Here is a 144,179-nt window from a genome sequence, read left to right as displayed (position 1 = left end):
GGAGGCGAGCGGATCCGTCCACACTTACAATGTAAGTCAACGGGGACGGATCCGCTTGAAGATGACACTATATGGCTCAATCTTCAAGCGGATCCGTTCCCCATTGACTTTCAATGTAAAGTCTGAACGGATCCGCTCAGACAACTTTCACACTTAGAAAATTTTCTAAGTTTTAATGCAGACGCACCCGTTCTGAACGGATGCGAACGTCTGCATTATCGGAGCGGATCCGTCTGATGTTCCGAACGCAAGTGTGAAAGTAGCCTAACCTGAAAATTCACCTCTTCAAAAAAACATGCAACCTACAATAACCCTGCTGCCACTCTATGGCCAGATGAGAAGCTTTTATCCTCACCTTTTGTTTCTTTCCCCTTTCTCTTGTAAATTGTAAGCCTTCGCAGGCAGGGTCCTCCCCTCTGCACCAGTCGGTTAATAAGTTCATGCTTATTTTGTCTTATAATATGTATGTATGTATATATTTTTTAGATGTCCTGGAATAAAAAACAAACAATAGTCATAAATAACAATGTATAGGAAGTAACCTTTGTTAGACAAATGACATATTTAATTGGTCCAAATATCTATTTTAGCATATGTTACTGCTGCAGCAGCATTATGCATAAAGCAATCTTTAGTTTCTTCACATACCACTGTTTGCATTGAGTTTTTCCCTTAGTTACGGCTGTTTTAACATTTACAATATGAGGACCTTCTCTAGATGCCAGATCTCTGAGGCCAAAACTGCTTTCCCTCACCTCACATACACACTTGCTGTAGCCAGCAGCTCCCTGCCAGCCAATCAGATTGGATTACTGAGAGACACCTCCTCACTCTGAAGCCAAATGCAGCCATGCAGTGTGAAGGACCACCCCTGTATCTTCCTGTCTTCTTAGCCGGAGACAGATAAGGTTTCGTTCACATCACTGGGCAGGAAAACGGAAAGGACGGATTCGGCACATAACTGAGCCGAACGGAGCCCACGGGCCCCATAGACTATAATAGGTCCGCTCAGAAGAAGATTTTGGAGCGGAGACAAAAGTTGTGCATGCAGGACTTTTGTCTCCGCTTCAAAAATCTTCTTCTGAGCGGAAACCTGACGGACCCCATTATAGTCTATGGGACCTGTAGGCTCCGTTCGGCTCAGTTATGTGCTGAACCCGTCCTTTCTGGAACGGAAAGGCTGGACGGTGATGTGAACGAAGCCTAAGCCATAGCAACTGTCTTTTAAGGGAGCAGTGGAAAGGGACAGGGGACATTAATGAAAGCTGTTGTTATAAGGTAATTACTAATACAGATCTTTTGGCAATCATTAACAGACTAACTCAGGTATACATGCCTAGCTCTAATAAACTAGCAAATAAAAGAAAATATGACAGTTACACGTATTAATATTTGAAATTCATTACACTATATGGAAAACTTTAAAATACTATTATTAATTATTCTTATTCTTTTAAAACTGTTACTAGTTTAATACCCCCCACCAAAAAATAAAAATAAATTATATATATATATATATATATATATATATATACAGTGTATATATATATATATATATATATATATATATATATATATATATATATTAGAAAACTGTTACTAGTTTTATGCCCCCCACCCCCAAAGTGTGTTGATATCATGATCTTCGGAGGTTAGATATAGCTAAATATGCTCTTATTACAGAAAAGGTTTACATCACAAAAGGTTGACAATATTCCATGTTGTATGTATATTAACTGGACAAATGTCGAACAGTGTCATGTTGTGTCAGAGCTCCTTCAACCCATCTTGCATAGATGAACAAGCAAGAAACTTATTATATCAATCAAGACAGGACAGCGATACAGATGGATGTGCTGCAGGGCAGGGGAGAGGTGTCTTCATTCGCCGTTCCTCTGATAGGCTGCAGGCACTATCAGAGGCCAGAACCATACAGCATGGGACACAGGCCGGAAGAGGCCTGCATTGCATCACTGCCAGCCTCATGGATGTAAGTACAGTACAAGTGTTTTTTTTTTTTTTGTTTTTTTTTATATGGCACACAATGCAGAGAGAAGTACTATGGGGGCATCGAGAAGCATTTACTTACTGGCACATTATTGGGGGGCACTATGTGGGCACAAAAGTGGTATTTTATATGGGGGCACTATGGCTACATCTAGGGGCACTTATTACTGGCACATTATTGGGGGCACAAAAGTGGTATTTTATATGGGGGGCACTATGGTGGCATCTAGGGGCACTCATTACTGGCCCATTATTGGGGGCACTTTGTGGGCACAAAAGTAGTATTTTATATGGGGGGCACTATGGGAGCATCTAGGAGCACTTCTTACTGGCAAACTATTGGGGGCACTATGTGGGCACAAAAGTGGTATTTTTTATGGGGGGCACTATGGAGGCTTCTAGGGGCACTTTTTACTGGATTATTGGGGGCACTATGTGGGCACAAAAGTGGTATTTTATATGGGGGGAACTATGGGGGCATTTAAGGGCACTTCTTACTGGAACATTATTGGGGGCACTATGGGAGCACAAAAGTGGCATTTTATATGGTGGCCAAAATGGGGAAGGGGGAAAAGGAACATGGGGGGATCTAGGGGCACTTCTTATTGGCACATTATTGGGGAGCATCTACTGAGGGCACAAAGAAGGGGTATTTTATATGGGGGACACTATGGGGAAGGGGAGAGAGGAACACTATGGGGAAATCTATTGAGGGCACAAAGAAGGGGTATTTTATATGAGGGACTCTGTATAGGGGCATTTTATACTGGGACACATTATAGGGGGTATTATGGGGAAAGGAGAAAGAGGGTCACTATACTGGTGGCACTAAGAAGGGGTATTTTATACTGGAAAATTATGGGGGACACTGAGGACATCTATTGGGGCACTATATAGGCACATTTTATACTGGTACATTATGGGGGACACTATGAGAAAGGGGGAGAGGAGCACTATGGGGGCATTTACTGGAGGCACTATATAGGGGTATTTTATAGTGGCTCATTATTAGGGCACTATGGGGAAGGGGGAAGAGGAGCACATTATGGGGCACTATAGGGACATTAGCAGGGGGCATTTTTTTGTACTGGCGCACATTATAAGGGGGAATTTTTCTACTGTCACATTATAAGGAGAATTATTACTACTGGGGGGGGCATTTTGGTGGGCTTTATTACTACGGGGGGACTGTGGGGAACATAATTACTAGTATTGGCACTATGGGAGCATTATTACTTCTGGGGCACAGTGGGGAAATGGGGGCACTGTAGGGGAAGTATTACTACCAAGTGTGCTCTGGCAGAGAATTATTAGTTGGGACTTTTGGGAGAACTATTACTGTCGGGGGCACCCTGGCACAGTATCAGCTTAGCACAATTATTTTTGGGTGAATAGGACTTTACACTCTCCCTGCAGCTCTGTGCATAGTACACACAACACAGTAGGGGCCATCCCTTGCGGCTCTTTAGCGTATGGGGTCCCAGTGAACACTGAACAGACGCGTCCACTCTGGGGTTCACCTGAACCCCTACTTCTTTGGTGTAAGAGCGGCTCAGTCAGCCCCAACTCCGACCCCAGCTGGCTGAGCAAGGCCTACAGCTGAGCCTACCAGTAGTTATCCAGGCAGTCAAAGGGAAGGGCAGACTTCATGGGCCCTGGGGCCCCCTTGTAGGGAGGCTTCCAGTAGGGCCCCTTGGGTTTGTAGTAGGGGGGCTATAGCCGGTAAGTGGGCCCATAGTTCGGGAAGGGCAGATAGGGAGGGTGCATGATCAGAGTCCTGCAAGGAGCAGGTGGGCTGCACGGCTGCCCATTATATAAGCCTGTTATACCAGGCTCGTTACTTTACACTTGAGCCTCCCCAGCGTGGTGGCATCTCCCCACCGTAGACTGTACAAATAGCGGAGTGCTCCCTCATACCGCCGCACGTGCGCCAACCGATGGAACTGGTCACAATCGCACTTATCGGGCTCACACCAGAAAAGCCCTCCTTCCCCCCCACACTTCAGCATAAAATAGGAGACGCAGGAGAGAGTTAGGTAGGCGGAGGGATACTGGGCAGCGGCAGCCATTAGCAAGTGGCGAGGTGATCATCAGTCATCTCCCCACTTACTAATGTTAAGTATGTAAAGGGTTAATAGGAGCACCGTGCTGGTCAAGACACTAAATAGCCAGTGAAAATAAATGTCTTTCAAAAATCCGTGCTTAGTAGTAGGGGAGGTTATCTCCTCCTACTAAGCACGGACTATTGAAAGAGATATGGTTCACTGGCTTTTTAGTGTCTTGACCAGCGCGGAGCTCCTATTAACCCTTTACATACTTAACATTAGCAAGTGGCGAGATGACTGATGATCACCTCGCCACTTGCTAATGGCTGCCGTTGCCCAGTATCCTGCAGTGGCAGGGCAGCCCACGGATCATACTATGACCAATCAGCAGCCTCCTCACTAATAACAGAGCTCTGTACTGTGCGGAGCTCTGTTATTGGATTGCGGTCTGTCTGCTGTATGTTCTTCTTAAAGCAGCAGAGCAGCGGAGGGTCTAGGCGCAAATGGCGACAAGACTACAAAGTCTTGTCGCCATTTTGCAATTCTGAGTCGCATTGGCGACCATTTTGGTTGCCATCTGGAGCCCTGAAGTGGTGTACTAGGTGAAAGAATGAAGAAATCTACCCTACTCAAAACTCTGATGTCGCCATCAATCACTGAACGCTATTGTTTGCTAACATGTCCGTTCATAGAGGGTACATTTGGTGTTCCAACAAGATAATGGTCACTTACACACTGGCCATGCTACACAACGTGCTGTTTAGAGTATCCACCAGCTCCCCTTGCTAGCTACATTGCTCTCTCTCCCTTTGAGAAAGTCTCGGACTGGATGGGGCAATGGATCTCCCACGCACAGCAGCCAACAACTACCTTAGCTGAACTACAAGTCCAAGTTGAAAGAGCTTGAAATGACATACCATAGAATGATAACCAGCAGACAGTATTTATGACCCTTATCATGACAGAGTGGCAGGCTATATCACAGCAAGTGGAGATTCCACCCAGTATTAATGTAACTCTGCCTCAACATATACCCAGCTGCACAACCTAAAATAAAAGATATACCACCTTGAACCACTAGCAGTTTATACTTTGTCAATTTCAGATCAGTCACATTAGGCTTTCCAAGTATTCTTTTTTCATTTTCCAGTAGTGTATATTGTGGAGACTAAGCAAAAACTTCAATCCAGGAAGAATGTATACAGACACGCAATTAGGCCTCATGCACACGACCATGCCGTTTTTTGCTCACAAAACAGAAGCCGCCAGTGTGCCTTCCGCAATTTACGGGACGGAACAGGCGGCCCATTGTAGAAATGCCTATTTTTGTCCGCAAAACGGACAAGAAATAGGACATGCTATATTTTTTTTGCGGGGCCACGGACAGGTCTGGACATGTCCATTGGAATATTTCCAATATAATGGATTAATATTATAACTGAATAGGCTTTGCATGTATAACTTAAAATCTAGACGTGTCAGGCAAATTCCGAGTTCATGTTTGGAATCAGCGTGCTCATTTTAGTATAAAGCTACATGGACACGACCGTATGTGTTTTGCGGTCCCCAAATTGCAGATCCGCAAAAAAAAACAGATGACATCCGTATGCCATCTGTTTTTTTTTTTGCGGATCCATTGTAACAATGCCTAAAAAGGACAAGAATAGGACGTGTTCTATTTTTTTTGCGGGGCTACGGAACGGACATACTGATGCGGACAGCACACAGTGTGCTGTCCGCATTTTTTGCGGACCAATTGAAATGAATGGGTCTGCTTCCTATCTGCAAAAAAAACAGAACGGACATGGAAACAAACAACGTTCGTGTGCATGTAGCCTTAATCACGTTTTCCTCTCAGTAGCAAAATCATTGTTGCGCGGTGTTATTAAATAAACTCCCCAGTTTATTATTATAGACACGATCAGAGAGCCGAGATGTTTTCTAGTTATGGAGGAAAGCTAGCCAGAGTCCTCTTTTCCCCAGGACCTACCTTCTCAAAGTTGCCGCACGGACTCCCATATTCAATCATCTGGTAGCATCTTGCTGCTGTGTGAACAGTTAATATTTGAATGTATCCATACGATGTGCCCCCAAAATAAATTTTACTGGTGGGCCCTAGGAACCCCAGTCCCACACTGCCCCCACCCACTCTTACCTATGTCTTGCCCACTTATTATAAAAGGGTTGATTATGGCAGCGTTGCACATTTTAGCTCAGAAATTTGTGACTTTTTGGTGCCAAAATATAGGTACAGAGGGCTCGATTAATCTCCAAAGAAAAAGGGGGTCAGTCAGCACATATCAATGCACAGGTGCACGTCACCATGGCTCTAAGCACAGAAACAAAAACAAAAAACTATGCAGCAGTACTCTGCAAACATAAATAAAGTACAATAATGCTATAACTATAGAAAATATACTGAGATTCTTGGCAAGTACATTTTGTACAAAATTATTTGTGCCTGTCCACCAGCGTCAAGGCAATCTCTATAGGACAGGAACCTAACACTAAATACTACCTATTTTAGTGCCATACTGGCCACCATAAAATACAGGGGATGCAGGTTCCACATTCATGCTGGGTCCACTCTGTCTTTTTCTGTTTCTGGTGCCATAATGGCCTCCATTAAATCCAGGGAATGCAGGTCCAACATGCATGCTGAGCCAAGGGGTGCACAGCCAATGAAGTGAGATGAGGCGATTGCCTCAGGCAGCACCAGGTAGGGACAAGAGGGGGGCAGCAGAAGGGCCATGGGCAATGAGCGCTTCAATTGTGGAAACACTTATCTCTACATATTCAACTGTATCACTGTACTCAGGACAGCAATAGAGTTGAATGCTGCAACAGAGCACGGTACCGATGTCTCCCTGGCCCACTGTTTCCTCTAATAGGCTTTAGTCCTAGCTCCTGTAGCCTATCAGAGGCCGCTGTCATCATTATCGCGCTGCCTGAGCCGGGCTGCATAGAGCTCAAGGCACAGAAGAGGTCTTGCATTGCATCGCTGACAGCAGAATGGAGGTAAGTATTTGAGTTTATTATTTTTATTTGGCAGCATGGTGTTGGTCCACAATGGGGTGGGGGGTCATTATTTTGTAATTGGAGAAAGCACTATGGGGACATTGTGGTTGTAAAAAGGAAAATTTTTGTACTGGCACACATTATAAGTAGCCCATTATGGGGGCATTTGTTCTACTGGGAGCACTAAAAGGTGGTAGTTTTTTGTACTGACACATTTTATAACGGAGCATTTTTTGTACTGGCATATAAGGGGGCATTGTTTTGTACTTAGCGCACATTGTAAGGGAGCATTTGTGTACTGGCACACATTATAAGGGAACATTTTTGTATTGGCACAAATTCTAAGGTGGCCACTATGAGGACATTTGTTCTACATGGTGCACTAAAAGGTTTTAGTTTTTTGTGTACTGGCACACATCATAAGTGAGCATTTTTTGTATTGGCACACATAAGAAGGTATTTTTGTACTGCCACGCATTATCAGGGAGAATTTGTTTACTGGGAAACATTGCAAGCGGGAATTATTTTACTAACAAACATTATAAGGGTTCATTGTTTGCACAGGCACACATTATGGGGGCACTATGGGGGCATTATTACTTCTGGGAGCAAAATTACTATTGGGTGCACTGCTATCACATAGGGTACTCTGGCAGAGTATTATTACTATTGGTGGGAGTTTTGGTAGGACTGTTACATTGGGAGGCACCCTGGCACAGTATCAGCTAAGTACAATTATTTTTGGAGGACACTATGTTTACAGCACTATAAGTTTCAGGGACACTATTTGCTGGGCACAGTTATTTTTTAGGGCACTGTGTGCCAATTATTATAGGGTAACTATCTGTGTAGTAATAGTATTTTCAGGGGGATTATCTGTTTCTGCAGTATAGTATTGGGAGGCACAGTGGGCACAGTATTAGAGGTGGCAGGATGGGGTGTTCAAAATGTGGGGAGGAGGATGGAAAAGTAGTTGTCAAACTCTGCAGAGACAAGAGATGGCTGAAATAAATCATCATGGCAGTCTGGTGCACCCCTAGCTGAGCCCACACTATGCCTTACCTCTCCTGGTGCAAGAAGATACAGGGTGAGCAGGCTACAGCTTTATACTTGCATTAATTAAAATAAATCTATGAGTCACATAGGCTAGTCAGGAGTGCAAGACCAATGGAGTCAGCCACACCTCCAATACAAATAGCAAAGAAAAAGGGGGTCAGTCAGTACATCCCAATGTGCAGGTGCACGTGGCCATAGCTGGAAGCACAGAAACAATGCAACAGCACTCTGCTAACACAAATAAAGCACAATAATGCCATAATTATAGAAAATATACTGCTGCTAATGCTACACTCATTTTATAAATATGAGATTCTTGGCAAGTACATTTTGTGCAAAATTATTTGTGCCTGTCCGCCAGCGTCAAGGCGATCTATATAGGACAGGAACCTAACAATAAATACTACCTATTATAGTGCCCCCTTATAATGTGTGCCAGTGCAAAAAATACCCCCTTTTAATGCCCCCAGTTGAGCTAATGTCCCCATAGTGCCCCCATAATGTGTGCCAGTATAAAATACCCCTATATAATGCCCCAAGTCAATTCCCCCATAGTGCTCCTCTCCCCCCTACCCCATAGGGCTCCCATAATGTGCCAGTATAAAATACCCCTATATAGTGCCCCCAGTAAATGTCCCCATAGTGCTACTCTCCCCCTTCCTCATAGTGACCCCCATAATGTACTAGTATAAAATGCCCCTATATAGTGCCCCAGTAGATGCCCTCAGTGCCCCCCATAATTTGCCAGTATAAAATACCCCTTCTTAGTGCTCCTTAAGATGCCCCCATAGTGCTCCTCCCCCCATTCCACATAATACCCCCATAATGGGTCCCAGTATAAATGCCCCTATACAGAGCCCCCATATAAAATAACCCTTCTTTGTGGCCTCAGTAGATGCCCCCATAGTGTTCTTCTCACCCCATAATGCCCCCAAATAAAATACCCCTTCTTTGGGCCCTCAGTAGAGGCCCCCAATAATGTGCCAGTAAGAAGTGCCCCTAGATGCCTACTTAGTGTTCCTCTCCCCCTTACCCATAGTGCCCCCATATAAAATACCCCTTCTTTGTGCCCTCAATCGATGCCCCCATAGTGCCCCCACAATAATATGCCAGTAAGAAGTTCCCCCCAATAATGTGCTAGTAAGAAGTGCCCCCCCAATAATTTGCCAGTAAGATGTGCCCCCATAGAGCCCCCCAAAAATTTGCCAGTAAGAAGTGCCCCCATAGTGCCTCCCAATAATGTGCCAGTAAGAAGTGCCCCATAGATGCCTCTATAGATGCCCCCATAGTTCCCCCCAATAATGTGCCAGTAATAAGTGCCCCCATAGTGCCCTACAAGAATGTGCCAGTAAGAAGTGCCCCCATAGAGCCCCCTAATAATGTGCCAGTAAGAAGTGCCCACATAGATGTCCCCATAGTGCCCCCCTAATAATGTGCCAGTAAGAAGTGTCCCCATAGATGCCCCCATAGCGCTCCTCTCTTGCATTGTGTTCCAGATTTAAAAAAATAAACACTTATAACTTACCTCCATGAGGCTGGTAGAGATGCTGTACGGCTCAAATCTGCACCAGCCTATCAGAGGAACGGGGAAGCAAGACGCTTCTCCCTTCCCCACCATTCATCTCTAGAATCTTTAGAAAATATGATTCTACTCCCTAGTAGAACTCAGGGCATTGCAGTGATGCTCTAATAGTAACATACTCTCTTTAAAGGAACACTAAACCTGGAAATTAATGCTAAAAGTAAACAAGGAATATAGTTGTCCTTACTGTTTCTCAGTCTGCGGCACTTTCTGCATGATCCTGACAAAAAGTCTTGGAGAAATCTCAAGGGATAATAAAGGAGTAAATCCCATGATAACCTGTTCCATATTTGGCTGGAGACTGACTAATGGGCAAGGCTTAACAAGTGTTGTGTCCTACTGCAGTCAGGACACAGCAGGGAGGCTCATGATCCAGCCACTTGGCTCACAGCTTGTGACAGATCTGTGAGGAGGATAGCAGCATTGGTGTTCTCCTAGGATGTAAAGAGAAGATTCTTTGATACAGTATATTTCTCAATTTTAAGTGTAATATAAGACAAAATAGGATCAAAGGAAAGGAGGGGATGAAGGAATGAAGAACAGTGATTTTTTTTAATTAATTTTTTTGACATTTTCTTTATTTATAGAAGAGCTGAGGAGTTCAGTGGCTTCTATCAATTCTGTTTCCTGGATTATGGACACAAACTGTTCATTCCAGGAGAAAACATAAAGGCACAAAGTAACAGAACATATAAACTTTATTCAAGCAAATGCATTTTAAATGAAGAAACTAAGTTACAGAATCGAAATGTAGAATATGTGAAAACAATCATTCTAGTCTAAAAAGTCTGAGAAGATTTCTGTCTCCTTATTATGATTCAAATACCTGTAGATCTTGTATGAAAAGAAAATCATTACCCCTAAATGTAAAATACAGTATATGCCAATTACATTCTACTTACCGGTATTTTGCCTTAAATAAGTGTTTATGACCTCTTAGTAAGTTAGAAATAAGGATTATTAGATGACTGGTACAAAGTGAAAGTAAAAAGTACAATTCAGACAGCTAGAAAAATAATCTTTTGTGACAGAATGGCTCAATATTTTTAATAAAGACCAATAGAAAAAATATTTAGCCCAAAATGAGTAAAATGCTCTCAAAGTTGCTTTTGAAGGTGTATATAGCCTTTAAATGAATGTTTATGAGCTATTAGCAAAGTAAAGAAAATGGCTATAGATTAAGCCATCAAAGAAGCTGTCTGATGGATTCACTGAAAAGAGAAGCAACAGTCTGAACATACAATAAAACTGAAGGCTGTAGAGGAAAAATCTGTTGAACATCATTTTGAATAAATACCAACTGAAAAAAAAAAAGATTTTAGCCTAGAAAAATAGAATGCAATAATAATAAAATGTCCCCCAAAGGTGTCCATAGCCTTTCAGATTTATATGATTAAACTCAATCACTGAATAAATGAAAAGTTCTATAATCTTTTATATATATCTACAATCCTTTAATATATTTTTATGTATTAAATTCGTTTTCAGGTACTTGGATATTGATGGCCTATCCTCAGCATAGATCATCAAAATCAGATTGATGGGGGTCTGGCACCTACTGTAGCATCCCCACTGATCAGCTGTTGTGGGGCAGGTGCGGGCACCAGAAACTATCAAGCAGATGAAACTAGAAGCACAAAGTTTTGTCCGCTGTGTAGTTGCCGTGTCGGGATACTGCAGCTCAGCTCCTATTGAATGTACACTGGTGCTGAAAGATAAAGAGTGGATGCAGCTTTCCGTCCACTGTCTAATTTCTAGCACCAGTGTGCTGGTGTCAGACCCCAGTGATCTGAGGGTAGACCATCAATATGTACTGTATAACCCCCTTTAAATGTTCATTGTTCTAAACATTTAAAACAATTTTAGTAAAAATGATTGTAAATATCATATAATACATTTGTGTAATATACTTTATTTTTATTTTTTGTTTTACCTAGAAAATAGGTGCACTGTACTGGCTAGAGCACACATTGCCACTCCTGCCTGTGCCAACGATGCTCTGTTAAAGCCTTGCATTGCACGTCTAATGTGCTATGCCAGGCTTGAGTAGAGCAGGAACAGGCCAGATCAGTAATGTGCTATGCAGAGCCTCTGCCTGCGTCCAATCGCTCCATACCAATGTGCTATGGAAGACTAGCAGACCAGAGTGAGTAGGCGCAGGCAGGAGCTCCTGCCTGTGCCCGCTCCACTCAAGCATCAGATGTGCTATGCCAGGCTACATTAGAGCGATGTGTGCTCTTGCCAACAAAGAGCTCATTGTTGCCCAGCAGCAGAATCCATACACCAGTACACCGCTGACATGTCAGAGGTGTATGAGTAAACTGATTTTAAACCACTATAGGCACCTGAACTTCTGTTACCTATTCTGTAGGTAACACAAAAAAATAAAGTATATTAAAAACATGAATTATATGTCATTTAGAGTAAGTAGTTTTAAATAGAAATCTTTTAATGGTTTAGGAATACTTCATGGTTCTCAGCCTACTTCGAAGATTTATGTCAGGAGGATCATCTGACGTATACCTCTGATGGAATGCTGTAATGTATCCCTGTATAAACATACAGTTTACAGCTCCTATTGTAAAAAATAATAATAAAATAATAATAAATAATAAAGCAAATGTTTAGTATTTTACTGTTTCTCTGCATAGGAAAGTACAGTAAACTACACTTTACTATACAGAAGGGAAAAAATGTATGCCAGTGCATGAAGTTCTTTTGACACATGCTGGGTACATGGGGACATTTGTTGGGAAATATCCCATATGTATAAGTACCACCAATATGTATAAAAAGTATTTGCTGTCAGAGAATTCAAACACTCACAGGCTGGAAACCTGTATACTACAGTAGTCTTGCTCTCAACTGAGAAATGGATTCGATTGTATCTAGTCTAAACAGTGCTCTGTTCAACTGTCAGGCAGAATATCCTTCAAATCTTGGATCAGAGGTCCTTGCGTGCGAGAGATAGACTGCAAAAAGTTTTTTTTTAATATGGGGACAAATTTGGGAAATGACTGTCAAGAGCCCTACACCCCAGGCTCCTGCAGTCAAGTATACTATCCTTTAACTCACCGCCTGTAATACAAGGCACCAACGAAACAGACCAGTGAGGATGAAGTGAAAGGGGTTTATTAACAAAATAAACAAAGTCCAGGTAAACTTCACTGGGCAAGAATCAGGCAAACAAAAAACAAAGTAAAGCCAGGAGTAGTCCCGATCTGTGCATAAGTCTCTGTGCAACTTGCCAGGTAAACGGATGCGTCACGGAAAGTCCCCGGTCCTGGGTCCCAGCAAACTTCAGTCAGTAGCTAGCAGTACTGACCTGCACCTGGATAAGGAAGGATAACAGTGGGCACTGACCGACCTGGGAAGCCACCTTTTATGTGCCTGCGAACAAATCCCAGGGCGCCAAGTGTCCACTCCCCATAAGTCATGATCCTGCCCTACACCTGTGTACAAGGCTTTGGTCGGTCATTAGTCAATTAGACCAATGCCGTCCCCCTAATCTGCTTTGAACTTGCGGCCAGGGGCTATTCCCTTCGCTGGTCGGCGAAGCGCATAAGAAGCACATACGCGCAACCGCGTATCCCCTTGCGAACCCATTTTCGAACGTAAATGCGGATGCACGACAGGCTCTGCGAGAGTGGGCGTCGACATGGACACCGGAATGGAATCCGCAATAGGCACCAGAGACAAGCTCGCCCGCAGCATACTGCCACTAGCCCGGCCAAGCTGTCCCCAAAAGCCATGTGTTCTTCCCCTCCGGTGCACATGCAAATGCATCCCCGCGTCGGTTCGCAAAGGAGTCAGAGCTGGTGTATCAATGGAGACCCTTTTTGGTCACACCGGAGTGCGAGACAGGTGAGGATCTTACACCGCCTAAGGGACTGGTGCATTCCAATTCCACTGAAGCTATATTAACTTAGATTTTACTATGAGTCTCTTCATAACATTAAGAATGAATATTCTGATATGCCTAAATTAGCGAGGTTGAATAAATTCGGGGACTACCTCTCTAAAATTGATATACCTCAGCTAGACGCAGGGATAAGGGAGGGCCTAGAACAGGACTTTTCATGACAGAAATTGGAAAAGGTCATTAAGGACCTCAAAGTAGGGAAAAGCCCAGGCCAGGACAGGTTCACCCCACAATTTTTCAGAGTATGCAGTGAAGGAGTAGCTCCGATACTTTTGGAGGCCTTTAGGGCAGTCTCTACGGGGGGCTTCTTTCCTGAGACAAACGCTGCTAGCCCATAATACAGTTCTGCCTAAGCCAGGGAAGGACACTCAACAGTGTGGTAACTATCGTCCCATATCTTTGATTGATATACACATGAAATTGTATACTAAAATCCTAGCCTTGCGACTTGCGAGATCTTATCCCACATTTAATTCATAAAGAACAGGTGGGTTTTGTTCCAGGACGTGAGGCCAAGGATAACATCATCAGGACAATGTCTGTGATTTCTTGGGCTCGTCCCACTTTGCCTTTTGACAATTGATGCGGAAAAAGCCTTCGATAGGGTAGGGTGGGACTTCCTGGAGGTGACCCTGGAGAAGGTAGGACTGGGATCCATTTTTCTTAGGAGGATCCTGTCTCCTTACAACAGACCGACAGCGCAGGTTCTGAGCTAACGGACAGTTATCTTCCCCTTTTTGTATTAATAATGGGACTCGTCAGAGGTGTCCGTTGTCTCCCTTGTTGTATACTCTGGTTATGGAGCTGTTGGCCACCGCTTTGAGGACCAACTCTTTCATTTACGGGGTCCAGATAGGAGCCTCTAGACACAAGTTAGCCTTGTTTGCGGAAGACCTCTTGATATATGTTACCAACCCTCAAATCAGCCTACGAAATATACTTGAGGAATTCCACAGATATGGAGCACTGAGCAATTTTAAGGTGAATACTCAAAAATCGGAGATTCTAAATATTACTATCCCTGGGGATGAAGCCTCCCACCTGAAGGAATCCTTCCCATTTAAATTGTGTACGGATTATAATACATATCTGGGGGTAAAACTTCCGGTGAACCCTGAACAGGATTTTCGGTTGAATTATCAGGCTTTTCTTGGGGGTATCGAGAAAGACATGGGCAAATGGTCTGCCCTACCTATTTCTTGGTTTGGCAGGATAAATGCTGTAAAGATGGATATACTTCATAGGTTTCTATAAATAGCACAGGAACTGCCGATTCGAGTGCCAAGGGTCTTCTTCACCACCCTCAGAAAACTGATTGTTAAGTTTATTTGGGGAGGAGTGGGCATTAGAGTAGGTTATAATATACTACAGTATGTAGAAAAGCATCTCTTTTTACAATAAAGGTACGGTCCTGACGACTATACATAATCTTCATTTACACCAGGCTACCAAACTGTGGGTGCAAATAGAAGCTAATATGTTTCCCCTACCATTGAGGTCACTATTTTGGCTAGACTGACAAGATAGGGGTGACTTATCCTCACTCTCGACTTTTCTCCCCACCCTCACTAGATGTTGGGATAAGTTCAGATCTCTATACAAACTTGCAGGTCCAAGGGGCCCTTTGACACCATTGTTTGGTAATAAGAACTTTGAGCTGGGGCTATATTCAGGTGAGCTGTTGGGGCATTTAGGGAACAAAGGGCTATTTCTGACTCAAATATGCCTAGATGGTCGGATAAGGCCCCTTCCCTTCTTTTACTCCAATGCAACTATTCCAAGAGGAGCTTGGTTTGTCCATAGCCAGTTGTGTAGCTGGGTAAGGTCCACGTTTACTCCTGGGGAACTGAACCATCCTTTATTACCGCTTGAACAGATTTGCTTGCCTGGTTCCTCAGCCACACATTTGAACTCCTAAGTGTATGGGCAACTCCTGGGAGGGACGACCGACAGTGCCCCCCCCTTTCTTATTGCATGGGAGAAGTCCAGAGGTAGTTCTTATACTAAAGAGGAGTGGGACAAGGCTATGCTCCTTACTCATAAGATCTCAATATCATGTGGAATCCAACAGAATAGCTATAAGATACTGTCCAGATACCTGCTGGAGATGTGGTGGGGAGGTGGGGACCATGAAACATATTTGGTTGTCCTGTCCCAGGATCTCCCAACTTTGGACTGATATGACTGCTTTATATAACAAGCTCTTTCATGTACCCTTCTCTATATACTTGGAAGTTGCTTTGCTTTTCTTGTTCCCAGGCCCTGTTCACCGCATAAAAAAAGGGTATCTTTCGATGCTTTGTGGCAGCTATGCGATTGGTGATACCAAGATTTGGAAGTCCACAATTGCACCTTCTAGAGTGAATGAGGAACTGCATAGGATCATGAGAATGGAGGATATGATGGCTACTGAAACAGTCACATACTCCTCAATTCATTAGCTGAAAGTACTAGCTTCAAGTACTACATTAAGTACTAGTAAAGAGATATTGCAGCAGACTGAAGAGATTCAAAAGATACTGCAAGAGATTGGCTTAGAGTCTCCAACTGGCTCATCTGTGTTGTTTTTGCTGATCATTGATTGAGAAGAGGTAAGGAATTCGGTCAGCTGTTTGCTATTGTGCGTTTGCTAATGAGCCTAGCTCACTAAGGTGTTACATTTGTTGCTGGGGGAGGAGTTTGGGAAGGAGTGTGTGTATATATAGAGACAGACTCATTAGCTGGCCTAATTCATTAGCTGAAAGTACTAGCTTCAAGTACTACATTAAGTACTAGTAAAGAGATATTGCAGGAGATAGTCAGGAGGTAGGCTGGAAGGTGGAAACAATACAAAAAAAAAAAAGGTAAGATTTGTTTGATTTAAAGTTACAAATTTTTTTATTTTTTTATTTTATTTTTTTCTCCTCTTTAAAATGGCAGACTTGGTTCAGTGCAGGAATTGTTGTGCATTTATTTCATGTTCCACTCTTTGGAGATTCGGATGCTGTCAGATCTGTAGACAGTTCTCCTTACTGCAGCAGGAAATTGCATTTTTGAAAGCTGAAATATTTAAATTATCTGTTAAACAAACTCCAGCTAGGACTGCTGCAATGCCACTGCCACAGAGGACCCACAGAAATGGCAGATGGGTTAATGTAGGTTCTGGAAGTCTTAGAGTGGTGGATAGAAGACATGTCCCACAGTCGGTGGTTCTCCATAATTCATTTGCAGCACTTTCAGAATGTAAGGACAACATGGATATGGACTCAAGCACAGAGGGTGAGAAACCATCGACTCCTATGTCTAATGTATGCAACAAAAAAGATAAAGTGAAGTCTCAAAGGAAGCAGCTGTTGCTGGGTGATTCAATCATAAGAAGTGTGGAGCTTAAAGAAAATGGTTTTGTGAGATGTCTCCCTGGGGCTACTGCTAGAAGAGATAGAAGACGTATTATTAATATTGTTAAGCAAGCAAAGCAGGAAGGGGACGTGGATGTTCTTGTCCATCTAGGGACAAATGACCTGGCTTGCAATGAAGTGTCAGAGGTGAAAAAATCTTTTATCACACTTGGTAATGACGTACAGGATTTTGCATCCACCATTTCATTTTCTGAAGTTCTGCCTGTGCATAATGTTCAGAATGATAGGCAGAGGCGCATAAAGGAGTTCAACATATGGCTTGGTAAATGGTGTCAAGAGCAAGGATTTGGCTTTGTTTCTCATGATAGCTCTACTTGGAATAGAAAGGAACTGTACAAAAAAGATGGTTTGCATCTTTCTCTCAAAGGAACAAATGTACTTAGTGAACAACTCCAAGAATTTGCGAAAGAGTATTTAAACTAGGAAGGGGGGGCAAAAGAGTGAAAATAAAAGAGTCCAATTGCCCCCCGAAACAATGCCAGAACAGGCCAGAAGCACTGAGGTTAAGAAATGATAAGCTCAGAGTCCTGTCTACAAATGCTCGCAGTTTAGGTAAAAAAATCAATGAACTTGGGTCAATAATGGCATCTGAGAATGTAGATTTAGTGGCTGTTACGGAGACATGGTTTAATGAAAGAAATGACTGGGAAATAACCATACCAGGGTACTCTTTATACAGAAGAGACAGAGAAGGCAAGAAAGGAGGAGGAGTGGCCCTGTATGTGAAAGATAGCATTAAATCTAACCTAATACAAGTTGGTGAGGCCAACATAGAGTCAGTTTGGGTTACGCTGCAGTTTGCTAACCATGCAGTAACTCGTGTAGGTGTGATATATAGACCACCTGGTCAAGTTAAAGAACTAGATGATCTACTAGTTGAAGAAATAGCTAAAATGACAATGAAAGGAGAAGTTATCATTATGGGAGATTTCAATCTTCCAGATATAAACTGGAAAACCAAAATAGCAAGTTCTACCAGGAGTACAGATATTCTAAATTCCCTACTGGGGTTATCTCTACAACAAGTGGTTGAGGAGCCAACCCGGAGGGAGGCCATTTTGGATTTGGTATTCACAAACGGGGATTCGGTATATGATGTCATTGTAGGCGAAACCTTGGGATCTAGTGATCACCAGTCAGTGTGGTTTAATATAAGAACTGTGAAAGAGTCCCACCACACAAAAACAAAAGTTTTAGATTTTAGAAAAACAGACTTTTCAAAAATGAAATTAGTCATAAATGAGTTCTTATCAGACTGGAACGGATTACATGGAGTCCAGGAGAAATGGGACTACTTAAAAGGTGCATTATTGAAGGCAACAGAAAATTGCATTAGACTTGTCAGTAAAAGCAAAAAAAGGAGGAGACCAATGTGGTACTCAGCAGAAGTGGCCCAAATCATTAAAAATAAAAAGCTAGCATTTTGTAATTATAAAAAAACCCAGAGCAATGAAGATAAGGAAATCTACAAGATTAGGCAGAGAGAGGCCAAGCAAGTTATAAGAACTTCTAAAGCGCAGGCAGAAGAAAAACTAGCTCAGTCTATGAAAAAAGGGGATAAGACATTCTTCAGATATATAAATGAAAAAAGGAAATTAAAACAAGGAATAACTAAATTAAAAACAAAGGACGGAAGGTATGTAGAAGAGAATAAAGGGCTAGCCGACTGCCTTAATGAATACTTCTGTTCAGTTTTTACAAAAGAAAAAGGAGAAGGACCTCCACTAGAAAGAATGACTATTAAATCGTTTGATGCATGTATCTTTACAGAGGAAGATGTTCTAAGTTTGCTGTCTAAGGTGAAGACAGATAAGTCACAGGGGCCTGATGAGATACACCCAAAATTATTAAAAGAGCTTAGTGGTGAGCTGGCAAAACCGTTAACAGATTTATTTAACCAATCATTAGTAACAGGAGTCGTCCCGGAAGATTGGAAATTGGCAAATGTCGTGCCCATTCACAAGAAAGGTAGTAGGGAGGAATCGAGCAACTATAGACCAGTGAGTCTGACATCAATAGTAGGCAAATTAATGGAAACCCTATTAAAGGATAGGATTGTGGAACATCTAAAATCCCACGGATTGCAAGATGAAAAACAACATGGGTTTACTTCAGGGAGATCATGTCAAACAAATCTTATAGATTTTTTTGACTGGGTGAATAAAATAATAGACGGTGGAGGTGCAGTAGACATCGCATATCTAGATTTTAGTAAGGCTTTTGACACTGTCCCACATAGAAGACTTATCAATAAACTGCAGTCATTGAGCATGGACTCCCATATTGTTGAGTGGATTAGGCAGTGGCTGAGTGACAGACAACAGAGGGTTGTAGTCAATGGAGAACATTCAAAACAAGGTAATGTTACCAGTGGGGTTCCACAGGGATCTGTACTGGGACCGATTTTGTTTAATATCTTCATAAGTGATATTGCAAAAGGCCTCGCTGGTAAGGTTTGTCTTTTTGCTGATGACACAAAGATATGTAACAGGGTTGATGTTCCTGGAGGGAAACGCCAAATGGAAAAGGATTTAGGAAAACTAGAAGAATGGTCAGAACTCTGGAAACTGAAATTTAATGTGGATAAGTGCAAGATAATGCACCTGGGGCGTAAAAACCCAAGGGCAGAATATAGAATATTTGACACAGTCCTGACCTCAGTATCTGAGGAAAGGGATTTAGGAGTAATTATTTCAGAAGACTTAAAGGTGGGAAGACAATGTAATAGAGCAGCACGAAATGCCAGCAGAATGCTTGGATGTATAGGGAGAGGTATAAGCAGTAGAAAGAGTGAAGTGCTTATGCCGCTGTACAGAACACTGGTGAGACCTCACTTGGAGTATTGTGCGCAGTACTGGAGGCCATATCTCCAGAAGGATATAGATACTCTAGAGAGAGTTCAGAGAAGAGCTACTAAACTAGTACATGGATTGCAGGATAAAACTTACCAGGAAAGGTTAAAGGACCTTAATATGTATAGCTTGGAAGAAAGAAGAGACAGAGGGGATATGATAGAAACTTTTAAATACATAAAGGGAATCAACTCGGTAAAGGAAGAGAGCATATTTAAAAGAAGAAAAACTACCACAAGAGGACACAGTTTTAAATTAGAGGGGCAAAGGTTTAACAGTAATATAAGGAAGTATTACTTTACTGAGAGAGTAGTGGATGCATGGAATAGCCTTCCTGCAGAAGTGGTAGCTGCAAATACAGTGAAGGGGTTTAAGCATGCATGGGATAGGCATAAGGCCATCCTTCATATAAGATAGGGCCGGGGGCTATCCATAGTATTCAGTATATTGGGCAGACTAGATGGGCCGAATGGTTCTTATCTGCCGACACATTCTATGTTTCTATGTTTCTATGTTTCCTTCAGCTCATTATGGCTCCCCTGGGTTTCATTTAGAGACTCACCCTCCTATCATAGTTGATTGGAGGGAGGAGACTTGACATGTGGTTGCCTTTTCTTTTCTTTCCTTTTTGTTCCTTTTCCCTTTTCTGGTTATTTTTTTTTTTATTCAAATCTCTAGTCAGACCGAATACCAGATATTTACAAAAGAATAGATATGATTACTTTAAGTAATAAAGTGAACCTACCTGACTATTCTTCTTATTTTATTTTATTTTATTTTATTCAGGTTATGTGTAATTTGCAGAACTAGGACCCTCCCTTTTGTGTTGTGTCTTGTGTTGTCTTCCCTAATTGTAATTGTTATTATTACGGCTAGACATTAATCCCTTCCTGCCCAGCGCAGTAATAGTATGGTGCAGCGGGACATGACTTGCCGCCCAGCGCAGTACTATTACCGCGCGATGATCGGGCGGGTGTAGGAGACATATTAGTCCGTGTCCGTATCAACCGGCTCTATAAAAATATCACATGACCTAACCCCTCAGATGAACACTGTCAAAAAATAAAAATTTAATAAAAACTGTGCTAAAAAAACTTTTTTTGGTCACCTTGCATCACTAAAAGTGCAACACCAAGCGATTAAAAAGATCTATGCCCCTACTTAAGACAATCACCCAAAAAATTAAAAAACTATGGCTCTCAGACTATGGAAACACTAAAACATGATTTTTTTTGTTTAAAAAATGCTTTTATTGTGTTAAATGTAAAAATAAAGAAAGTAGGCATATTAGGTATTGCCACATCCGTAACAACCTGCTCTATAAAAATACCACATGACATAACCCCTCAGGTGAACATGATAAAAAAAAACTGTGTCAAAAAGCAATTTTTTTGTCACCTTACATCACTAAAAGTGTAATAGCGAGCGATCAAAAAGTCATATGCACCCCAAAATAAAACCAATCAAACCTTCATCTCATCCCGCAAAAAATGAGATCCTACCTAAGACAATCGCCCAAAAAAAAAAAAAAAAAAAACTATGGCTCTCAGAATATGGAAACACTAAAACATGATTTATTTTGTTTAAAAAATGCTGTTATTGTGTAAAATTTAAATAAATAAGTATACATATTAGGTATCTCCACGTCCATAAGAACCTGCTGTATAAAAATATCACATGACCTTACCACTCAAGTGAACACGATAAAATAATAATAAGTGTGTCAAAAAAGTCATTTTTTGTCACCTTACATCCCAAAAAATGTAATACCAAGCAATCAAAAAGTCATATGCATCCTAAAATAGTACTAATCAAACCGTCATCTCATACCGAAAAAAATTAGCCCCTACATAAGACAGTTGTTCAAAATTTTAAAAACTATGGCTTTCAGAATATGGAGACACTAAAACATAATTTTATTATGCAAAACTGAAACAAACAACCAAAAATTGAAAAAAGAGAGAAAACACAGTCGGCACTACTATGCGGTACGGTATAGATGCTATCTCTCAGCGTCCATGCAAAAATAAATCAAGTGGTGCTCTGCCTAAGCAAATAGCTGGATATCATCAACGGTAGAGGGAAAAAAAATATTTGGTATTTTTGCATCCGTAACAACCTGCTCTATAAAAATACCACATGATCTAACCTGTTAGATGAACATTGTAAATAACAAAAAATAAAAACCGTGCCAAAACAGCTATTTTTTGTTACCTTGCCTCACAAAAGGGTAATATAGAGCAACCTAAAATTATATGTACCCTAAAATAGTACCAACAAAACTGCCACCTTATCCCGTGGTTTCCAAACTGGGGTCTTTTTTTGGAGTTTCTACTCTAGGGGTGCATCAGGGGGTGTTCAAATTTGACATGGCAGCTTAAAATTATCCCAGTGAAATCTGCCTTCCAAAAACCATATGGCGTTCCTTTCCTTCTGCGCCCTGCCGTGTGCCCGCACAGAAGTTTACGACTACATATGGGGTGTTTCTGTAAACTACAGAATCAGGGCAATAAATATTGAGTTTTGTTTGGCTCTTAACGCTTGCTTTGTTAATGGAAAAAAGATGGATTAAAATGGAAAATCTGCCAAAGAAGGGACATTCTGAAATTTCATCTCCATTTTCCATTAATTCTTGTGGAACACCTAAAGGGTTAGGAAAGTTCATAAAATCAGTTTTGAATACCTTGAGGGGTGTAGTTTATAAAAAAAATTGGGTGGTTTCTATTATGTAAATCTCACAAAGTGACTTCAGAACTAAAAAGTGGGTTTTGGAAATTGAAAAATGTCAAGATTTGCTTCTAAACTTCTAAGGCCTCTTTCACACGGGCGTTGCAGGAAAATGTGCGGGTGAGTTGCGGGAACACCCGCGATTTTTCCGCACGAGTGCAAAACATTGTAATGCGTTTTGCACTCACGTGAGAAAAATCACGCGTGTTTGGTACCTAAACCCGAACTTTTTCACAGAAGTTCGGGCTTGGGTTAGGTGTTGTGTAGATGTTATTATTTCCCCTTATAACATGGTTATAAGGAAAAATAATAGCATTCTGAATACAGAATGCTTAGTAGGTGATCAATTGAGGGTTAAAAAAATAAAATAAAATTAACTCACCTTCTCCTCTTGTTTGCGTAGTTCCCGGTCTCTTCTTTACTTCTTTAATGATGAGCTGTGGGCTAAAGGACCTTTGGTGACGTCAGATCACATGCTCCAATCACATGGTCCATCACCGTGGTGATGGACCATGTGATTGGAGCATGTGATCTGACGTCACCACAGGTCCTAGCCGGTAGTTCATCATTAAAGAAGTAAAGAAGAGACCGGGAACTACGCGAACAAGAGGAGAAGGTGAGTTAATTTTTTATTTATTTTTTAACCCTCAATTGATCACCTACTAAGCATTCTGTATTCAGAATGCTATTATTTTCCCTTATAACCATGTTATAAGGGAAAATAATACAGTGAATAGACTGTCACCTAGCAACCATGCGTGAAAATCGCACCGCATCCGCACTTGCTTGCGGATGCTTGCGATTTTCACACAACCCCATTCACTTCTATGGGGCCTGCGTTGCGTGAAAAACGCAGAATATAGAGCATACTGCGATTTTCACGCAACACACAAGTGATGCGTGAAAATCACCGCTCATCTGAACAGCTCCATAGAAATGAATGGGTCGGTATTCAGTGCGGGTGCAATGCGTTCACCTCACGCATCGCATCCGCGCGAAATACTCGCCCGTGTGAAAGGGGCCTAAGCCTTCTAATAAAATGGCATTCACAAAATGATCCAAACATGAAGTAGACATATGGGGAATGTAAAGTAATAACTATTTTTGGAGTTATTACTATCTATTATAATAGTAGAAATTTTTTTATTTGGAATTTGCACATTTTTTAAAAAATTGGGTAAATTTGGTATTTTTTATAAATAAAAATGCCATTTTTTTACTCAATTTTACCACTGTCATGAAGTACAATATCTATAGAAAAATGGGGAACCGCACTCCGTTTTAGGGGTGGTATCACCGGTGCCGATCAAGGGCTACTTAAGCCGTATCCAATTAATAAGAATTTGAGGCACTCAGTCCGTAGGTTATGCAATTCAAATAATTTTTTTATTTTTATTATTGTTCATGTTTTCTGCACCATCCATATGCCCGTGAAAAATAAGGAATGACAGATTATTTCTGACCAGACGTTTCGGTCACGGTGGACCTTCATCAGTGGTCATGTTATCTGGAATATACATATTGAAGTGTTTTACATATACATGGAATGCAGAGCATGAAGTCACAAAATAAATAAAGTAACATAGAACAAAAAATAAATAAATTAAATTACAAGCAAAATTTCATAGTGTTGTCGCAGCAGAGTGAATACTGTCCAGGGGTTGGTAAAAACATCTGAGTGTGCGTAATCGTGAAAAATTCATATATTTATAACAATCAAATGGTTAGTAAAACATGATTATCTACGCTGGAGGAAGTATAGGGGGGGCAATAGATAGAGGGGGGAGGTGTCCAGGGAGTACATAAGTAAATAAATAAAGCCTATGGGAGATATTGGGCATATTGATATCCCGCAAATGTCAGGTAAAGCAACCTGTAGTATATCCCATGGGATCTGTCGTGTGGTCCCATGGATATTCACAGATGCATGGATTCTCAGAAACACAAACTTATGGCATACACAGTTGTGGCATTGTATTAATGAGATTATAAAGTTTCATGAGGAGCGTCATCAAAGCATTTACAGATCCATGGATTTACATAATAGACACATGGCTGTGGCATAGCATAAGTATGTGGTTTCATGGGAAGCGTCACCCAGATATAAAGCTATGTAGGAGCAAATATAGATGCACATAAATCACATAGACATAGATGCACAAAAATCACAGAGATCACATGGTGGCAGCATAGTGGACCCAAGAAATCGGTGAATCGAATTTCACAAAGGTAACCTGTGGAGAAAGCATTGCAAATGGTTATCTACCTGTATGCTGGGTAAAGGTATGCTTGGGCGCTGGATGCAGGAGTGTGTAGGCTTTGAGCTGCTGTTTAAATAGCACACTGTCCGGCGATAGCGATCACCTGACAGGAAGTCATGTGTCATCTGGAACGCATGTATGCGTTCCAAAGGGCGGAAGTCTCAGCTAGGGCTGTGGATTATGGTAATTCCGGTCACATGACCGGCTGTAGTGAACTGTGAAGTTGTTCATGCGTTCCACACTGTGTAAAAGGGGCGGAGTTAATATGTTAATGCGTTCCACTGCATGGCCAGACATTATATCTTACTGTGTGTAATAAGGTTGGAAGAGAGATGGGATGCGATCTACATGTGCAACAATATGGTTGGAATGGGAGATGGGATCTAATCTATATACACAATATTGTTGATCTGGAAGAAGGGGATATAGGATAATGGTGTATAATGTGGATAGATCATCCGGGAGGTAGTTGGGGGAGGTGACAAAAAGACTGGGGGAGGAGCTAGGGGTGGAGAAGTGGCCTCATGGATATGACAGGTCATAAGCTTAATATTTGGAGTATTATGTGAGTTGGATCCACACTCTCTATGGTATCTATAATGATCTGAGGATAACTAAGTACTAAAATCATCCTATTGTGACCTATGGGGAACAGTCAATAGCGTAAAGCAAATTATGTTATGGCATATTCCATACGTGTGTGCCTGTATGGCTGTTAGGTCCAAAGGATATGTAGATAACATAAGGGTATAGATATAGTCAAGGTAGGGGATCTTCCAGATCAACAATATTGTGTATATAGATTAGATCCCATCTCCCATTCCAACCATATTGTTGCACATGTAGATCGCATCCCATCTCTCTTCCAACCTTATTACACACAGTAAGATATAATGTCTGGCCATGCAGTGGAACGCATTAACATATTAACTCCGCCCCTTTTACACAGTGTGGAACGCATGAACAACTCCACAGTTCACTACAGCCGGTCATGTGACCGGAATTACCATAATCCACAGCCCTAGCTGAGACTTCCGCCCTTTGGAACGCATACATGCGTTCCAGATGACACATGACTTCCTGTCAGGTGATCGCTATCGCCGGACAGTGTGCTATTTAAACAGCAGCTCAAAGCCTACACACTCCTGCATCCAGCGCCCAAGCATACCTTTACCCAGCATACAGGTAGATAACCATTTGCAATGCTTTCTCCACAGGTTACCTTTGTGAAATTCGATTCACCGATTTCTTGGGTCCACTATGCTGCCACCATGTGATCTCTGTGATTTTTGTGCATCTATGTCTATGTGATTTATGTGCATCTATATTTGCTCCTACATAGCTTTATATCTGGGTGACGCTTCCCATGAAACCACATACTTATGCTATGCCACAGCCATGTGTCTATTATGTAAATCCATGGATCTGTAAATGCTTTGATGACGCTCCTCATGAAACTTTATAATCTCATTAATACAATGCCACAACTGTGTATGCCATAAGTTTGTGTTTCTGAGAATCCATGCATCTGTGAATATCCATGGGACCATACGACAGATCCCATGGGATATACTACAGGTTGCTTTACCTGACATTTGCGGGATATCAATATGCCCAATATCTCCCATAGGCTTTATTTATTTACTTATGTACTCCCTGGACACCTCCCCCCTCTATCTATTGCCCCCCCTATACTTCCTCCAGCGTAGATAATCATGTTTTACTAACCATTTGATTGTTATAAATATATGAATTTTTCACGATTACGCACACTCAGATGTTTTTACCAACCCCTGGACAGTATTCACTCTGCTGCGACAACACTATGAAATTTTGCTTGTAATTTAATTTATTTATTTTTTGTTCTATGTTACTTTATTTATTTTGTGACTTCATGCTCTGCATTCCATGTATATGTAAAACACTTCAATATGTATATTCCAGATAACATGACCACTGATGAAGGTCCACCGTGACCGAAACGTCTGGTCAGAAATAATCTGTCATTCCTTATTTTTCACGGGCATATGGATGGTGCAGAAAACATGAATAATAATAAAAATAAAAAAATTATTTGAATTGCATAACCTACGGACTGAGTGCCTCAAATTCTTATTAAATGAAGTACAATATGTGATGAAAAAACTGTCTCAGAATGGGCTGGATAAGTAAAAGCATTTTAAAGTTATTACCACATAAAGTGACACGTGTCAGATTTGCAAAAAATGGCCTGGGCAGGAAGGTGAAAACTGGCCCAGGGTTAAAAGGGTTAATATTCCTTTTTTTATGAGTTGTTGTTTCATCTTATACTTGGAGATAGTTTGTCTTGCATTGATGACTTACTTGTAATATCACATTTTTATTTGTCGTGTGACTATATAAATAAAAAATTTTGATTTACCCTAAACAATGCTCTGTGAGCCAAAAGACCTGAACTGTAGACTGATCCACTGTAGCAAACTATCAGTGAAATGTATTATAAAATTGCAGAGCCCTCTTTTATACAGTGATTAAAGCTTTATTAAATTAAAAGTGAGAAATCCCTTTAACATCCAAAATGGCACTAACATTGATTAGGCCATCAATATCAGATTGTTGGGGGTCCAACTCCCAAAACGCCCTGTGAATCAGCTGTTTGAAGAGGCCAGTGATGTCAGTTCATTGGTCGCATGGCCTATTTGCAGCTTAGTCCCATTCAAGTGAATGGGCCTGGGTTGCAATACCATGCACAGCCACTATACAAAGTACAGTGCTGTGCTTGATAAGCTGTGAGAGGGCCCCAGTGCTCCCTGGGGATCCAAGGCCTCTTTAAACAGCTGATTAGTGTGGGTGGTCCGGGTCAGACCCTCACTAATCAGATATCGATGACCTATCCTGAGGATAGTAAATATATATTGTAATAGCACACCATATATTGCTGCGTTGCGACCAAAAAAGGTTCTTCAACCCTATCAGTATTCTAGATAGATTCAGTGCACACGCAAAATAAATTTATTTCTTCAAATAGTTTTTCTACATAATTTTCCATTATTTCAGCGGTATGTATAAAAAAGGAGTAAATCATAATTTTGAATGTTGTTTCTCAGATGAATGACATTTCGGTCATGGTGACCTTTTTCAAGTCTCATCTGTAAAAAAAGGAAGAAAAGCTAAGGAAAATGGAATAAAATCCTGAGGATAGGTTATCAATATAAAACTCCCAGACAATCCTTTTAAAGAGGACCTTTCATGGGTCCAGACATTATGAAATACCTAGCAGGTTATGTAGGACATAGTGCAGGGATGTAATATTGCTTACTATTTTTTCTGGGCGCCGCTCTGTTCGCCTGCTGTGCCCCCCTGCAGTTTTCCTGGCTGGTATGCTAATGATTACCATCGGTACAGGGAGGAGGAGACTTCCCTGTTTCACAATGGCCGTCTCATTCTCCCTGGCTGTAGCGCGGTCCAATCACAGCAGAGATCGTCACAGCAGGGAGAAGGTGAGTTATTTTTTCTCCCTGGCTGTGACGTTCTTCTTTGTGATTGGACCGAGCTACAGCAGAGAGAAGGAGACACCCATTGAGAAACCCTGGCGTCTCCTCCTCCCTGTTCCGATGCTATTAATTAGCATACCAGGCGGGAGAATTTAACAGGGGCACAGGGGGCGAACGGAGCGGCGCCCAGGAAAAATAGTATGCGCTATTAGATCCCTGCTCTATGCTCTACATAACCTGCTAGGTATTTCATAATGTCTGGACCCATGAAAGGCCCTCTTTAAACACTAAATCAGAAAGTGTATTAAGCTTGTACTCATTTGTTTTTGTAAAAAAGATACCAGAAACTTTCATGCAGAAGATTCCCAGAGGGCAGAGTTCGGCTGTTGCCATTCTTCTCCCATAATCCATTGCAGGTTAAATTCTTTGAAATATTCCAGACGATGGCTATAAAAGTAAACAAACTGATAAACAAATATATATATATATATATATATATATATATATATATACAGTACAGACCAAAAGTTTGGACACACCTTCTCATTCAAAGAGTTTTCTTTATTTTCATGACTATGAAAATTGTAGATTCACACTGAAGGCATCAAAACTATGAATTAACACATGTGGAATTATATACATAACAAAAAAGTGTGAAACAACTGAAAATATCTCATATTCTAGGTTCTTCAAAGTAGCCACCTTTTGCTTTGATTACTGCTTTGCACACTCTTGGCATTCTCTTGATGAGCTTCAAGAGGTAGTCACCTGAAATGGTCTTCCAACAGTCTTGAAGGAGTTCCCAGAGATGCTTAGCACTTGTTGGCCCTTTTGCCTTCACTCTGCGGTCCAGATCACCCCAAACCATCTCGATTGGGTTCAGGTCTGGTGACTGTGGAGGCTAGGTCATCTGGCGCAGCACCCCATCACTCTCCTTCATGGTCAAATAGCCCTTACACAGCCTGGAGGTGTGTTTGTGGTCATTGTCCTGTTGAAAAATAAATGATGGTCCAACTAAACGCAAACCGGATGGAATAGCATGCCACTGCAAGATGCTGTGGTAGCCATGCTGGTTCAGTATGCCTTCAATTTTGAATAAATCCCCAACAGTGTCACCAGCAAAGCACCCCCACACCATCACACCTCCTCCTCCATGCTTCACGGTGGAAACCAGGCATGTAGAGTCCATCCGTTCACCTTTTCTGCGTCGCACAAAGACACGGTGGTTGGAACCAAAGATCTCAAATTTGGACTCATCAGACCAAAGCACAGATTTCCACTGGTCTAATGTCCATTCCTTGTGTTCTTTAGCCCAAACAAGTCTCTTCTGCTTGTTGCCTGTCCTTAGCAGTGGTTTCCTAGCAGATATCCTACCATGAAGGCCTGATTCACACAGTCTTCTCTTAACAGTTGTTCTAGAGATGTGTCTGCTGCTAGAACTCTGTGTGGCATTGACCTGGTCTCTAATCTGAGCTGCTGTTAACCTGCGATTTCTGAGGCTGGTGACTCGGATGAACTTATCCTCCACAGCAGAGGTGACTCTTGGTCTTCCTTTCCTGGGGCGGTCCGCATGTGAGCCAGTTTCTTTGTAGCACTTGATGGTTTTTGTGACTGCACTTGGGGACACTTTCAAAGTTTTCCCAATTTTTCAGCTGACTGACTGACCTTTATTTCTTAAAGTAATGATGGGCACTCGTTTTTCTTTACTTAGCTGCTTTTTTCTTGCCATAATACAAATTCTAACAGTCTATTCAGTAGGACTATCAGCTGTGTATCCAACCCCAACCCCATTTATAAGTCAAGAAATCCCACTTATGAAACCTGACAGGGCACACCTGTGAAGTGAAAACCATTTCAGGGGACTACCTCTTGAAGCTCATCAAGAGAATGCCAAGAGTGTGCAAAGCAGTAATCAAAGCAAAAGGTGGCTACTTTGAAGAACCTAGAATATGACATATTTTCAGTTGTTTCACACTTTTTTGTTATGTATATAATTCCACATGTGTTAATTCATAGTTTTGATGCCTTCAGTGTGAATCTACAATTTTCATATTCATGAAAATAAAAAAAACTCTTTGAATGAGAAGGTGTGTCCAAACTTTTGGTCTGTACTGTATATTTATATAAAATAATATGATTAAAGGCTAAATCCACTTTTCTGTGGTGGGTACACCTCTCAGGATCCCCCATTGCATGTTATCATGCCTCCTTCTGCAGCATGCCCACAGGGGGAGAGATGGGAGGAGAGGAGGAGTAGATGTGGTGCTGATAAGAGTGGTGGTGGTTCATGGTGGCTATCCTCACTCAAGTGCTCCTTGAAGCCATGCAGTGAATAAGGGGTTGCAACCCTTTTTTCCCCTCAGTGCACACCCTGGCATTGGGGCTCTTGCCTGATGGTAGCTGGGGTGCCCTTGATGTTAGGTAGATGAGTGGAAGGCCGAGGTAGTTAGGGACCGGCGGACCATGGTGGAGTTAATGACCATGCCTGTTTGGCTGCAATAAATAAAGTCTCTCTTTACTGAATAGATGATAGGAGTTGTAGTACATATAGCAGCAATAGTCACAGTTCCAAGGTATATTACAGAGTTAGCTTTTCAGGCATGGTCTCTGAAGTGGCCCTCTACCATATGTGGATGTCTGTTCTTTTTCTCTCAGGGGTAGTCTCTTAGTTAAGTTGACATCTGGCAGATTTTAATCTCAGGGATGAAGGTTCCACCTATGCCCATGTTACTTCCTGCACTGTTGACTAGACACACAATCTACTCTACAAGCAGGGGAGAAAAGGTCCAGCCTGTCTCCCAGAAACCTAAATTGGACTGCCAGTGTTAACTATTTGTTGCCCATACATAACCACTAGGTATACATATTTCATAAGAGAAAACGTTCTTTAACAATAAATCACAACATTTAACTCTTTAACGCAAGGTTAACTGTTTGTTATTAAATTAAACCTTTGTAGTGATCCACTGGGTCATTGCACTTCTTTCAAGAATTAGATTTTAGCATTTATTCTGTTTTGTCACGTTGGACATTTTTCCAAAAGTGACAACAGGAAGTGCAGCCATACTGATTGTTACTTTTGAATGTACCTCTCAGCAAACAATGGAACATTCTCTTTTTGCTAATGATTTAACATGCTGAGAAAATGACAAGTAATCATTAGTTTCCAAAGTATTCTATAAAAGCTCTTTCCTGCACATTAAAGCTGTAAAGACTCTTTTTTACCACTTTATTTCTTTGTGCGATATGCTTGACAGACATTATAGGTGCATTGCCTGCTGCTCCGTTGCTTCTTTTTCATCATGACTTTGTCAACGTGCACATAGTGTTAGTAGGATTGACGTTATTGTGTCATTATGTTCTTAGATAAAATTAAAAAGTAAGCAACTTTCTAATGTGTTAACCCTTTTTATTAACTTCTTGACAGAGTAAAGCAATGATTGTTGCTACATCCTCAAAAACACGCTGATCACAAAGTGCCCCACTGCTAGATCCCTGGACCATTAGCTGGAATATAGGGGGCACCTGGCAGCATGTGTTTATTTCTATTGCAACACCTTGGCAGGGAAAATATATAATAGATGAAGACCCTGAATGAGGGACTCCTTTTAACTAGCCTAAAAGGCTATATGTAATGGGTCTCCTAAACCAGAGACCCCTTAAATGTGATTCTTATGTTGGTAACTGTAAACTAAGTCACAAGCACTGAACTACAATTCTTAAAGGCTATGTACACCTTTGGAGGCAATTATTTTATGATATCATGTTACTAATTTTTGGCTAAAAATCATTTTTTCAATTGACCTTTATTAAAAATATTGAGCTGTTCTGTCACAAAGAGTTAACTGTTTTTCTAGCTGTATGACTGGTACTTCCACTTTCACTTTGTGCCGGTCATCTAATAACCATTATCTCTAAACTACTAAGAGGCTAGAAACACTTATTTAAAGGGGTTGTCCGAGTTCTGAAAAAAAAAAATATAGCACTGTAAATCTGATGGGCAGCAATATATAACTAAGCTAAGCAAGTTTTAGGCAAAAAATATATATATATTTCCTCATTTCCCTGGTCCACTTCTGGCCCTTTGTTTACCTGCAATAACAACAATGTGTGCCCCTCCCCCTGCTCTGTAAAGGGAGTAAATATAAGTGCTGCCCTGAGTGACATGTCTGCCTGCTGGAAGACTCAGCAGCATGTTGTATTTCTAGGACTACAAGTCCCAGCTGTACAAGGACACTGTTGATACACACAGGATCTTCCCCCTACCTGTTCTTGTGCAGAACTCCTCTAGTCTATGCCCAGCCTGTTCCCAGTATTTGTCTCCTCATTGCCTGCAGCTACTCAGTAAAGCCTTCAGCCCTGAGTCTGTACAGCTGACGGGGTTAAGAATCCAGGGAGAGAGCAGACAGCAGCAGACGGCAGTGAAGGGGGGCATGGCCAGCACAGTGACGTCTCGTGTACAGACACACACATCTGCTCTTTCAGGTTTGTGCACAAATCATCATCAGAGCAGGGAGAGAAGTTGACATCACAGGTCATGTGACCCTCAGTGAAATCTGAGAAAGGAGCCGCTACAGATGCAGTAAGTTAATGTCAAAACTGTTACATTTGATTAGTTAGAAACATACAAAGAACAAAAAAATAACTCGGACAACCCCTTTAGGCCACATTCTTATCAGAAAAAAAGTGAGCTATAATGAGTGGTTATAATGTCAGAGAACAGAGATAAGGAGTCTGTCTGCTCCCCAGATGATGGAAAAGACAGAAAATCCACAGACTGCCACTTCAGCATGTCCGCTCTGTACAGGAAAAAAGGAAGCCATATTTTTAATAAAGACCAATTGAAAAATATATATTTAGCTCAAAATGAGTACAATGCGATAATAAAAAAAAGTCCTCAAAGGTGTACATACCATTTAAGGCATACATAACTCACTATGTACATAACACTATTTCTGTATATCGTATGACTTGTATCTGCAATTTTTTTAGCAGTGGACACTAGCTGGAATCATGAGCTGTTCATAACTCAATAGCGCCCTATATTGGTTTCATAGTCTTCTGACAAGAATATTTGTCTTATCATAAGACTGTGAAACCAATAGAGGACGCTGTTCATTACTCAATAGCACCCTCTATTGGTTTCATAGTCTTCTGACAAGAATATTTGACAGCTGAAAAAAAAGGCAGATTCTGCTCATTTGCATGTCTTTCCCATATGCCCATGTTTATGCAAATTAGTTTTTACATGACAAAACTGTATAGAAAGGTTATTGAATATTATGTTAGGAAAATGGGAAAACTTTTTGTCGCCTTAATGATATTGATCTAGGTGTGCAGGTCCAACCAAGCCATCCAACAGATGCAAAATAACTTTGAGGTTTACTGGTTCTCAATCAGATGAGAGTTGGTTCAGAATATCTCATAGTGCACAAGGCAGCCATTGTAAGGTATGCTGGCTGTTATCTGTCTCATGGATAGATGGATGGCTTGTACATACCTGGCTTTTGGCATATAGCCTTTGTGTGGTTGTCTATTGTATGTCGTACATAATAGGAGTCTAAGATGCATCCAGCTATCCTCTTAATGCTGTTGCCAAACCTTTTTGATGGGGTTTCCATCAATTTCTAACCTTTTTTTATGAACCTGACACCCTCTTCTCTTCTGAGCAGGGGGTGCCTGGGGCTCTCCCATTTACTTCCATTGTATGCGAGCACCCGAATTATTCAGCCGAGCACTCGGATCTGCCAAGCATAGCGATGCTCGAGCCGAACAGCAGCTCGGCCGAGCATGCTTGCTCATCACTAAAGAGAAGCAAATATAAAAGGAAAATTAGAAGAAGGTGCAAGTAAAAAAAACAAGCCTGGGGAATTAATGGTCTGACAAAGAGAAGACTAGCTAGAAAAGAGGTAAGATATACATGAAGAAGTAGAAGAAAGCAGACGGGAAGACAACATTTGAGCAGAAGATGATTAAAGAGAAGAAAGGAACGGCTAAGAAAGGAATAGGTGAGAAGAGACAAGGAAAGGAAAAAGGGAAGGTGCCTGTTATGGGCAAGGGGTACAGAACCATTGCATTAATCAACCGGTTGGACATTGGGTTAATCCTAAGAGCATTATTGTGGCAGTCCCCTGGCATTCACCCTTTAACCCACAGGGGTCAGAGATACTGGTGTGAAGGACCAAGGGGTCATTTAAACCCATAGTAAGGCAGATTTCATGCAAATCTAATAAACAAGTCCAAGGTCAGAGCAGGCAGCAAATGGTCAAAACAAACACAGGTCGGATCACACAGTGCAGGGTCAGAATCAGTATACAAGCAGAAGTCAGTACAAGGGAAGACAAACAGAATAGTACACCTTCACAGGGAACTAGTAAGCTAGACTACCTATTGCTCAGGTACCCTCACATAGGGAAAGGTGCCATAGGTACTTCAGGTTAGCCAGCCATTGGCTGGTGAAGATGAGGGTTAGTAGAAGTGGCCTGCAGCAGGTAGAATGCCAGATGATTATGATGGGCAGGTGGGTCCAGGACACCAGTACAACAGAAACCAGGTGAGTAGTGTGATACCCGTGCCCCCCCCCCCCACCCCTCCAACCATATAAGAGGACACGGTGGGTAGGTAGTGACACTATAAAAGAGCTAATTAGACAAAGATGATAAAATATGAAAACAGAGTTTAAACAAGAAAAAGAGAAGTAGAAGAGATAGAAAGAAAATAGAAGAGGAAAATGAAGGGGAGGTAAAAGAAAACAAATACATTTCCAGTCTGTGTTGTGCTACAAAAATGACCCTTAGGTTGATTACATTGTCCTGTGCTATAACTAAACATATGTACAGCCCAAGAGTCTGATAGGTGACACACTCATCAAAATGCAGAGTAGACTTCATGTAGCTATACAAGGTCACATGGTTCCATAAAAGCCAAAATAATCCTGTTTTCCATGCAATTTAATACCATTTTTTTAAAAGTGTAGCTTTTATGCAATAATTCCATGTAGAGGATTTTACAAATGTGCATAAATTTATTATATTAATTGCACAGTTCAATACACATGTCACACTATGAACTGCTCTGTGAAAAGAAAGAGCAAGCCCATACCAGCCTTTCAGCATAATAATTGCATATGAAAGGTGTAAGTTTTTAAAGAAAAGCACTAGGCAGAATACTTATTTTTCTTGATTCTACATGAATAAAGTGTAAAAATGGCTAATGAAAATCGACCTGAACTCAATATATTTTCAGCTACGTCTTTCTAGATAACAAATTCATCCCTTGAATTGCGGCCCATGAACAATAAAGCCAAAACTGTAGGTCCAAAAAGAGTGTTTCGTTTAAAAAATTAGGAAGTGTGTGTTGATGATCATGAGGATGAAAATGATTATGAGAAAGGCTGACATTAAAAGAGGGTTACCCCTAGTTGATTTGTCGGCTCCCGAAATAAGAAGGCCAGCACAAGCTTCCTGCCCAATGGCCAAAATGCCTTGAATTACATAAGGGGAAATGGTGCACTTTATTAGTGCAACTGGAGGCTTGCACTAATCAGCTCATATGAGCCAAATCAGAGACCCATCTGAGCTACTTTGCATAATTCTTTCCCAAGAAGCATTGCATGAAAATAAGTCAACATACAAGACTGACTTCCTCAACAAAGGGCAAGGCTTGGCTGGGAGGTAAGAAACAAATACATTTCCAATTTATGTTGGGCTACAAAGAGGTAGACAAAAATGTCTATCACTGCACCAGAATCATCATGGAGCCTGAGCCAATGTGATAAATCTGGTGCAGGCCTGGACAACCTACCAAACTTAGGATTAGTAAATCTGGGCCTGAGTCTCTTAAATGAAAGTCAGTAGCCCCCCTGAGCATGGGCAGTGGATGGGAGCTGTTGCTAAGTCCTGGACGTTTGGAACTGATTATGATCTCTGGATATGCCCTGGAAATGGCATGTCTGGTTCAAAGATGCTGGTGCCCTTGCCTCTCCTTCTTGATTTACATGGCCAGCCAGGTCTAGCAGAGGAAGCAGGAGGAGTAAATGTGCACAGAGTGGCTTGGGCCCGCTCTTGGTGCACTTAACTGTCCATTTGCATATGAATTAAAAAGCACTATTTCTCTAGCACGAAGCATTAGATTTCTAAGACATATCATTGGGCAGTTGCACAGGGGCATTTTAGGTAAGGGGGGGCATATCACAATAAAAAAGGGTACCAAGATTTTCTTTGCTCAACATTTTTAATAGATTCTGAATTCACCAGATAAAGGGATAACTAGAGAGTCATAAAAAGGAATAAGGTGCACTCTTAGTAAATTTAGGGGAGCCCATACCACAATAGAAAAAAGGTCCAGTTTAAGTTTGTTTAACTTAAAATGATTAATTTGGGATCCATCTGATTAAGGATTAACTAAAGTCATAGAACAAAGTAAGACTTTGAGCCCTGCATACTTGTTAAATTAGCTATTAAACAGTAAGCGGCCCACATACTGTCCTTACACAGGGAGGCCCACTACTGTCTATGTCCACCCATGTCATAAGGTGTGTATAAGTGATAAAAGCGTGGGAATCTACTGACATTCTGAGAATTTGAATAAAATATTACTTAGTATTCAAAAGCGATCAGTAATAAGTGCACATCCTAAAAGCCTGTGCACAGTCCACTCTAAGAACACAATAACGAGATACATAAACTTAATCACACTTACAAATTGGGGCCTTGTCCTTCAGCTATTTCCTTTGGAGGAATTGGGTATAAGGACTCATAAACTCTGCCAATTCCAGAGCCATGGATAGCATAGGAATTCATCATGTTAACACCAGGAGGGAAATAGGACCATGGGATCAGAGCAGTGCCATGCCATTTGCCCCATTCTGATGCAGTATCTGCTGTAAATTCCAGTGGTAGCTCCGTCTAATAGATATTACAATATAACAGTTATTACAATGATTATTCCTGACACAGAATAGAATTTAAAGATAGCAAAGATGTATACCGTTATATTTATTAGTCAACTAACGGATAATGGAATTTTTACTTTGCTTGTGGAAATAAATTACTGTTATTTTTACAGAACACAAAGCAAACAACAAAACTTTGTCTTAGGCTACTTTCACACTTGCTTTATTGTTTTCCGGTATTGAGGTCCGGCAGAGGATCTTAATACCGGAAAAATGTTTCCGTTTAGTCCTCATGAAAGAGATCAATTCCGGATGCATGAGGATGTCTTCTGTTCCGCCAGCATTCCGTTTTGTCACCCGACACAAAACCGCTGCAAGGTGTGGTTTTGTGTCCAGTTATAAAAAATGGGGAAAAAGCGGATCCGTCACTGAAAACAATGTATGACAATGGTGACGGATACGTTTTGTAGGAGCCTAAAAAAACGGATCCGATACCCCTCGACTTTCAATGTATTGAGTGACGGATCAATTTTTTTGTCCGTTTTGATTTCCCACAACCGCATTCTAACGGAACAGATGCATCCTGATGTGCAAAATCAAAACAGATCAGTTTAATTCCGGTATTGAGATCCTCTGCCGGATCTCAATGCTGGAATAAACAACACAAGTATGAAAGTAGCCTTACATTACATTAATAAACAGATGTTAATCTGTGGAGGCAGGAGCATTTTATAAAAGGTAAGGTTACACAATTAACGATTAGAAGAGTAAGCCAGCACCTCCACATATAGTGTCTCGTGCAAGGACCCGGTCCAGTCCGTACAGATCCAGAAAAGTAGTAAGAGATGTCCAGCACCGAGATAAATTAAAATCTTCAGTCTTTATTTCATAAATTTAAAAGAATGCAGTTTCTTCACATAGATGATGGTAATGGCTCCAACGCGTTTCGATCTATACGATCTTAATCATGGTGACCATGATTAAGATCGTATAGATCGAAACGCGTTGGTAGCGTCACCATCATCTAAAGACTGAAGGTTACACAATGTAATCAAAATCTCTTTAGAAAAATGTATATTTATTTGACAGTTCATAGCTTGTGTTGCAGGCTTTTATACAGTAAAACAATAAGGGGGTGTGGCATAGTAAAAGGGGTGTGCATATACAGGAAAGGTACATGGCTTGGATGTGGCCCCATACCACAAAAACTGCTCCAAAAGTTTTGTACATTTTTGGAGTAACAAGCCAACAAAAATGTAATACCAGACAAACTATAGGTGCTCCAGATTTATCAGCCATCTGTGAGAACTGTGACACAGTTTCAGACTGTCTGTTTAAGTTTACACTGTCTTTCTTCTATAGCATTAGTAAATGTAAGTCGCTGTTTCTGGACAGCAGATCGCTGTTTACACAGTACAATCTGCTGCCCAAAAACAATGATTTCGGAGGTCAGCCAAAAGATACAATCACATGCATTTTCTGGGCGCCATCTGTACATAGGGCAATTATTGCAAATAAGCATTTCTCATCCCCAATAATTGTCATCAGTCTATGAAAAGTGACCTTTTTAGGCCCTTTTAGTTTTTTTTTACATGTAAATCAATTTCTGTCACTTCAGACCAGTATCAATCTGAATTGCTGTATGTAAATGGCCATTTAATCTAATTAAAATCTGTCTCATCTGCCAGAAAACTGATGTGTGTAAAAATTTCTCTGCCAGTCACAATAATTGTAGCACAGACTCCTCCATTATAGGGAACAGAAAGGTTTTATTTTTAGAAAATATTAACAAATGAAGATGAGAATTGGTTCTAACCATACAAAATATCTGTTAGGCTACTTTCACACTGTCGTTTTTGGGTCCGCTTGTGAGATCCGTTTCGGGGCTCTCACAAGCGGCCCAAAACAGATCAGTTCAGCCCCAATGCATTCTGAATAGATAAGGATCTGTTCAGAATGCATAAATTTGGCTGCGTTTGGTCTCCGTTGCGCTTTTCAGGTGGACACTAAAATGCAGCTTGCAGCGTTTTGGTGTCCGCCTGACGATGCAGAGCCAAACGGATCTGTCCTGACTTACAATGTAAGTCAATGGGAAGGATCCATTTTCACTGACACAATATGGTGCAATTTTTTTTTCATGAATAATGCAAACGGATCCGTTATCCGCACCAAACGCGAGTGTGAAAGTAGCCTTATCGGCAGTGGGTGCACCAACCAACCGGTTTGAGGTTGGCCTAGACCTGAGGGCATTGTCCTGGTGGTCCCCTGTTATTCCCCTTTAACCCTTATACAGGGATTCAGCCTTCACTATAGGGGAGATACCAGACCGCCACCTCTTGGAATAGTCCCGGTGTGGTTGGGGGCAGACCCATTAAGATCAGAAACACTTGTGCAAAGCACCAAGGGGTCAGGCAATACTCATAGTCAGGAAACAGGTAGAACAATTTTGATGTCAGGGCAGGCAACAAAGGATTAACAAAGTAAATGTCTAAGGTCACGACAGCCAGCAGAGAGTCAAAATCGGTAAACAGGCATAGGTCAGTACACGGGCAGACAAAGCAGCACACCTTCATTGGTTACTAGCAATTTAGGAAACCTCAAGCTCAGGCAACCTCTCCAGGGGGAAGGTGCCTTAAATAACCTGAAGTGTCCAGAGGATAGCTATGATGCATGTAAGCTGGCCCTTTAAGAGCAGGGAAAACGTGCACTCACTAATGGCAGTGCAGAAGGATCTAGTTGGAAATTACTGGCAGAGGCAAGTACAGGAGCCCAGACTGCCAGCAAACCATTAGATGTGGCAGGGTAAGTTGTACAGCACCTGTGTCTGCCCAGGGGAGCAAGAGAGCCATGGACATGGGCCAATAGTGTAACAATATCAGTGGGTGTAATCAGCCAACTCAATTTCATCACCTATAATATTGGTCTGATTGGTCAGAAATCTGCGTATTTAAAGTTAAAAGCTTAACATTTAGCAGTTAAAGGCACTGTTGGACTGCCTAATGTTTGGGCAAGCGCCCATCAATGATGAACACTAGGGTTGAGCGAATCGGGTTCGGATTGCTGTATCCAAACCCAATTCCTTTAAAAACTACCTTAAGAATATAGACTCCGTCCTACTGTAAAATGTATTGTCTCCGCTGAGGTCTTTCCCAAGTTTCTGCAAATATTGCGAGACTTACTTTGTCTCACCTAGACCACATGTCACTTCATTTATTCGCATACATTACTGTATCAATATACGAAGCTGAACTCGGCTTCATTAACGAGGCATGAAGCTGAGTTCGGCTTAGTGATTGATACAGTAATTTATGCGAATAAACAAAGTGGCACATGATAGAGCGAGATAAGTCTCGCAACATTTGCTGAAACTTCGGAAAGACCTCCACGGAGGCAATACATTTTACAGTAGGATGGATATTCTTAACAACGTTTTTAAAAGAATGGGTTCCAATTCAGCAATCTGAACCCTACTTGCTCAACCCTAATGAACACGTCAAATAGTGCTCATTTGCATCGCTCTATTACATCCTACAATTGTACTTCCCCACTCATTTCTAAAGATTATCATTTCTAAAGAACAATAGATAATCCTGCATCTTTCATTCTGAATGAAAGATCAGCCAATCAGCAGCACGATTATATGGGCCAGTTATCATGAACAAATACTCGTTCGTGTTTGTTACCAACAATTGGCCCAAAAGGCGACCAGTCTAATAGGGCTTTAAGTTCCCTACATGCAATCTAATAGATAATAGTAAGCTGTTTTCGTGGTGTCAGTGGTTCCCGTGACTTGTTGGATCATTTCTACTTGCAGAACATGGCTAGATAAAGAGAAGGATAAGAGAAAGATATATAAACAGACGGATGATCTAGATATCCATCTGCCTGCTTGCCTATATGTCAATCGGAAACAATGTTCTGCAAGTAGGATAATCCAATGGCCACCATTTAAGACTGAAGAGGAGATGATTCCCAACTGCTGTCCTGGAGTTACCATCAACCACTGGTTATTGCACCTTATCTTCCTACAGTGCCATGCAGAATTCTCAATCTCAATTGGAAAGGGACCTCTTGCAAATACATTTCAGACAATTACACTTCAGATAATTCTCTGGCTCCAGATGATGGTTCTCACATGGCAAACATACCACTAAAGTAACAATCAGTTATTCTAATATAAAACACTTTAATGGAAATGTTCAGTTGATATTTGTATAAAACACACATTCTGATGTCAGAACCTGAAGCTCATATAGAGAGTGGGGGTGCTTACCTGTACCTGCAGACACTGTCTATTGCAGATCACTTTTTCTGGAACTACCTCTTCTTATGTTAACCACTGGTTATATGGTCACAGAACTAGCATTCTTTTAGATCACCGTATATACTATCCCATATGGAGGCACTGTACTATAATTATGAAATAGTGAATATTTTCATTGTATTTTTTATACCTTATTTGTGTGTTTACGTATACAAATATTATGGCCCCTACCAATTTTGGAGCCTAACGTTAGACTTTAAAAGGGTGCATGGTGTTTATTGGGGATATGAGTATTACAGAGAATTATGGACCGGTCCAACTTACAAATAGGTAGACGTGGAAAGATATTTACGGTACACACTCACAACCATTGTGTTATATCTTCCCTTATCTGTCACTTGTGGTAAGTACAAAAAGTTTTATAGAAAACTTTACAAGCACAGAAGATAATTTCCATCATTGCAGTTGAAAATAAAATAATACACCTAGGTCTGTATTCAAAGTCCCATCATCAATAAAAGATGCAGCATGGGTCAAAAAGTGACTACAGCTCCAGTTTTGCATTAAGAACAAAAGATTTCAATTGGTCTTTCAGACTGTGTTTCTCTGGGAGTTGATGACAGTCGTACTACTAAGATTATAATAAAAGATACAGTGGTCGGACATTATTTCTTAAAATGCAGATCACTTTAAAATGATATCAGCAGTCAGATCCTCAAAGGAATGTTGAAAGCTGCTCAAGAACACAAAATGATAATGTATTTTGGCCCCAGATGATAAGAACTTATAAAAGTGATTGGATTTTTAAAAAACCAAGGGAAAAGCTCTGCACTTGAAAGCTTGTATTTAAAATATATTCTATTAGCAGGGAAATGTATCACCTGCTATTGAGGCGTATGACTTCTTCATTGCTTCATACAGGTTATGGGTCTGGAATGTCTATAGTAACAGATCGTATTTCGTGGCACTTCCATTTTTCTTGCATTATACTCTGAACACATTATTAATAATTTTCTGCTATCTACATGGGAATATTTTCCATATAACTTTTTTCGCACCTAAATCCAGCTCATATTTTATTAATAAACTTTGCTAGCCCTGAAGCTGGTTTTCTTATGTTATTAGAACAGAGGCGCACAGCTCCCAAAATGGTTTGCATTCATGCAGGACTTTGCTGGTATTGGCAGGTTTCTTTCTTGTCTGCTGTGAATTAAGTAACTCATAGCTTTCCAACATATTCAGAGAAAAGTAAAATGATCATTTGATTCCAACTACAATATACCCTATAGAACGTTTCCTGACTTGCTGTACATTCAATGTATTTCTATCAATATTTGCCAGGTATGTTAATTTTCAGACCTATCCCCCACTGCTATCCTCTCCATGCTAGGCCTGGCCACCAGGCCTTCTCTGCCTCCTCACACAGGCTGCAGCATGCCTGTTAGTTTGCCTCACTCTCCTGCACCCATAAGACATGTGTGTGCTCCCTTCACCTCTTAAAGGGTCAGTGTGCACACGTCCCAATCTTCACCAGTACTTCTCCAGTGGGAGGGTGCCTGAGCAATAAGGTTCTATAGTTTGTTATGTTCCCTGTCAAGGTGTGCTGTTCTGTTGTCTGCTCTGTACCGACTTCTGCCTGTATACCCGTACTGACTCTCTGCTGCTTGACTTGACCAATGCTTGCTTACCATACCAACCCTTTCATCCCTGTCCTGACCTCAGTGCTGTTTCACAGATTTAAATTACTGTGCCAGCCCTAACCTTGGCCTGTTACCAACTATGAGTTTGCCAGATCCCTCAGTGTTCCCAAACTGGGTTCTCTTACTCCCAAGGGTCTGATGTCAACCACACTGGGACTACTCCAAGAGGCAATAGCCTGGTGGATTCGTGCAGTGAAGTCCAGATCCCTATAAAAAGATTAAAGAGTGAATATGAGGGGACTGCCACGATAAAGCAACTAGGCTTAGCCCAAAGTTAAACTGGATGGTTGACATAGGGGTTCAACACCCACTGCTGTAACAAAACCTCTGCACAAGTCATGCTCCCAGTATGTTAATGACCCAGCTCCCCACAGGAGTCAGGTCCAGTCTTCCTGGTACTGGGATGCATGTTCAGCACCTTCCCTTAAAGGGGTTGTCTCACTTCAGTAAGTGGCATTTATCATGTAGAGAAAGTTAATACAAGCAACTTACTAACATATTGTTATTATCCATATTGCTTCCTTTGCTGGCTGGATTCATTTTTCCATCATATTATGCACTGCTTGTTTCCATGGTTACAGACCACCCTGCAATCCATCAGTGGTGGTTGTGCTTGCACAATATAGGAAAAAGAACTAGCGTATGTGCGCTCCTATGGTCCCGTCCACCAGAGAGGCTGACGCTTTTTCCTATAGTCTGCAAGCACGACCACCACTGATGGATTTGAGGGTGGTCTGTAACCATGGAAACAAGCAGTTTGTAATTTGATGGAAAAATGAATCCAGCCAGCAAAGGAAGCAATATGGATAATAACAATATATTAGTAAGTGCCTTGTATTAACTTTGTCTACATGATAAATGCCACTTGCTGAAGTGAGACAACCCCTTTAACTCCCTCATGGCAGTATGGAGTGCTAGACTATGGTATCTAAAAGAGCACTGTCTACAGAATGAATAAAGTAGCTATCGATTAATAAGCAGTAATTCATTTTTGCTTTTTTTTACATTTTGGCTGATGCATTTACCATACACATCAATGGAGTGGTGGAATTATGGAAACAGTCAGATGCATTCTTTACAAGTTCCACAATAAAACCTGTGGAAGTGGAGGCTTTGGAGGTACAATATGTGTCCATGAGCCCTATTTGTGTAAGCATTGAACTTTAAAGCCACAGATTAAGGCTGGGTTCCATAAAGAGGGCACATGGCTGTAATGTGAGATGTGGCTCAAGAACCGCATTTGGGTTTGCCAAAAATTGGCGTGGTTTTGCATGATTTTTATGTGCTTCATATGCACTGTCCATGAAACTGTGGCAATTCATGGTAAACTGCTGCAGCTTTGCCACACTGTTCCTGGCCGTGAGACACACTACAATCCTACAGCCACTACATGGAACCCCAGACTAAAAGTCTTTCAATCTACTGCAAGTCAGTTCATGTATTTAGGCTATAGTCTTGTGGCTTTTCAAAGGGGATTGTTGACCTTTCCAAAAATCTTCATTATGTTCCCATTTATCAATTAATCTAGATGTAATTAGAACTCCATATTAATTGCATCACATGCTTGCACATATTTCAGTACTTATTAGTCTATTTTTCCTAAAAATGTCTATTGTCTTACAGATAAATAAAAGCATTTATTGCCTTTTATTGTGTTCTTTGCTTTTTTGGCCGAATTAAAATAGAAAACACACCTGCAAGTCACATAAAGGGAAGTGACATTGATTGCTTGAAGTCATTCAGTTCAGGGCGCCTGCTTCCCTTCCTGAAGCCGTAATATCAATGAGACACTTGGGATGAATTCAGTGCCTCTGATAGGGAAATCTAATTCCACTGATCTAATCCTTTAACACTGCAATCAATCCTCAGGTTGGTGGCCCTTATGTATTGAAAGATGAAGACAGCTTCAAATGAAAGTTTATTCATTTTTTAATATCAAAGAAGACTCCCGTGATGGCTGCAATATGTCACCACACTTTCAATATAACCCTCATCACTGCATAAAATCTTTGACATAAAAAATAGATGTTAAGAAGACAGGCTGGCGAGAAATGAAAACCTGAAACTGTTTGCCTCTTCATTCTCTATTTTACTATGCTTTTCAGGGCAAAAATGACAAATTCAGGCAAACATTTGTTAAAAAAAAATTTTTTAACAAATAATGGAAATAAAAAATCACACAGTAGAATAGATTCTTTATTACCTCTAAATATCAAGTAGAACTTTTCTCCAGAATTTTTTTTACCTAAACCTGTAACACCATCCATTCCATGAATATTTGTTAAGTTCTAGCCTAGAGGGAACAATGACAAAATTCCCAGTCACTTACAACCAATACACATTTAGTATTGTATGCACTTAGTATACACTGATCATCCATAACATTACACTACTTGCCTAATATTGTATAGGTCTCCCTAATGTCGCCAAAACAGCACTGACCAATCACAAAACCTCTAAAAGTGTTCAGTGGTATTGCTTGACTGGATTGAGATCTGGGGGACTCTGGAAGCCAAGTCAACAACTAGATCTCTTGGGTTGTGTTCTTCACACTATTCTTAAACAACTGTTACAGTGTGGTGAGACACATTATCCTGATGAAAGAGGCCACTGCCATTAGGAAATACTGATGGCATAAAGGGGTGTACTGCAACAACATTTAGGTAGGTGGTATGTATGAAAGCAGCATCCACATGTATGCAAGGACATTGCCAAGTGCATCACACTGCCTCCACTAACTGTCGACATGAGAAATTTGTGCCACAGTAGCTTTGTATCAAACTGGACCAGAGACGCCTATGGATGGACATTTAGCATCCTTGATACTGTTACCAGTTTACCAGCTGTCTTTACTTTGACTACTTTTAGTATGAACCAGAGATGCTGTGACCTAGTCGTCTAGCCATCACAATTGGTCCTTGTCAGAGTCGCTCAGGTCCTTTTGCTTTAACTGGTTTTATTATTATTATGGGTTATGGTTGAAGAGGGTGGCCCATGAAAAAGTAGTCCGCCCCCAATATTTCCAAATCAGAGCTCAGCTTTCAGTTCCTAGAGGGCTCTGAAAAAATTAAAGCTCTGATTGGTTGCTATCGACAACTAAGACAGATTTAATAATACGCAGTTTGATTTGGAGATATTGGAGGTGAGATACTTTTTTGTGGGCCACCCTGTATATACACAGTATTCAACCGAATGCAAATCAACAGCAATATTGCAATGCATATCAGCACCAATCCATGGTCACTATGGGTGTCAACTCCAATTCTCCTTTGTAGTAGTCTTTAAATATCCCCAGTGTTGGTCTCCCTTTCCTTCTACACCTAATAAATTCCAGACTTGGACACAATCTAGTCTACTATACTTTGACTGGATGGCACTTTAAATCATTCCTAGAGAACCCCTTTAACCACTTCACATCCACCCATAGGATATAAACATCCTATGGGTGGATGTTTAACTCTGAATGGACGTTCTGAAACGTCCATTCAGAGATGGCAGCTACACGCTAATCGCAGGGCAACCCAGAGAGAAGACAGGTGTCCCTGCCTTCTAGATCGCTGCATACACAGCAATCACCGGGGACGGGAGAGTGCAGGAGCTGTCGGGTCTTTCACAGACCTCGATCAGCCCTGCACTGCTGTACAGCCTCTCTGGGGGGTGTATTTTCCCTGTAACTGGGGCTACTATGTCAGCCCTAGTTACAGGAGAAATCAATAGTGAAAATAAATAAATAAATGAAGTCAAATGTCCCCCAGAGGTCTTGTATGACCTTATGAGGGACACAAAGTGTAAAAAAAAAAATATTTAAGTGTTTTCTAAAAAAAAATTTTTTTGAAGTTTCACGTAAAAAAAAATCCTCAATTAAGTAATTCAAAAAAAATATTAAAAATAGGAAAAAATAAATAAAATAGACATATTTGGTATTGCCGCTTCAGTGACAGCCGGCTCTATAAATATATCACATGATCCACCCTGTCCGATAAACACCATGAAAAATAAAAAATAAAAACTGTGTCAAAAAAAGCCATTTTTGTCACCTTACATCACAAAAAGTGCAACACGAAGTGAATAAAAAGGCTTATGTCCTACAAAATGGTACCAATTAAAGCAGTCACCTCATCCCGCAAAAAATGAGCCCCTACATAAGAAAATCGCCCAAAAAATAAAAAAAACTATAGCTCTCAGAACATGAAGACATTAAAACATAAATTTTTGTTTCAAAAATGCTATTATTGTGTTAAAGTAAAATAAATGAAAAAAGTAGACATATTAGGTATCGCCGCGTCCGTAAGAACCTGCTCTATACAAATATGACATGATCTAACCTTTCATGTGAACACCGTAAAAAATAAATAAAAAAATTGGTCAAATAAGACATTTTTTGTCACCTTACATCACAGAAAGTGTAATAGCAAGCGATCAAAAAAAATTATTAAAATGGAAAATCTGCAAAAAGTGAAATTCTGGACTGATCTTCATCAAACAATCATCTTTATAAAAATATCACATGACCCAACCCAGGTGAACGTAGTAAAAAAATAAATGAATAGAAACAGTGCCACAAAAAAGCAATTTTTTGTCACCTTACATCACAAAAAGTATAATAGCAAGCGATCAAAAAGGCGTATGTCCCCCCAAATAGTACCAATCTGACAGTCACCTCATCCTGCAAGAAATGAGACCCTACCTAAGACAATCGCCCAATAAATAAAAAAAATATGGCTCTCAGAATATGGAGACACTAAAATATCATTTTTTTTGTTTCAAAAATGCTGTTATTGTGTAAAACGTAAGTAAATAAAAAAGTATACATATTAGGTAGGTATCGCCGCGTCCGTAAGAACCTGCTCTATAAAAAAAATCACATGATCTAACCTCTCATGTGAACACCGTAAAAAAAAAAAAAAAAAATTGATCAAGTAAGACATTTTTTGTCACCTTACATCACAGAAAGTGTAATAGCAAGCGATCAAAAAAAATTATTAAAATGGAAAATCTGCCAAAAAGTGAAATTCTGGACTGATCTTCACCAAATTTGGCACACAGGTACATCGGGTGTCCGGGAAGGTTTTAGACCGGGTCTCAGCTCTCTAGGACGTACCATTCCTGAGATATTCCCCAAAAAATTACCTGTATTAGCGAATACAAGCCCGCAACTGCCATGCACATGGTCACATGTCCCTTATCAGCCAATAGAAGCTTGAAGGCTCTTAGTCACCTCATACACACAGTTTTATTCCAGGTTTCCATAACAACCCAGCCATTTTTCTTCACTGCTATAAGTCAGCTTTAGGCTAGGGATACACAACGACATGCACAGCTCAGCAGACAGTATCACACAATAGACCTAGATACACAGCAGACAGTATCACACATGATAGGATTAGACACACAGCTCAGCAGGCAGTATCACACAGGGTAGGGTATTAGATACACAGCTCAGCAGACAGTATCACACAGGATAGGATTAGATACACAGCTCAGCAGACAGTGGGGCGGGGTTCTGTAGAGGTCACTGTTATGGGGGAAACTGTCGATATCTTTTAACGACAGACAGAAACTTTAAATTAAATAGATTAAATATACCCGTGCATAGCCTGGTCCTTCTGCTAATCTATTATAAAAGTAGAGAAATTGACATTTTAAAATTTTGCTAATTTTTCCACATTTTTGGTAAATTTGGTATTTTTTTATAATTAAAAATAAAAAATTTTGACTCAATTTTACCACTGTCATGAAGTACAATATGTGACGAGAAAACAATCTCAGAATGGCCTGGATAAGTAAAAGCATTTTAAAGTTATCACCACATAAATTGACACATGTCAGATTTGCAAAAAATGGCTCTGTCAGGAAAGGGGAAATGGCCCGGATGTGAAGCGGTTAAGGTTGCCCTAAAAAAGGACCTAAGTAATTTGGATATAAACTCTATAGTTTCATCTGCAAATACCCCGAGGCAGTTTTCATACCACTTTTTCTTTCAATTGAAGTGTTTGGACAGGATATTCAACCCCGCCGCATTTTTCACTTCAGAGGTTGAGAAAAGATAGAAAGTGTTCATCTTCAGAAACTTATTTCATCTTTAGTTTACTGAAAAATAACATTAACACAACAGCAGCATTCCCTCTGCTCTGAATCAAAATCAAACCTAGGACTATTCAAAGCATTGTTCCTGGAGCATGTCTGCTGCAGGGTTCTAAGGGAAGTCTGTAGTACAATATGAAAGACTTGCCGTGGTTATTTTAACACCACTCAAACCCAATAGTAGTTTTTTGTTAACCAGTGTGACATTTTAAGTGATTTCAGAAAAACTCAACTAGTATCATTTTTTTAAGCAAACAGATGCCACTGCCATTCCAATTTCTGCCTTTGATTGCTTGACTGCATGCTAGGAGCTAAATCCATCTTACTGCCAACACTAAACAATCACATCTACACTAATGCTTAGCGTTGGATGTTTGTCGGCATCTGCAATGCATATTGATCAGATATTTGCCCTAACCCTTATGTCTAATAAAAAAAATGAAGTATTAATATTCTTCTGGCCAAAGGGAAACATTATTGCCATATATTAAAGGAATACTTTAGTTTGAGACAAGCTCCATTACATATTCTATAATATCTTATGCAGAATAAATTACTCCATTATTCAAAACATGATGTGGCCGGGGGGGAGTAATGGGGAGTTCAGATGCTTAAAATAGGCCCTTGCTCTATGTAAGAAAATCTATATGACGTGTCTCGGGTTCGCTATTCAGGTGGCTTTGTTGATTAATTTGATTCAAGAAAATCCGTGAAACCAATTTACAAGGGATTTGAAGAATTTGTGGCGTTATTCTAACAAATGCGCCACTATTAACAAGATATATGTTTCAGGCAGCGGCATAAATGATCAGAACAATTTACTATCCTCGGCAGTAAACGAAGAGCTGATATGCAATACGCCAACTGCCAGAGGTATGCCAACCACAGGAAGCGATAATGAAAATGACTGAGTAATGTTATCAACGCAATTAAAATAATGACCTTGAGACATTTCATAACATATCAGAGATATCACCTTCCCCATTATTTTTTTTCCCTTAAAAACCTCCACTGTAGATCTCTCTTTGTTCTGTACCAAGCCCCAAAGCTCAATAACATTGTTTTAATATCTATTTCAGTCTGCTACCTTTAGCTGTAAGGCAGAAAAGATAGCTCTTCTCCATTTAATTGGCTTTGAAAAATGTTAAGCAGTGTCTCCGAAAAAATTATAATTATACTAGAGAATAAGATGATTTGTAAATGATTGTTATTACAATTTTATGCCTAAAGATTGTTCATTCTTTACATAGACTGCATTTATCACATTACTTAGAGATTACCATTAACATAATTTCAAATAATTTCAAAGGGTCATGGAATTGTTCACATCCTGAATGGAAATTTTGGTAACCACCAGTGGATGTCTCTTGCCTTTTTTGGGAAAGGGGAGGAGGAAACACTATTGAAATCAATAAATCTCAGCCTTAGCTCCCATGTTATTTGTTGCAGCAGGATCAATAATAATAAATAGTGTTGAACGAATCTAAGTGTCCAAAGTGGACTTCGATACGAATTTCAGGGAAAATTTGATTTGCCGCAAAGCCAAATTTCCTTGTGAGATTTTCCCTGAAAATCATACTCACCTCATCTGTTTGAGCATGAAGAGCCTGCCGCTTGATTGAAGATCCCGGGCGAAATCTTGTGTGCAGTGATGTATGACATCACCACGCTGGCTGACTTGATGACATCATCAAGTGCTGCACTGGATCTTCAATCAAAATGGCGGAGGCAGGCTCTTCGTGATCAAATGGATGAGGTGAGTATGATTTTTTTTACCCCATTTCAGGGAAAATCGATTCGTTACCACGAAGAACGAGAAAATTTGGCTTTGCGACGAAGACTTTAAAGGGAGTCTGTCACCACATTTGAGCATATTAGACTAATCAAATAGCGTTATATGTGCCACCCAGAACTTAAAAACTGTACCTTTGTTGTATGTAATTGAGTTTTCTTTCAGCCAAAAATGAACTTTTAAGATTCTGTAAATGCGCCCTCTCAAGTGCCCAGGGCGGCGTCTCAATCGTCCGAGCCCCAGGCAGCACCTCCTCAACGGCTCATAACCCCGCCCTCCGTGTGCCTCTGCCCGCCCGTTTACTCTCCTCCTCTCTCCTATTCCACGGCGCTACGAATTTGACCACGCAGCCGCAGTGGAAAAGGAGAGAGGAGAGTAAACGGGCGGGCAGAGGCACACGGAGGGCGGGGTTATGAGCCGTTGAGGAGGTGCTGCCTGGGGCTCGGACGATTGAGACGCCGCCCTGGGCACTTAAGAGGGCGCATTTACAGAATCTTAAAAGTTCATTTTTGGCTGAAAGAAAACTCCATTACATACAACAAAGGTACCGTTTTTAAGTTCTGGGTGGCACATATAACGCTATTTGATCAGTCTAATATGCTCAAATGTGGTGACAGACTCCCTTTAATATTATTATAGTATAGTAATATTATTTTAGACTTTAATAATAATGCTAGATGCTGCGCAAAATAATTAATCACAAAGCTAATTTTTTTGTAAAATTCGGCAAAGTAGCTGAATCTAATTTTCAAGAACTTTAATGAACACTAATAATAAACCATTTCCCTAAGATGTTAAGTTAACCTCTGTATCTTGAAGGCTCTATTTTGCACTCTTTCAGCAATTTATATCCGACTTCATGGCAATAAGAGTGATGCATGCAGTGTTATTCTTGCCATACAAATGGAGGAAACCATGATGGAATCCCAATGGACCCCTTTATAAGTCATCATGGTCAGTTGCATGCCAATAGGATCCATTGTACAATGGACACAGCAAGTTGTCACGGATGTAGTAGGGGAGAACACCAAAAGACAAGACGGAAGGGAAAAGACACTAGGCCTCACCGCTAGGGAAGGAAAAGGGTCACCACCTATGAAACCCTGCTCCTGGCCCTAACTCCTATCCGTATGGGCACCTCTCGATGGTAGAGATGCCCATACACAGGAACCTAGAAAACCCTGGTGGCCCTCAGATACCCTAGACTTAATGACAGGGCAGAGACAACCCGCTCCTTCCCTGGTGAAGGAACCAGCGTCTCACTGAGGCCTAGTAAACAACAGAGGGGAGGGAGGAATACAAAACACAACAAGCGGAACACTTAACTTCTAAGGATGATGGATGATGTCACCGCCACTTCTGTGAGAAGGTCTGACAGACGTCCTTTTCTATCTCTTGCATGATGTTCTTTGTTTTGGTTTCACTTTGTCATCTCATTTCCTTCTCCCAGGTGTCACCTATTTAGACTAATCCTCTTTCCTTTATATTCCCTCCCATACTGCCTCACTTTGTGGTTTATACTACTTCCTGGATTGAAGTGTTCACTGCTGGAGACTTCTGTTGCTGCTTGTTCAGATAAGTCCTTTCATGTATTGTGTTTCCTTGCTGTGGGAGATAGGGAGTTGTTGGCCATCAAATTAGCTTTTGAGGAATGGCGCCATTGGCTAGAGGGAGCCAGACACCCTATTACCGTGTTTACCGACCATAAGAATCTGGCCTACTTGGAATCAGCCAAGCGTCTGAACCCGAGACAGGCCAGATGGATGCCCTGTCACGTTGTTTTCCGGGGGGGGGGGGACTTTGAAGACCCGGGTCCCATTTTGGCTGAAGGGGTGGTCGTCTCTGCTCTTTATCCTGATTTGGAGGCAGAGGTTCAGGCAGCCCAGGCAGAGGCTCCTGATCTTTGTCCTCCTGGGAGGTTGTTTGTGCCTCTCGCATTACGACACAAGGTTTTTAAGGAGCACCACGATACTGTCCTTGCTGGGCACCCGGGGAGTAGAGCCACAGTAGATCTCATTGCTCAGAGATTCTGGTGGCCGGCTCTTCGTAAGACGGTTGAGGGTTTTGTGGCAGCCTGCGAGACCTGCGCTCGTGCCAAGGTCCCTCATTCATGGCCAACGGGTTCTCTCCTCCCGTTACCCATTCCTTCCCGTCCTTGGACGCATCTGTCCATGGACTTCATTACGGACCTACCTTGTTCCTCGGGGAAGACTGTGATTCTGGTGGTAGTCGTTTTAGCAAAATGGCGCATTTCATTCCCTTTCCTGGGTTACCCAATGCTAAGATGTTGGCGCAAGCGTTTGCTGATCACATTGTTAAATTGCATGGCAATTTTCAGACATTGTTTCTGATAGGGGCATGCAATTTGTTTCCAGATTCTGGAAGGCCTTCTGTTCTCGCTTGGGGATTCAGTTGTCATTATCTTCTGCTTTTCATCCGCAGTCGAATGGTCAGACCGAACGCGTCAATCAGAATCTGGAGACATATCTGCGCTGTTTTGTGGCGGAGAATCAGGAGGATTGGTATTCTTTTTTGTCCCTTGCTGAGTTTGCTTTAAATAACCGTCGCCAGGAGTCCTCTGATAAGTCACCATTTTTTGGTGCATATGGGTTTCATCCGCAGTTTGGGACATTCTCTGGAGAGGGGTCTTCTGGTTTACCTGATGAGGAAAGATTTTCCTCGTCTTTGTCATTTATTTGGCAAAAGATTCAGGGTAATCTGAAGAGGATGAGTGAGAGATATAAGCGTGTGGCGGATAAGAGACGTGTGCCTGGTCCGGACCTGAATGTGGGTGATCTGGTGTGGTTGTCTACAAAGAATATCAAACTGAAGGTTCCCTCCTGGAAGTTGGGTCCTAAGTTTATTGGGCCTTACAAGATCTTGTCCGTCATCAATCCCGTTGCCTTCCGTATTGATCTTCCTCAGACTTGGAAGATCCATAATGTTTTTCATAGGTCCCTATTAAAACCTTATGTCCAACCCACTGTACCCTCCTCTTTGCCTCCTCCTCCGATTTTTGTTGATGGTAATCTTGAATTCCAGGTCTCTAGGATTGTGGATTCTTGCATTATCCGTGGTTCTCTCCAATACCTTGTTCATTGGGAGGGTTATGGTCCTGAGTTGAGGATGTGGGTCCCAATGGCGTACATTAAGGCCACTCGTCTCATCAAGGCTTTCCATAGGTCTCATCCTGAGTAGGTGGGTTTTGAGTGTCCGGAGTCCACCCGTAGAGGGAGGGGTACTGTCACCGCCACTTCTGTGAGAAGGTCTGACAGACGTCCTTTTCTTCCTCTTGCATGATGTTCTTTATTTTGGTTTCACTTTGTCATCTCATTTCCTTCTCCCAGGTGTCCCCTATTTAGACTAATCCTCTTTCCTTTATATTCCCTCCCATACTGCCTCACTTTGCGGTTTATACTACTTCCTGGATTGAAGTGTTCACTGCTGGAGACTTCTGTTGCTGCTTGTTCAGATAAGTCCTTTCATGTATTGTGTTTCCTTGCTGGCTTGATTCTAGGTGACCCTGACTCCCTCCGTATTAAGTGCAGGGAGCCGGTGGTCGTGTCCCCTCACTATTATAGGGTTTTCAGGTGTCACACAGTCTAGGTACGAGGGCATGCAATCGTCTACCTCTGAGACCTTTGTATGTGCTTAGCAGTCAGGGTGAGCTCTTAGGGTTTTATAGGGGTCACCTTTATGCTCCTTAGTTTGGGATCAAGCCAGTCGGATGTTTATCCATAACTTCCAGCTATCTGCAACATCATCTGTGACAGATGATGGATGATCAGGACTTTAACTAGAACCATACTCCAGCTCTTCCAACACCAAATGAAGCTATCCAGAGCAAGGAGTGATGGGTGAAGTCAAACTAAATAGGGGGAGGTAAAGGTCACATGATCCACACCTGAACAGGAGGTGTGGACATACAAGCAACACACAGACAAAGTGAAACCAAAAGATGCTGTCAGATCACTAATGAGCAGATAATCTTTCAGACCTTCTCAAACCTGTCACCGGTGTGACAGTACCCCCCCACCCCCTTCTACGGGTGACCTCCTGGCACCCAGGACCAACCTTATCATGATGAGCTCTGTGGAATGCTCTCACCAGACGACTAGCATTAACATCGGTCGCTGGAACCCACATCCTCTGCTCTGGTCTGTACCCTCTCCAATGAACCATATACTGGAGGGATCTCAGGAGAACTCGGGAGTCCACAATCCTGCTGATCTGAAACTCCAAATTGCCGTCCACCATGACAGGAGCGGGAGGCAAGGAGGATGACTCAACAGGTTCAACACAGTTCTTTAACAACGATTTATGAAATACGTTATGGATTTTTAATGCCTGAGGAAGTTCAAGACGGAAGGCTACAGGGTTAACAATGGCAGTGATCTTATATGGACCAATAAATCTTGGTCCCAACTCCAAAGAAGGTACCTTAAGTTTAATGTTTCTTGTAGACAGCCACACAGAATCACCCACTCTCAAATGAATGTCATTCACTACATGCGACAGGCATTTTTGGGCGAGAGGTGCTGAGTCAATTGCAAAGACAGAAATACTATTCTCTAATGCATTAGTAGTCAACCCGTGAATGTGTACAAACTGTCCATCAATCAAGTTAACTCCTGCCCCACTGTCGATAAAAGCTTTGTTTTTTACAGTTTTGGACTCTAGCGCCACCTCGGCTGACAGGAGAAAACGGGTACTACCAGTAAAAGACAAAAGTAGGTTTTCTTGCTGCCCACCCACACTACCAATAGTAATTTGGGGATAAATTTTTTTTTTTCCTTTGGTTTACACCTTGATGCTGCAAGTACAGACAAATATTCACAAAATGTCCCTTCTTGCCACAACAAAAGCAGACTCCTTTCACATGACCCAAGCTTTTGCCAGTAGTTCCAGGAGTAGCTCCTCCTAATTGCATAGGCTCATCACAAGGCACAACCACCCGGGTCTCTCCACCATAAGTGTCAAAGGAAGCAGTACCCTTATTGGACAGTACATTCTGAAGGTGAGGACCCCTAGATCTCTCCCTCAGGCGTCTATCAAGACGTACAGCAAGGGACATAGCTGCTTCCAATGACTCAGGATTTTCATGAAAAGCCAATGCGTCCTGCAGTCTCTCAGAGAGACCCTGGCACAATTGGTTACGGAGAGCAGAATCGTTCCATTCTGTATCCATAGCCCATCTCCTAAATTCAGAGCAAAAGGTCTCCGCAGAACGTTCTCCCTGCCGCAAACCCCGTAACTTGGTCTCGGCCTGAGAGATCCGATCCGGGTCATCATAGATAAGACCCAAGGTTCTAAAGAATTCATCTACCGACCGGAGGGACGGTGATCCAGTCGGCAGAGAAAAAGCCCAAGATTGGGCGTCCTCTTTAAGTAATGAAATAATCATACCCACACGTTGACACTCATCACCAGAAGAGTATGGACGAAGCCTAAAGTATAATTTACATGACTCCCTGAACCGGATGAAATTGTCACTACCCCCGGAAAACCTGTCCGGGAGAGCTACCTTCGGTTCAGGGCAGGCCTGGACCCCACCACCGGAAGCAGCAGCCTGTGGGCTCTGAATCTGCAAAACCATCGCACGGAGGTCTGCTACCTCCAAAGTCAGATTCTGCATCTGTTCGACCAGTGCAGTCATAGCATCCATAGCTGCACAGATCAGAACAAAAAATGGCGGTATGGGCTCTGGATAATGTCACGGATGTAGTAGGGGAGAACACCAAAAGACAAGACGGAAGGGAAAAGACACTAGGCCTCACTGCTAGGGAAGGAAAAGGGTCACCACCTATGAAACCCTGCTCCTGGCCCTAACTCCTATCCGTATGGGCACCTATCGATGGTAGAGATGCCCATACACAGGAACCTAGAAAACCCTGGTGGCCCTCAGATGCCCTAGACTTAATGACAGGGCAGAGACAAGCCGCTCCTTCCCTGGTGAAGGAACCAGCGTCTCACTGAGGCCTAGTAAACAACAGAGGGGGGGGGAATACAAAACACAACAAGCGGAACACTTAACTTCTAAGGATGATGGATGATCAGGACTTCAACTAGAACCACACTCCAGCTCTTCGAACACCAAATGAAGCTATCCAGAGCAAGGAGTGATGGGTGAAGTCAAACTATATAGGGGGAGGTAAAGGCCACATGATCCACACCTGAACAGGAGGTGTGGACATACAAGCAACACACAAAGTGAAACCAAAAGATGCTGTCAGATCACTAATGAGCAGATAATCTTTCAGACCTTCTCAAACCTGTCACCGGTGTGACACAAGTGTAGTGGCTTCTGTTATGAATGGAAGCCATGACACAAATGTGAACAGAGCCATAGATAAAGTAGCTTCAAACCACGACCATAATATCACATCATGCTGCTTTTGATTTGACCACATCTCAAATGTAATACAATTATATAGTAAGGCTGAAAAAAGGTGAAAGTTTATGTAATCTATTATCCTGCACTCAGAGGCATAATTATCATAGCGGCAGACCATGGGACTACTGTGGAGCCCAGGGCAAGAGGGGGCCCAGTTGGAATCATCTCCTCTTCTACTGGGGGTGAAATCTTTCTCAGGACTCTACCCTCTAAAGAAAGAACTTTTAGCAAACAAGGCAGTGGAAAAAATGGCCCAAGGGTCAGTGAAAGGGGTTTAATGAAGAAATTAGAATCCTGCTTCAGCGCTTCAAAACCCGGTCAAGACAGTTTTGTGTTATAGAATCATAAATCATACAAGGTAAAAAAAAACTGTGCGTTTCGGGAAATTATGATCCCCTTCATCAGGTCAGCTTGTATAAATGATCATATGGTGCCGATGCAGGTATATAAACAGTAAAAAAACACCCAAAAATCACATCTGTGGGTGGTTTCTGTCTTGTGGGACCATCCACAGGTGTTGTCACATCAGCATAAACATCTGTTCAAAGTATGTATACACATCAAAGTATTCTCAATTACATGTATGTTGAAAATAAATAATTTATTAAAGTTCCTGGTGTGGATATTCATTGTTTATTAGATGCGCTTCAAATGAATGTTTTAATGATTATTCTAATGAATATTTTAATTAGAGGCAGTCATGAGCGGGCCTGGGTCACGTGATCGTGGGGTTCTCGATCACGTGACAGTTTTCATGTCTCTATTCATGAATATTTTAATAAGTGGCAGTAAAAAGCGGGCCTGGGTCACGTGATCGCGGTGATCCCGATCACGTGACCGTTTCTATGGAGAACGGTCACGGGATCCATAGAAATGGTCACGTGATCGGGAACACAGCGATCACATAACCCAGGCCCGCTTTTCACTGCCCCTTATTTAAATATTCATGAATAGAGACATGAAAATGGTCACGTGATCGAGAACCCCGCTATCACGTGACCCAGGCCCTCTCTTGACTGCCCCTTGTTAAAATATTCATTTGAATAATCAATAAAACATCCATTTGAAGCGCATCTAATAAACAATAAATATTCACACCAGGAACTTTAATAAATGATTTATTTTCAACATACATGTAAATGAAAATACTTTTGATGTGTATACATACTTTTAACAGATGTTTATGCTATTGTGACAACACCTGTGGGTGGTCCCCCAAGACAGAAACCACCTACAGATGTGTAGTTTTTTTACTGTTTGTATACCTGCACCAGCACCATATGATCATTTATACAAGCTAACCTGATGAAGGGGATCATAATTCCCCGAAATACATAGTTTTTTTACCATGTATAAGTTTTAATGGACTAAAGACGATTATATAACACAAGACTGTCTTGACCGGGTTTTGAAGCGCTGAAGCAGGATTTTAATTTTTTCATCAAAGCACCCTTTCTGAAAGGACTGGACATCCCTCTGCAAAGGAATCTCGACCTGCGGCAGCACACCCGAAGACAAGCCCTTGTCTAATAAATGTACAGTAGGGTTGTGCCTATATTAGCACAACCCCAAAAGGTGAACCTCCATTGTGCATTGTTTATTTTACACATACGTCATAGAACGTACTACCCTATTGTGCGCCTCTCTTATCGAGCTCTAGGCACATCCATACTTGAAAGAAGTGAAAGGGGTTTAGGCAGAAACCCTTCTGTCCTGTGGGGGGGGGTGGTCTGGTTTTATCCTTGCTATGGGGCCCTTACTTCTCTATGTACGCCACTGCCTGCAGGGGTGATCTAAGAGAAGGCATAACAATCATACAAATGGGTCAGAATAAATGTCCTCATCTTAGAAGGAAAAAAGTATCTTCCTGTTCCAAATATTCAAATCAATCAACAACCCATCCCAAACAATCTCATTTGTAATATTATTAGAGCCCTTTTATGTTGGTTTTTAAACCTACTTTCCACTAGATGTAGTGTGTGTAGTATTTAGGTCACCAGAGAGATCTCTGACCTTTGAAATATTTTTTGCAAAGTTATTAGGTCAACTCTTAAAATATTAGATCAACTCAAATAAAATATGCCCAATTTTGCTTATTTGTCTGAGTACTGCAATTCACTAATTCCACGTATTAGTTTAGTTACTTAGCTCTGAACCTGATCTAGTTTTGCTTTGTATTTATTAAGGCCCACAAATGTACACAATACACCATGTATAACTAGTGATTTGTATTAAAGTGATAGCATTAAAACTACGTTCCGATCATGTGCATCTACTGAATGCCCCTTTTGATGGATTCCATGTTAGCTATAGCAAGAATAACCTGTCAATGTTCAGTTTACTATTCCATTATTTCCAAAGTGATTTCACAGTTTTCCAATAGAATATGGAAATTAAAATGAGCTCCACTGGACTGACAGTGCCCAGGGTTCTGAAAATAGTAGCTCTCCTGCTTTTAATACGGCTTTCACAAGAAGATTTTGTATAGGCCTCTCTGGCTAACATATATTACATTCATATATACCCTGCACATGTAGAGGCACTTAATATCGTATATACATTTAGTCGTAGACTACTGGTTGCCTACTCTTGACATGTGCATTTATGTAGTATTTTGTATTGATTTAAAATATAACTTTTATTATTTGTGATAATCCTAAAATGAATTTTTTTCCCAATAATTATCTAACCTACTAGTTAAAACTCTCTCTGGACTTCGAGATGGTGCTTCCTTTTCTATTTATTTTTTGATTTTTATTTTTATACACTATAACTGCAGCAGTGGTGATTAATTAGCAGTTGCTATCGATTAATCAGCCTTTGTGGATGCAGGCTGCCTTATATTTCAATACTATATTTATACCTTATCTTATAGTAATTAGGTGGTTATTGCTGGTATATTTTGGCTCCAGCACTTGGATACTTTAGAGCCAGCCTGCTTGCTGCTCGTTGTCCAAGACTTGTGACTGTAGCCTATTTATTGCAACATTGTTGCCTGTAGTTGCCCAGTAACTTTTCCTATATAGCTGCTGCTATGCACACCACTGTCTGCTGGTAGTGCTCTTTCTGTAGTCTAACTGCTTTGATCGCTGACTATTTGTGACAGCCTGTCTCTGTTTAAACAGTCTATTGGCCCACTATTGCGGTTTGCTGCGTTTGCTTATAATGCTGTTGCCAGCGTGGTGCCATGGTGGGCTGTCACTAAGTTAGTCAGGCGCTGGGTCACTGATCTACTAGATGTCCAGAGTCTAAAATTCTAATTGCTGCCCCCCGACATGTTTCGCCATGTCTATGGCGTCTTCAGGGGATCGGGCAGACTGCCCGATCCCCTGAAGACGCCATAGACATGGCGAAACATGTCGGGGGGCAGCAATTAGAATTTTAGACTCTGGACATCTAGTAGATCAGTGACCCAGCGCCTGACTAACTTAGTGACAGCCCACCATGGCACCACGCTGGCAACAGCATTATAAGCAAACGCAGCAAACCGCAATAGTGGGCCAATAGACTGTTTAAACAGAGACAGGCTGTCACAAATAGTCAGCGATCAAAGCAGTTAGACTACAGAAAGAGCACTACCAGCAGACAGTGGTGTGCATAGCAGCAGCTATATAGGAAAAGTTACTGGGCAACTACAGGCAACAATGTTGCAATAAATAGGCTACAGTCACAAGTCTTGGACAACGAGCAGCAAGCAGGCTGGCTCTAAAGTATCCAAGTGCTGGAGCCAAAATATACCAGCAATAACCACCTAATTACTATAAGATAAGGTATAAATATAGTATTGAAATATAAGGCAGCCTGCATCCACAAAGGCTGATTAATCGATAGCAACTGCTAATTAATCACCACTGCTGCAGTTATAGTGTATAAAAATAAAAATCAAAAAATAAATAGAAAAGGAAGCACCATCTCGAAGTCCAGAGAGAGTTTTAACTAGTAGGTTAGATAATTATTGGGAAAAAAATTCATTTTAGGATTATCACAAATAATAAAAGTTATATTTTAAATCAATACAAAATACTACATAAATGCACATGTCAAGAGTAGGCAACCAGTAGTCTACGACTAAATGTATATACGATCTCTGGCTAACAGACTCTTAGGAACTTCTAGGTCTTCCTCTACACAAGGACCTCGAACCACTGCTGGGAGGTCCCCAGATATAAATGCAGAGTAATCACCAAACTACAGAGCATGTATGTGGAGAATAAAATCCAGAAATGAAGACTAGTCAACACCAAAGATCAGTCGGTGAAAACTTCAGGGCAAAACTAAATCCAATCTCAGAGTCAGAATCACTGCAGGTTAAACTAGGACAAGTGGTTTTGGCCCCTTCAAAAAACTGATTGGCAGGGCTGCTGGGAGTCAGACCCCTATCAATCTGACATTGATTACCTACCCTAAGAATATGTTATCAATATCACGACACTGCCCTTTAAGTAGAGTGCTGGAGGCTGTTATTGGCCGTTACATTTGTCCCTTGACAGGACCACTGGCAAAACCTCCTCATTGGCCAAACTAAATTTCATTTTGCCTGGACAGCCTTGCGTTCTGCACATGCTCTGCTGGAATCCATACCAGTGTCACTTTATGCACTGGAAATGGTGCAGTGGACAGGGCAGAGGATTGCTGAGATGCGAATGGTAAGTATGCCGTGCTTCGACCACTGGCACAAGGCAGGAAGGATCCATAGCTTTATGTGGTTTACACCTGATATATTATCTGCCTGAGATAAGGCAAAGTATGTTTCATCTTTAACTATGCATTTTGGTGAATATCCTATGTACAGGGTTGGAAACTGGTAGGACCTTCAATTGATAGAACATATTGCTAGATAAGTTCCTTTGTATTATACTCCCATGATTACTTGTCAACTTCTTGTCAACTCAAACCAGCTTCTCCTCGGATCTCAACAAAAAGGTATTTACGTCCTGAGAACTAAGGCACGCTGGTTATTTATTATTCTCTTTGAATGCTGATATACTTTATCCACCCCAGCTGGCACCATCAATCACTGTACAAACTCACTCAGATCACTTTTCTTCCTTATTCCCATATGTGATCGGAGCTATGCTTGAATACCTTGACCTGGTCTGCAAGCTTATATACATATATTTAGTTGCTGAAAAATCATGGCTGGTTATATACTTGCATTATGACCATTAAAACCTAAAAATGGTAAAATACTGTACTAGTGAATATATTTGCCTGATCCACAGATTCAGCATTCCATAGCATAGAGTGGTGTATATGTTATTATTTTATGCCATTGCACAATGCAATCTAATAGCAGGTGAATTGCAAATCAATCCACAAAATGTCTCATCCTCAGTTGTCATTTATGTATTAAGCTCTCAGCAACTGATGACCCACTGTCAGATTGTTATTAGCAATATATGCTGAGAAATAGGGCAGTGGAGAAGCTAATCTAAATATGACATCCAATAAAGCACCAGACTTTAGCATTTTTTGCATAATTGACTTGTGCCATGGAACAGCAAAATGCCAATATAAGTAAAAAAAAACTGTTAACAAGCTTCAACTTTTTCTTTGTGTAATTGTTTGTGGGTCATTCCATGGGATATGAAGCAATGCCTTTTTTTTTATTTTTTTTGCTGTAATATACATCAAATATCCTACTGTAAATATCAGGATAGTGATGGATTTGGTCCCAGCCATGTAAAATAAAATCCCAACAAAAACAAAGATACATTTTCTATCTCATTTCCCCAAACCAGAACAATTGATAAATGTCAATTGTACCCCAAAATAGTACCAAACTTGATGAATACGTTTTTGATTGAAATCTAAAACTTGCCCTCAAACGGCAAGACTTCAAACAACCATGTGCAGCCGGCTAGGAGAAGTGAGTGGAAGACAGGAGTAGTGTTTTAAGCTGAGGGGGGTGTTTGTACTCACAGATCAGAACAGCAATCTAAACTGTTGCGCTCCCTAGGGCTATCTAGTTACTGGAGAGCACAACATTTTTCCCTCCGGGGACACATCCTGGTATTGGGGCTCTTGCCTGGTGTTGGTTGGGGTGCCCTTGGTATTGGATAATTTGCTGGGTGCAAGGCAGGACTGATGAACGATGGAGACAAAGATCAGGCCCATGGTTAGCAATAAATAAAGTCTATCTTTACTAAGTTGATGATAAGGATTGGGGATTGTAGTACAAGTAGCAGCAAAAGGCACAGTTCCACAGTATGTAAAAGTAGTGTAATATTCTCTCAATAGCAGCATGTGGACAGCAGCAATGACGGTGGTTATAGTACTTCTCTGTCTCTAAACAACACTTTGCAGCCTCTCTCAGCAGAATCACAGGCATACAACAAAATTTCTTATTAAATCCTTTTGAATTTCCCAGGCTAAGAGGTGCAGAACTTCAGAAACGGGCGGCCAATCCATCTTGAAGTATGGAGGTTGCCTTAGCAATAATCCTTCCACAGCTGCAAAGCCTTACTGCTTAAAGAAGTAGAATACCTTGCTGTCTGAAACTTTCCCAGCCTTGTGAGTTCTAGATCTTATTAGATATCTGGTCTCTCCTTCTCTTTAGTGTAGTTTAGTAATAGGGTCACTAAGCAATTGTAAACTCAGAGGCTAGGGTTTTCTGAACTTTGGCCTAGCTGTGCAGGAGCTGTAACACACATGTCTTCTTCTTTGCACTGCTCAGACTAGACATTCTCAACACTATTTAGCACCAATTAGTCAGGCGACGGACCTAGTGCATTCTCTGACAACCTCGCACAATTTGACAAGTTGTTAACCATGTGTTGTCCATACAATGCCATCTGTTAAGTGCATGTACTTAACAAATTACAATATTTAACTCAACAAACATTGCATTAACTTTGTCAATGGTAATTAACACTTTGCAATAGTTTTTCTGGCGTACTGCATATGTCGACAGGACAATATAAAAAAACTATGGCTTTTGGAATGTAGCGATGCAAAAATGAAATAATCTTGATCTCCTAAAGGGCCAAAATAGGACCTGTCCTTAAAGGAAAGCTCTGACCAGTTCAGAATTGTCACAGACGTTCCCGTGACAGGTGGCAGGAGATCGGTGAGACTGGCAACACGTGGTTTGATTTGACATGTTTTATGTTTGGATCAAATGACGTCTGTGTTGTTTCTGGTGCTTGCCACACCTTCTTTCCCAAGGTTTGGCTATTATGGTCATTTAACCTTCTCTATTTATTGTTGTTTCTCCCACTATCCTATGCGGTTTATAGCTTCAGTTTGAGTTGTTGTCACGGACGTTCCTGCGACAGGTGGCAGGAGATCGATGAGACTGGCAACACATGGTTTGATCTCACATGTTTTCTGTTTGGATCAAATGATGTCTGTGTTGTTTCTGGTGCTTGCCACACCTTCTTTCCCCAGGTGTGGCTATTAGGGTCATTTAACCTTCTCTATTTATTGTTGTTTCTCCCACTCTGCTATGCGGTTTATAGTTTCAGTTGTTGTCACGGACGTTCCCGCAAAGGTGGCAGGAGATCGGTGAGACTGGCAACACGTGGTTTGATCTGACAGGTTTTCCCTGTGGATCAATTGGAGTCTGTGTTGTTTCTGGTATGGCCACACCCCTCGCCTCAGGTGTTGCTAATGTGGTCATTTAACCTTCCTTATTTATAGTTGCTTCTCCCACACTGCTGTGCGGTTTATAGCTTCAGTTTCAGTTTTGGATTGCTGGTGTGTGGATCTCAGCGGAGTTCCTGGTGCTTCCATTGCTCCTTTGAAATTAAGTCTTTCCTTTCCCTTTTGTATTTTGTTTGGGTTCTGCGTGTTGCATTTCCCTATTGTTTGTATTAGACCTGAAGGAAACTCCTGTTCATCCTTCCTTTTGGAGGAACAGGTAGTCTCGTCCCTGCCATTAGTACCAGGTCCTATAGGGCTAGATAGGACACTAGGTACTCCTGTGTATGAACACACCTATCTCTGGGGTCTGTTCATACTGATAGTCAGTCAGGATTTTGGTTAGGGTCTTACTAGAAGGTGTCGATCTTCTCAGGCCAGTTCTCGGGCCTGATTCCCTGTTCCCCCCTTCCCTCTTATGCTCGGTATAGTGTTTCCCTCCTACACCGAAGCGTGACAGTTGTGGATAGCTGGTGTGTGGATCTGGGCTGAGTTCCTGGTGCTGCCATAGCCACTTGAAGTTAAGTGTTTTCTTTCCCTTTTGTATTTTGTTTGGGTTATTTTGTGTGTTGCATTTCCCTGTCATTTGTATTAAGGCCTGAGGGAGACTCATCTTTGTCCTTCCTTTTGGAGGAACAGGTTGTCTCAGTCCTGACATTAGTACCAGGGTCCTATAGGGTGAGTTAGGACATTTGGTATTCCTGTGTATGAACTCTCCTACCTCTGGGATCTGTTCATACTGGTAGTTAGTCTGGACTTTAATTAGGGTTTTACTAGGAGGTGTCCATCTCCTTTCCCTAGTTTCCAGGCCTTATTCCCTCACATGTTCGGTGTGGTGTTTCCCTCCCACACCCGAATATGACATTATAAACCGTCATTCTTTTGCTTGTTTCAATACAGCCATGAATCCTATTTCTGCACTGGCCGGACAGCTGCAGCGGCTGTCTTTGGAGGTAGCTAACCCCTGCACGACCATCTCGCAGATCCAGACACCACAGGCTGATGGTCAAAGTGGTGGTTACCAAGCCTGTTTCGAACCTTAAGTTGCCCTCCCGGACAGATTCTCTGGGCGAAGTGATAATTTAATTTGTTTAGGGATGCGTGCACATTGTATTTTAGGCTACATCCACACTCATCTGGGGATGAGATTCAGAGAGTTGGTGTGGTTATTTTGTTGCTTAAAGGGGACGCTCAGTCATGGGCTTTTTCCAGGGGCGAGCTACTCCTGGATCTGCTTTTAAGCATATTGGTCATTTGAAGGTAGTGTGTTTTTTCTGTGGACAAAAGGGACATTTTATCGATGTATGTCCATGCATTCAGCATAAAAAAGAAAAAAAAAGGGGACGTCTAATTCCCATCTGACTCTTGGAGGGGCGAGAGGGGAGTCAGAGAATGTACATTTGTCTTTGACTGGTAGTACCCGATTCCTCCTGACTGCCGAGGTGGCACTAAAGTCCAACACTGTGGGGATTGAATAGTGGTAGGTTGTGGTGGCTCACTAGCAAGTAGTTAAGGTATGGTGCTGCAAGCTCATATAGAGGGAATCACTGTGGGGATTGAGGTGTTTATCGACAGTGGGGCAGGGGTGAACCTGATTGATCAACCATATTCCCGGAGTTAAGTTGCCCAAATCTAGGTTGTATAACCTTTCTGGACCCGAAAGAACGGCCATGAGAGAGTATATTACCAAGAGTTTGGCTAAAGGACACATAAGACCTTCCAAATCTCCAGTGGCAGCAGGGTTTTTCTTTGTTAAAAAAAATGACGGAACTCTCAGTCCATGCTTGGATTTCGGCGAGCTCAATTGGTAAATGGCGCCCATGTGCATTTCTCTCAAAAAAAAACTCTCTGCCGTAGAGAGAAATTACGATGTGGGGAACAGAGAGTTGCTGGCCATTAGGTTGGCTTTTGAGGAGGGACGTCATTGGTTGGAAGGGGCATCACAGTGTTCACAGATCACAAAAACCTGGCTTACCTGGAGTCGGCTAAATGACTGAACCCGAGGCAGGCCGGATGGTCTTCGTTTTTCACCAGATTCAATTTCATTGTCACTTATCGTCCTGGGGTTAAGAACGTCAAGGGAGATGCCTTATAACGTACTTTTCCTGGAGGTGGTGATTTTGAAAATCCAAGTCCAATGTACGGTTCTTACGGGACACCCTGGGAGTAGATCCACTGCCTACTTCATCTCTCGTAGATTCTGGTGGCCAGGGTTGCGTAAGTGTATTGAGAACTATGTTTCGGCCTGTAGTGTCTGTGCACGCGCTAAGATGACATATCTCGACCTTCTGGATCTCTGCTTCCGTTGCCCATACCGTCCAGACCATGGACTCACTTGTCTATGGATTTTATTACTGATCTGCCTAATTCGTCTGGAAAGACAGTTATTCTGGTGGTAGTTATCGTTTTAGTAAAATGGTGCACTTTATAGCATTGCCTGGCCTATCTAATACTAAAACACTTGCGCATTGTGAAACTTCATGGCATTCCCTCTGACGTGGTCTCAGATCGCGGTACTCAGTTTGTGTCCAGATTCTGGAAAGCGTTCTGTATTCAACTGGGGGTGCAACTGTCTTTTTCTTCTACTTTTCATCCTTACTTAAGATGTTTTGTCTCTGAGAACCAGGAGGAATGGTCCTCGTTTTTGTCTTTGGCAGAGTTTGCCATAAACAATCGTAAACAGGAATCCACTGGTAAGTCGCCATTTTTTGGGGTATATGGGTTTCACACAATTTGGCACATCTGGTTTGGACACTTCCAGTATCCCTGAGGAGGAATGTTTTTCATCATCATTGTCTTCTATATGGCGGAAAATTCTTAATAACTTGATAAATATGGGCAACAAGTATAAACTTGTGGCTGACAGGAAACGTATGAATGGACTGGACCTAAGTGTGGGTGATTTTGTGTGGCTGTCCACAAGAAATATTAAGATAAAGGTTTCTTCATGGAAGTTGGGTCCAAGGTTTATTGGTTCATATAAGATCACTGCCATTATTAATCCTGTAGATTTTCATCTTGAACTTCCTCAGGCTCTGAAAATTCATAATGTGTTTCACAAATCTTTGTTGAAGAGATATGTTGAACCTTTGGAGTCGTCCCCCTTGCCACCCGCTCCTGTCATGGTGGACGGCAGTTTGGAATTTCAGATCGCCAAGATTATTGACTCTCGATTTCTACATAGATCTCTTCAGTATCTTGTTCACTGGAAGGGTTATGGACCAGAGGAGAGGATGTGGGTACCGGCATCTGACGTAAATGCCAGTCGTTTGGTGAAAGCCTTTCACAACGTCTCATCTGGATAAGGTTGGTCCTGGGTGCCCGGAGATCACTCGTAGAAGGGGGGGTACTGTCACAGACTTTCCCGCGATAGGTGGCAGGAGATCGGTGAGACTGGCAACACGTGGTTTGATCTGACATGTTTTCTGTTTGGATCAAATTACATCTGTGTTGTTTCTGGTGCTTGCCACACCTTCTTTCTCCAGGTGTGGCTATTATGGTCATTTAAACTTCTAAAAATATATATATGTATAGCACGCAAGGAAGAGAATTGACCCCGTGTAAGGGGATCTAACCTAGCATACAAGGTGCGTATACACTGTTACTTAGAGACCAAGGGAGGCATAAGAGGTGAAAATGGAAAAGATACAGGATCGGGTCTCTCAGACCTATAGTTGCCCTGCATCTACCTCATCAATAACCCCCTCAATCTCACCCTCAGACTGTCCCTGTGTGCGGCGCCAAGGTGGGCTGCCCGATCATTCGCCCAAAGCAAAAAGAGGGACAGAAAGATTGTAACAACACTGAGCCGTCAAGGCCTTATCGCTCAGGTACACTAAACAATGAACAAGTTACGCCCCAAACGCGTTTCTTAAGCTGTAAGCCTATTCATCAGGGGACCATAGAGACAATACAGTAAACACTTAAATAGAGCGCGACTGTAAAGGAAAGATAAGTAGAGAACAGTGAGAGGTAAAGTCTCTCTTAAATACTTATCAGTAAATCCCAGGCCGAGCTTTCATGTGGTGCGCAACAGGGAAGCAATGTCCAGATAAAATGCGCTCACGGCGCCTCAACGGTAGTACACCGGAGGCGCCTGTTGTGCTGCATACGACAAAACTGGTTTAGGTGAGTTAGGACATTAGGTATTCCTGTGTATGAATTCACCTACTTTTGGGGTCTGTTCATACTGGTAGTTAGTCCGGACTTTGATTAGGGTTTTACTAGGAGGTGTCCATCTCCTTTCGCTAGTTTCCAGGCCTTTTCCCTCATCCCTTTCCCTCCTATGTTCGGTTTGGTGTTTCCCTCCCACACCTGAACGTGATAAGAATTTTTTGTATTTCTGCATAAATTTGACCTACATCAGGTTTTTATGCAATACCTAAAAGGAGATAAAGATAACCAAATCAAACAAATTAATGGATTCAGTACCTAGTGTTACCCTATTGTGCAGCAATAACAGCTACTAAACGTTTCCGGTATTTGTTGATTAGTCCTTTACATCAGCATAGGGCAATTTTAGCCCATTCCTCCATACAAAACAGCTTTGTTACTGGGATTATTTAGTAAAACAGACAGGTCAGAGGAGGTGACAGGTCATGATACAATGACCATATAATAGTTAGACACTAGGTCCACACAGGCGCTTTTCTATAAAGAGATTACAGCACGGATCAGACCCATTCACAGGAAAAACAAGATGATGACTTGTCACCGCTCCAGGCCCACTGTAAATCTTTAATGGAAGGGGGAGGGGCAGTCAACTGGTCTATTCACCTGGTTTCCAGGGCCCCTACACTCAATTGTATTTGTGTCCTAGGGAGCACATGGCACTGACATAGGCACAGCCTGCAGTGTTCCACATGAGCAGATGCAGCAATAACTGGCCAGGTCTGCATCATGGGATGAGAAAAAACACACTCCCAGCTCTGCCAGTATGCTTAAAAGGGGATGCAGGAGTAGCTCCCCCTAATTGCATGGGTTCGTCATACCCAGGAGTAGCTTTACCCAAAGTGTCAGAGGAGGACGTCCTGAGAGTGGGGGCCCCTAGATCTATCTCTCAGGCGTCTATTAATGCGTATAGCAAGAGACATAGCAGCCTCCAGAGACACTGGAGTTTCATGAAAGGCCAAAGCGTCCTTCAGCCTCTCTGATAACCCTTGACAAAACTGGCTACGGAGGGCAAGATTGTTCCACTCCGTATCCGTAGCCCACCTCCTAAACTCAAAGCAATAAATCTCAGTGGAACGGTCACCCGGACGAAGGCCGCGCAGCTTGGTTTCAGCTAGAGAGGTCCGATCCGGATCATAGATAGATAAGACCCAAAGCTTCGAAAAATTAATCTACCAACCGGAGAGACTGTGATCTGGTCGGCAGAGAAAAAGCCCATGACTGCGCGTCCCCCTTAAGCAAGGAAATAACCACACCGACTAGCTGTTTCTCATCCCCAGATAAGTTTGCACGCCTCCCTAAACAATATGAAATTATCACGTCCCCCAGAAGATCTGTCCGGGGGGGTAACTTTAGGCTCCAGATAGACCTGGTCTCCACCGCTACCACCAGGACCAACAGCCTTTGCAGCTGAGCTGCCAGTGCAGCAATAGGATCCATGGCTGCACACAAACAAAGACAGTTTTGGTGGTTTATAATGTCACGCTTCGGTGTGGTAGGGAAACACCACACCGAGCATAGGAGGGAAAGGGGAAAACAGGGAATCAGGCCTGAGAACTAGGGAAGGAAGATGGACACCTCCTAGTGAAAACCCTAACCAAAATCCTGACTGACTACCAGTATGAACAGACCCCAAAGGTAGGTGAGTTCATACGCAGGAATACCTAGAGTCTTATCTAGCCCTATAGGACCCTGGTACTAATGGCAGGGACGAGACGACCTGTTCCTTCAAAAAGGAAGAACGAACAAGAGTCTCCTTCAGGCCTCATACAAACAATAGGGAAATGCAACACACAGAACCCAAACAAAATACAAAAGGGAAAGGAAAGACTTAATTTCAAAGGAGCAATGGAAGCACCAGGAACTCAGCCGAGATCCAACCACAATCTATCTAAAGGTGCAAACAGAAGCTATAAACTGCACAGCATTGTGGGAGAAGCAACTATAAATAGAGACGGTTAAATGACCCTAATAGCCACACCGGGGAAAGAAGGTGTGGCAAGCACCAGAAACAACACAGATGTAATTTGATCCAAACGGAAAACATATCAGATCAAACCAAGTGTTGCCAGTCTCACCAATCTCCTACCACCTGTCGCGGGAACGTCTGTAACAGTGTGTGGCTCTATCTATAGGTGGCACCAAGCATATACTATAGCACTATATACACAGGGCAGGGGTACTGTATGTGACACTTTATTTTCATGGTATGTTTCATGATTAAATTCAGGGGCACACTGTATGCTGCTATTATATTTATGGCCATGCCAGTGGCAGTGAGGTGTTTGTGTTAGTATATACGTAGGGTGCGATATGTTGGTAGAGTGAGAAGATAAAGACCTCTTCTCAACAACATCTGCAGAGAGAAGTTGTGGCTGGGAGTAGTCATCATGGTGATCTGAACCAGATGGAGAACTCAGGACGGGATGTCACCTGTAAATCACTAAATGTAAAAGATTATTCTGCCACCACTACATTACTGCTGTAGTCTCTTGCATGATCTACGGCTAATGACACATGGTAGCATTCATATTTCCCAGTATGTATGTAGTTTCATGCCATATAAGCCTATTGGGCAAGGTCTAACCTGACTATTCAAATGATATCTGTATTGAACTTTTTAAGCTGGTGATGTACTTATGTACTATGCTTGATTGTGGGGCTGTATTTGTGTTATAAGCCTGGTTCAGGTGCTGTATTTATGTACGGAGGTTAATTCTGGCACTGCATTTATGGTATGAACTTGGCTCTGGTGCTGTATTTCACTTAGGCTGAGTTCACACTTCAGTTATTTGGTCAGTTATTTCCATCAGTTATTGTGAGCCAAAACCAGGTGCAGGTCAAAAACACAGAAGAGGTGCAGATCTTTCCATTGCACCTGATCTCTGAGTAGGCTTCACTACTGGTTTTGGCTCCCAATAAATTATGGAAATAACTGATCAAATAACTTAAGTGTGAACTCAGCCTTATGTGCTTCGTTTTGGTGCTGTAATTGACTTATTGGCTTGCTTCTGGTGTGTTATCTATGTAGTGAGCTTGGTTCTGGCACCGTATTAACGTAGTGAGCTTGGTTCTGGTGCTGTATTTGTGTAGTGAGCTTGGTTCTGGCACTGTACTTGTGTTCTGAACTTGGTTCTGATGCTGTATTTATGTTATGAGCTTGGTTCTGGTGCTGTATTTGACCTATAGGCTTGGTTCTGTTGCTGTTCTTGTGTAGTAAGCTTGGATCTGGTGTTTTATTTACACCCAGCCATAGGATGTGCCTTTGCAATTGTAAGTACGCACTGGGGGGGGGGGCCACTCAGATATGTTTTGTCCCAGAAACCATGCCTGCCCCCGGCGCTGAACCCGAGTACAGATAATGTAGGACAATGTACTCCTATGTAACACTACAGATGAAACAGTGATAACTCTGTGAGTGCAGAGAATGTAGTACATGTTACGTGCAGTCCTATGTAACACCACAGATAACACAGTGATAACTCTCTGAGTACAGAGAATGTAGTAGATGTTACCTGCAGCCCTATGTAACACCACAGATAACACAGTGATAACTCTCTGAGTACAGATCATGTAGTATATGTTACCGGCAGTTCTATGTAACAGAACAGATAACATAGTGATAACTCTCTGAGTACAGATAATGTAGTAGATGTCACCTGCACTCCTATGTAACACCAGGAATAACATAGAGTGTGCCCTGAGGGATGAAAGTGTGCCTTCTGCTTTCGCTGCAAAAGCCCTAGGGAGCAATGGTCTGAGGGAAGCCACCATGACAGACTGTGATAGCCAGAGCCACTACCACTCCCATCCTTTGCTCAGGCTCCTTAGGGGCTCGCTGCAAACTTCTACTTGCAGAATATAGCAATGAGACTGCTGCCTACAATTTTTTTCACTGCACTGGTATGTTGGGGTATGTAATTGTTTTTTCTTTATGAGAATGAAGAAACAAGAACAAGAAGGATATCTGAATGGTGTTGTCATGTCACCTTTAGTTGTAGGATCTCACAAAACTGTGGTATTTAATTATTCAACTCATGTGGTTAAAATAAGTGCAACCCTTCCTGCCAAAGATGAAATCCAATATTTTACCAATGGTAGCTGAGTCAGTTCTCACACTTTTGATGAAGATAAGATATTATTCAATGAAAGATTAATACCCTAAATACCCAAAAAATCGGATATTTTATAGTCGAAATATTCTGGGGGGTGTATACATTGATATTACATTTTTTACTTATATAAAATGTGATTTTATTTTTAAAAAAATCCAACAAACCAAATATGCTTGGGTCTATTTAGACATACTGCCAAAACCTACAGAAATGTATATCATATACATTACTGTATATCTCGGTTCTGTAGTCAATACTAGGTTTGAATAGGATATATGACTTTCTGATTGTCATAGCACTCCTGGAATTAGTTACTGTCCTCGCCTTAAAAGTGCTCACAAGTAGGGTATTGTAAGTAATCATGCCCATACACAGTTCTTGGTTTCTACTTTTTGATCATTTAGTCTAAGTGCCTCATCTCACCAGTACATTTCCAACATCTGTAGTGTGCAAGATTATATGCTTGTACTGAATGTGTAATATATTTAAAAAAATTCATGTTAAGCTGGTCATGCACATTAGATAGCTGTCAGCTAAATGTTTGTTTGGTTGGCCGACATCTCTCCCAATCCTACCACACATACGCATGTGCAGCTCTGCCAAGAATGGGTAAATAGTGAGGGGGAGATAGGTGTTGCCAGACTCCTCTGATAGAGGCCTATATCCCTGCTAACAAAAGCACCAAGCAATTGAATCCAGCTTGCCTGATCCTTATCTCCCCCAGCATCAGCCATGAAGGGAAAGTAGGGAGGGAGGCCACCATATACAGTAGCAAGATAAAGTATGTGAACCCTTTGGAATGATATGGATTTCTGCACAAATTGGTCATAAAATGTGATCTGATCTTCATCTAAGTCACAACAATAGACAATCACAGTCTGCTTAAACTAATAACACACAAAGAATTAAATGTTACCATGTTTTTATTGAACACACCATGTAAACATTCACAGTGCAGGTGGAAAAAGTATATGAACCCCTAGACTAATGACATCTCCAAGAGCTAATTGGAGTGAGGTGTCAGCCAACTGGAGTCTAATCAATGAGATGAGATTGGAGGTGTTGGTTACAGCTGCCCTGCGCTATAAAAAACACACACCAGTTCTGGGTTTGCTTTTCACAAGAAGCATTGCCTGATGTGAAAGATGCCTCGCACAAAAGAGCTCTCAGAAGACCTACGATTAAGAATTGTTGACTTGCATAAAGCTGGAAAGGGTTATAAAAGTATCTCCAAAAGCCTTGCTGTTCATCAGTCCACGGTAAGACAAATTGTCTATAAATAGAGAAAGTTCAGCACTGCTGCTACTTTCCCTAGGAGTGGCCGTCCTGTAAAGATGACTGCAAGAGCACGGCGCAGACTGCTCAATGAGGTGAAGAAGAATCTTAGAGTGTCAGCTAAAGACTTACAAAAGTCTCTGGCATATACTAACACCCCTGTTAGCGAATCTACGATACGTAAAATACTAAACAAGAATGGATTACATGGGAGGATACCACAGAGGAAGCCACTGCTGTCCAAAAAAAACATTGCTGCATGTTTACAGTTTGCACAATAGCACCTGGATGTTCCACAGCAGTACTGGCAAAATATTCTGTGAACAGAAAAAACCCAAAGTTGAGTTGTTTGGAAGAAACACACAACACTATGTGTGGAGAAAAAGAGGCACAGCACACCAACATCAAAACCTCATCCCAACTGTGAAGTATGGTGGTGGGGGCATCATGGTTTGGGGCTGCTTTGCTGCGTCAGGGCCTGGACGGATTGCTATCATCGAAGGAAAAATGAATTCCCAAGTTTATCAAGACATTTTGCAGGAGAACTTAAGGCCATCTGTCCACCAGCTGAAGCTCAACAGAAGATGGGTGTTGCAACAGGACAACGCCCCAAAGCATAAAGTAAATCAACAACAGAATGGCTTAAACAGAAGAAAATACGCCTTCTGGAGTGGCCCAGTCAGAGTCCTGACCTCAACCCAATTGAGATGCTGTGGCATGACCTCAAGAAAGCTATTCACACCAGACATCCCAAGAATATTGCTGAACTGAAACAGTTCTGTAAAGAGCAATGGTCAAGAATTACTCCTGACCGTTGTGCACGTCTGATGTGCAACTACTGGAAACGTTTGGTTGAAGTTATTGCTGCCAAAGGAGGTTCAACCAGTTATTAAATCCAAGGGTTCACATACTTTTTCCACATGCACTGTGAACGTTTACTGTGTTCATAAAAACATGGTAACATTTAATTATTTGTGTGTTATTAGTTTAAGCAGACTGTGATTGTCTATTGTTGTGACTTACAGTAGATGAAGATCAGATCACATTTTATGACCAATTTGTGCAGAAATCCATATCATTCCAAAGGGTTCACATACTTTTTCTTGCAACTGTATAGTAGAAGGTTGGTGTGAGAAAACCCACTGGGAGGGGGAGATGAATGGCGAAACTAACCTCGCCACTGGGTTTTGGAGGGGCCTGTTTGCCAGCCTCTTGCCTCAGGATTATGGCCCATATACTAACTTTGAAGGAGAAGACAGACCGGCCGCACAGCCTAAATCTGTGGAACTGTTTTGGGCAGGAAAGCCATGCTTGCGGTCGGCCAAATGTGACTTCCATGGAATTCGGGAACCCCTGCTCGGATCTGGGTGATTTTTGGATATGTTGTTCACTCAGATCAGAGCAATCCATGGATGTATAAATTATGGGGATATGGGGGGTTTTGAGGTGGTTTCTGTGTTTTGGGGAAAAATGTGTGTTTTCTGCCACCCCCGTGGACCTGGTTGGGAACTGAGGACATAACATAAAACTATACATTCAACAAACACAATGGCATCGTCTGTGACGCAATTAACAAACACAATGGCATTGCCTGTGACGCACTCAATAACAGAATAGGCATTGTCTTTGACGCAATCAACAAAATACAATTACCAAAACACAATGGGCTCTGCCTGTGATACAATTACTAAACATAATAGGCTAACTTAATCACTCACAGGCAGAAAACACAAATTTTTCCCCAAAACACAGAAACCACCTCAAAACCCCACATATCCCCATAATTTATACATCCATTAATTGCTCTGATCTGGGTGAACAATATATCCAAAAATCACCCAGATCCGAGCTGGGGTTCCCGAATTCCATGGAAGTCACATTTGGCCGACCGCAAGCATGGCTTTCCTGCCCAAAACAGTTCCACAGATTTAGGCTGTGCGGCCGGTCTGTCTTCTCCTTCAAAGTTAGTATATGGGCCATAATCCTGAGGCAAGAGGCTGGCAAACAGGCCCCTCCAAAACCCAGTGGCGAGGTTAGTTTTGCCATTCATCTCCCCCTCCCAGTGGGTTTTCTCACACTGCTCCCCCTTAGTCCATGGATCGGCATACCCGCCTAGACCCTGATGGGTTGGCTACGGGATGATCGGGAAACGCAAAGGTTAAAGTTCCATCTCTGTTTGGCGCAATAAACCGTCTGCATTTCCATTCTGTTTGCCGGGCCTGTACTGCATAGTGAAGTTGTACGGTTGTAGGGCCAGGCTCCAGCGTAATAGTCTAGGATTGTCCCCGGCTACTCGATTCAACCACACTAGGGGGTTATGGCCAGTCATTAAAGTAAATGGGCGGCCATACAGGTAGGGTTGGAGCTTCTTGAGGGCCCACACCAAGGCTAAGCATTCTTTCTCCACGGTGGCGTAACTGACTTCCCGGGGTAGTAGTTTGCGGCTAAGGTACGCCACCGGGTGCTCCATCCCATCATTCCCCACTTGACTTAGTACGGCTCCCAGTCCAAACATGGAGGCATCTGTGTGTACAAGAAACAGTTTGTTATAGTCTGGGGCGGCCAACACAGGTGCCTCGCTGAGGGCGGCCTTTAGTTTTTGAAATGCTTCCGCACACTCCGGAGACCAAACTACTTGCTTTGGAAGGGCTTTCTTGGTTAGGTCAGTGAGGGGTTTGGCCAGGGCATGTCACGGATAATGTTGCAGATAGCTGGAACTTATAAATAAACATCCGACTGGCTTGATCCCAAACTAAGGAGCATATGGGTGAGCCCTATAAAACCCTAAGATCTCTCCCTGACTGCTATGCCCATGCAAGGGTCTGAATGGTAGACGATTGCATGCCCACGTACTTAACACTGTGTGACACCTGAAGACCCTATAATAGTGAGGCGACACGACCACCGTCTCCCTGCACTTAATACGGACGGAGTCAGGGTCACCTAGAATCAAGCCAGCAAGGAAACACAAATAAAGAAAAAGACTTATCTTAGCAAACAGCAGCAGCAGCCTCCAGCAGTGAACACCTCATCCAAGTAGTATAAACCGCAAAGTGAGGCAGTATGGGAGGGAATATAAAGGGAGACAATTAGTCTAAATAGGTGACACCTGGGAGAAGGAAAGGAGATGACAAAGTGAAACCAAAACAAAGAACGTCATGCAAGAGGTAGAGAAGAACGTCTGCCAGACCTTCTCACAGAACTGGCGGTGACAGGGCACTATACTCGGGGACAAATTTCCGGTAATACCTTGCCGTCCCTAGAAACGCAAGCACTTGGGTTTTGGTGCGCGGTTGGGGCCAGTTGGCAATAGCTTCTACTTTGGCGGGTTCAGGCCGCTGTTTGCCGGAACCCACCCGATGCCCGAGGTACTGAACCTCTGCCATTCCTATATGGCATTTGTCGGGCTTAAGCGTAAGCCCTGCTGCCTGAATTCTCTCTAGTACCCTGGAGACATGTTCAAGGTGAGACTCCCAGGTGCCGCTGTAGATGGCTATGTCATCCAGATAGGCACATGCGAAGTACTGAAATCCCTCTAGGAGTCGGTCAGCCATCCGCTGAAAGGTAGCCGGGGCATTCTTCATCCCAAAGGGCATAACCTTTAACTGGTATAGCCCAAATGGGGTGACGAATGGGGATGGCTGCGGGCTCCAGAGGGATCTGCCAATATCCCTTACATAAATCCAGGGTAGTGAGATAATTCCCCCCAGCCATTCTATCTAAGAGTTCATCTATTCTGGGCATGGGGTAGGCATCCGTTATGGTTCGGTCATTGAGCTTACGGTAGTCGACACAGAAGTGAGTCGTGCCGTCTCGCTTCGGTACCAGTACCACCGGGGAGGCTCAAGGACTCTGGGAGGGTTCTATAACCCCTAGTTGGAGCATCTCCTGTAGCTCGGAGCCCATATTGTTTCTAACGGCCGCAGGAATACGGTAGGGCTGCTGCCTTAGTGGAGTTTCTCCTTGGGTCTCCACGCGGTGGACAGCATCGGAGGTGTACCCAGGTAAGACGGAAAACATGGCCCGTTATTCCTGAAGCAGCTGAGAGGCCTCGCCCTTTTCCCGGGCGGTTAACGTCTCGCCCAGCTGTACCTGATCTATGGAGTTGGGGCTGGGGACTAGTAAGTCTGGTAAGGGCAGCCCCTCGCTGTCCTCACAGGCAGGGGCGCATACGGCTGCCACATCGCCTGTCCATTCAAAATAAGGTTTCAGCATGTTCACATGAAAGGCTCTTCTGATCCTTTTATCTGAACACTTCCTGACTATGTAGGTGGCGTCACTGATTTTCTCCACAACCTTAAAAGGCCCCTATGTTATATCCTCAGTTCCCAACCAGGTCCACAGGGGTGGTACCCTTTTTGGAAAATGTGTATATAAGTCAATGCTTGTGTGTTCAATAAAGAGTTCCTGTTTTACCCTTCATCATGTTGAGGCTGGTGTTTGGGTAACTGATCGACACTGGGGAATGCTATACGCTATATACTCCCCTGGCTATAACTACTAGTTCTTGTAAGAGCTGTTCCTGTTCCTGTTCCTGGTTCCTATGGTTGTTATGGTGTCGAGTGGAGTGCTTGGAGTCCTCGGGAAGCACTAGGAGCATCCATCAACAGAGGTACCCTGTCGGGGTGCCAGGAGATCCGTTACAGTTGGCAAAATCTGATGCTCAAAACCTAAGTTCCCTATCAGTATGTCTTTGGAGTATGGGAGAAACTGGTGTACCCGCAGGAAATCCACGCAAACACTAGGAGAACATACGAACTCCATGCATATGTTTTTCTTGGTCAGATTCAAACCTAGGACCCCAGCACTGCAAGGCACCAGTGCTAACTACTGAGCGACCGTGCTGCCCAGATAGAGCAACAGGTGTAGGTGTCACTGCATTGTACTGGTTTATTGTTAGGGAATGGTCTGATAAGAGGTCTATAGGAACAAAAATAAAAAACTTTTTAATTTTTCACATTTTCTAGTCCATTTATTTTTTTACCTCTAATGTTAATTCACATCACACATGCACACATAATTTACTCTAACGCTGTTTCCATAATTTCATTTTTGCCATATAACTTCACAGTAGGCTTCTGCATGTATTTATTGTAAGTGAAAGCCACAAACAGCAGACATAACCTCGTAGCATACATAATAGATGACAACAAGCATCAAAGGGGATGAGATGCTTTACCAGCACCACACCCCTGTGTTTGACAATAGGTGTGGATCCCAGCCCATAGACTCCCACTGTTATGTCAGTGGCCCATGCCAACCACTGTCCCACTTCCTTAGGCAGGCACAGGTTCCATATCTCTGGCAGTATGGAACCACTGTAATTCCTATACCCTCCAGAAACGGGCTGGCTAGACCCCTCCAGCCTGTGTATCTACCTTGCTATTACCTGTTACTTAATTCTCTGCTGCCTGCCCTGACCTTGGCTTAATACTGACTACGAGTATAGCCTGTCCCTTACATGCAGTGTCTCTTAACCCTTGTGAGTATGCAGCCATAAACACAGAGACCACTCCAAGAGGTAGCAGTCTGGTGTGTGTGCCCTGCAGCAAAGTCCAGATCCCTGTATAAAAGTTGAAAAGTGAAAACCAGACAACCACCAGGATAATGCCCTTAGGTTTAGCTAAATCCGTTGGTTGGCACACTGCTGCAACACCCACAGATGTTGTCTTCTAACATCTCATTCCCTTTAAGCCTTGTCACAGAGCTGATCTGTAAAACAAGTGTCTTTCTAGTTCTGTTCCTACAGTGTTGATCTCCCAGTTTGATATCTTTCAACCAAACTTACCAACTATCGCCCAGTATGAGTCTTCTTTTCTGTGATCAAATGACTGTTTGATCAAGCTGGATGTGGTTGGATAATCTCTAAAATCTTTTACATACTGAAAAGATTTGTGAATGTAACTTTTGGCTCTTTTATCTGAAACAACTGCAATTTTAGGCTTAGCAGTCATTAAAAAAGCTCTCAGGGAGCCATTTGTATATATTAACTGTTCAGACATCCTTATTTATTTCTCAAGTCCAAGAGGGATGGCAACTGTGTAATACTGACCATAGTGTAATGCAAGGAGAAAAAGATTGCTGTAATACATGAGCAAAATATTAACTATTAGATGATTTCAACGATTACTTGATGTTAGATCATATATAATTGAAAATTAATAAGTAGCAAAAGTAGTTTTCATAAATTTTCTGCATTTCTAGAAATCATCTCAAAGGGGCTGTCCCAGTTATTTTTAAAACTGATAAAAGGCAGGGATAGTGATATAAAGTCAAAGAAAAAAGAAAAACGTTATGGCTCTTAAATGTGAGGATGAAAAAAAAAAAAAAAAAAAGGAAAAATGTTCGGTAATTAAAAATAAATAAAATCGAATGGTCACTAAGGGTTTAATGCCTGCATTTCATATAAACAATAACTATGTCATCTTTGTGACATCACAACAGTGTGGTCACATGACAATCAGCGGATTACATCATCCCTCTGTGTCACAAGAATGACAGATCACAGCATAATTATTCTTTACATAGCACAGGCATTAAAATTGCAATAAGTGATGCATAGGGAGCTCATTCCTTTTCTTTTAAGATAGCTTCTGTAAAAAAATGTCATATTAATGAATTACCTGCATGACAATATAAATACTACAGATATATGCACCGATCACTCTACCATGTATACCTTCCCTTTTCAGCACTGATATATTTAAAACTCATCTCCCATATGCCTAACATTGACTGCTCTATGAATTGCATATGAGTTTTCTAGTTTATAAATATGTGTGACCTGGATACATCTCATGTTTTTTTTGCCAGTGGGAAGGAGGTGTTAAAAGTGAATGTGGCTGATCATTGTTTCACCCCATGAAGGAGCAGTGCACGGTGTTAATGTCCCTTTGAATTAGCTCCTTCTAAGCTACGCATATTTAGAGATGGCAGATTCGAGTCTTAGGGAACTGGTAATTCATAATCGATTATGAATCAGACTCTCCTATGACATTTACAGCGTGATGATGCCAGGCTTAGATGCCAGTGCCGATGCATGTCTTTGTTTACTAATCACTATTCCATCTGAGATGGGGTTTTTTCATCTGCAATCATTGCAAATAGTTGCAGGGTTCTGCATTGTCGTACTCACTTTAAAAGCATTTCCAACTCCAGAGAGCAGTAGTACCAGATGCTGCCCGTGCCTGGATAAAACATAAATGTACGAAGGTTAATAAAAGAATAAAAATAGCTTGAAATGTTTATTGTATTGAATGAAAATGGACTCAAATGTCAGTCTTTAATGCATACTTTAAACTTACGAAAGAACACTCCAGCCTATGTTCATCTGGTGAGTACGTAAGGAGCAGCAATTAGTGAAAAACACATGCCATTCCTACATTTTATTAGGAATCATTATTAGGGTTGCATTTAGGGCATCCTCAATGTCATGTTCTTTCATGGACATCCATCATGTGTATTTGTCAAAATCAAGTCAAGGTCATTTTTGTACAAGCAAATTGTTACCCAGGAGATATCTGACCATAATCTTTAAACAGAAGCCAATACAAAATTGATCTTGTGACTTGTCATGTGTCAGAGGATAATCATCACCGATTTCCAGAGTGAAGGGGACTTGCAGACTTCAGTTACTAGATGCCCCCGCTTACAGAGCCCATAATGTTATTGATTGACATATATAGTATGCCAAAACAATGAGGGAGATTCATGAAACTGTCTGAAAAAATTGTTTAATACCACTAATAATAATCCTTATTTATATAGCGGCAACATATTCCGAAGCGCTTTACAATCAGGGGCTAACCTAAAACAATGTGTTTTTAGGAAGCGCCTAAAACTGTGGATGTTGTGAATTAACCTAATTGCTTGGGGTAGAGCATTCCAGAGAACTGGTGAAGCTGGAACCGCTGCAAAGCTTTAATTTCTTTGAGTACTCATAGGTACATAAATCTGCTCTATTGACTTTTGGGTGGACTACTCCTTAATCTGTTGTATAAATTAAAGAAACACTCCACACAGAAGGTATACTCTGTGTTATGCCTTTATGGCATACTTGCCAACTTTTCCAGAATGGAGGGTGGCCTACCTGAAAAGGAGTGGGGTTTGTGAAAGGGGGATGCACCCAGAAAAACTTTGGCTGAGCACTTTGCGTGCCACAATTCTTTTCCTTCCAGAAGTCTCCTCTAGAATTTTGGCAAACATGCCCTCCACCTTTTGCAAAACTACAACTCCCAGCATGCCCCGACAGCCTACACATATCAGGGTATGCTGGGACTTGTAGTTTTGCAACAACTGGAGGGCCACAAGTTTAAGCTCTACAGTGACACCACAAGGAACCACAAGGCAGTTTCACATTGCTAATAGGTTACTATGATAAATATATTTCTTTGCAGCTAGAAGGAAAGCCAAGGCATGCATATTAAAAAAAAGTAGCCTATGTAGCTGCTATGGGCTCTGAAGAAGGTTGCCTACAAGTAGTTTCTTAAAACCTATATTTGACCCCCTCCTCATTTTTGTTTTGCTGCAGGGCCCTTCTCTTCAATGTTTACCTGTTGCCACTGTTCCATGCTGAAAGGCGCAGGCTTCTTGTGGATGTAAATTTTGGGCCATTGTGCTTTGTATCTTGCCTCGGTTCAGCTAGGGTTAATTTCCCCTGGCTCTTCTAAGCTATGTGTCCTGCTCCTGGTTGTCTAACAAGTCCTGTTTGTGTCTGTTCAGATTCTGTCTGCTTGTTCTATGTCTGAATTCTGACCTAAGTTCTGTTTGCCATTCCCCGGTATCTGTTCCAAGGACTTGTATGTATTCTGGGTACCTGACCTTCCTTGTTCACTCTGTGGTTGCCTTGGTCTTGCATATACTCTGCCAGCCTATTCTCCACCTGGTTCTGTCTGTGTGCTTTGGCTGTGCCTCCGATCAGGGCCGGATTAACGTAGGGGCGGATAAAGCTGCAGCTCCAGGCCCCTGCATGAAAATAGGCCCAGCAGCCCGCTGCGGGTGGCCAGACGTCCGGTTTTAGGCCGGACCATCCGGTTTTTAGACTCCTGGTCCTCCGTCCGGCCGCAGGCCAGGACGGACGGCCAGAAGTCCTCCTTTTCTGAGGGTAGGTACTGGCACTTTAAGTAACCCTACAAAAAAAAAATCGGCCTGCACTCACATTTCAATTTGTCACATCCCACAGACAGTGCGCACTGCGCACTGACATCACACGCTGCCTGCTTCGCGCCACTAAGTCACTCTCACGCAGCAGAAGCACACAACAGGTTAGAGCAGCTTGTCGGAACTCCAGTCTCTGTCCACCTCCTCTCATGTTGTCTAGACAGTAGTCTTGTGTTGAGCCGCCTGCCGCCCGGAGGTGAATTTTATTATAGTCCTGTGAGTAACTCCTTCCTGTCCTTCTCCTGCAGTCAAACAGCTCCTCAGGTTGGAGCTTCTTCACTTGTGTACTGCGGTTGTGTCATTCATATAAATGCAGGAGGAGCTGCTGGTGGTGACTCTCAAATTCTCAATCAGCACCTGGTTGGTTGCTCACCTGGTTGCTATGCAATAATGCATCGTTTGATTCGTTTAGACCCTCAGCATCTTCCTCAGACAAGTAGCTGCTGCATTAACACCTGGTTGCTATGCAATAATGCATCGTTTAGACCCTCAGCATCTTCCTCAGACAAGTAGCTGCATTTAACACAGGTAATTGTCTCAGGAAGATGCTGAGGGTCTAAACGATGCATTATTTCATAGCAACCAGGTGTTAACGCAGCAGCTACTTGTCTGAGGAAGATGCTGAGGGCCTAAACGAATCAAATGATGCATTATTGCATAGCAACCACGTGCTGATTGAGAGTCTATCTAAGGCTGCATGCACGTGACAGTGACTAATGGCCGTGTGTAACGCCCGTCACACGGCCATTTTTAGCACCAATGAAAGTGTATGGGGCTATTCACATGGCCACTCTTTTTAACGGCCAGTGAATAGCGTCCGTCCAAAAATAGGACATGTCCTATTTTTGTCTGTTTCGACGGCCATTCGGACCCTATTGAAATCAATGGGACCGTTTTTTTTACGATAGACAGGAGTGCACCCGTCTAACAGCCGTTAAAAACGGGTACACTTTAATTAGGAGTTAAAAAAATTGTCCCCCATTGTTTAAAAATTGCCCCCATAGTGTCCCGCAGCAAAAAAATATATAAAACTCACCTCATCCACTTGCTTGCGGTGCAGCAGTCTCTTTCTTCATTGAGCAGGACCTGCGATGTGCATGGTGACGTAACCACATGGGAGCGCGCAGTGACATCATTGCGCACATTTGCAGATCCTGTTCAGTGAAGATAGAAGAGACTGCTGCAGCGTGAGCAAGTGGATGATGTGATATTTTATTTTTTGTAAAATCAACAAAACAAAAACAGCGGTGGGCCATTATGGGGGCATTATTTAAGATGGGGCATTAAAAAATAATTACTACACTATGAGGGACATAATTTAAGATGGGGACCTACATTGGGGGCATTATTAAAGAAGATGTATAACTTATACCAGCTGTACATATATAATTATATACAGGAGATGCCCAGGTTATACCGGCATGGTCCATATCACTATATACAAGAAGATGTATAACTTATACCAGCTGTATAATGTAGTATCTTGCATGGTATAATATTGAACTATTGTGTGCCACTGTCCCTGATACGATGTCCTCCTTTTCAGGGTTTGATGTCCTCCTTTTTGGGGTTCTGCAAGTGGCCACCCTCGCCCGCATAGGCCGCCTCGCTGAGGTTGCCTGGCGGCCGCCCCGCAACCCTTTAGTAGGACCGAACCGTGCCGACTGTCAGATGATGACAGGGCCGGCGCGCAAGGAGAAATCTCCCAGGCCGGCCCTTTACAGAACTCACCAGGACAGTGACAGCTGACAGATCAGGTCAGGTGACAGGTCAGCTGTGCACGCCGTGCTGCGTCGTCACGTCAGACTGCTCCCCTGGGGCCTAGGCCATGCCGTAAAGTGAAAGACCGTGACGGCTGCTGCGCGCTGGAAGTTCAAAATTCTTCCTGCGTGGAGTCAGGGGTGCTGCCAGCGGTGAGTCGCGTTCAGCAGCCTTCAGTGTACTGCCCAGGAAACAACTCATAGGCGGTAAGTAAATCAGCATTGGCTCACCTCACCTATTATACTGTATACTGTATAATTTATACATGTCATTCAGGAGCATGGAAAAGCTGAGTGATGATTTTTTTCACCTAGCTTTTCCATGCTCCTGAATTGCATATCTGCTTATAGGCATATATATCTTTATAATAGCTGAGCCTGATCTATTATAAACAGATATGCCATTCAGGAGCATGGAAAAGCCAAGTGAGAAATAGTCACCTAGCTCTTCAATGCTCCTGAGTGGTATATCTGCTTATAATAGATCAGGTATTATAAACAGATATGCCTATAGGCAGATTTGCCACTCAGGAGCATGGAAAAGCTAGGTGACTATTTCTCACCTAGCTTTTCCATGCTCCTGAATGGCAGGTCTGCATATAATAGCTTGGCTATTATAAACATGTATGCATATAAGCAGATATGCCATTCAGGAGCATGGAAAAGCTAGGTGACTATTTCTTGCCTACCTATCTTTTCCAAGCTCCTCAATGGCATATCTGCTTATAATAGATTAGCTTTTATAAACACATATGCCATTCAGGAGCATGGAAAAGCTAGACGTGAATAGCTTTTTCATGCTCCTGAATGACATATCCAGCAGCACTAGTTAACTCCTTGGGGCGTGGCTATACATAATACAGCCATCTATATAGATGGCTGTATATTTAAACTGTGGCCAGAGATGTACACTTAGGCTAAGTTCACACAGCAGATTTTTCACACGCAAACCGGTGCGTCAATCTGCTTCAAAATGACGCATGAACTTTAGTCCAATAGACTTGAATGGCATTACGCAGACCCGTTCACACTTCAAACTTTATGCATGCGGATTTTGACATGTGTAATTTTGCGTAAATTCACACTTTATTTGTGCTATAAAAAGTTGCTCTGCGTTGCGTTTTCATTTTCTATAAAAAGGCCCATTAAAATCTTCTGCACCAGGTCCATGATGCCCTTAATCCGGCCCTGCCTCCGATACGTTGCACTGGAGTCTCTGACCTCTGCGTGTCAGCTGCCAACTACACTGGGACTATTTCTAGAGGTAGCGACTAGCCCAAAGTCAAACCGGTTAGTTGACACAGTGGTTCTATCACCATTGTCCGTAACAGTAGGTCTCTAAAGGCTGGCTGTACTATTTGAACTCTCCTCAATCGAAACAAAAATTTTAGAGCTACTATGTAATAAGAAATGAATGTGACGCTTACAAGCTGAATTTCCTAATGTCTAACATTCTCAGTATTTACTTTGAATTACACGTGGAGTGAGCTCCTTCCCGCTGCAGCGTGGTTCAGTTTGAGTGCCGACCAGATTGATACATAACATTCTCAGGATGACAATAAATTATACATGTGCCAGGTCTTGAAACTTGTTTGAGTTTCATTAGGGGAAAATGTGACGGCACTGTGAGTGGCTTAGGCCTCGACATTATTTAGAAGTAAATATGCAGTTTGGTGTCGGCAAAAGTGATAACCGTCCAGTGACAGATTGCCAGACGTGTTTAGTTAAATCTCCAGAGCCCTAAAATGTCTTTTTATGCTTTAGGTTTTGTTATGCATATCAGCCTGGAGATTTGCCAGAGGCTGTCGCTAAATAAATGAACAGAAGCCAATCTTTCATACCATGTATCTCACATTGCACATGCACTAGAAAACTGATAACAAAACAATACGGTGCATGGAAACCAACAATGTCCTCTGGGGTCATAATAGAGTGTGGGAAGCTGCCGTAACACAACCAACCGTTCCCTCACAATGTAAACAGATGGAAAGGAAAGAAAAATCAGGACAATAGCAATGTGTATATAGTACAAAGATCTGTATACTGAATATGCTGCCCCATGTAAGGACAGCAGATTCCCTAACGAAATGTTTAGGAATGTTTCTTCTTCTCTTTGTATTATGATGCATTTTTGCTTTACACATATATCGCTATGAATGTTTGATCTGTTTTAGTCTGTTTTTGCCGGACATATCAGTGTGATAGACTGAGCTATTCTGTCTGGCGAAAATGTCGAAAAGGAATGGAAAACAAGGAATGGAAAACTTTTTTTAAACAATTTAAGTCAAAGTATTCGTCATTGTAAACTTATGAGTACCGTTTTCAGGTATTCCGATGTATACCCACTATGGAGAGCCCTTAGAAAGACTAAAATGCTAAGCCTAAAGCATGACCAGTTATACAAGGAGAAGTGCTGTGGAAATAAGTATCTCATAGATATGACACAAGAACTCTGCAGACCACTATTAATATCAAGGCCTAGCAATGAAAATCATAAAATGGTGCAGTAAGAAGAGAAGGTTAGAAAGGCCTCGTAAGTAATGTTTAAAGGTTATGGACACCTTTCAACTGAATTATTTAACCCCTTAACCCATAACGCGTATTTATACAGCGTTATGGGCCCACGGGTGTATGGAGGGGGCCTCTGCAGTGACCATGCTCCATATGCGCCGCGTGCCGACTGTCGCACCACCCCTGTCATTTAACCCCTCAGGTGCCGCGATCAACGCTGATCGTGGCACCTGTGAGTCAAGGCAGGGGGATGCGGTTCCCTCTGCCTTCCGATCGGAGCCCCCGCAGTGAAATTGCGGGGCTCCGATCGGTTGCCATGGCAGCCTGGACGCTTCTGAAGTGATCCAGTCCTGCCATTGCATTCTTCATGCTGAGCTATGCACAAGGCACAGCTCAGAATAGAGAGTGTAAAAATCCTATTCACCCTAATAGATCTCTATTGGGGTGAATAGGAGAGGGAGTCAAAAGATCCCATGTACGAGGCCCCTAAGGAGGCTAATAAAAAAAAGTATAAAAAAAGTTTTTTAAAAAAAGTAAAAAAACACCAATATATAAAAAAATTGAATCACCCCCCTTTCCCAATTTTACATCTAAAATACATAAACAATAAAAAAACATATTGGGTATCGCAGCATCCGAAAATGACTGAACTATTAAAATATTTTAAAAAAATCCTGCGCGGTGAACGCCGTAACAGAAAAAAATGTTTGCATTTTTTTTGTCATTTTGTCCCCCCCCCCAAAATAGAATAACGGTGATCAAAACATTGCATATACTACAAAAATGGTATCAATAAAAACTACAGTCTGTAGACTGAAATATAAAAAAGTTATGGCTGTCAGAATATAGCAATGCAAAGAAAATGTTGATTTTTCTAAATTTTTTTATTTTTTTTAAAGTAGCAGTAAAAAAAAAAAAAAATGTTCAAGTTTGGTATCGCCGCATTTGTATTGAGCCCCTGAATAAGAACGTCAGGTTATTTTTAGTGCATAGTGAATGCTGTGATGTCAAAACCCCAAAAACTTTGGTGGAGTTCTGTTTTTTTGCCACACAAATAATTTTTTTCCTGTTTTCTAATACAAGACATGGTAAATTAAATGGCGACATTTCAAAATGCATCTTGTCCCACCAAAAATAAGCCCTCATATAGCTATGTGAATGGAAAAATAAAAAATGTATGGCTTTTGGAACATGAGGAGGAAAAATCAAAAATGTAAAAATGAAAACAGGCCTGGTCTTGGGTCTTAGTAAACCCAGATAAGCTTGGCAGTGAGGTTGCACAGCCGTGTAATTGGGGCTATATCGGCGCCAGTTATAGAAGAAATCAGCAATAAAAAAATAAAAAAATGTAATGTTAAATACCCCTGAGGTCTTGTATGATCTTATGAATGTGCAAAGTGTAAAAAAAAAAAAAAAAAAAAAAAGGAATAAAAAGGCCAGTCTGGTACCAAAGAGGTACAATATAGTGTGGGCTCAGCATGCATGTGGGACCTGTATTCCCTGAATCTAGTGGAGGACAGTATGGTGTCAGTGGATGTAGTAATTAGTGTTAGGTTCCTGTCCTAATGAGATCACCTTGACAATGGCGGACAGGCACAAATAATTTTGTACAAACTGTATTTGACAAGAATCTCACATTTATAATGTTAGCATTTTACATTTTCTATAGTGAGTATGGCACGATGGTATTTACTTCATTATTTTTGTTTGCAAACTGCTGTTGCATTGTCTGTTTTTTGCTTTTGTGCTTCCAGCCATGGTGACGTGCACCTGTGCACTAGGATGTGCTGACTAAGGCTACTTTCACACTAGCGTTCGGAGCGGATCTGTCTGATGTTTCATCAGACGTATCCGCTCCTATAATGCAGACGTTCGCATCCGTTCAGAACGGATCCGTCTGCATTATAACTTAGAAAATTTTCTAAGTCTGAAAGTAGCCTGAGCGGATCCGTTCAGACTTTACATTGAAAGTCAATGGGGGACGGATCCGCTTGAAGATTGAGCCATATGGTGTCATCTTCAAGCGGATCCGTCCCCATTGACTTACATTGTAAGTCTGGACGGATCCGCTCGCCTCCGCACGGCCAGGCGGACACCCGAACGCTTCAAGCAGCGTTCAGGTGTCCTCTCACTGAGCGGAGCGGAGGCTGAGCGCTGGCAGGCGGATGCATTCTCAGTGGATCCGCCTCCATTGAGAATGCATTAGGGCTGGATGGCTGCGTTCAGGACCGCTCGTGAGCCCCTTCAAACGGAGCTCACGAGCGGACACCTGAACGCAGGTGTGAAAGTAGCCTAACCCCTACATTTTCTTTGAAGAATAAAACAGAACCCAATGTATGATTAACCGTCGATTTCTCAATCTATTTTATATGGTTTGGTTTAGTGTATTTTGGTTCTAGTGAATCACCCTGTACACCTACTAGAGATATATAGAGTATTTGTTGTGTTCTCTGCAGTTTGGTATATTAGCAAAACTCTGGTGAAGGGAGTCTGTCACCGACTTTTCACGAATATAACTACCAGCAATGGAAATCAGTACGTGGTAAAAGCATTCTAGGCATACCTGTATGTCATCTGGGTGTTCTTTGGTTGTCCAAGAAAATAACTTTCATTCATATACAAAACGTCTCCCATGTGCCTGTTTTTCAAAGCGCTCTTCCCCAATGTCTGTTCCTCACCTAACCTCCCAAGGCTTCCTCCCCTCTCCTCTGACATCACGGTGAGGCATCTCCACACTACAATCCCTTTTGTGGTCTACTGCATCAGGGATATGTTCTGTGCAGACGCATCACTGTGATGTCAGGAGAGAGGGGAGGAAGCCTTAGGAGGTTAGGTAAGGAGCAGACATTGAGGAAGAGCAGAGTTTTGGGCACTTTGAAAAGCAAAACCTTCCCAGCTGGGCACATGGGAGCCATTTTGAATGTGAATTAAAGCTCTTCTCTTGGACAATCAATGAACACCCAAATGACATTCAGGTATATGTTGAAAATGCTTTTACCACGTAACGACGGCCATTGCTAGTAATTTTATTAGTGAAGAGTTCATGACCGACTCCCTTTGACGTTGTGGGGGTTTAGCTCTATCTCCAGGGTCTCAGTCACAGAATTCTCACTGACAACCTTGTTGATTGTCCAAACAGTGCATTTATTTTTGACACCAGCACCAACAAACACGGTACAAAATGAAAACCTGCCCGTCTGGGCTCTACCTAAACATATAACATAAATCCCTGACTCACCTATACAGAGCGCAGTTCACACACTGTCTCTGGTGCGGCTTTCACAGCCAGTAGTCCACCAGCCCCCAGGCTGTAGCATGGTCAGTCCAGACTATCTCCCAGCCTCATGGTCTCTCAGCCTTGTCCAGCTGAGACCACACTCACAGAGCCTCCAGCAGGACTGGGTTTCACAAAAACTCTGTCTCCTTCCCCAGACTGGGAGCCTGGGAGGTGCTTTATGCCAGCCCGAGCACCTCCAGCTGGTCTCACCTGTGATGGAATAGGGGTGGGGACCGCACTATCCACCCCTTTCTTGCCTCTCACCTCTGTGAGATCTGTCACTATCTCACAACGTATACACATAATGTCGGATACAGTGGCATCTGTCATCATAGCGTTCCACTGTAAGGAACAAATGTATCCGTTAACGCGTATGTTTTTTGCTGGACTGTGCAGGATGGAAAATCATAGTGTATTTCGCATTTTCATCCTTTTTTTCCCAACGCATATGTTAAATGTGGGACAAAAACGTGATGCGAGCAGCCCCTTAATCATATTCACTATCCAATACTCTAAAACATCAACATTTACAACGGTTGGCTGCCAAAGACATTGCTGCGTGTGGATAAAGAAGTGTGTATATGTCATTCAGAGTCTTTCTCAGTAGCAAGATTTAAAGACTTCACGCTCGCTTGTACATCAGCCAACTAAAACATGTCTTAATCCAAAATGCTTCCCTCTTGGCTGAGTTTCACTGACAGTGTAAAATAGAGCCATTTTTTTCTGACTTACATTGACAAAGGGTCAGGGCTGTCAAAGCTTAACAGTTTATAGAAACTCTGTACATTTCCAGTCAGTGTTGTACCTGCTCCATTGCTAAATGTCTATAGCATTCACAGTTCAGTGCTGTCGGCTTTAAGTCATTGTTTTCATCACTTAAAATGATTTTATACAAAGGCAGAAATGTACTTACGGGCACAGCTCGACTTCCAAATATTGAGTGGTCTCGCTGTTCAGGAAAAAAGATTCAACAACTGCAAGTAAAAGGAAGAAAAATGAAGATTTATTAGTTTGATGGAGCTTAAGTGACACATAGGAAGAAGCCATTTTTGTAAAAATCCTTTGTTTTCCTAGCATGAAGTAGAAGAAATGCCTCACGGAGATGCCCTCAGTTCTTGGTCTGACACATTCTTAGCCTGCTGTTCTTTAGATATTTTCCTTATGAAGATAAAGGGGTATTATGCTCCACCACCGAGCAATGATCCAGACAGTAAAGGTGACATCTCAGGCCATTGCAGTTATTGACTTTCTCATCAGTCTTTGCCAGTGGCATCCATCAATAATATCTAGAAGATAACTATGTCCCTCAGCAAAAAAAAGTAGCCAGTATAAATGATGCCTTTAAAATGACACAGAAAAGCTAATTCATAAAAAAAAAGTGAACTCCATGACTCCTAAGAGATCACTATACATTACACCAGAAACACGAGATAGAAGATCATAATCAGGCACTTTAATAACATCTGATGCAAAGATAACGGTGCATTACAGAGTCACAGTTTCCCATTGTCTGCATTATTATCTACTAAGCGGATAACAGACGCAGACTCTGCAGACGATGATGTGACAGGGAAATGATCATTTTTTGTGAACAATCCCAGTATCCCACACAAGCCGGCACTTATAAATGAATTTGAAATATTGCTAAAAAATATATAGATATATATACAGTATATATATTTTTGCAGCTTTGCAAGCTGCTATTCTCTAGTAAAAAGTGGTCTGTGATATGCTAAAAGAAAGACAGCACACCAACACAATCAGGTAACCAAACAGAAAATGCCTTTTAGGCAATTGTATTACTATTTAGGGGAGATTATGTATGGTGATTTATTTTTACTATGGCATAGTGTATAACGTAACATCTCACAAGAGTATTAAAAGTATACTGTCATGTCTTTTCCTTTTATTCCATACTTTTATAGTCATTTATTTTGTATTATTAGGCATCTACTGTACATCCTGAAGGCAGTTAACGGAACTGCTCATGCACTCTATTTACAGCATAAAATCTATACTTTTCCAGCAGGGTAAGAATACTGTATAATGAAAGATTACTAGCCCTACCCAGATAACTGTGCCCCATCACTGCCTTGACCTCTGTTAATAATGCTCCACCTACTCATGCTAAAGTAGAATGTCATATTGGGTAAGTACAGTAGATATCTATTTGTGAACTATGAAGTATATCTTGCTTTCTAGGACCATAGTACTTGAAACCACAACCATTACAATTCTACAGGCAATGTGATCTGTGCCCCGTGCTATTGGCTAGAAGATCCAATTACTCAGCATGTTGCTCAAGAATGCCAAGAAGTAGAGAGAGAAAAGGCACCCATAGGGTAAATACTGTGTTTCCCCTGAAATTAAGCCCTACCCCGAAAATAAGACCTAGCCCAATTTTGCTGGGTTTTGGGAGTAGGGCTTAAATATAAGCCCTACTCCCAAAATAAGCCCTAGATAAATTTTATATTTCTGGAAGTGTGGGTGAGTCAGCAGCTCAGGAGCGCTCACTAAAGGCTCCTGAACTGCCAGGGCGGGCGGGCAGGACCTCAGTGCTGGAAATCTCTGCTCTCCCAGCTGATCGGAGGCGGGCAGGAGTTACAGCAGCGCAGGCTGCCAACACTTAGCCTTCAGTGAAGCCGCTAGCCCACGCATACATCGCGGCTGGCGACTTCACTAAATGTAAAATTATGCCGGCAGCCGTACTTCCATCTACCGTACGAGTACATCGCTGGGCGGGCTGGACGGCTTCTCCACCCTGTACTGCCGCACGTTCTAACAATTAATCAGCAGGAGGATGTCCTGCTCCCTCCCCCACCTCCACCAATCAGCACCCTGTCATCTCTCGCGCCAGATATCCCTGTTTTTTTGTTCAAGCAAAAATGTGTGATTGTTGTTCATGGAGCAAAAATAAGCCCTACCCCGATAATAAGCCCTAACCCTTTTTTCGGAGAAACAAAATAAGACCCTGTCTTATTTTCGGAGAAACACGGTATGTACTGCCTGAGTGACCCAAGGAGAGATGGTAATGCTCACCTTTAAGTGTTGTGCTACATTAGGCACAACACTAATAAAAAGCCTTTTATGTGGTATTAGTGCTGACATGGTGTCTGGGTCCTCAATGCATGGGACGCCAACTCCCAGGAGGAGAAGATATTGAGAAAAGGTTGGAGGATGAAAGGACTTCAAGTCCACCTGCATAGGTACATTACTTGGCGCAAAATCATGACCCGGTGAGGTAATTGATAACTTCTGTATTGGATATTCTATGGATAGTTACCTCTTTGGGGCGTGATTTTGCTCCAAGTGATGTCCCTATGCAGGTGGACTTGAAATCCTTTCATCCACCAACCTATTCTCAATTACTCAGTATGGAGATATCATTGGTAAAATGCATCACATTCTTACTAATCAGCAGGTGCTATATAACTGTCAGCAAGCACTGACTGGCTGTCTAGCAATGCCTCTAAGGTATTGAAGAGGGGTACTGTACATGTACTAAACTGCTCTCTATCTGTGCTACGGCCCTTTACATGTACTATACTATATGGACTGTAATGTTCTTTATATGTACTACATGTACTATACTGCTCGTTATATGTACTATACGCACTGTACTGTTCTCTATATATACAACCTGTACTGTACTGCTCCTTATATATACTGTAAGCACTGTACTGTTCTCTACATGTACTGTACTGCTCATTATATGTACTATACACACTGTACTGTTCTCTATATATACAACCTGTACTGTACTGCTCCATATATATATACTGTAAGCACTGTACTGTTCTCTACATGTACTGTACTGCTCTTTATATATAAAATATCTCCAAAAGCCTTGCTGTTCATTAGTCCATGGTAAGACAAATTGTCTATAAATGGAGAAAGTTCAGCACTGCTGCTACTCTCCCTAGGAGTGGCCGTCCTGTAAAGATGACTGCAAGAGCACAGTGCAGACTGCTCAATGAGGTGAAGAAGAATCCTAGAGTATCAGCTAAAGACTTACAAAAGTCTCTGGCATATGCTAACATCCCTGTTAGCAAATCTACGATACGTAAAACACTAAACAAGAATGGATTTCATGGGAGGATACCACAGAGGAAGCCACTGCTGTCCAAAATAAACATTGCTGCACGTTTACAGTTTGCACAAGAGCACCTGGATGTTCCACAACAGTACTGGCAAAATATTCTGTGGACAGATGAAACCAAAGTTGAGTTGTTTGGAAGAAACACACAACACTATGTGTGGAGAAAAAGAGGCACAGCACACTAACATCAAAACCTCATCCCAACTGTGAAGTATGGTGGTGGGGGCATCATGGTTTGGGGCTGCTTTGCTGCTTCAGGGCCTGGACGAATTGCTATCATCGAAGGAAAAATGAATTCCCAAGTTTATCAAGACATTTTGCAGGAGAACTTAAGGCCATCTGTCCACCAGCTGAAGCTCAACAGAAGATGGGTGTTGCAACAAGACAACGACCCAAAGCATAGAAGTAAATCAACAACAGAATGGCTTAAACAGAAGAAAATACATCTTCTGGAGTGGCCCAGCCAGAGTCCTGACCTCAACCCGATTGAAATGCTGTGGCATGACCTCAAGAAAGCAATTCACACCAGACATCCCAAGAATATTGCTGAACTGAAGCAGTTCTGTAAAGAGGAATGGTCAAGAATTACTCCTGACCGTTGTGCACGTCTGATCTGCAACTACAGGAAACGTTTGGTTGCAGTTATTGCTGCCAAAGGAGGTTCAACCATTTATTAAATCCAAGGGTTCACATACTTTTTCCACCTGCACTGTGAATGTTTACATGGTGTGTTCAATAAAAACACGGTAACATTTAATTCTTTGTGTGTTATTAGTTTAAGCAGACTGTGATTGTCTATTGTTGTGACTTAGATGAAAATCTGTACTGTTCTTCATCGAGTCGTGTCGTGCACTCCTGATTAGCCTGTCTGCCCCATAGGCTGATTTTAAATGAAGATCAGATCACATTTTATGAACAATTTGTGCAGAAATCTATATCATTCCAAAGGGTTCACATACTTTTTCTTGCAATTGTATATACTGTACTGTACATATATATTCCTCTGCTACATAAATATTGTACTGCTCTCTATACCTGTGCCAGCATAAACCACTCCTTTAGACATGAGGCGAGGGTTGCTCCTCTTGATTTTTGTTGAGCAATGGGTATACTGTACATGAACCTGTCATCAATACAGAAAGTGATTCCCTGCTCTTTAGCTCTTTCTGACATACAGTATATGTAAAAATGTGTTTTATTTGTATTACCAGAACTATTAAAGACACAATGCTCATCAAATACACAAAGCAGCTTACCTTCGTAATCCCAAAGACCATTGAAAGGTTCACCCGGTTTCCCAGGTGGCGCTGTTGGATCATCAAAGAACAGGGAATAAACTTCCATGAGGAGCCCGTCTTCATGTGGCTTGAAAGTGATTGTCACTGGCTTATGTAATACTGGTTTGCTGTCCCATGTTGTAGTTATTCTGTAGGAAATCTATATGAAATCCAATTATTGTTTTTGGAAATAATAACCAAGAAGATAACTCACCACACTAATATGAAACTCGCTACACATGCTATATAACAAACAAACAGACCTCATGACATACCTTTTCTACATGTATCTGTTATGTACAACCAATGTATCCTACATTTTTGCATATCCCTTGTTACCTACTTCAGGCTCTTTTTTATTAAATTGTTTTTCACCTTACCACCACACTAGTACTTATAGATATCTACCTAACTGGACGATGCTCATTAATGAGTCAAGTTGATATCACTACCGAATCATAGTTCAATGGAATGAATATTGTTAGAAATCTATATATGTCACCTTACAATGTATAGAAATATAATTCAATGTAAGGAATCATATACTGTATAGATTGCAGCCAGTTGCTAAGTACATGGAGAACTGGCAGCAGTTTTAATTTGGGCATACTGTATAACAGGTTGGACAACCCCTTTAACCTTTATCTAATGAAACAACCCCAACCCACTTTAACAGCTTGGCTTGTCTTGTCTTTTGCCAATCAGTAACAATATGTTCACATCTGCGTATGAAGCTTCATTTGAAACCACATGATCACAATTCATCATATGTAATGGGCAAAATAGCGCTGCATGTGTAAAGAGCAGATGAGATGGTAGTGATAAATGGACTTAGGCACACTGAGTAGTACAATGTGTTTACACCACTATTGTGGCGTTAAAAAATTGCAAATTATGGTGCACGCCATATGTGCCCCACAATTTGTAACTTAATGAGCCTCTCCCCGTTGTTCTAAAGTGGCAAGAAAGGGGGCAGAGTTTAAATGAAGAAGGAGAGCCTATCACAGCTTACTTGAGTTATAACCCCAATTCCAAACAAGATGCAATGATTTTTAAATCTCATACAATTATCTGTTATTCACAATAGATCATAGAGCACATAATGTATCAGATGTTTTACCATTTCATGAAAAAATGTACTCATTTGAAGGCAGCAACGCATCTCAAAAAAGTTGGGACAGGGCCATGTCTACCGTGGTGTAGGTGGAGACCAATTGCTGGAATTTTGGAAGAGGAATGTTGTTCCATTATTGTCTGATGTAGGATTCTAGCTGCTCAACAGTCCTGTGTCTTCTTTGCCAGATACCGTAGGTCTGAAACGCAGGCAGGCCAGTTTAGCACCTCGACTCTTCTGCGCCATGCTGTTCTGATGGATGCAGTATGTGGTTTAGCATTGTCCTGCTGAAATATGCAAGGTCTTACCTGAAAGAGACGTTGTCTGGATGGGAGCATATGTGGCTCTAAAACCTCTCTATACTGTTCGGCATTAATAGAAGTGCTAGATGCCCATGTCATAGGCACTACCATACCATACCCATACTATCAGAGATGCTGGCTTTTTAACTGTGTGCTGATAAAAAGCTGGATGGTCCCTCTCCTCTTGAGTCCTTAGGACATGTTGTTCGAGCTTTGCAAAAAGAATTTTGAATTTGGATTCATCTGACCACAGAACAGTTTTTCATTTAGCCTCAGTCCATTTTAAATGAGCTTTGGCCCAGAGAAAATGGTGGCATTTCTGGATCATGTTGACATATGGCTTTTAGTTAGTAAAGCAATCCACAAATGCTTTACCTTGCATTTGTGGATTGCATGGTGAACTGTGTTCACAGACAATGATTTCTGGAAGTGTTCCTGAGCCCATGCAGTGATTTCCAGTACAGAATCAGCACCTAAGTGTATCCAGTTTGCATACAGCACTTTAGTATATCCAGTTTGCATACAGCACTTTAGTATTTTCAGTTTGCATACAGCACTTTAGTGTATCCAGCTTGCACTAGCACTTTAGTGTATCCAGCTTGCACTAGCACTTTAGTGTATCCAGCTTGCACTAGCACTTTAGTGTATCCAGCTTGCACTAGCACTTTAGTGTATCCAGCTTGCACTAGCACTTTAGTGTATCCAGCTTGCACTAGCACTTTAGTGTATCCAGCTTGCACACAGCACTTTTATATTTTAGCTGACACACAGCATTTATTGTACCCAGCCTATATCCAGCACTTCTGTGCATTCAGCTCATATAGCACTTTAGTTTATTCAGCCTGCATACAGCACTTTAGTTCTTGGAACCTACACCAAGACAGTACTTCAAACCGGATATACACGACAGTCTCCTCTCTATCCTTGTGTACTCAGCCATTGTATATAACACTATATGTACCCAGTTATAGTAGTATATGCCTTCAGCCTGTACATAACACCTTGATATCAACTATAAAACCATTCAACCAGTCTATCAAATTGTTTTTATACCAAAAATATTAATAAATAAGTTTTCAAACCTAATAACCTACTTCAATATATACCAGATGAGAGTGTGCCATAACAACTATATTTTTCCAATTTATTGTCTACACGGTTTCTAGGTGTACCGGTGTATGAGCACCTCTATCCACATTGCACAGTCAGTGAGCCACTGAAATACCAAATTTTTCCAGTACAGAATCATGCCTGTTTTTATGCAGTGCTGTCTGAGGAACCGTAGATCACTAGCGTCCAATACTGACCGTCAGCATTGTCCCTTGCGCACATGGATTTCACATGGAACAGTTTCTGAAAGGGTTCCACAACTTTTAGATGCAATTTTTCACAGATTGGTCAACCTCTACCCATCTTTGCTTTTGAGAGACTCTGCCTGTGTAAAAATGCTATTTTGATACCTGTGACCTGCTTGGAAATTGTTTTTATTAGTACCACTTATTTTTCTAGCCTTTTGTTGCCCCTGTCCAAATGTTTTTTAGATGCCATCAAGTTCTAAATGAGTTAATTTTTTTGTCATGAAATGGTAATGTCACAGTCGTTACCTTTGACTGTGACCTTCCGTTCTTGCTCATTCGGCGCTCCTCGCTGAAGTTCTGTTCCTGTGTATTATTTGTGGTTCTGTATGGGTTAACTCCCCTGTATGCCTATTAGGAGTTAATCCTCTGTCTGCTCCATGGGTGTGGTCTCTCTGCTGCACCCATGGAACCTGTATATAAGGCTGAGGTTTTCTTCAGTTCTGTGTCAGCTCTCCTGGTGTGTGTTGTCTTGTCCTGCTTTGCTCCTGGTTTGTACTCTCTCCCATGCTGCTGACCCATGGGATCTGTGTCTGTCTGTCTGTGCTCTGTGAGTTTCCCTACTTGTTCATTCTGTCACGAGTTGGAGGTCCCGGGAGAGACCACCGCGTCGTCATGCAATAAACGGAAATCAGGTACAGACACATAAGAGTTTATTGCACAAACAGAAACATGGAAAGCAGCACAGATAAAACATGAGCTCTATGTACCGTCAGCACAGTGGGAGAAAACCCCCACTGCGCCACTGTCTAGTAATACTCCAGAGGGGCGTAACTAAGCAACTCCTGGTTTTCACTAGAGCCCTAGATGGTAGGGTTAGACTTAGCCGCAGGAAGTTGCCAGGGTCCACTCTGGAGCGTGACCTAGACAGTGACAGCAGGAGCGAATGGACAACAGGTACCAGAAGGTACCGACGGCACATAGGCAAACATAACAGACAGGTAAATACAAAACAGGGCAAATAATAACACAAGCAGGAGTTCATGCAAGGGAGCAGGAGTGGCAATGAGCAGAGAAGGACTTGCTCCACCAGTAGTAAACTGCATGGCCTTGTCATGCCACTCTGCTGCAAAGGCTTGCTGAACACAGACATATGGATACAAAACAGGGCAACTAATAATACAAACAGGAGTTCACGCAAGGGAGCAGGAGTGGCAATGAGCAGAGAAGGACTTGCTCCACCAGTAGTAAACTGCATGGCCTTGTCATGCCACTCTGCTGCAAAGGCTTGCTGAACACAGACATATGAATACAAAACAGGGCAACTACAGTAATAATACAAGCAGGAGTTCACGCAAGGGAGCAGGAGTGGCAATGAGCAGAGAAGGACTTGCTCCACCAGTAGTAATCTGCATGGCCTTGTCATGCCACTCTGCTGCAAAGGCTTGCTGAACACAGAAATAAGAATAAACACAAAGTAACTAAAACATAACTGGCAGAACAGAAAGACAGGAAAAAGGACGCAAATGAACAAGTAGGGAAACTCACAGAGCACAGACAGACACAGATCCCATGGGTCAGCAGCATGGGAGAGAGTACAAACTAGGAGCAAAGCAGGACAAGACAACACACACCAGGAGAGCTAACACAGAACTGAAGAAAACCTCAGCCTTATATACAGGTTCCATGGGTGCAGCAGAGAGACCACACCCATGGAGCAGACAGAGGATTAACTCCTAATAGGCATACAGGGGAGTTAACCCATACAGAACCACAAATAATACACAGGAACAGAACTTCAGCGAGGAGCGCCGAATGAGCAAGAACGGAAGGTCACAGTTAAAGGTAACGACTGTGACAGGTAAAATGTCTCACTTTCACTATCTGATACGTCCCAGGTGTGCAAGATGGGAGACAAGTCCAGAGATGCTGTAGGTCATGGTAACATGTTTAGGCCATGCAGGCTGCTCAAAGAAGCCCCAAAAACATGCAGCCTAGCATTATCCTGCTGAAAAATAGCTCCTGGGACACTTTGGAAAAATGGCCATACCACTGGTTCCACGACCAAAGCAATGTAACACCCAACTATTAGTGTACCTAAAATGAAGAATGGAGGGGTCCGGCTACCATGTATTATGTAACCCCACACCATAATCCTGGAAGTAGGACCAGAGTACAGTTTAAAACCAGGAAATGTTGAGGATGTCAAAAAAAGACATTCTATTTAGCACATCTGAATGTGTCTAAAATGAGATGCACCAAAATGTTGATACAAAAATTGCTAGAGGAGTTGACGCGCTTAGCACAGTAAATGGGGGCCTCTATGCTGTTTCTCTGTCTACTGAAGGTGAAAGACATATGTCTCTAACGGCATGTGTACTCTATGTCCATGTATCACATGTGCCCTTTTCTATCTGCTCTATTGTGCTGACCAGCCGTGAGCCTACTACACCTCTCATAGACTAGCTTAAATCTGGGAGCTCAGAGATCCATCTGGTTGTGGGCATACCTCTGTTATTGGTGATGTGGTCTTAAAAACACTCTGGAGTAGAACCACAGGGTTGACTCAAATCCTCCAGTGGCTCTGATACTATTCCCACCCTGCCCATGTGAGTACTCTAACCCATTGAGCTGTTCTGCTATTGGTGCAGTGTCATTGCACCAATAACATTGGCCTTCATTTCTGTCCTGGCTCAGATCTCCTTCCCCTGAAACCACCTCTGCAGTGGTGTGGATCTTCACACGCAGCATTATTTTTTCCCCATCAAAACAATGGACACCTCAGCAGAATGGGGTTGGCGCCATTGTTATTTATTGTGAATTTACGGCCAACAGCTTTGGCAACATATTGTGGTTTCCATCATCAACAGAAACCATGATGCAGACATGAACAGAATCTACCTAACCAATTCTCCATTTATTGGCACAGTACAAAAGTCCAGTTGGACCCACCTCCTCAATAAAAAAAAGCTAACCAGTTTGACCAATTCTATAAGCCGCCATTTTGTACTTTCAAAAAGTAGAAATCAGTAAAGATTCACCTGCTTTTCTTGATACTCCTTTACATCTTCACTGTCTAGACTGGTCTGGAGGACTTGTTCTCTTTGACATAAAAAAAAGAAATTTAGGTAAGTGTATTGTAGCAGGAAACGGTCAGTTATTTGGTCTACCACAACCTGGTTATCCAACTGATAATGAAATTGCCTGTACACAGGTACCGTAGGGTTGAGAACACATATAGCAAAGCCTCATATCTTTGCCCGAGAGGGATGCTTCCTTACAGCTGTCACATTACACAGATTTTATAGCAGTGAGTGGATTAGGGAGGCTTAGAATTGTAAAATCCTTTTAAAAGATCTCTTAAAGGGCCATAATTACTCAGCATGTTAAATGAGATATTGCTCTGCTTTAAATGTATTTCATGAAACTTTAATAAACCATCATAAAATCTGGCTTGTCGGATATTAAATGTAAACCATTCAGTGCTGCAGATTAAAATGCTGCGACTGAAAATGAACCCCAAGGATAGTAGTCAGTGGTTCAGGCTTGTTTTGTAAGAAATGTATCAGGTTGGTACATGTGAAAAGAAAATGGCTGATATAAAAAAAAAATATCCAGGATTCTCTATAAAAAAAAAAAACAACCAATAGCCTGGTTGAGTTGACAGTTGTGTGACATATACAAGTGATTTCTGTATTACTTCAGAAATTGCATTAATATGCAGCTGTTATAGGGAGTGATTTTTAAAAAGCACAAATAAGAGGCATTTTCCCTTTTCTGTGCTGCTTCTCCCATCTAGTGGCAGAAAGTGGTATTACACCTCAGGATAATTGGCTATGTTGTAGTATTTTTACATACAAAGTATTCTCCAAACATCTTAACTATCGGCAAATTAAGTAAAATGCATATTTAGTACTTTAATGTGAACAGGATATCCAAATGTTCTTAACAAGCTTATCTTTTGTCAGTAGAAGAATTCTGATCCCATTAGTAAAGAATCATTTGGCTCTGCAGGAAACAGAAGAGCTGTGGAATATGATGAGAACAAAAAGGTGTTGCCTTTCCAGAGAAAGGCACCATTCATAAGACCCAAGGGATTCAAGCTCTTATTATTTCATACAGCAGTTACCCAGGTACTGTAGGATAGCTCTCTTGGCCTCCGATTTTACTCCATTTATTCAGCTGACTCTGGTTATGTGATTTACTTGCTGCTGGCGTTGGAGCATGCAGAGATGACTTCAACATTAGACTCTTCATAATGTAATGTTATAGTGTTCTTGCAATCTGCTTAGTGGTGCTCTAGCCTATCGCACTAGTGTACAGTCCTGCTCCTCAACATGGAAGAATATGTAAAATGTGTTCAGCCCTTTCATCCAACACAGCCATGGGTGCAAATGTGGCATATGTGGCTTATGAATATGCCATTCAATCTGAAAGCCGAATTTTAATACATTTATACCAGAAAAATATTCCAATGACTTGCCACATTAGTCTAAAATGAGGATGACATGGAATACAGAGAACTGACCCGAGACTTGCCACATTAGTCTAAAATGAGGATGACATGGGATACATTGAACCACCTTAGGAACAATGTTGGGAAGACTAAGGAGATGGTTGCGGACTTCCGCAAGGCCAGACATCCTCCTAAGCCAGTGGACATCCAGGGGATGAACATTTAGATAGTCAACACTTATAAGAACCTGGGTGTACGCCTTAATAATAAGCTGGATTGGACAGATGACATTGACGCACTGTACAGAAACGGCCATAGCAGGCTTTACCTACTTAGGAGGTGAGAGTTTTTGGAGTGCAGAGAGCACTTCTTAGGTCCTTTTTCAACTCTGTGGTGGCATCAGCCATCTTTTTCAGAGTGGCCTGCTGGGGTAGCAGCATCTCAACCAGGGAGAGGAAGAGACTTCAGAAACTGATTAGAAGGGCCTGCTCCTTCCTGGGGAGCCCCCTAGAACCAGTGCAGGTGATAGGTGAGTGAAGGATACTATCCAAGTTGATCTCCATGCTGTAGAATAACTCCCATCCCATGCATGAGACAGTGATAGCATTGAGCAGTACCGTCAGTGACCGAATGCTTCACCTCAAGTGTGAGAAGGAGCGCTATTGAAAGTCATTCCTCCCTGCTGCTGTAAGGCTCTACAACTAACGTCGACCCAAGCCGAGATAGACAGCACTCATCACCTATGGGTTCCTGTGGATATCATTTCATCCAGAGACTGAATTCTATAAGCTGTGACATCTACCGTATATCCCTTATATTTTACATTTTTTATCTGTACCCTGTACTGTAATGCCTTTATTTTGGAGTTATTGTATTCTGTGTGCTGCTGTAACACTGTGAATTTCCCCATGGTGGGATTATTAAAGGACTTATTTTGTCTTATTTTAAAGGGGTTATCCAACCCCTATAATGACTCCCCCCCAATTCCCAGGCATCTCATATAGATTATACTTACCACACTCCGCGTGACAGGGAGATGCAGCGGTGGCCGTGAGGGGATCAGGAGCGACTCGGGTGCCAGGGAGTGGGGTAAGTATAATCTATATGAGGATAACCCCATTAAAACATGCAGTTTCCCAGGCCTACCGATCAGCCATGAGCTTTACTCTGTGTTCATATATTTTTACCCAATTTTATCAATAGGGGGGCGTATGACGATCATTGCGTTCTACTCATTTTGGATTTAAAAAATTTCTATTGGTTTATATTAAAGGTTTTCACTGGGTTTACCCCTTCAGCTTTCACTTTCAGTGCATCTGCATAATGTTGCTTTATGCTTCACAATAAATCCATCAGGGAGCTGCTCTGATGGCTCAATATGTAGCCCTCGGGGCGGATTAAGTGCATGATAGGCCCGGGGCTGTCTACCCAACTTGGGCCCCTCCCTCCATTCTAGTTTAGTTTTTTTTTATATATGAAGAGGCTGTGGTGCTTCGTGAGCGCTAAGCAGCCTCAGACCATTCACTCTTACCATAGAGGGAAGGGAGATGAGGAACTCTCAGTTAGAGCATCACACATTACACTGATAAATGCAGTGCTCTTCTGTGGTCATCTAGGTCTATCAAGAGAACAACAGAGTTGTCATACTGTTAAAGAAACATAGAATGTGTCGGCAGATAAGAACCATTTGGCCCATCTAGTCTTCCCAATATACTGAATACTATGAATAGCCCTTGGCCCTATCTTATATGAAGGATGGCCTTATGCCTATCCCATGCATGCTTAAACTCATTCACTGTATTTGCAGCTACCACTTCTGCAGGAAGGCTATTCCATGCATCCACTACTCTCTCAGTAAAGTAATACTTCCTGATATTACTTTTAAACCTTTGCCCCTCTAATTTAAAACTATGTCCTCTTGTAGCAGTTTTTCTTCTTTTGAATATGCTCTCCTCCTTTACCGAGTTGATTCCCTTTATGTATTTAAAAGTTTCTATCATATCCCCTCTGTCTTGTCTTTCTTCCAAGCTATACATGTTAAGGTCCTTTAATCTTTGCTGGTAAGTTTTATCCTGCAATCCATGTACCAGTTTAGTAGCTCTTCTCTGAACTCTCTCCAAAGTATCAGAGAGTTAGAATTATCCTAATTCTACCAATCTACTATTTTACTAACAGATGACATATTCCCCTTACAGCAGCAGTAAATTGAGAAAATATTATCTATATAGTAGTTTTCTCTCTAAGCTGACTGCTAGAGAAGGATGATATTTAGCATTTCACTTTGGAAAAAAAACGCCAACAATTCTAAAAAATTTGGTAAAAAAAAACCTTGCTGAAAGAAGTGCCCCCTTTAAATTGGCATTGTACAATGAAATTACATTTCTCCCTCTAGGTAACAGAAAGGGGTTAGCAGTGACGATGGGACTGACGTGTTGATGTTCCAGATAACAGATCCATTAGCAGACGCTGCCTAGGCCTTGTAAACAAATGTAAAGAGTGATTCATCCAAGATGCCAGCGAGAGACTAGAAAATAAACACGCAATGCTGTTTGTACAGCTACAGTACATTTAATTAGCAGTATCTCCGCTTCAGGCAGAGTTTGTACAGGACAATGCTATGATTCCTCTCTTAACTGACTGATATGAAGTTCAGGAATCCCAAGAAGCACAGATATTAGTTGGAGTCATGCACAGAGCTAGAAGATACTGATAACACAGTGAAGCATGTGCATACTGATGTAGACAAGCCACTCGGACTTCTCACTGGGAAAGATGGCTGACTATGATACATAAATAATTAGTCATCTTGAGAAATTAAAAGAAAATATTCCCTGTTTACTGAATAATAATGTGCTTCATGTCTCATCTGCAATGCACAACATGTGCTTATGTACTATGCTTATTAGATTTGTCAATCTATGGAAATATTCATTACATATGAACAGGATCTGTCTCCATTTGATTCAGTGATGCATCTACTTGAGGAATGTTCATCCACCCTTCTATCAATTTTCCTTAAAGCTAAATCCACATCTGCGATATACTTCTGGAAGAGAGGCAGCATTTATGCAGGAAACCTGGCGGGCCGCGGACCCCGTTATAGACAATGGGATCCGTCAGGCACCAGCGTTCTCCGGCATATGCAAGGTACCTTTGCTGGAATAGAATACTGGAATTCAAACTGCAGATGTGGATGGGCCTCCTTCAAAAAGTATTATTTAGGCTGTATTCACACATAGGGATTTTGTGTGTGTGTGAGGGGTTGCTGTTTTGCTGTTTTAGTGTAGGTTTTTGCACCTGCATTTTTGGTGCATATTTTTGCTAAAAAGAAGAAAAATAAAAGCTCCAGATGTTGGCTGGAAGTCTATGGTAATTATGAATGCAGCACACACTAATAAAAAACAGCATAAAAACCTGCATTATGGAAAAAACACAAGCCGTTTCTATGGAGTCTTTTTATTGGCCAAAAAACACCTCTTGGTAGTATTTCACATTGATTTAAAAATACATTTTTAGCCATAACAAATAGCTTGGATAAGAATTGGTACACTACAAAAACCCATGTTGAAAGTACAAGTAATTAAAGGCTATGAGCACCTTTGGAGTAATTGTTTTATTACATTAAAGGGTAATAGTACAAAGGCAGTGGCTCAATTGACCTTAGGAACTATGGTTCGGTGCACTCCCCATGACACACCCACTGACGATGAGAAAAAAGTTATAAAAAATGGTTGGGGGGCACTCAACTATCTAGTGCTGTATAGAATCATAGATAGTAAATTTACATACAAGGAAATTTATTCAAAAGCACAGATAATACAAAAATATATAAGGAATATACAGTCGTGGCCAAAAGTTTTGAGAATTACATAAATATTGGAAATTGGAAAAGTTGCTGCTTAAGTTTTTATAATAGCAATTTGCATATGCTCCAGAATGTTATGAAGAGTGATCAGATGAATTGCATAGTCCTTCTTTGCCATGAAAATTAACTTAATCCCAAAAAAAACTTTCCACTGCATTTCATTGCTGTCATTAAAGAACCTGCTGAGATCATTTTAGTAATCGTCTTGTTAACTCAGGTGAGAATGTTGACGAGCACAAGGCTGGAGATCATTATGTCAGGCTGATTGGGTTAAAATGGCAGACTTGACATGTTAAAAGGAGGGTGATGCTTGAAATCATTGTTCTTCCATTGTTAACCATGGTGACCTGCAAAGAAACGCGTCCAACCATCATTGCATTGCATAAATATGGCTTCACAGGCAAGGATATTGTGGCTACTAAGATTGCACCTCAATCAACAATTTATAGGATCATCAAGAACTTCAAGGAAAGAGGTTCAATTCTTGTTAAGAAGGCTTCAGGGCGTCCAAGAAAATCCTAAAGAGGATTCAGCTGCGGGATCAGAGTGCCACCAGTGCAGAGCTTGCTCAGGAATGGCAGCAGGCAGGTGTGAGCCCATCTGCACGCACAGTGAGCGAAGACTTTTGGAAGATGGCCTGGTGTCAAGAAGGCCAGCAAAGAAGCCACTTCTCTCCAAAAAAACCATCAGGGACAGATTGATCTTCTGCAGAAAGTATGGTGAATGGACTGCTGAGGACTGGGGCAAAGTCATATTCTCCGATGAAGCCTCTTTCCGATTGTTTGGGGCATCTGGAAAAAGGCTTGTCCGGAGAAGAAAAGGTGAGCGCTACCATCAGTCCTGTGTCATGCCAACAGTAAAGCATCCTGAGACCATTCATGTGTGGGGTTGCTTCTCATCCAAGGGAGTGGGCTCACTCACAATTTTGCCCAAAAACACAGCCATGAATAAAGAATGGTACCAAAACACCCTCCAACAGCAACTTCTTCCAACAATCCAACAACAGTTTGGTGAAGAACAATGCATTTTCCAGCACGATGGAGCACCGTGCCATAAGACAAAAGTGATAACTAAGTGGCTCGGGGACCAAAACGTTGACATTTTGGGTCCATGGCCTGGAAACTCCCCAGATCTTAATCCCATTGAGAACTTGTGGTCAATCCTCAAGAGGCGGGTGGACAAACAAAAACCCACTAATTCTGACAAACTCCAAGAAGTGATTATGAAAGAATGGGTTGCCATCAGTCAGGAATTGGCCCAGAAGTTGATTGAGAGCATACCCAGTCGAATTGCAGAGGTCCTGAAAAAGAAGGGCCAACACTGCAAATACTGACTCTTTGCATAAATGTCATGTAATTGTCGATAAAAGCCTTTGAAACGTATGAAGTGCGTGTAATTATATTTCACTACATCACAGAAACAACTGAAACAAAGATCTAAAAGCAGTTTAGCAGCAAACTTTGTGAAAACTAATATTTGTGTCATTCTCAAAACTTTTGGCCACGACTGTAGTGTGTAAATGTATAGTTGGTCACCTAGGTATAATATCGACTGAGTCCAACCATACATCCACCACATATATTTAAGACATCATCAAAAGTACATAGTTAGTAAAATCGATACCATATGACCAAATTGGAAAAATACATTGGTAGAATAAAATGTTCGTAGTTGATCAACTTCAAAATCGGAAATAAAATTGTATAAAAATGGACATAAAATTAAAAAAATAAATAGAGAATAAAATATAATGTTGCTCCGTTGCAGTGTCCTAATTAATAGTTCAATACAGTATCTCAATATGTATTTGGCCTGCTGGCATATAAGGTAGTGGTATATAAATAACAGGTTCAGCGTGTGTTTACTGCTTTTAATACTGATACAGTTGCACAGGTATATATTGATGATATGCTATATTGAAGAAAACACTAATGTCATTTTTTAGCTATATTGAAAAAAAACATTGTCCTTTTTAAATAGCAGAGAGAGTGGTTGGAATCTCTTTTGCTTTTATATATATATATATATATATATATATATATACAGTACAGACTAAAAGTTTGGACACACCTTCTCATTCAAGGAGTTTTCTTTATTTTCATGACTATGAAAATTGTAGATTCACACTGAAGGCATCAAAACTATGAATTAACACATGTGGAATTATATACATAACAAACAAGTGTGAAACAACTGAAAATATGTCATATTCTAGGTTCTTCAAAGTAGCCACCTTTTGCTTTGATTACTGCTTTGCACACTCTTGGCATTCTCTTGATGAGCTTCAAGAGGTAGTCCCCTGAAATGGTTTTCACTTCACAGGTGTGCCCTGTCAGGTTTAATAAGTGGGATTTCTTGCCTTATAAATGGGGTTGGGACCATCAGTTGCGTTGAGGAGAAGTCAGGTGGATACATAGCTGATAGTCCTACTGAATAGACTGTTAGAATTTGTATTATGGCAAGAAAAAAGCAGCTAAGTAAAGAAAAACAAGTGGCCATCATTACTTTAAGAAATGAAGGTCAGTCAGTCAGCCGAAAAATTGGGAAAACTTTGAAAGTAAGGGCTATTTGACCATGAAGGAGAGTGATGGGGTGCTGCGCCAGATGACCTGGCCTCCACAGTCACCGGACCTGAACCCAATTGAGATGGTTTGGGGTGAGCTGGACCGCAGAGTGAAGACAAAAGGTCCAACAAGTGCTAAGCATCTCTGGGAACTCCTTCAAGACTGTTGGAAGACTATTTCAGGGGACTACCTCTTGAAGCTCATCAAGAGAATGCCAAGAGTGTGCAGAGCAGTAATCAAAGCAAAAGGTGGCTACTTTGAAGACCCTCGAATATGACATATTTTCAGTTGTTTCACACTTGCTTGTTATGTATATAATTCCACATGTGTTAATTCATAGTTTTGATGCCTTCATAGTCATGAAAATAAAGAAAACTCTTTGAATGAGAAAGTGTGTCCAAACTTTTGGTCTGTACTGTAGATATATATAATGTTCATATATACCAATATAACGGCAGTAATAGATAATCTCTTGTTGTTTATGACTTTATAGCCAGTTAGCAGCATGTTACCAATCCTTCTTGAGGAAGACGGCTTGTATATCTAAATTGCAACTATGTTGCCACGATCGCTGTGTATCAGCTGTTCCGCTCACCAGCTTACCACGTGGCGTCCCACGTGGTCGGGAGCTATAGCGCTGTTCGGTCACAGGAGGCTGATTTGTCGGTGATAGATGTTTGGATGTTGATCGCTTTCCAGCGAGCTGTGGTGGTTAGAATTGAACAGTCTGTCTTGCCAGGATTGAAGATTATATTCGATTATAGTCACTGCTATTTCACTGCTTATAACACATTCATCAAACGCGTTTCGGAGCTACGTGCTCCTTCTTCAGTGGCCTGCAGTGAATAGATTTGTGCATCTTTTTAAAGGGTATTTCATCATTTGGGGGAGGTATCCACTGAGATCCATGTTCTTTTAAAAGAGTGGACTAGATTGCCTAACCCTATGCTTTTATGCTGAATAAAACATAATCCTATACCATTCTGCATGTATACATATATGCAATATACAAAGGTCATTTGTATTAATATTGCGCCAAAAGTAATAAAGTAATCTGTTCATCAGAGAGTTGGTAGTTCTAGTATATTCCCATTATATTTTTTAGTATTAACCCCTTCCCGACTGCCATACGGCTATATACATGCTAGCTGCACATACCCCGTGCAGCTAGCACATGTATAGACGTCAGGCAGCTCTTTAATCCAAGCGCTGCAAAGAATCCTATAATTCTGCTACAATGTTGTTTTAGATCAAATAATTATTAAGGGCTGCAAAATTGTAGATAATGGCATGGGAGCATGGTGCTTGATATACATATTATTAGACAGATTGCATGCGCTTCATATATATATCAGTAAACTGGCTGCATAGTCTTGAATTGTTACTTTTAATCCAAGCTGTATTGGCATTGAGTATGTAGCAGATTAGGGACGATATTAATTTAGATGGCTGATAATTATGAAGTGATAGAACTGCATACTTTGTGGGACATCTGGCTGTAGGGAATTTTGGCTGACCCCATATCATATTTATTAGTTTTTTTGGTGTTTTAATATTAAATTAATAAAAAGAGATTTTATGGGAATATTATGGCTACTGATTTTTTTCTTTTTTTGACTTAATTGTTTACTAATCTAGTCCAACTTGCGGAGCTCTCCAGGACCCCCACAATATTTGTATAACTTGATGCCGAAAAGGCCTTTGATAGGGTTCATTGGGGGCTACTGGAGCAGGTTCTAGGCAAGTTTGGAATTCAGGGTCCTATGTTGATGGCTATTAAGGGTTTATACTCCTCCCCTGGAGCACGGGTGCTGGCCTCTTGTTTCCTGTCAGACTGTTACCAAATTACCAATGGCACCCACTAATGGCCCCTGGTGTTTGTTCTTGTTATGGAACCCCTGGAGGAAATTCGTACCAGTCCACTAGTCTTGGGGGCTTGGGTGGGATCTTTGGTCCACACCATTGGTCTTTATGCTAAGGATGTGGTTTTATCCCTCACTCACCCTATCGAGTCTCTTGCAGCTACATATAATATTCTATAACATTTTTCTGCTGTCATATTATAAGTTGAACATTAGTAAGGCCTCGTTCACATCACGAGCGGACACCGAACGGACCCCATTATAGTCTATGGGGTCTTTAGGCTCCGTTACGTTCAGTTAGGTCTCAGTTATCTGCAAAATCCGTCCTTTCCGTTCTCCTGCTCCTCAAAGGAGCCAGAGAACGGAAAGGAGAAACGGTGATGTGAACGAGGCCTTAGGCCTCTTTCACACTTGCGTTGTCCGGATCCGGCGTGTACTCCACTTGCCGGAATTACACTCCGGATCCGGAAAAACGCAAGTGTACTGAAAGCATTTGAAGACGGAACCGTCTTCCAAATGCTTTCAGTGTTACTATGGCACCCAGGACGCTATTAAAGTCCTGGTTGCCATAGTAGTAGTGGGGAGCGGGGGAGCGGTATACTTACAGTCCGTGCGGCTCCCGGGGCGCTCCAGAATGACGTCAGAGCGCCCCATGCGCATGGATGACGTGATCCATGTGATCACATGATCCATGCGCTTGGGGCGCCCTGACGTCACTCTGGAGCGCCCGGGGAGCCGCACGGACGGTAAGTACACTGCTCCCCGCTCCCCACTACACTTTACCATGGCTGCCAGGACTTTAGCGTCCCGGCAGCCATGGTAACCACTCTGAAAAAGCTAAATGTCGGATGCGGCAATGCGCCGAAACGACGTTTAGCTTAAGGCCGGATCCGGATCAATGCCTTTCAATGGGCATTAATTCCGGATCCGGCCTTGCGGCAAGTGTTCCGGATTTTTGGCCGGAGCAAAAAGCGCAGCATGCTGCGGTATTTTCTCCGGCCAAAAAACGTTCCGTTCCGGAACTGAAGACATCCTGATGCATCCTGAACGGATTTCTCTCCATTCAGAATGCATTAGGATAATCCTGATCAGGATTCTTCCGGCATAGAGCCCCGACGACGGAACTCTATGCCGGAAGACAACAACGCAAGTGTGAAAGAGCCCTTAGTCTTCTGTTTTACCCGATCAGGTATGGGAGGAAAACATATATCATGGATAAATTATCATCATTACCAATTGGTTTATTATGTATGAATCACTCTTTCAATATTACTGCATTGTATCTATGATCATGTATGCCTATATCTCCAGAATTTATTATCATGCTCTGATAACCGATATCATGTTTTGCTATTGGGCCACCAACATTGTACTTACCAAAGTTTAGTTCTGACCATACCCACCTGATATAAACATTCTAACTAAATCTGATAATACTTTTTTGCAAATTTTGACAACATGAAGCTATTTTTTCTTGTGATTCACCTATAAACAGATGCTCAATGAATCCTTTTATTTATTGTGTTTGAAACGTCACATGCATTACCTGAATAGCCATAAAAAAAACAAATAAAAAATGCACTGAATTCACCACACCAAAGAAGTGCTGAAGTATTTATCCGATTGTATTAAGGGTTAGGAACCCACAACAGAAGCACCCAAAAAATTGGACCCGAGTGCCATGCCAATTGTTCCTGTGTATTCAATGGGGAGAGGAGAGAAAGCCACTACCAGACACTTCCTTATCCCTTCAGAGAACAAAAGGATTGGGCAAAAATATTCACTTCATCTGATCTTTCTCTCGATATCATCTGTTGGGTAGAGTCAGGATCTCTCCACACACATTCGACTGTCGGTCGAACCCTGTTCTTAACGAGTTTGGCCAACAATACACTAATGTGTATGGGGGCCTTAAAAACTGGAGACTATGAAAAAGTTGTTACTCAAGTGATGTTAAGTGGGAGTGGGGACTTTAAACCTCAGATGTTTGACATATTGGGGCAAATGTATAAATGTCTGCAAGTTTTCTGCTCTGCAACATTTTAAAGTGACCCTCCAGGCAAAAGATGAAAATTCTAGCTTTTACCCCATTGGAGGTGACTACCCAGCAAGTTGCACATACTTGTAGATATCTTAGCAGATAGAAGCCTAAAGGATGTCAGGACACAAATTAAGAACTATAACCTAAAGAAGGATAGTAAAAGAATTGTGCCATACTGGAGCCATACCTTGTCTACATGATACCACCATATGGGTCTTAAATATTAATGTTATACAGTATCTATATTATGAAAATGCAACAAAATCCAAATACTATTCTTCCAGGGTGACTACCTAATAGGGTCACATCTTTGCTGAACATGCACCAACTGGAGTTTTGCTTATTTATTTCCATGGTTTAGGAGTCTTAGGACCTATGCCGACATATCCCTTCTGCCATTGCAAGTACTTAGAACATAGAATCAAGACCAACAGCTTCTATTGCTGTATCAATAGTCCTGAAAATGATTACCCACTTACACTGTAACCATTGCGAGCTATCACTGAGTCTTAAGAACCCTTTCACAGCTGAGTGGAAACAGGGTGGAGAAGGTACAGCTGGTGTAGACTAGGGGCTAATACTTCCTTTGCCTCAGTCTTGCTGTTATGCATTTTACAGTATGATTGACCATATTTTAGCATATATAATCTAGAAAGTTGTGATCAGATACATGCTGTGAATGGAAAATCAATATTCTTTGCTATAAAAGGTTATTTCATGCTCTCTAGCCTATAACCATGTTTGTAATAGCTACAAGAAACCACAAATGTTAATTCAATCAATTTCACTCATGTCTAATTACTTGTCCTTTAACCTTTGCATGCATTTGCCTTTAAATATAATAGGGTGACAATGTCTTTTTGTCACCAGTCTTTTTACATGATTGTATGTTTTTGCTAAGTTTTCAAATGAAGATGAAAAAGGAAAATGTGGCCATATAGTAGGAATAAAAGAGCACTTGTGTTTTTTATATCAATCAAAACATAATATATGTGTCCTTCACCACCTTTCCTCTTAAGGTAACCATCCTTTCAAAACAACATGATTTGGTGATGTGTGCATCACAAGATGTCTATCCTATACACTGACAAGCAAAAGAGTAACAATGTTTTGCACTTTTGACTTTCAGTCTCCATGTCTCACTAACCACTAGAGCTACAATTATTTGATAGACAATCATCTTGTCTATCTCATACATAAATTGGACTTGCAACTATTTAGCATATGATTGGTTATGCAGATTCTTGTCATGCAACTGCATTGTTGCCCTTTTGCTCCTAAAATTCTAAATTTTATTATTTTGTTAGTATTTTGTAAATCCACCTTTGGCTTTCAACAATGCCTGAATCCTTCTGAGCATGATCATATTCAACCATGTCTCCACCTAAATCTGTTCCCAGGTCTCTTCTACACGTTACCTATGTTGGTGCATACTGGTCGACTCACTTGGGTATGAATACAGTTTTTTCTTCAATTCTACCCACAAGTGTTTGATTGAGTTGAGGTCTGGGGACTGCTGGGGCCAATCCAACACCTCTACTTCATTGTCATTGAACCATTTCTTCGCCAATCTCAACATATGCTTCGGGTCATTGACCTGCTGGAACACTATGTCATCCTTTTCATTCCCTTAGTACTCGAGTGTACGAAGTAACTAGTCTTGTAGGATACTCACATATAGCTCAACATTGAGACTACCATCAATCCTGGTCAAGTATCCAATGCCTTTGGATGTAAAACAACCCCATATCATCAGGCTTCCTCCACTGAACTTGACAGTTCCTTCAATTTCTCAATCCGTTAGCTCCCTTTTTCCTTTGTTTCTTCCAGACGCATTTGCACCCATCAGAGCACAGACTATTGACTTTCATCTCATCGCTCCAAATAACAAGTTTCCAATCTTTACTGTCCGCTGTTGGTACTTTTCTGCAAACAAGAGCCGATGCTTCTTATGACCATATTTAAATCGAGGCTTCTTCACCTTTTTTCAGGCCACCATTCCAGACTTGTGTAATGTGTGTCACACGGTGCTTGCATGGATGTCTGTGATCTCACTATTACGAAGCATACAAGCCACGTCCACTACCATGTTTGTCATGACAGAACTGATAACACTTGTGATGAGTCAACTTGTTGACTCAGAAATTTTGCCTGGATGTCCACCTCTTGGCTTTGGAATGAATGGAGGGACTTCATTTTGTAGCCTTCCAACTGTCATGGTACCTACATGATGCAGTTTGGTAATTTTCTGATTCGAACCAGTGACCTTTTGCTTGGGAATCAACCTAATAACAAACTGAGCTACTAGGGAATGTGAGAACAGGTTGTAATTTGTGTTATACAAGAAGTATACCACCAGGAGCAAAACAGTGGATTCTTCCACCACCAGGAGCAAAACAGTAACAATGCAGTTACATGACAAGAAACTGCATAACTAATCATATGATAAATAGTTGCAAGTCCAATTTATGTATGAGATAGCCAAGATAGTCTGTAAAATGATGGTAGTCTAGTCTCATGTTCAAAATTCTAGTGGATGGTGAGATATGGAGACTAGGGTTGAGCGAACCCGAGGAAGTTCGGGTTCGCCGGGTTCGGCGAACTTCAGGTCAAGGTTCAGGTTCGGGACCCAAACTTGACCCGAACCCGGACTCTATTTAAATCAATGGGGACCTGAACTTTACTTTATTATTTTCCGTTAAAACATGGTTATAACGTAAAATAATAGCATTCTTAAAACAGAGTGCTAAATAAAATGTCTATTAATGGGTTAAAAAAAAAACTCACCTCATCCACTTGTTCGCGCAGCCAGTATCTTCTTTTCTTCACGACCTGCAAAAGGACCTGCGGTTATGTCACAGCCCTCACCACGTGGTGAGCACAGTGACGTCACCGCAGGTCCTACTGAATAAAGATAGAAGGTCCTTCTATCTTCATTCAGCAGGACCTGCGGTGACGTCACTGCGCTCATCACTTGGTGAGCGTGGTGACGTTACCGCAGGTCCTTTTGCAGGTCCTGAAGAAAAGAAGATACCGGCTGCGTGATCAAGTGGATAAAGTGAGTTGTTGTTTTTTTTAACCCCTCAATAGATATTTTATTTAGCATTCTGTTTTATGAATGCTACTATTTTCCGTTATAACCATGTTATAATGGAAAATAATAAAATCACCCGAACACCGAACCCGAACTTCAGTGAAAAAGTCCGGATTCGGGTCCGGGTACCCAAACTTGCAAAGTTCGTTACGAACCCCAACTTTGCAGTTTGGGTTCGCTCAACTCTAAATGGAGACTAAAAGTCAAAATTTAAAAACATTGTTACCCTTTTGCTCTTCAGTGTCCAGCCTGTCAATGGTTTTGCGAGTATGTTGAGACATTTTATTAAATTGAGTCCAAACTGGAGTGCTTAACCAAATTAGAGATAAGGTAAGATACCAGAGGTTCTCAGCGATGATTATATTGATGGTTTATCTTTAACATAGGTTATCAATATCTGATCAGTAAGGTCCAACTCCAAGCTCCCCAACTGATCAGCAGCTCTGCAGTATCTCTGCCACCGGAAATAGCCACTGGAACTACAAACTGGATTCCAAAAAAGTTGGGACACTAAACAAATTGTGAATAAAAACTGAATGCAATGATGTGGAGATGGCAAATGTCAATATTTTATTTGTAATAGAACGTAGATGACAGATCAAACATTTAATCCGAGTAAATGTATCATTTTAAAGGAAAAATACGTTGATTCCAATTTTCACAGTGTCAACAAATCCCCAAAAAGTTGGGACAAGTAGCAATAAGAGGCTGAAAAAAGTAAATTTGAGCATAACGAAGAGCTGGAAGACCAATTAACACTAATTAGGTCAATTGGCAACATGATTGGGTATAAAAAGAGCTTCTCAGAGTGGCAGTGTTTCTCAGAAGCCAAGATGGGTAGAGGATCACCAATTCTCACAATGTTGCGCAGAAAGATAGTGGAGCAATATCAGAAAGGTGTTACCCAGCGAAAAATTGCAAAGACTTTGCATCTAACATCATCAACTGTGCATAACATCATCCGAAGATTCAGAGAATCTGGAACAATCTCTGTGCGTAAGGGTCAAGGTCGTGAAACCATACTGGATGCCCGTGATCTCCGGGCCCTTAAACGACACTGCACCACAAACAGGAATGCTACTGTAAAGGAAATCACAGAATGGGCTCAGGAATACTTCCAGAAACCATTGTCAGTGAACACAATCCACTGTGCCATCCGCCGTTGCCAGCTGAAACTCTACAGTGCAAAGAAGAAGCCATTTCTAAGCAATATCCACAAGCTCAGGCGTTTTGACTGGGCCAGGGATCATTTAAAATGGAGTGTGGCAAAATGGAAGACTGTTCTGTGGTCAGACGAGTCACGATTTGAAGTTCTTTTTGGAAATCTGGGACGCCATGTCATCCGGACCAAAGAGGACAAGGACAACCCAAGTTGTTATCAACGCTCAGTTCAGAAGCCTGCATCTCTGATGGTATGAGGTTGCATGAGTGCGTGTGGCATGGGCAGCTTGCATGTCTGGAAAGGCACCATCAATGCAGAAAAATATATTCAGGTTCTAGAACAACATATGCTCCCATCCAGATGTCATCTCTTTCAGGGAAGACCCTGCATTTTTCAACAAGATAATGCCAGACCACATTCTGCATCAATCACAACATCATGGCTGCGTAGGAGAAGGATCCGGGTACTGAAATGGCCAGTCTGCAGTCCAGATCTTTCACCTATAGAGAACATTTGGCGCATCATAAAGAGGAAGGTGCAACAAAGAAGGCCCAAGACGATTGAACAGTTAGAGGCCTGTATTAGACAAGAATGGGAGAGCATTCCTATTTCTAAACTTGAGAAACTGGTCTCCTCGGTCCCCAGACGTCTGTTGAGTGTTGTAAGAAGGGGAGATGCCACACAGTGGTGAAAATGGCCTTGTCCCAACTTTTTGGGGATTTGTTGGCACCATGAAATTCTGATTCAACATATTTTTCCCTTAAAATGGTACATTTTCTCAGTTTAAACTTTTGTTCCGTGATTTATGTTCTATTCTGAATAAAATATTAGAAGTTGGCACCTCCACATCATTGCATTCAGTTTTTATTCACGATTTGTATAGTGTCCCAACTTTTTTGGAATCCGGTTTGTACATAAGTAGGGTTGAGCGAACCCAAACTGTAAAGTTCGGGTTTGTACCGAACTTTAGGATTTTTGGACCCCGGACCTGAACCCGAACTTTTCAGTAAAAGTTTGGGTTCGGTGTTTGCTGAGTTAATGGTGCTTTTTGAAAGGCTGCAGAGCAGCCAATCAACAAGTGTTTAACTTGTGTACCCTTAGAAGCCATCACAGCCATGCCTACTAATGGTATGGCTGTGATTAGCCAATGCAGCATGTGACCCAGCTCTATATAAGCTGGAGTCACGTAGCGCTGCACGTCACTCTGCTCTGATTAGTGTATAGGATGCTGCTGCTGTGAGGGAGAGATTAGGACAGAATCTTTAATCTGAAGTGCTTGTTAACTCAGCGATCTACCTAGATTTTGTTTTGTGGGTGCAGAGCACAATCTTTTTACCCTGCCCTGAGCCCAGTGACCCAGAAAAATAACTTTTATCCGTCTGTTAGTTAGGTGGGCGGCGGCGGCCATTTTATGCAAGTTCTGTGCACCAGCACAGCATATGTGCATTTGTGACAGTCAAATAGAAGCTTAAAATACTGCACTTATATTCTGGGTTTAAAAAAATCACCCATTTTTGGCAATACCCTCCATATGGGGCCTATACAGCATTAGTCAGTGTGCAATTTAAGCTTGAAATACTACAATAATTTTGGGGGTTTTAAAAAACACCCTTTTTGGGCAAAATAAATAATTTTACAGCCCTTGTTGCATCTGTCAGTGTGAAATACAAGCGTTACATACTACTGTCATATTCTGTTATTAAAAAAACACCCATTTAGGGCAAAATACTAAATTCGCGGCCCTAGCTGCATCTGTCATTGTTAAATACAAGCTTGAAATACAGAAATAATTTTCTGGGTTTAAAAAAACACCCCTTTTTGGTAATACCCTACATCTGGGGCCTATGCAGGTTTTGTCAGTGTGCAATATAAGCTTGAAATACTTCAATAATTTTCTGGGTTTAAAAAAGCACCCATTTTTGGCAATATCCTCCATCTGGGGCCTATGCAGCATTAGTCAGTGTGAAGTTTAAGCTTGAAATACTGCAATAATTTTGTAGGTTTCAAAAAAACACCCTTTTTGGGCTAAATACAAAATTTTACAGCCCTTGTTGCATCCTTCAGTGTGAAATACAAGTGTTAGATACTGCTGTCATATTCTGTTATTAGAAAAAACACCCATTTTGGGCAATACCTTACATCTGGGGCCTATGCTGCATTTGTTAGTGTGACATACAAGCTAGAAATACTGCAATAATATTCTGGGTTTAAAAAAACACCCATTTTGGGCAAAATACTAAATTTGCGGCCTTGGCTGCATCTGTCAGTGTGAGATACAAGCTTGAAATACTGCAATAATATTCTGGGTTTAACCCCTTAAGGACACGGCCATATTTCACCTTAAAGGGAACCTGTCACCAGTTTTATGGTGTCCTAACTAAGGGCAACATAAATAAGTGATTGATTCTCTTAGCACAATGCTGGGTCACTTTCTTTAAGTCAATCTGCCAACATCTTGTATTGAAAAGCTCCAGCTGATAATGATGAGTCATGAATATTCATGAGCTCCTGACTCTCCCCGCCCACCTGATGCTGAATGAAAGTTTGTTTCCATATGAACCAGCAGCAGTTGGGCAGGGGAGTGGATATATCTCTGAATTAAATATACACTGGACTCAATGACATCACGCCGGACTCCAATCAGCTCATTAGCATGCGGCATGCGGCATCTTGGTGTGTATATTATGAGGTAACCATCTGTCACACCAGTAAGTGAATACATCTAAGGTACTTTTTAGTAGTTAATGATTGTATATAATTAGTTAGATTATAATCAAATATCCACATGACAGGTTCCCTTTAAGGACTAGGCCATTTTTTGCAAATCTGACCAGTGTCACTTTATGTGTGAATAACTTTAAAACGCTTTTACTTATCCAGGCCATTCTGAGACTGTTTTTTCGTCACATATTGTAATTCATGACACTGGTAAAATGGATTTAAAAAAATTCATTTTTATTTATGAAAAAATACCAAATTTACCCAAAAAATTTGCAAATTTGCAAATTTCCAAATTTCTATTTCTCTACTTTTATAATAGATAGTAATACCTCCAAAAATAGTTATTATTTTATATTCCCCATATGTCTACTTCATGTTTGGATTATTTTGGGAATGCCATTTTATTTTTTGGGGACGTTACTAGGTTTAGAAGTTTAGAAGCAAATCTTGAAATTTTTCAGAAAATTTCTAAAACCCACTTTTTCAATATTTATGGCCCTGATTCAGTAGTTTACAGAAACACCCCATATGTGGTCGTAAACTGCTGTACGGGCACACGGCAGGGAGCAGAAGGAAAGGAATGCCATACGTTTTTTGGAAGGCAGATTTTAGCTGGACTGTTTTTTTTACACCATGTCCCATTTGAAGCCACCCTGATGCACCCCTAGAGCATAAACTCCAAAAAAGTGACCCCATTTTGGAAACTACGGGATAGGATGGCAGTTTTGTCGGTACTATTTTAGGGTACATATGATTTTTTGTTGCTCTATATTACATTTTTTGGGAGGCAAGGTAACAAGAAATAGCTGTTTTGGCACCGTTTAAATTTTTTGTTATTTACAAAATTCATCTGACAGGTTAGATCATGTGGTATTTTTATAGAGCAGGTTGTCACGGACGCGAAAATACCAAATATGACTACTTTTTTTGGTTATTTGTTTCAGTTTTACATAACAAAGCATTTGAAAAAAAAAAGATTCTTTAGTGTCTCCACATTCTGAAAGCCATAGTTTTATTTATTTTTTGGGCGACTGTCTTGTGTAGGGGCTCATTTTTTTCGGGATGAGATGACTCTTTGATTGGCACTATTTTGGGGTGAATATGACTTTTTTATCGCTTGCTATTACACTTTTTGTGATGTAAGGTGAAAAAAAATAGCTTTTTTTACAAAGTTTTTATTATATTTTTTTTACGGTATTCACCTGAGGGGTTAAGTCGTGATATTTTTATAGAGCAGGTTATTACGGAGGCGGCGATACCTAATATGTCTACTTTTTTTTATTAATGTAAGTTTTACACAATAATTTCATTTTTTTTTTTTTAAATATCATGTTTCCATAGTCTGAGAGCCATAGTTTTTTTCAGGAGATTATCTTAGGTAGGGTATGATTTTTGTGGGATGAGATGACGGTTTGATTGACACTATTTTAGGGTGCGTATGATTTTTTGATCGCTTGCTATCACACTTTTTGTGATGTAAGGTGACAAAAAATTGCTTTTTTACACCGTTTCTTTTTTTTTACGGTGTTCATCTGAGGGGTTAGGTCATGTGATATGTTTATAGAGCAGGTTCTTACAGACACGGCAATACCTAATATGTATACTTTTTTTATTTACTTAAGTTTTACACAATACCAGCATTTTTGAAACAAAAAAAATTATGTTTTAGTGACTCCAGATTCTGAGCGATAGTTTTTAAATTTTTTGGGTGATTGGCTTATATAGGGACTCATTTTTTGAGGGATGAGGTGACGGTTAGATTGGTACTATTTTGGGGGGCATATGCCTTTTTGATCACTTGGTGTTGCACTTTTTGTGATGCAAGGTGACAAAAATTGCTTTTTTTTCTACACCGTTTTTATTTTTCATGATATTTATCAGACAGGGTGGATCATGTGATATATTTAAAGAGCCGGTCATTACGGATGCAGCGATACCTAACAGAGAGCTCTTCCGCCGCTTCAATCTACACTGCTAAGTCCACAGCCTCCTCAACCTCCAACTCATATGGACCTCCACCGATATTTTAAAAAATCATCTGTTCCATTGGTGGGTGACATTAACCCATTTCTGGCGATGAAAAACCCCTGCATAGGTGACAGGGACTTAAATTTCTAAAATTCGTCTTTAATTGGCCCTTTCATTCGATCCTTCTGCTTTAATAACTTGTCCCACATTTCCGCTCGATCACATTGCAGCCATTGACCTCCCTTGGATGTGGTCTCCCTTTCTCATGCTCCCTCTCCGGCGTGGAACCCTAATTCGCCGATAACCGTGATCAACATGGTAGGCGCAGAAAAGAACAGGCAGAAGTTATCTAGAGTTAACAAAGCGGCAGCAGGGCATCTCCTGTCTAAAGTTTCCAAATCTAAAATACCCCAGTGACATTCCCTATATTTTTATTAATCATTCCAATAACAGGGCATCTTAAGAGTCCTGTATTGTTATTTATCGTCACTACCTCCCCGAGTCGGGAGTGGGCAATTGCCGTGCGCCCCCTTCTTTCATTCGATCCTTCCGCTTTGACAACTTCTCCACATTTCCGCTCGATCACATTTAATTTCATACATTGATCTCCCTTGGATGTGGTATCCCTTTCTCACACTCCCTCTCTGGCATGGAACCCTGATTCGCCGCTAACCGTGATCAACATGGTAGGCGCAGAAAAGAACATCGAAAGTTGATAGAGCAGATATCCAATTGGATCGTGGACATCACGGGGACGTGCGATATGGTGGAGCAGTATGTGTGCACACGCCTACACGTACTGACGGATGGGTCTGACCCCTTCAACTTCTGGTTCTACAAATTGGGCATATGGCCTGAGCTTGCCCTTTACGCCTTGAAGGTGCTGGCCTGCCCTGCAGCCAGTGTATTGTCTGAACGTTTTTTTTGCATGGCTGGAGGGGGTTATAACAGGTTATATTTCCCAATGTTTTGGGGTGTACCCTAATTTAAACAAAAAAATAAAAAAATAAAACCAAAAAGCAGTGTAGGCTACTTCCTCATCCTCCACCGCCGCTTCCACTTACACTGCCACATCTACCGCCTCCTCAACCTCCTACTCCATATGGACCTCGTCTTTCAAGATCAAGATTATATTTTTTTATTTTTACGTATTTTATGTTAATTGAAGTCATTTCCCTATCCACATTTGTTTTCAGAGAACTTGCTATGCTCTTAACCACATTTTGCTGCTATTTGCAGCCCTCTAGCCCTTTCCATGACTTTTTTACAGCCATTTTAGTGCTCAAAAGTTCGGGTCCCCATTGACTGGGGGTTCGGGGTCAAGTTCGGGTTCCGAACTCAAACTTTTTTGTGAAGTTCGGCCGAACCCGAACATCCAGGTGTCCGCTCAACTCTATACATAAGTCTATCCACTGTGTAGTGGATGGAGCCGGTCACTTGAATGAGTGCAGCGCTGCAGTACATTTAAGTGACTGCAAATGCAAAAGCAGTATACTATCAGTACAATATACACTGAATAACTACTTTATAAGAAACACCTACCCTTTGAAGACTGGAACCATGGACAAAAGAGAGCAAAACTGTATCAGTAAGCAGTGGAAAAACATTGCCTGTTTAGATGAATCCAGATTTCAGTAGCATCATGCTGAGGGTCAGAATTTGGCACAGGCAGCATGAATTGAAGGACCCTTCCAATTGTTACGACACTCACCGCCAGGTAGATGAAGCCGCCGTTTAGTGAATAATCCCCTTTCTCCAGAAATGCAGTTTTTAATCAAGCCGATCGTCAAACTCCTTCCACAGCTAGCAATAAACGAAAGCGCTGTCCCAATAATAAATCCCTCCACAAACGAGACCAAGCTCCCTCTTGAAGGTCAAACAGTAATGTTTTATTGAGGGCTACCCGCCCGTATTTATGCAGGTCCCCATCTGGTGGACACGCCCCTAGGGGACCAGAATGGAGACTGTGACACAGGACAGACATGCAGCACTACAGAGACAATACATCCCCACAATGCATCATGGTTTCCTCCTCTCTGCCCTGGAGACACCCGAGGAGTAATCCAATTATCTCTCAAGACAGAGGGAAATCACCAATACACATGTGGGGACAACAGAACAGAAATCACCATTTAAACATACAATGTCACAACCCTTTTCAATACACAGACATTTAACATCTCACAATGGCACGAATTGGACCAGGAGTTCAAGTTAGTTTGAGTCCTTTGTGAACAATGAGGCCATTTAGGTTAACTAGCAGCACACTCCTCTCCTGGGTGGCCGTCCGTTCGGTAGTTTCAATCGGTATTTGGGGAAACACACGAACAGGGGCCTACGGACAGGAAATCCAGCGAAATGAAGGCAAACAGACGAACCAGCAATATAGTTCTATACAGATGGATCTGTCACACGGCTCCCCCCTTGTGGGACACTCCGGCAGACCCGGCTTGACCCTTTAGCGGGTCAACTTGGGGATGACCGGACTAGGAGGTAGCAAGAACGACGGTTTGCCAGGACAATCCATCTGCATTCCCATTCTGCTTACCGAGTCGGTAGCTGATGGTGAAGTTATACGGTTGTAAAGCTAAACTCCACCGCAGCAGTCTACCATTGTCTCCTGAGACCCGGTTAAGCCAGACAAGGGGATTGTGGTCCGTCACAAGGGAAAATTCCTGTCCATACAAATAAGGGCTTAACTTTTTCAATGCCCAGACCAGGGCCAAGCATTCCTTCTCCACTGCCGCATAACTCACTTCTCGGGGTAACAGCTTTCTACTGAGATATGCGACAGGGTGCTCTCCTCCATCTTCCCCGACCTGGCTCAGCACAGCCCCCAGTCCATACATGGAAGCATCTGTATGGACGAGAAAACGTTTGTTAGGGACTGGGGCAGCCAGGACAGGGGCAATTACAAGAGCCTGTTTGAGTGCTTGAAACGCAGCTTCACAAGCCGGAGACCACAGGACCTGCTTAGGGAGATTTTTCTTGGTCAGGTCAGTCAGGGGCTTAGCAATAGTGCTGTAGTCTGGGACAAAGCGTCTGTAATACCCTGCTGTCCCTAGGAAGGCTAACACCTGGGTCTTAGTGATAGGTGTGGGCCAGTTAGCTACTGCCTCTATCTTAGCCAGCTCCGGTCTCTGGCTCCCACACCCCACTCTGTGACCCAGGTATTGCACTTCAGCCATGCCTAGATGGCACTTCTCTGGCTTCAATGTCAGGCCAGCAGCCCGAATTTTGTCCAAAACTACCCCTACATGTACTAGGTGTTCCTCCCAGGACCCACTGTAGATCGCAATGTCATCCAGGTATGCACAAGAAAATTCCTGGAATCCATCGAGAAGTCTATCCACCATACGCTGAAAGGTAGCCGGGGCATTCTTCATCCCAAATGGCATGACCTTAAATTGGTACAAGCCAAATGGGGTGACGAAGGCCGACTTGGGGATAGCATCCTCGGCCAGGGGAATCTGCCAATAGCCTTTACACAGGTCTATGGTGGTCAGATAGCGTCCCCTGGCAATACGATCTAATAATTCGTCTACCCGGGGCATCGGGTAGGCATCAGTGGTGGTCCGCTCGTTGAGCCGCCTGTAGTCTACACAGAACCGGGTGGTCCCATCTTTCTTAGGCACCAGGACTACAGGCGAAGCCCAAGGGCTATCGGAGTGTTCGATGACCCCAAGCTGGGTCATCTCCTGTATCTCCTTCTGCATTCCTTCTCGGACTGCTTCATGGATACGGTAAGGGGGCTGTCGCAGGGGGTTCTGTCCAGGGGTCTCTACCTTATGTACAGCTAGGGTAGTGTAGCCAGGCTCTTGGGAGAACGTCGCCTGCTTCTCCCACAGAAGCTGTCTTGCCTGTCCCTTCTCTGTGGGGCTTAATCTATCCCCTAGCTGTACAAGACTAGTAAGGTCCGTCTGGGAGTCCCTCTCTAACAAATCGAGTAAGGGTAAACTCTCTGTATCGTCTGCAGCAGGGGCACATACTGCAGCGACATCCTCCAGTCTCTCCTGATATTCCTTTAGCATGTTCACATGAAAGGATCGCTGTATCCTTTCATCTGAACAGCTGGCTATAAGGTAGGTAGTATCACACACCTGAGCTAACACCTTATACGGGCCCTGCCAAGATGCTTGCATCTTGTTCGCCTTCACAGGTTTGAGCACTAGCACTTTCTGCCCAACCTGGAAGACTCACTGCCGGGCACCCCGATCGTACCATCTCTTCTGTCTCCCCTGGGCCACCTGGAGATTTTCTCTTACCATCAGGGACAGTTTCTCCATGCGGTCCCGGAGTTCCAGGACATACGGTACTATGGGGGTCCCTTCCTGCTCTGTCTCCCCCTCCCAGTGGCCTCTAATGAGATCTAGGGGTCCGCGGACCCTCCTCCCATAGAGCAACCTCAAAGGGGGAGAACCCAGTAGATTCCTGGGGCACCTCTCTGTAAGAAAACAACAGATGAGGCAGGAATCGCTCCCAGTCTCTGCAAGTGTCAGAAAAGGTCCTCAACATCTGCTTGAGGGTGCCATTAAATCGCTCGCAGAGGCCGTTAGTCTGTGGATGGTACGGGGAACTAAGTATCGGTTTAATGCCGCACACCCTCCACAGTTGCTGGGTGAGCACAGCGGTAAATTGGGTTCCCTGGTCAGAGAGAATCTCCTTAGGGAACCCGACTCTAGTAAAAATCCTAACCAGGGTATCAGCAACTGTCTCTGCCTCTATATTAGACAGCACTACTGCCTCTGGATAGCGAGTGGCATAGTCCACCACGGTGAGAATATACTTCTTACCGGATGGACTAGCCCTGGCCAGTGAACCCACAATGTCAACGGCTATGCGGGCAAAGGGCTCCCCAATAATAGGCATAGACATAAGCCTAGCTCTGGGGTGGTCCCCCCGCTTTCCTACCCGTTGACAAGTGTCACACGTACTACAATATATCCGCACAGCCTGATTAAAATTTGGCCAAAAGAAGTTCTGCATGATCCTATAGGCTGTGCGGCGGGACCCTAGATGTCCGGCTAATGGAACATCATGCCCTATCCGCAGAATCTCCTGCCGGTATTTTGCGGGCACCACCAGCTGTCGATTCGGCGGATGGGCAACACTTTTCTGGGACGGTTTAGGGATCCTATATAACCTGTCCCCCACCCATTCATACCGCTCCCCATCTACTCCTTCCTCTCCAGTATCTGCTCTGTCTCTATACTTCTGGAGAGTTGGATCTGCCTGAGTTTCCCTCCCAAACTCCTCTGGGTAATCCCAGCTAGCAAAGGTCTGTCCTGGGGTATCAGTCGGGGAATCGGGTCTTACCTGGATCTCAGCGGCAGGTGGGCTGGTTCCAGCAACACGGGTCTGGGCCCGGGTAGTCACTGGGTTGACATCAGCAGGTCCCATTGGAGCATAAGCAGAAACCAAAGGGGCCAGGTCATTCCCAAGCAAGACATCAGCAGGCAAGTCTTTCATAACCCCCACATTCACATGTCCAGAGCCCACTCCCCAATCCAAATGAACCCGGGCAACAGGTAGACGGAACACGGCGCCTCCTGCTACCCTCACTGCCACAGTATTTCCAGTGTGTTGGTGTTCCGAAACAAGGTTCTTTTGGAGCAGGGTCATAGTGGCTCCGGTGTCTCTCAGCCCAGTGACCACTTTGCCATTTAGTCTAACGGTCTGCCTGTGCTGCTGCCGGTTATCCTGCTGGGCTGCTTGTACTGGATCCGCCTCATGTAGTATACCCCAAAATTCCTCCTGCTCAAGACAGTGAGCGGAAGGCTGGGGTGGCTGCTGATTTCCGCCGGCTGGTTTTCTCCACGACTGCGCTTGGTTGGTATTGTTCAATGGGCACTCCGGTCTCTTGTGCCCCAACTGTTTGCACCCATAGCACCGGATAGGCTGAGAGTAATCCCGGGCGTTGAACCGAGCTGGCTGAACATAATTGTTCGCTGGTGGTATTGTGGGGGTGCGTTGCGCTGGGGGGTGATACACAGTAGTGGTTGGAGGTGCTGCCGGTTTGTACTCCACTCGGGTATGGACCTTGGCTGCTGTCTGGTCTAGCCTTCGTGCATCTGTGTATTCATCGGCCAGACGAGCAGCTTCCGGTAAGGTAGCGGGTTTGCGGTCCCTAACCCACTCTCTGACTCCTGCAGGTAACCGATCAAAGCAGTGCTCCAACAAAAATACTTGCAGCACCTCTTCCCCAGTTACCGCTTGGCACCCTGCCATCCAGTGGGCTGCGGTGTGGTGTACCCTGCATGCCCACTCCACATAAGAATCGCCAGCCTGCTTGTTAGTGTCCCGGGATCGGCGCCGGTAAGCCTCAGAGATGACAGCGTATCTGGCCAAAAGGGCATCTTTTACTGCCCGGTAACTTGTAATTTCCTCCTCTGGGATGGCCCGAAAAGCCTCACTGGCCCGGCCGGATAATTTCCCAGAGAGGATAGTGACTCATTCCTCTGCGGGTATCTGGTGTAAGGCACACTGCCTTTCAAAATCGGCCAGGAACCCGTCAATCTCTCCCTCCGTTTCCACAAAATGTCTAAATGCAGCAAAAGGTACCTTTCTCCTTCCATTATTATTATGGGGTACCTCTGATGCTGCAGCTCCTCTTCCCTGGAGCGCCTGTTGTGCTGCTACTGCTGCTTGCACCTGGACCACAATATCTGCTGCAGGGTTGGGGCCAAGGTGTGCCAGCCTTATCTGGACTGCCCGGTTAAATTGTACCTCCTCGGGTGTTAAATCCAGTATGCCAGGCACATTAGCTCTCTCCGTTCCCTGTGCTGCATCCATCTCCAATAATATAGAAATAATCTCTCTCTTCTTGAGATTACTCGCTGATCGTCCTCTGCGTTCTAATATATCTTTAAGGGTAGCACGCCTTAATTCCTCATACTGCATTTCCACCCTGGGATTTGTAGCTGGCCTTCTGGGCGGTGGGATTCATCCCGTTGCTTGCCACCAATTGTTACGACACTCACCGCCAGGTAGATGAAGCCGCCGTTTAGTGAATAATCCCCTTTCTCCAGAAATGCAGTTTTTAATCCAGCCGATCGTCAAACTCCTTCCACAGCTAGCAATAAACGAAAGCGCTGTCCCAATAATAAATCCCTCCACAAACGAGACCAAGCTCCCTCTTGAAGGTCAAACAGTAATGTTTTATTGAGGGCTACCCACCCGTATTTATGCAGGTCCCCATCTGGTGGACACGCCGCTAGGGGACCAGAATGGAGACTGTGACACAGGACAGACATGCAGCACTACAGAGACAATACATCCCCACAATGCATCATGGTTTCCTCCTCTCTGCCCTGGAGACACCCGAGGAGTAATCCAATTATCTCTCAAGACAGAGAGAAATCACCAATACACATGTGGGGACAACAGAACAGAAATCACCATTTAAACATACAATGTCACAACCCTTTTCAATACACAGACATTTAACATCTCACAATGGCACGAATTGTACCAGGAGTTCAAGTTAGTTCGAGTCCTTTGTGAACAATGAGGCCATTTAGGTTAACTAGCAGCACACTCCTCTCCTGGGTGGCCGTCCGTTCGGTAGTTTCAATCGGTATTTGGGGAAACACACGAACAGGGGCCTACGGACAGGAAATCCAGCGAAATGAAGGCAAACAGACGAACCAGCAATATAGTTCTATACAGAAGGATCTGTCACACGGCTCCCCCCTTGTGGGACACTCCGGCAGACCCGGCTTGACCCTTTAGCGGGTCAACTTGGGGATGACTGGACTAGGAGGTAGCAAGAACGTTGGTTTGCCGGGACAATCCATCTGCATTCCCATTCTGCTTACCGGGTCGGTAGCTGATGGTGAAGTTATGCGGTTGTAAAGCTAAACTCCACTGCAGCAGTCTACCATTGTCTCCTGAGACCCAGTTAAGCCAGACAAGGGGATTGTGATCCGTCACAAGGGAAAATGCCTGTCCATACAAATAAGGGCTTAACTTTTTCAATGCCCAGACCAGGGCCAAGCATTCATTCTCCACTGCCGCATAACTCACTTCTCGGGGTAACAGCTTTCTACTGAGATATGCGACAGGGTGCTCTCCTCCATGTCTATTGTCAACAGTTCAGGCTGGAAGAGGTGGTGTAACGGTAATTGGGAACATTATTTTTTGCCAACCCTGGGTCCTCTTACTGTATAACTGTGTATGGGTATTTGGACAGGAGACCTTACCTAAGCATTGGGACCAGCAAAATCCATCCATTCATGGCAGCTGTTTACCCAATGACATAAGGACATTTTAGCAGGACAATGCACCATGCTACAAGGAATGTTTAGTCATGGATTGGATCCAGGAGCATGACAGTCACAGTCCCCAGATATTAATCCTATGGAGTATAAATGGGATAGAACAGGCTGCTCAGAGTACGTGAGTACATCCATATAATCTGCGGCAGCTTCAATAAGCTATCTTGCCTGCATGAGCCAATATTCTTGTAGAAGAATTTCAACACCTGGTGGGATCTACATCACGATAAATTGCTGCAATTCTGAAGGGCTAAGGGTGTCCAATACAAAACTAGTTGGGTATCTATAATAATTTGGCTATTCAGTGTAAGTAAAAATGTAAGCATTGCTAATTGGAGCCTTGCTCACAGGCAGGAGAGTGAGCATGAGCAATAAACTTCAGGTCGGGCAGCTGTTTAGCTGATATTCTTGGTGCCCACTTGTATAACTCGTATATAAGTGCCTTATAGAGTTCCTTACTAAAGTATCATTGTGATATGAGGAGCTATCAGGACAACCCCTGTTAATATGCCTAATTAGGCTTGGGGACCCGTTTATAATCCCGAATTATTGTAAGCCAATAACAAGCAGCAGTTGGAGGGCTAAATTACTCATCATGTAATACACATTTTCCCTGCAACAACTTCTATGGAAAAAAAGTAGCAGTGGGCCACATCTTGGCATTCCCAATTGGTATGTTGACGCAAGGCAACATGATTCCAGAAATGTATGTGACTGGAAATATATTCCATACCTCTTAAAGGGATAGTTTCTACAGCCTGTGCATGGATTTTTAGATAGCACATTCGGATGAATGCAAGAGTCACAGAAATATAATCAACAAATCTGCCATGTGCGAACAAACCTTTACTGGTCCAATTTGTCCTTGATCTTGCAAAAACATTTATCTCTGCTCCGGCTATTTCCATATTCCTGCTGATACCGCACTCTAGTCCGTGAGTGCTAATCCAGAGCAATGGCTACAGCTCTCCTCCATACCTTGCTCTAGGGGACATGACACGTCCATCCATGAGTGCTAGCAGCTACTGTCCACCAGCCTCTGTTCCAGTTTCCAGCTGTCTCACTGGCTCCTAGGATACTGATCTAGACACTAGGGGTGACATTTACTAAGGCCAGCGATTTAGATGCCGGTCTTAGTCCATGTTCACTGGTGCTTGATGTGCCTGCCTTTCCATAACTTAGGCGCTGGTCATGTGACTTACCTAAATCTACGTCAGCTCCCTTGCTGGTGTAGATTTAAGTCATTTTTCAAAGCAAAAACAGGAGTAGAAAATGATAAATGAGATGGGCCTGCTGACCTGCCCCCTTCCCTGCCCAAATCATGCCCCCTTTTTCCTCCACCTAGAAAAAGTGACGTGAGTGGGGAAAAGTCACAGATTCGGCTGCAAATGCCCTTTGTGACTGAATCTGCGACAAAAGTACGCCAAAAAGTGTTGTACTTTACATAATAAATGGGAAAAACTGTGTGCGAAGGTGTGACTTTGTCTAAAAGGTTCACTAGGAAGGACTCAAAAGGTCTGATTTATCATATTCTGTCCCCCACCCATTCATACCGCTCCCCATCTACTCCTTCCTCTCCAGTATCTGCTCTGTCTCTATACTTCTGGAGAGTTGGATCTGCCTGAGTTTCCCTCCCAAACTCCTCTGGGTAATCCCAGCTAGCAAAGGTCTGTCCTGGGGTATCAGTCGGGGAATCGGGTCTTACCTGGATCTCAGCGGCAGGTGGGCTGGTTCCAGCAACACGGGTCTGGGCCCGGGTAGTCACTGGGTTGACATCAGCAGGTCCCATTGGAGCATAAGCAGAAACCAAAGGGGCCAGGTCATTCCCAAGCAAGACATCAGCAGGCAAGTCTTTCATAACCCCCACATTCACATGTCCAGAGCCCACTCCCCAATCCAAATGAACCCGGGCAACAGGTAGACGGAACACGGCGCCTCCTGCTACCCTCACTGCCACAGTATTTCCAGTGTGTTGGTGTTCCGAAACAAGGTTCTTTTGGAGCAGGGTCATAGTGGCTCCGGTGTCTCTCAGCCCAGTGACCACTTTGCCATTTAGTCTAACGGTCTGCCTGTGCTGCTGCCGGTTATCCTGCTGGGCTGCTTGTACTGGATCCGCCTCATGTAGTATACCCCAAAATTCCTCCTGCTCAAGACAGTGAGCGGAAGGCTGGGGTGGCTGCTGATTTCCGCCGGCTGGTTTTCTCCACGACTGCGCTTGGTTGGTATTGTTCAATGGGCACTCCGGTCTCTTGTGCCCCAACTGTTTGCACCCATAGCACCGGATAGGCTGAGAGTAATCCCGGGCGTTGAACCGAGCTGGCTGAACATAATTGTTCGCTGGTGGTATTGTGGGGGTGCGTTGCGCTGGGGGGTGATACACAGTAGTGGTTGGAGGTGCTGCCGGTTTGTACTCCACTCGGGTATGGACCTTGGCTGCTGTCTGGTCTAGCCTTCGTGCATCTGTGTATTCATCGGCCAGACGAGCAGCTTCCGGTAAGGTAGCGGGTTTGCGGTCCCTAACCCACTCTCTGACTCCTGCAGGTAACCGATCAAAGCAGTGCTCCAACAAAAATACTTGCAGCACCTCTTCCCCAGTTACCGCTTGGCACCCTGCCATCCAGTGGGCTGCGGTGTGGTGTACCCTGCATGCCCACTCCACATAAGAATCGCCAGCCTGCTTGTTAGTGTCCCGGGATCGGCGCCGGTAAGCCTCAGAGATGACAGCGTATCTGGCCAAAAGGGCATCTTTTACTGCCCGGTAACTTGTAATTTCCTCCTCTGGGATGGCCCGAAAAGCCTCACTGGCCCGGCCGGATAATTTCCCAGAGAGGATAGTGACTCATTCCTCTGCGGGTATCTGGTGTAAGGCACACTGCCTTTCAAAATCGGCCAGGAACCCGTCAATCTCTCCCTCCGTTTCCACAAAATGTCTAAATGCAGCAAAAGGTACCTTTCTCCTTCCATTATTATTATGGGGTACCTCTGATGCTGCAGCTCCTCTTCCCTGGAGCGCCTGTTGTGCTGCTACTGCTGCTTGCACCTGGACCACAATATCTGCTGCAGGGTTGGGGCCAAGGTGTGCCAGCCTTATCTGGACTGCCCGGTTAAATTGTACCTCCTCGGGTGTTAAATCCAGTATGCCAGGCACATTAGCTCTCTCCGTTCCCTGTGCTGCATCCATCTCCAATAATATAGAAATAATCTCTCTCTTCTTGAGATTACTCGCTGATCGTCCTCTGCGTTCTAATATATCTTTAAGGGTAGCACGCCTTAATTCCTCATACTGCATTTCCACCCTGGGATTTGTAGCTGGCCTTCTGGGCGGTGGGATTCATCCCGTTGCTTGCCACCAATTGTTACGACACTCACCGCCAGGTAGATGAAGCCGCCGTTTAGTGAATAATCCCCTTTCTCCAGAAATGCAGTTTTTAATCCAGCCGATCGTCAAACTCCTTCCACAGCTAGCAATAAACGAAAGCGCTGTCCCAATAATAAATCCCTCCACAAACGAGACCAAGCTCCCTCTTGAAGGTCAAACAGTAATGTTTTATTGAGGGCTACCCACCCGTATTTATGCAGGTCCCCATCTGGTGGACACGCCGCTAGGGGACCAGAATGGAGACTGTGACACAGGACAGACATGCAGCACTACAGAGACAATACATCCCCACAATGCATCATGGTTTCCTCCTCTCTGCCCTGGAGACACCCGAGGAGTAATCCAATTATCTCTCAAGACAGAGAGAAATCACCAATACACATGTGGGGACAACAGAACAGAAATCACCATTTAAACATACAATGTCACAACCCTTTTCAATACACAGACATTTAACATCTCACAATGGCACGAATTGTACCAGGAGTTCAAGTTAGTTCGAGTCCTTTGTGAACAATGAGGCCATTTAGGTTAACTAGCAGCACACTCCTCTCCTGGGTGGCCGTCCGTTCGGTAGTTTCAATCGGTATTTGGGGAAACACACGAACAGGGGCCTACGGACAGGAAATCCAGCGAAATGAAGGCAAACAGACGAACCAGCAATATAGTTCTATACAGAAGGATCTGTCACACGGCTCCCCCCTTGTGGGACACTCCGGCAGACCCGGCTTGACCCTTTAGCGGGTCAACTTGGGGATGACTGGACTAGGAGGTAGCAAGAACGTTGGTTTGCCGGGACAATCCATCTGCATTCCCATTCTGCTTACCGGGTCGGTAGCTGATGGTGAAGTTATGCGGTTGTAAAGCTAAACTCCACTGCAGCAGTCTACCATTGTCTCCTGAGACCCAGTTAAGCCAGACAAGGGGATTGTGATCCGTCACAAGGGAAAATGCCTGTCCATACAAATAAGGGCTTAACTTTTTCAATGCCCAGACCAGGGCCAAGCATTCATTCTCCACTGCCGCATAACTCACTTCTCGGGGTAACAGCTTTCTACTGAGATATGCGACAGGGTGCTCTCCTCCATGTCTATTGTCAACAGTTCAGGCTGGAAGAGGTGGTGTAACGGTAATTGGGAACATTATTTTTTGCCAACCCTGGGTCCTCTTACTGTATAACTGTGTATGGGTATTTGGACAGGAGACCTTACCTAAGCATTGGGACCAGCAAAATCCATCCATTCATGGCAGCTGTTTACCCAATGACATAAGGACATTTTAGCAGGACAATGCACCATGCTACAAGGAATGTTTAGTCATGGATTGGATCCAGGAGCATGACAGTCACAGTCCCCAGATATTAATCCTATGGAGTATAAATGGGATAGAACAGGCTGCTCAGAGTACGTGAGTACATCCATATAATCTGCGGCAGCTTCAATAAGCTATCTTGCCTGCATGAGCCAATATTCTTGTAGAAGAATTTCAACACCTGGTGGGATCTACATCACGATAAATTGCTGCAATTCTGAAGGGCTAAGGGTGTCCAATACAAAACTAGTTGGGTATCTATAATAATTTGGCTATTCAGTGTAAGTAAAAATGTAAGCATTGCTAATTGGAGCCTTGCTCACAGGCAGGAGAGTGAGCATGAGCAATAAACTTCAGGTCGGGCAGCTGTTTAGCTGATATTCTTGGTGCCCACTTGTATAACTCGTATATAAGTGCCTTATAGAGTTCCTTACTAAAGTATCATTGTGATATGAGGAGCTATCAGGACAACCCCTGTTAATATGCCTAATTAGGCTTGGGGACCCGTTTATAATCCCGAATTATTGTAAGCCAATAACAAGCAGCAGTTGGAGGGCTAAATTACTCATCATGTAATACACATTTTCCCTGCAACAACTTCTATGGAAAAAAAGTAGCAGTGGGCCACATCTTGGCATTCCCAATTGGTATGTTGACGCAAGGCAACATGATTCCAGAAATGTATGTGACTGGAAATATATTCCATACCTCTTAAAGGGATAGTTTCTACAGCCTGTGCATGGATTTTTAGATAGCACATTCGGATGAATGCAAGAGTCACAGAAATATAATCAACAAATCTGCCATGTGCGAACAAACCTTTACTGGTCCAATTTGTCCTTGATCTTGCAAAAACATTTATCTCTGCTCCGGCTATTTCCATATTCCTGCTGATACCGCACTCTAGTCCGTGAGTGCTAATCCAGAGCAATGGCTACAGCTCTCCTCCATACCTTGCTCTAGGGGACATGACACGTCCATCCATGAGTGCTAGCAGCTACTGTCCACCAGCCTCTGTTCCAGTTTCCAGCTGTCTCACTGGCTCCTAGGATACTGATCTAGACACTAGGGGTGACATTTACTAAGGCCAGCGATTTAGATGCCGGTCTTAGTCCATGTTCACTGGTGCTTGATGTGCCTGCCTTTCCATAACTTAGGCGCTGGTCATGTGACTTACCTAAATCTACGTCAGCTCCCTTGCTGGTGTAGATTTAAGTCATTTTTCAAAGCAAAAACAGGAGTAGAAAATGATAAATGAGATGGGCCTGCTGACCTGCCCCCTTCCCTGCCCAAATCATGCCCCCTTTTTCCTCCACCTAGAAAAAGTGACGTGAGTGGGGAAAAGTCACAGATTCGGCTGCAAATGCCCTTTGTGACTGAATCTGCGACAAAAGTACGCCAAAAAGTGTTGTACTTTACATAATAAATGGGAAAAACTGTGTGCGAAGGTGTGACTTTGTCTAAAAGGTTCACTAGGAAGGACTCAAAAGGTCTGATTTATCATATTCTGGTGTGAAAAAGTCACAAAGTGCGTGTTTGCTCTTTTTTCAACACCTCTTGCGCAAAATGTTTTGAACAAGTGGCGTTTCTCCACCCGTTCCCAAAAAGGGGGCATGGCAATTGAGTGGGTGTGGCCAGCAGCCCTGCCTCATGTATCTTCTGTTACACCAGTTTTCTGGAGTAGAAGACTCCAGCTTACGTGCACTCTTGCGGTCCCGGCCACCAGAGACGCTTGCGTCTTTTCCTATAATGTGCAAGCGCGACAACTACTGCTGGACTGCAGGGTGGTCGTAACCCCTGGATAACAGCAGTGTATAATGGGATGGAAAAATGAATCGAGCCAGCAAAGGAAGCAATATGGAGAATCACAATACATTAGTAAATGGCTTGTATTAACTTTCTCTACATGATAAATGCCATTTGCTGAAGTGAGACAGCCCCTTTAAGAGTAGGTTTCAGGTCTTTGCACCCAGTTCTAGACCCTTCTGCCATCACGTTCCACATCAGAAAGGTCTGTGACATGCAACAACCCAGTTGACCATCAACATCTATTTATGCTGTCAACTACACCTCTTAATGAAACCTGTTTGCCTACCTTGTTTAATGTATTTTACTGATTTAAACTACGAGAAACACAAAATTACATATTTATAGCATCTGCATCGTCTAAGCAGAAATCAGTCCTACGAACAGAAAAGTCACAGCCTAAACTTTCTAATCATCACTCTCCAGGAAGTGTTCTATTTCACCCATCAAAGTGAGACTCCAAGCAGTGTCAAGGGACGCTGGATGATAAATAGGGTAAATGAATAAGCAGTGATTTACATCTGCATCATAAACAACTCGCCCACCTACTCAAATGAGATTCACTCCAACTAGTTTGTAATTACAGTTCTCTGTCACTAGATGAAATGGAAGAAAGGGATTATTAAATCCATGTAAGTGACTACATTAAGAAGGCTGGTCAACTGAATTGTACATGGCAGAACAACATATTAACATCCAGATCTCATTTCATGCACTACATGAGACTGCTGACAAGGACCTAGATGTTATTGGTACCATAGACTTTTTTGGCACGTCTATTTTTCACTGCCTACAAAAATTAATCTGTTTATACTCGAGTCTATTCCTTGGTATAACAATGATGAATTAGGCAATGAGACTAGATGACTTTCAAAATGCTGTTTATCTTGACAAAATAACAATAAATTCAATTAGATGCAGGTAGTGACACTGGATTCCACTAATTGCTTGGCAACTGATTAAAGATGCTAGTGGCTCTTTTGACAATTATAATGAAGAAATTTATAGCAACTGATTAATACCGTGCTAAGAAGATGTTCAGGAGCAATTTGCAGTCAAACATTTTTGATTTAAGATGCACTGCGCTGACAGAAGGTTCTTCAGAGTAGTCTTTTTTTATTACAATAAATTTGTAGGCATTTAGGCTGATGGTTAATATTTAATCTAGGCATTTCAGGAAAAAAAAGTCCGGAAAATGCAGGCTGGCTGAGAAGAATTTAGTATGCTGAAAATATTTCATTTCTATTGCTCTGCACAGAGTCACAGTTACTATGGGTAAATAAATTAAAATAAAAAAGCTGAATAAAATGTTCCTTTTACTGAAGCAGCCAATGTCCGCCTCTTGGCGGCAAAGGAAGAGAAACTCATTTTCTTCATTATTCTGGCAGTAGAGTGGATGATGATTAAAACTATTACCACTACAATCATTTTGAAATGGTGAAAGGAAAATGACAGGACCCAATGTGCAGGTATGAATTTAATACTTAAACATTCAGAATTCTAAGTAATGTGCCTTTTATAACTTCCATTTGTCATCTGGAATTTCTTAGTTGCATTTAGCATTGATCTCATTACCTATGCAGGTACGGCGCTGGTAATGTAGGAATCTTGGTGCTAACTAGGATTCCTGACACAAATTTATTAGCTAGAAAGTTTTCTCTCACCTCATGCATGACAGATGTTTTGACCTGTTTAAAATGGAGAACATGTAAAGTGAATAATTAAACTCCTTAAACCCTATGGAGATGCTAAGTAAACTCATTTATATTTCCATTTCAGGAATTCTGAAGGAGGAGAAGAGTATGCTTTATTATACTTATTTAGGAATGAAGCAAAGGGGCCATTTACTAGATGCACATAATCTACATATTATCTATATTTCACCTACATGTTTTTTCTTGTTAATCCATATTAAAGAAGAGTAATTACAGATTCAACAAATAAAAAATAAGCCCACGTAAACCTTCACCCCATAATCCATCCACAATAAATGGAGGAGAGGGGGAAAAAGAGAGGAGTGGAAAAACAGAACAAATATAAATGCTACAACTAAAATACTATATTGAAAATAACCCTCTGACCTCATCTGACACTATCCAGGGGTTTCAAGAATAGAAATTGTTTATATGACTTTTTTGGTAGAAATAACCTCCATGTGCCATCCACATTTTTTCACAGACCCATTGACTTCATGGGTCCATTGACCACGTTTTGCAGACCAGAATAGGATATGTTCTAAAATTTGCAGAACGTATATACGGATGCGGACATCACAAATCTCTTTATTGTCATCAGTAAAGAGATTTGGTCTACAGGAGTCCACAAAAAGTAGATTTGTAAGAGGAGCAAGGGTGACTTTAAGTCAATGGATTCACCAAAAAATGCAGATGGCACACAAATGGTGCCAAAGCAGATACGGTCATGTGCATGAGGCCTAAACCAAATTACTCTTTCTTCCAAAGATATTCAAGTTTGTATGAAGACTTCCACTGTAATAGTTTGATTGAAATAGAGTTGCTCTTTAATAAAACTGTAAATAATTAGATTGTGACCAATAAGTGAAAGAAGACAATAAATGAAAAGCTAGCCAAAATAATAAAATACTAAAAAACAAATACATGAGCTTTGTGTGGTTGTAGACCTCATCTGCATTAATGGTGGAGAGCTACAAGATATAGAAGATACAACCACAGTTATAACGTACATACAATATGTATAGCAGTGATTCAGAAGCTTTTTGCCATGGGGCATCACCTTAAATGTGTTTCTACTCCTGGGGAACCCCTATTTCCATAACTAACCCAAAGATAAAGCATTCAGGTAGGTCAAATTATAATTCTTGTCTATCTCTATATTATAGTTGACATATATTGATCAAGCTGGGTTATTGTAAAAGTGATAGCATCTGCTACTTTGTATCCTGGAGAAACCCTAACAAAGTTTCATGGAACTTCATGGAAAACCATATGTATGTATGAAAAAAATCTATGGGGATCATCTTAGGATGCATGAATTTAGGAATCAGAGAAACTGGAGCAAATTGTTTCAAAATGACCAAGTTGCACTTGGCATAACATATTTGGCTGATTTCCCTAGGCATGTCCTTCTTTTGCCACCATATGACTGGCATGCATATACACCAATACTAAATGTGGACACATAGTGCATGTTATCAATACATTTTTTCTTGACACCTTTTATGCAACATAATTAGTGTAGAAAATGTATTAATGTATTTGCCAAGTATCCATTTTTGACATTCTTAGTAAATCTTCCCTCATGGGTGCACAGAATGTCATATGTAGAAAAGGATCTTTCCAGGAATCTGTATAGAAACATTCAGTAAGGGTGTAATTAAAAAGTGATACATGTCCCAAGCTAGTGAAGCAAAACTTAAATGATCATTTCCTATACAGATGAAGCAGTGAAATACCTGTTAGGTAATGGATGATGAGTGTAGCACTCAATAATAAAGCTTAAAATTAGCAGAGCCTTCATTTTCAACCCTTCTGATGGATTTTAAGCTCAATAAATGTGGGTCCTATATTTATACTCAATGTTCTTTGTTATAGCCAAGTAACTGCTAAAATATTCAGTACCTTCCAACAAAAGCAATGATTAATGACACGTTATACCCTTGAGTACTTTCACAATTGATAGATGTAGCAGTGGCCTGGGTTCAAATATTAAAGCCTTTTGGCAATAGACCTTTAGCAAATGTAGCATGAAAATATAATTCCTTGGTTGTGGACGTGATTCTATGTTATTTCCACTTGCATTCTTAGTGAGGTTATTCAAAATTGCCCGCTAACCATTATGGAACTGAATTGATTGCCAGCCAGTAACTAGTGTGATGCTATTAAATTTCCTTCTAAAATGCATGAAAGTGCATCAGGTTACATACTATAATTTTAATATAGTAAAAGACCACTTTTTATATATATAAAAAAATATATTTTTCTATATTAGAGAAAACTGAAAACACTGTTAAAGTTAAATTGTACACTCTCTTTTCAGCATGAGGTCAGCTTTGATGATACTGCCGTGCGAGCTACAGTGGCAAGCAAAAGTTTGGGCACCCCTTATTGTTACTGTGAACATTAAAGCAAGTTGAAGATGAAGTTATCTCCAAAAGGCGTAAAGTTAAAGGGGTTGTCCGTTTTTTACTTCTGATGACCTATCATCAGGATAGGTCATCAATATCAAATCGGCGGGGGTCGACTCCCAGTAAATCTGAAAGACAAATCAACTTGACTTGCAGGTTGACTGCAAAAGACCTTCAGGAAGATTTAGCAGACTCTGGAGTTGTAGTACAATGTTCTATTGTTCAGTGACACCTGTACAAATATGGTCTTCATGGAAAAGTCATCCTGCATCCCCACTACAACATGCAGCATCAAAAGTTTGCAAAAGAACATCTAAACAAGCCTGAGAACCAGTGAGGTTAAAATAGAACTCTTTGGCCACAATGAGCAAAGGTATATTTAAAGATAAAAAGGGCACAGAATTTTATGAAAATAACTCCCCCCCCCCCCCCCCCCCCTCCAACCATTAAGCATGAGGATGGATCTATCATGCTTTAAGGTTGTGTTGCAGCCAATGGCTTGGGGAACATTTCACAGGTAGAGGGAAAGACCTCAAAAGAGCAGTGTATGCAAGACGGCCCAGGAATCCCACAGAACTGGAAGACTTTTGCAAGGGAGAATAGAAGAAAATCCCTCAAACAAGAATTAAATAGTGTTGATCACAAATATTTGAATTTCGAATTTTTATCGCGAATATAGGTAATACGAAAATTCGCGAATATTTAGAGTATAGTGATACATGATTCCTCCCTTCTTCTTGCTTGTGGGCCCACAAGCAAGAAGCAGAGAGGAATCATGACTTTAAATGGGAAAAATTATGAATATTCTAAAAAACAAATATATAGCACTATATCGAATATATTTGTTTTTTCGAATATTTGTAATATTCTAAAACAAGAATATATAGCAATATAGCGAATATTCGAAAAAAACGAATATAGAGCAATTTAGCTAATATAGTGCTATAATCTTCTTTGTCTAATAGTTGTAATTTTTTTCTCATCTGAAGTTCAGATTGGAAAAAAATGACAACTATAAAAAAAAAGATTATAGCACTATATTAGCTAAATTGCTCTACATTAATTTTTTCGAATATTCGCTGTATTGCTATATATTCTTGTTTTAGAATATTACGAATAGTCGAAAAAACTAATATATTCAATATAGTGCTATGACTCGTTGGCCCACAAGCAAGAAGCAGGGAGGAATCATGTTTTTGCTCGGCAATTGAAAAATTTGCAATAAAAATTTGCATTTACGAAAATTCGCATTACCTTGTTGATTTTTCGAGCAAAAAAATCGTAGAATATAATGAAAATTCGAATTCGCGATTATTCGCCGAATATTCTACAAAATATTCGCGAAATATCGTGAATTCGAATATGACCCCTGCCGCTCATCACTAGAATTAAAAGACTCTTGGCTGGTACTTGGTAAATAGAGTACTTGGTAAATAGAGTACTACGAGGTACTAACCATGCAGAGTGCCCAAAAGTTTGCTCCAAGCCTATTTTGCTTTTTTGTTATTTAAAAAATGTAAAAGATGAAAATAAAAACTTGTTTTTGCTTAAAATACAAAGACAATGTGTCTTCTTTAATCACCTCAGCTCCCCTAGCTTAAACCCCCTTAATGACCAGGCCACTTATTACAATTCTGCACTATACTACTTTCACCATTTATTGCTAGGTCATGCAACTTATCACCCAAATGAATTTTACCTCCTTTTCTTCTCACTAATAGAGCTTTCATTTGGTGGTATTTCATTGCTGCTGACATTTTTACTTTTTTTGTTATTAATCGAATTTAATGAAATTTTTGCAAAAAAATGAAATTTTTTACTTTCTGTTGTAATTTTTTTTTAAAAAACGACATCCATATATAAATTTTTCTCTAAATTTATTGTTTTACATGTCTTTGATAAAAAAAAAATGTTCGGGTAAAAGTTATAGCGTTTACAAACTATGGTACAAAAATGTGAATTTCCACTTTTTGAAGCAGCTCTGACTTTCTGAGCACCTGTCATGTTTCCTGAGGTTCTACAATGCCCAGACAGTAGAAAACCCCCACAAATAACCCCATTTCGGAAAGTAGACACCCTAAGGTATTCGCTGATGGGCATAGGGAG

At 42.1% G+C, this 144,179-nt stretch overlaps 1 protein-coding gene across 1 annotated transcript; it reads right to left on the bottom strand.

The window, feature by feature from the left end:
* Positions 1-28,691: 28,691 nt before the first annotated feature.
* Positions 28,692-141,465, bottom strand: LOC120990988 (UPF0462 protein C4orf33 homolog). The gene is made up of 8 exons (XM_040419880.1): positions 141,402-141,465; positions 139,633-139,656; positions 102,505-102,565; positions 96,732-96,912; positions 92,290-92,350; positions 81,805-81,856; positions 37,042-37,247; positions 28,692-28,788 (listed from the first exon to the last, which is right to left on the bottom strand). The coding sequence occupies exons 2-8, from the start codon at positions 139,635-139,637 to the stop codon at positions 28,692-28,694; spliced, it is 663 nt and encodes a 220-aa protein (XP_040275814.1). The 5' UTR covers positions 139,638-139,656; positions 141,402-141,465.
* Positions 141,466-144,179: the final 2,714 nt, after the last annotated feature.

Source organism: Bufo bufo, chromosome 2, assembly GCF_905171765.1.
Source record: "Bufo bufo chromosome 2, aBufBuf1.1, whole genome shotgun sequence".
Taxonomy (NCBI): Eukaryota; Metazoa; Chordata; class Amphibia; order Anura; family Bufonidae; genus Bufo; species Bufo bufo.
The sequence above is the reverse complement of the archived record's forward strand: the minus strand, read 5'-3'. Positions and strand labels throughout refer to the sequence as shown.

Excerpts from the sequence above, each read along its gene's own strand:
- LOC120990988 (XM_040419880.1), bottom strand. Across the intron at positions 96,913-102,504 it reads AGGAGTATCAAGAAAAGCAG|ATTTCCTACAGAATAACTAC; the intron begins GTGAATCTTTAC and ends GATTTCATATAG. Across the intron at positions 81,857-92,289 it reads TTGGAAGTCGAGCTGTGCCC|GCACGGGCAGCATCTGGTAC; the intron begins GTAAGTACATTT and ends TGTTTTATCCAG.